Genomic DNA, 105,643 nt, shown 5'->3' on the forward strand with positions numbered 1-105,643 from the left:
TCCTACATATACCAGGCATGTACAGACAGACATGCAGGGAAAACATCCACCAACAAAGCAAGTAATAAAATCAAAACCAAACAAACAACAACAAAATAAATTAAGCACTGAGCTAGAGACTGATGGGATGGTTAAGAGCTGAGTGCCCACTGCATATTCTTGAGGATTGGGGTTCATGACCATTCTGCATTTATGTCTACCCTTGTATGCTACCACAAGGCAGTGACTCTCATGGGGCAGAGTATGTTTGAGAAGGTCTATCTGCATGTGCGTACTTGTAAAAGTAAGAAGACATCCTTGGGTGTCATTCTTCAGGTGCCAATCACCTTGACATTTTTATTATTAAAATTAGACGTGTGTATATATGTATATATGTGTGTGTATACATGTATGTATATATGTTTGGGAGTGTATGTGCTACTGTTTACCTGCAGAGGTCAGAAGATAACTTAAGGAAGTCAGTTCTCTCCTTCTATCATGTGGGTCCAAGGGATTGAACCCAGATTATCATGCTGAGCAGCAAGCACCTGTACATGCTAAGCCAATTACCTGGCCCCACCTTTTGTTTGTTTGTTTGGTTGGTTGGTTTTTATCCAAGGCCTCCATGGCTGGCCTGAGACTCTCCATGTAGACTAGGCTGGTCTAAAACTCACAGACATCCACCTGCCTCTGCCTCATGAGTGCTGGGATTATAGGTGTGTACTGCCATGCCCGGCCAGATGTACTGTGCAGGAACAAATGGCAAATTCCTCCAGATATTTAGGGAAGAAATTGTACTAACTCCCCTGTTTTTCATTCGGGCAGTGTCAGGGATTGACCCTAGGGCATCATACGTGGAAGTCAAGAGCGCTATCACTGTGTTTCAGCCCCTGCCCTCAATTCCCTACAGTCACTTCAGGGCACAGAAGCTGACAGTATCCCTCCTCATCCAGTCTTTGAAGCCAAATACCCAAAACAGGCAAAGAATAGAAACACTGTCTCTTATGAACTGTGGTGGTTTGAAAGAAAATGCCCCCCATAGGGATTGGCACTATTAGGAGGTGTGGCTTTGTTGGAGCAGGTGTGGCCTTGTTGGAGGAAGTGTGTCACTGTGGGGGTGGGCCTTGAGGTCTCCTATGCTCGAGCTGTGTCCAGTGTGGCACACAGTTCACTTCCTGCTGCCCAAAGACCAAGATGTAGAACCCTCAGCTCCTTCTCTTTTTTTTTTGAGACGGGGTTTCTCTGTGTAGCTTTGTGCCTCCTCAGCTCCTTCTCAAGCACCGTGTTGCAGGGACATGAGGCTCACTGGAACGGGGTGGGGCTTGCCTTAACAAGGTGGGTTTAGGATCCTGAAGCTGAGCCACAAGCTGGGGCAGGCAGCTAAACTGAAGCAGTACACCTGGCGATGCCTTTTCTCCAGACCCATTTGAACTCATGTGCTGGTTTTTGTGTGTGCCACTGAGGTACATACATCAGGTCTAAGCATCACCTTTTTTTTATTAAATTACTAATTGATTTATTTTATGCGTAGGGGTGTTTTGAATTCATGTATGGATTGCTTGTAGGTCTGTGTACCACTTGCTTGTAGTACTCCCGGGGGACAGAAGAAAACATCAGATACCCTGGGACTAGAGCTACTGCCAATTGTGAACCTCCATGTGGGTGCTGGGGATTGAACCCCAGTTCTCTGGAAGAGCAGTCAGTACTCTTAACTGGTGAGCCATCTCTCCAGCCCCCTAAACTTCACATTTGGATGGAATCAGCAGCAATGCTATAATGTGGAAAGGACCATCAGGGAAACAGGAATTTTTAGTTTATACTTTACATTCTTAATAGAGTGTGGGCTGAGATTTGTATTTTCAGAAAGATAAGTGGATCTGTGGTCAAGGAAGATTTGAGGGAAAGGCTTTACAGTGTTGAGGCCATTGCAGGGGTCTCTGGAAAGACAGTTCATCCTTTCCTTCCAAACTGTCTGGAATTAGGATGTCTGGATATAGTTCATGCTGATGGGAAAGGACAAAATGATGTGAGGCAACAGCTGACCCGGAGGGACTGTCAGTTCAGGCCTGGTTGAAATAATCAGTGTATAATAAAGCCATTCCAGTGAGCCAAAAGCAATTTAAAGGGAGAAGTGTATGGCACTTTCCTTAGCACCCTGGTCCCTAAGAGCCTAGGAAGGAATTGACTGCAAATGTGTTTCTATTGTGGTGATTCACTTAAAGGAATTGATGTATAGGAGAGAGAGAAGAATGTTTGCATTTAAGGAGAATGTTTATTAATTAAATAATTTGTGATTCATAATCTCAACATGCAATGTTTGCGATCAAAAATATGTATTATCTGTTTTATGCAAGGTTTTAAGTAGCATAAGGGACAGTATGAAAATGTAGGCAAAGACTTTAATATGTCTTATTAGTAGTTCTTGCCAATTTGTCATAACTTGCCAAACTAGAGTCACCTGGGAAGAGGAAAGCTCAGGAGAGGAATTACCTTTGTCAGGTTGGCCTATGGGCATATCTCTGGGGTATTTTCTTGCTTGCTGATTGATATGGGAGGGTCCAGTCCGATGTGGGTGGTCCTGGGATATCTAAGAAAGTAGGCTGCGATAATATGGAGAGCAAGGCAGTCAGCAGTGTTCCCCGTGGTCTTTGCTTCCGTTGATAAGGGGCTATAACCTGTGAGATGAAGTAACCCTCTCGTCCCCTACAATACTTTTGGTCAGTGTTTTCTCACAACAACAGAGAAGCAAAGTAATATATGTATTTGGGCTTGGGCAGGTTGCTTTTGGCTTTTCATCTTTAAAACAGAGTCTTAGTGTGTAGCCCTAGATGGATAGGAACTTAAGATCCTACTGTCTCAGCCTCCTGAGATGGAATTCCAGGCTTCTCCCACTAAGATGTATCTGTTTTTTAATAATAGTGTCTTTAGTCTTGAATTTCATACATATACACAACAAAGTGTGATCATATCTACACCCATATCCTCCACCTACTTTCCCCCAAATTACCCCAAACAGGCCTTCCCAAACTTCATGTCCCCCTTTTTGATGTGTCTGCTTTTATACTCAACCAACATTGCAGCCGCATGCACCTGCATCCCAGTGACTGGTGTACAACAGAGGCCCAGGCTGGTGTGTAACAGAGGCCCAGGCTGGTGTGTAACAGAGGCCCAGGCTGGTGTACAACAGAGGCCCAGGATGGTGTACAACAGAGGCCCAGGATGGTGTGTAACAGAGGCCCAGGATGGTGTGTAACAGAGGCCCAGGATGGTGTGTAACAGAGGCCCAGGCTGGTGTACAACAGAGGCCCAGGCTGGTGTGTAACAGAGGCCCAGGCTGGTGTGTAATAGAGGCCCAGGCTGGTGTGTAACAGAGGCCCAGGCTGGTGTACAACAGAGGCCCAGGCTGGTGTGTAACAGAGGCCCAGGCTGGGTAGATGTGGACTACTGAAGCTGCACATGGGAGATAGATAGGGTAACTGGCCCCTTCAGTTTCCAGAACTAAACTGTTTGAAGCGTTTTTTTTTTGTTGTTGTTGTTGTTTTGTTTTGTTTTGTTTTGTTTTGTTGGATTTTTGTTTGTTTGTTTGTTTGTTTGTTTGTTTTTTGGTTTTTCAAGACAAGGTTTCTCAGTGTAGTTTTGGTGCCTGTTCTAGATCTCAACAGGCTGCCCTCGAACTCACAGAGATCCGCCTGGCTCTGCCTCCCGAGTACTGAGATTAAAGCTGTGTGCCACCGCCACCTGGCTGTTTGAAGAGTTTTAAGCTTCTTCTGTGTGTGCTTCTTGATACACAAAATACATGGTGCAGGAGTGATGCTTTGGCTATGTGTTGACATTCACCTTCTGTTGGGACCTGATTGTTTCGTGATGGGAGTGAGGAACCTGTTGGATTTTTCAATAAAACCAGAAATTACTAGTGTAAAAAAAAAAAAAGGTTGAGATTGTGATTTCAGAATTAAGAATTTGCCTAGTGCTCTCTATCCAGGATTTAAAGTTCACATATGTGTCAATGTCTGTGTGATCCAATGTTCTGTATTTTGTGTGATTTATAGTAGCAGTGTGCTGTTTTATCATTTATTTATGTAGATGTGAGGCTAAGTAGCTGCCTCTGTAATGGGTTAAGCAGTTGACAGATTGGAGTTGGCTATTAATAAACAGAGTGCTTATTTTATATTTTAATACATTGCCTGAGGTTCACAGGTCAAACCCAGCTTTTAAAGGCTGGTGCTCAGGAAGTCTTTAGCAACATTAGTCCCATTTCCCCTGAATCTAGTGACAGTGATTTTGTTTTGGGGCATTCTTTAAATTACTGTTGAGTGTAAAGTTCAGTTTACCAAGATCAGTATACTTGGATTTTCTTTATTTTTTCTTTTTTCCTTTTTCTTTTTTCAATCAAGATGAAATGCCTGGAAGCCCCAGGAAGTGTCTTAAGAGAGGTCAAATAAATGCCCATTTTTGAAATAATGCCAAAGAAATGGTACCTGCAGGGAGCATGAGTTAAACCCATGCTTAAGTGATTTCCTCTAACCGTATAAACCACACATTTTTCAGAAGCCACATACACAGAGTGCAACCAAATAGCACAGTTCCCTTTTGGACATATGCATGACTGTAAAAATGGTTGGCAGGAATCACCCGAACTGCTTACCACTTTGGCTCCATTAGCTCACTATCTTCTGGTCTCTGAAAGCCCTGGTGGCAGATACCCTTATTATCCTAGTGCTGGTCTTTGCCTGTGTTGCTGTCTCTTACACTGCTGTACTCGAGATTCACTTTTGACCTAGCTATGATGACACAAGCCCGTTCTCAAGCACTGGGGACCCTAAGCCAGGATCGCTGCAAGTTTCTGTCTAGCCTGAGCTAAATGGCAAATCCCTGTCCTAGAACAGCAACAAGGGATTCTTCATTATTGTCTGCTTTCAAACTTTGGTTTTAAGGAGCATCAGGATAGGTCTGAGTTTACGTTGAAATTCCTTGAGTTTCTTCATTAGCTATACTAATAATAAAAGATATTGTTAACAATTCCAAGTTTTCAGGCACTTCTTCACATAACATATCCTCTCTGCTACTTTCTATTCTCCTCTGGTGATTCCCACTGGACGTGTTTTATTCTGCTTTCTAGTACTCTGATATTTCCCCATTTATTATTGTCTTATAAAATATTTTAGTTGTGTGTCTGTGTGTAGGTATATGCACATGAGTGCAGGTAACTGCAGAAGACAGAGGAGTTGGATCACCCTGGAGTTGGAGTTACAGGGGGTTGTGAGTTACCTAATGTGGGTGCTGGAAATCAAATGTGGGTTCTGTGGAAGAACAGTATTTGCTCTTAAATACTGAGCCATCTCTCCAGACCCATTCATTAGAAATGACTTGGAGGGGCCCAAGTCAAACCACCACACATGAGGCGCAGGTGGATTGTGTACCATGGTCGTGTGGAAGGATGTAGGTATGCAGGAGCTGGCTTTTGGTAGTAGATGATGCTCATCTCTTCCCAGTCCTGTGTTCAGTTGCATCAGATTGGTAGGTTGACATTGGTCCTGATGGCATTTTAGATGATGTAAAAATCAAACCTCACCTCTCTTCCCTGTAGGATATCTTAATATTTACTGAGGGGTGTGTATGTGTGTGTGTGTGTGTACATGCATTTGTACGTGAAATATATGTGACCAGATGTTTTGTGGAAAACATTCAGGCACAATGAGTTGACATGTATTGGACTGTCTATGTGAATTGTTATTGGTCCATCAGGATATTAACCCTGCTCATTCTGAGCTTTTTAAAGCCAAAGAGTTCGCTTCCATGTTGAGTTGGGACTCTTCTTTATTCAGATAGATTGAGAAATGTCTGTATCTTAGGTAGGTGGGTGCTCCTTCAAACCTTGTGTGATTGTGGGATGTGGGTGTCAAATTGCTCGAATGATAGGCAGATGGCTCGTAGAGCCTGTAACTTCTGTGGTGTGTTATCTGTATAACAGGAAGCAGTTACGAAATGGAGATTTGAGTGAACTAAGTCCTCTTCTATGCCAGTCCCCCTTGAGAGTCCCCTGAGTAGCCAGAGGTCCTCCTGACTCCTCTGTGGCAGAGACATGTGTCCTGGAGTATAGCCATAGAAAGCCTTCAGACACGCGCTCCTGCTGCCGTCTGCCCGCTTCATGTTTGGTGAACATGTCTGTAAGTCATCTGCGTCTCTTGTTTGGAACCAGTATGTCTCCGTGGAACCTGAGGCTTCAGAAGCTAGGTACAACCTCTGAGAGTCCCTTACCCTGAGAAGAGGTTTTACTTTGTGTTAGGGAAGTCATATTTTCTTTTCTTTCTTTCTTTCTTTTTTTCTTTCTTTCTTTTTTTTTTTTTTTTTTTTTTTTTGGTTTTTCGAGACAAGGTTTCTCTGTGTAGCTTTGCGCCTTTCTTGGAACTCACTTGGTAGCCCAGGCTGGTCTCGAACTCACAGAGATCCGCCTGGCTCTGCCTCCCAAGTGCTGGGATTAAAGGCATGCGCCACCACCGCCCGGCTGGGAAGTCATATTTTCATTGGTCATGCTTAAAAGAAACATTCTCAGCTCCGTTGTTTAGGAAGACTTCTAGCTCTGGGTAACTCAGCTTTTCTTTGTGTTTTCCCAATCTGATTTCCAATTTTCTTTAATTTCACTACTCCAGAGAATTGTTGAGCCTAGAAGGGTCTGTGTCTCAGAGTTGCCTTCAGTTGATCTCATAATGCCTCCTGCCTCTCAGCCTCTGACTCATATTTTCTAAGTCTGGCACTTTGATACTAGGTCCCCTTATGTTAGTGCCCTTCTGAAGCATATTTAGCCTGGCAGGCAGAGATGAAGAGATCACTTTGTGAGTGTGTTAGTTTGAATGTAATTGGCCCCCATAAGTGTTGGGAGGCTTGCTGATCAGAGGTTGCAGTCTACCATGGCCTGGCAGCTTTCTCCAAGCTCCATGACATAGGGGACTCCCTCTGCAGCGAGACTGTCTACCTGCCCTTATTTGGAGAAGGTCTCTAGGTCCAGAGGCCTGACCTTATCTGAAAGCTGTCCCTAAGCCTGGATGCCTGATTTATTTCTAGTGTGACCCTTGGCATGGTTCCCTGCTAGAACTCTTCTCCTGCTTCCCATATGGTAACTGTGACTTGTACTAGGAGCTTTATTATAGGAGCGTGCTATTTAATGCAAATTAGGTGATGCCCCAGCCACTGTCCCCAGCTTTGATATCCCCCTCTCTTTCTGAAATCAAGTGGGGCTGTAACATTTAAACTGTCTCCCTGGAGAGCTGGCTCCATTGACTCACAATCTCTCTTGTTTATCCTTATCTCTCCTTTCTCTCCTGTCTCTATTCTCTTACTCCCCCTCCTCTTCCTCACTCACTCTCCTCCCCCTCCTCTTCCTCACTCACTCTCTTCCCCCTCCTCTTCCTCACTCACTCTCCTCCCCCTCCTCTTCCTCACCCACCCTCTCCCTCTTTCTCCTTTCTCACTCAGTCTCCTCCCCCAACTCTTCCCCCCTCCTCTCTCTCCCATCTTGCTCCTCTCCCTTTCCCCTCTCCTCCTCTATCTTATATTTCCTCCCCTCTCCCCCCCCCCCCCCCGTTCCTGTTTCTCTGTTCTCTGTCCCGTCTTCTCTCTGGACTCTCTTCGGCATTGATCTTACCTCCACTTCTCTTTTGTCTCTATCCTCTGTCTCTCCCCACCTCCCTCCATCCCTCATCCTGTATAGTCTCCCTCCATCTGTCTTCTCTCACCTTCCCTATCCCATCTCGTTTTCTCCTCTCTCTCTCTCTCTCTCTCTCTCTCTCTCTCTCTCTCTCTCTCTCTCTCTCTCTCAGTCTTAATCCTATCCTGTCTCTTTTCTCTCTTTCTCCTCCCTGTCTCCTCGTCCCTCTTTGTATATTTATATGAAGAGCAGGGAGAGAAGAGATGGAGAGGAGAGAGTGTGACAGAAAGGAAGGAGAGAGGAAAGAAAGTGAGATGTGAGGAGGAAAGAAGAGAGAAGGGGGAGGGAACAGTGAGAACAGAGAAAGAGTGGGAAGAAATGAGAGAGTGAGAGGAGAAAGCAGAAAGAGATTGTGGAGAGAGAGAAAAAAGAAGGGAGAGAAAGGAGAAATGAGTGGGGAGGAAAGAGGGGGAGATGAGCAAAAAGCAAACGACTGAGAGAGGAGAGAATGAGAAAGAGAAAGGAGAGGGGAGAGTTAAAGGAGAAACGGGGCAGAGGAGAGAGGACAGAAGAGAGGGAGGAGAGAAGAGAGGGAGGAGAGAGGGCAAAGGGGAAGAACAAGAAGAGAGGCCTCTGAGAGAGAGGAGAGAGGATGAGGAAGGGGAGAGGCTGAACAGAGAAGGCAGGATGAGAGAGAGAGGAGAGAGGGATAGAGAAAGAGGAGAGAGAGGCAAAGAGTTGCAGAGTGATGAGAGAACACTGAAGAGGAAGAACACAGAGAGGAGAGATTGCTAGAAGAGTTGAGAGAGGGAAGAAAGAATGAAGACAGAGGGGAAAGAGGAAAGAGGAGAGAGAGTAGATAGATGGAGCAGAGGAACAAATGTGAGAGAGGGATAGAGAGGAGAGAAGAGGAAGGAAGAAATGATAGAGAGCAGGGAGAGGAAGAGAAAGCAGAGAGAAAGAGGGAGTGAGAGGAGAGAAGAGAACGGAGAGAGGATGAGAGGAGAACAGAGATGGTGGAGAGGAAGGGAGAGCAAGGAGAGAGACGGAGAGGAGAGAGAGCTAGAAGAGGAGGAGAAAGAGGAAGGAGGGGAGAAGAGAGGATGAGGGGAGGGGGCATGAGAGAGAAAAGAGAGAGTGGGGAGAGGGCAAAGCTGTGAGAAAAGAGAGGGTGAGGGGAGAGAGCGGAAGCTGAGCTTGGAGAGAGAGAAGAGACAGAGGAAGAAAGACAGGACAGAGAGGAGAGAGGATGTGAGACCAAGAAGAGAAAGACAATGGGGGTGAAGCAACAGTGAGCGAGAGGGGCAGGGGGATATCTGAAGATGGGGAGACGAGACAGAAATGTAGAGAGAGACAAAGCTGGGGAGGAGAGGAGAGAAAGAGAGGAGAGTGGTGAAGGAGACACATGCCAGAGGGCGAGGAGACAGGAAGAGAAAGAAACAAGAGAGGGGGAAGAGAAAGGGGAGCGAGAGACCATGATAAAATGGAGAGAGGAAAGGGAGGACAGAGGGTGATAGAGAGAGGAGAGAAAGTTTAGAGAAGAGAGGAGAGATGGGGAAGAGTCAACTGAGGGAGGAAGAAGGGAGATGAGAGAGAATGGAGAGAGAGCAGTGAGAGACGGTAGAGTGAGAGGTCGAGAGGAGGGACAGAGAAAAGGTTGGGAGAGGAAGGAGATGAACAGAGGGGAAACAGAAGAGATAGAGGAGGGGGAGACAGAGAGGAATGAGAAAAAAGGAGAAGAGGGGGGAGAGACAAGAGAGAACACAGAAAATGAGAGATTGAGGGGAGAAGGAGGAGAGTAAGAGAGAGGGTGAGAAAGAGGTGAGCGAGAGAAGAGAAAAAAGAGTGGAAAGTGAGAGATAATGGAGAGAGGGCACTGAGCGATGGGGAGTAGGCAGAGGGAAAGGTATAGATGGGAAGAAGGGGAAGAGGGGCACAGGAGAGGGAGTAGGAAGAGATGAGGGAGTGGGTGCAGAGAGACGAGAGACGGGACAGAAAGTCGCAATGCGATGAGAGAAAGTCAGCAGGGGCAGAAAAGAGATGAATTGGGGAGAGATAGCAAGAGAGAAGAAAGAGGGTTTAGGGAGAAGAGAGGAGAAAGGTATGAGAGTGTGAGAGAAGAGAGAATGGGGGCAAGAGGAGTTAATGAGACAGGGATTGAGGAGGTGAGAGAGGAAGGGAAATAGTAGAGCAACGATAGAGGAAGTAGAGACATGGAGAGAGGGGCAAGGTACAGGGAAAAGAGAAGACAGAGAACCAAGAGAGGGGGGAGAGGAAGGGACGCGTGTCCACTTCTCCTCTTGGCTCAGGGCCCCATCTGGTGCAGACCCGAGCAGGCCCTGTGCATGCTGACAGTCTCTGTGAGTTCGTACGTTGTGTCTAGAAGGCCTTGATTCCTCGGTGTCCTCCATCCCGTCTGGCTCTTACACTCTTTCTGTCTCCTCTTCCACAGAGTTCCCTGAGCCCTGAGGGAAGGGATTTGGTGGATTCATCCTTTTTAGGGCTGAATATTCCAAGGTCTCTCACTCTCTGCATGTTGTCTGGCTGTGGGTCTCTCTCTTTGTCTGAGGACTAAACCCAGGGCCTTGCACTTGCTAGGCAAGCACTCTACCACTAGCTAAATCCCCAACCCCAATATGATTTTTTTTTCGAGACAGGGTTTCTCTGTGTAGCTTTGGAGCTCACTCTGTAGACCAGGCTGGCCTTGAACTTACAGAGATCCACCTGTCTCTGCCTCCTGAGTGCTGGGATTAAAGGCGTGAGCCACCACCACCCGGCACACAAGCATTCTTGCTACTGTGCCTTTAATTCCATTGCCCTGTGCACTTGTCCACATCAGTGTACACTCCTCAAACGGTGTGCTTTGCTGCTCTGGTTTAGACATATGGAAAGTTGTACATTTATATGCTTTGGTGTAAATGCACATCATTTATGCTGCAATTGAAGTATCAGAATTTGCAAAGGTACCATTGTGTGGTGCTTTTGTAATAGATACCTGTGAGCTGCTTACTAGTACATTCAAATGTATTCATGTACTAGTATATTTATGTGTACTCCTTTCTAATGTTTCCATGAGTTCTGGTATCATATATCCATGAGTCCTGCTGTATTATTACATTCGTTTACACTTCAATAATACTACATACATGTAAGGCTATACTAAGACATACATGTTTGCTGTTTTATGACAGACAACATGCATGATCACTTCTATAATACTGAATCTATGAATGCACCTTCACTTGTATTTCATGTGTGCTGTTCTACTGGTAAGCCAGTGTAGATTGATGTCAATGAATGTCCATGTGTTCTGATGTACTAGTAAATACATGGACACACCAATACTAGCACATCCGTGTGCACTGCTCGACTTCTGCACGAGTAGCCACAATATCCTGGTGTGCAAATACTATAACATTCTCATTCATGCTCTTTTCTAGTAAATCTCTGACCACTTCTATTACAGGACATCAGTGTATTAGTTCAGGTTTCTATTGCTGCAACAGAATACCATGACCAAAAGAAGCACGTTGGGGAGAAAAGGATTTATTTGTCTTACACTTCAACACTGCTGTTCATCATTAAAAAAGTCAGGGCAGGAACTCAAGCAGCGCAGGAACCTGAAGGCAGGAGCTGATGCAGAGGCAGTGGAGGGGTGCTGCTTACTGACTTGCTCCCCGTGGCTTGCTCAGCCTGCTTGTTTATAGAACCCAGGAGCACCAGCCATGTTACAGTGCTGTCACGTGGTGGTGTTGGCATGCCTGCTCACACACATGTTGTTTCTCAGCACTATCCCTTGGCATTGTAGGCACAACTGTTTACACACATGACATGGAGCCCCAGCACAATCCTGTGGTGATGTGTGCATGCCTGTTCACATGCATGTGGTTTCCCAGTGCCATCCTGTGGTGGCATGGGCATAAGTGTTCACACACAAGCTGTGACCAAGTGCCATCACATGGCAGTGTGGCTATACAGACCTGTTCATACAAGTGCCATGTCCCTATAGTATCATCAGACACGTCTGTTCACACATGTTCTGTGTCCTGGCATTGTTACATCATGGTGTGAGCATGCCTATTCACATGTATGCTGTGTCCCAGCACCACTGCCATGGAAGTATAGGCATGCCTGTGCACACACATGCCATATCCCAGTACCATCTCATGTCCACATGGGCATTCCTGTTCACATACATGGGGTTGCTCAGTGCTATCCTGTAGTGGCATGGGTATGCGTGTACACACAAAAGCCATGTCTCAGTGCTATCATGCTGGCACATCTGTTCATACACATTCCATGTCCTGCATCATCATGTCACAGTATGGGCATGCCTATTCATATGTATGCCATGGTCCAGTATTTCAGGTGGTGGCACAGGAATGCCTATTCATATGCATACTGTATCCCAGCAGCATTCCTTGGTGTGGGCATGCACCTGTACAAACGTGTGTGATTCTAAGAGTCTAATTTGGGTGCTAGGAACTGAACCTGAGGCCTCTGCAAGAACACACATTCTTAACCACCAAACCATCTCTCAGCCTTTGAATGGCATTTTACTTTTATTACATATTTATTTATTTTGTGTACAAGCACCTTGCTAAACCACCTCATCCGCTCCTGGAGTAAGTATTAATAACCTCAAAGCAGCAGTTTGAGCCTGTGGCAGAACTCAACAAGATGTAGACATGTACAAGCCTGCAGTTCCCGTTACTCTGGAGAACGAGGCAGGAGGAATCAAGTTCAAGGCCTGAAGGGCTACAGATGAAGTTCAGGGCCAGTCTGGCCAATTTAGTGAACACCTATGCCAAAATTATTAACAAAAGGTGTGCGGTCAGAGACCACCTAAATAGAGAGCAGGCTGAAGAATGTCAGTTGCTCTTAGAAGCCAGAGAGTTAAAGAATGACATGAAAAGGTAAAATAGTATGAAGAGAGGCACTTTTGAGACTCTGGTAGCCAGGAGCTACTCTCTTCTCCCCAAGCAGTTGGCTCATAGCCATGCGTGACAGAAATAATCGATTATGATCTCCATTTATTTTCTAACAAATCACAAAACTCTAGTTCTAAATGACCTTCTGGGAAGAGGAGTTCGTAATCTCCTAGCAGACAAAACTTTTATAGCAGCATCTCTGGCAAGGGCATAAACTCTATAAACTTCCACCACAAGCAAAACAACATCCCACCCCTCTCTTTGCAATCCGGAAGACTTAGTCAAAAGCGGAGCTGCCTTCTCCAACTGTGTGCACTGAACCCGAACCAGGAGGGTGCTCGGCTCCTGCAGGGCTTAGTCCCTCCAGTGATCCCAGGATCCCTACACGCAGCGAGGGGAGGAGGGCAGAAGGTGGATCTCCCGCGGGCTCCTGGGGCAGCCACAATCCTCCTTTACTTTTTGCGCGTTGCACCGCCTCCACCTCCGGGGTAAAATACAACCCAGTTCTTTCCCGCTGAGGCGAAAGCATGGAATACCTTTATCTTCTCAGTCGCCAAAAGAAATGACATAAGTCTTCAGACTGGACTGCAAAGGAGTGGGAAGCCCGCGTCGGGTCCCCCAGGCCCCGCCCTCCTAGAACAGGGGACTACATTTCCCAGGGGCCTCCGCGGGCCCGAGAGGCGTGCCCGACAGCCTTCCCGCTCTCTTCAGGCCAGGAGTGGCTGTCAGGGAGAGGGGCGGGGTTTGTCGCAGCCAGTGAGCGAAGGTCTCGTTACGGCGGCGGAAGCAGCGGCGCTGGAGTGAGGGGTGGGGGACAGAGTGCTATCGGCCCGGCGGTGGCTGCGGGTCCGAAGCCCGAGGACAGTAGACTCACAGACGGAGAGCGCACAGGAGCAAGCTAGCGGCGGCGTGGCCGCGCCCAGGTAATGGCGGAACGCGAGCCGGGAGGGAGGGGAGGAGTCGAGGGGGCGGGACTGCATGGCCAGTCCCGGTGCTCGTCCCCGGGGAAGGACAGAGCCGTACACAGCTCTTGCAGCCCTGCTTCCAGCTCTCTAGCGAGCTGGGCAGAGCTGTGGAGTCGGCGGCAGGGCCCCGGTTGCTCGGTGTGAGGAAGGGCGAGAAACCCCGAGGGGTGGGCAGCCCCGGGCATGGGGGCGTGGCGGACGCGGGCCTCGGTCGGGAAGTCCGCGGGAGGGAGGACGGCCTAGGGAGTTTGGCTGCTGGAGCAGTTTAAAGTGACTCTCCACATCCGGGCCCTGCGCCCGCCGCTTTCAGACCCCTGCCGGGGCGGGGCCTCCCGGATCCCCGCCCTGCTTGCCGGGGATCGCCTAGCTTTCCCTTCTATTGGCCCAGCCGAGGGGTTCAGGCTGCTCCCCGCCCCCGGCGAGGCTGGCGCCTCATTGGCTGGCGGCCGGCGGGAGGGTGGGGCGGGCCCAGAACGCGCAGGCAGCTGCGGATTGGTGCCGGGTCCAGTGACGCGCCCCGCGTCCGGCCAATGGGCGGGCGGGGGAGGCAGGGGTAGGTTGGGTGGTAAGAGGACTGGGAGCGGAGCGGCGGCTGGCCGTGGGGGTGAGTGTGGCGGGCGGGCTGAACTGAGGCGGGCCGGGGACGCGTTCCGAATCGCGTTCCCTCTGTGCCTGCGGAGCCCCTCGAGCCCTTCGTGGAGGCCACAGATAAAAAGGCACACTGCTTATCTTGACGAGAGGGCTCCGTAGGACATTTTCCCGGGGAGACAGAGCCTCGACACTCAGAGTGTCTGGAAGCGTGTGTCCTAGGATCTCGGAGGAGGAATGGGGTTAACTGGGGTAGAGGGGAGATCGGCGAAGCTTGACTCCGAAGGAAAAAGTGGAAGACGATTTTAAAGACTGTGGAAAAGGTCTCTAATCCTACCCGTGTCTCCCTTTGGGGGGGTTGTCCGTGATGAGGAAGAAAGGAAATCCTTAAATGGAGGCCTTTACGGAAAAGCGTTTGAGGATTCCACAAACATCGGGTCTTAATGTAAGATTTCCGATCCGTTCTTGGGGCTGGGCATTATGACATACTAATTACGGTTCTGTTTGTCTTGGTGTGAGGCTTGAGTCTTTAAAAGAGCCATGCTATTTCCCATAAAATTTTACATAGATAGCCTATGGTTATGGTAATAACTAGCATTTGGCGGCTATATAACATTCAGTATCTATTTTTTTTTTTTTACTACAGCGATCCATAAGTGTTTTTGGAAGGTTATAGTACCCTCCAACACTTGTATAAAGACTGTCATTATTAATTTAGCCTTAGTACATAAAGAGTCCTCAATTAGATGTCTGCACTATTGATCATAACTCATGGTTAGAAAAATGAAGCTGTATTTGTGTTTCTGAGAGATGTTGTGATTACTAAAGATGCTTTGATCTCTCAATGTTGGTTCTAATTTCGGAATCTGGTAGTAATGGAATGACTTGTTTTGCAGGTGGAAATGAGTTCTCAGCAGTTTCCTCGGTTGGGAACCCCTTCCCCTGGGCTCAGCCAGACACCATCACAGATTGCAAACAGTGGTTCCACAGGCTTGATAAACCAAGTTGCCACAGGTGAGATGTGTTACATTTCTTTCATATTGCTTAGTTTTAAGAATGTTACTAACTTCAAATTAGCAAATTCCTTCTCATAACTAGTCTACTGACTTTGAGGAAAGGATGTATTAATACACTTTTAAAATAAGGCACATTCCCTCTTTTTTTGGTCATTTATCTATTCTGGGGTAAGTGTACAACTTTAGTAAATCATGCTTATAAGAATCATTTTTAAATGTATTCGTATGTTACCATTTTATTAACTCTCAGGGTATAGGTATGGTGATAGTGCCACTAGAGAACCCAGCAGTGAGTGGGACAGAAAAGTCTTACTTCTTAGGACCTTAAGGTCTAGGAAAAGAGAAGTAGATAGCATGTGTCTGGGCCTGTCTTCATGCATGTGTGTTTGAAGGCCAGAGGTCAACCTCACATATGCTTCCCCAGGAACTGTTCACCTTGTTTTTTGATACAGGGTCCCTCGCTGAGTCTGGGGCTCGGAGCAGGCTAGGCTGACAAGTACTTCATTGACTGAGCTGTTTCCCCAACCCTGGAAAAGATGGTTGAAAAGTATATATTCACATGTTTGCACTTGGGTTTTTATTTGTAATATATCTTTTCGGTGCTGTAGATTAGTTGATATTCATTGGTGAACGATATTGCCTATAACAATATTTGGCTATGTGTAGAGACATTTGTGGTTGTCACAGCCGAGAGGTACTGAACATCCTTAAATGTACTAGACAAACCACGTCTGCCTTCTAACAATTATCAAAGCTAGTGAGCAATCTTCAGATGTTGTTTTCACTCTGTATCAAGTAAATACTGCAAGCTGAAATAAAATCCTTTTCCTGGTCTGTTTGGTCACCATCCACTTCTTGTACTCTATGGCAAACGCTACTGTTGTTCATTCATCGCTCAAGCCAAAGGCTGAGGCATCTTTAGTTGTGATTGACTGTGTTCTAGCTACTCTTTCCTCTTCCTCTCCCAACCCTAGCATTGACTCATAATGTAGCCCAGGCTGGCCTCAAACTCTTGATTCTCCTACTTCAGTAGAGTTCTGGGATCACAAGTTTGTTTCACCATGCCTGGCCAATTTTATCCGCCAGTGAGCTGTGGCCCTACTATTTTGAGCTTGTTTCTATTGCTTTGACTACTTCCTGCTGACTTTGTTTTAATTACAGATTTTTTTTCGTTACTTTAAGCTGCTCTATGCCTGCCATTAGACCGTATGTACTTATTTTTCTGCATATAACATGTCCAGTTTCCATGGTGCAGGGCTTTCTTCCTTCTCAGGTTCGGTATTGGCTGATTGTTCTTCCTTAAGGATTCATCTTAGACGCCATTTTCTGGATGTCTTTGCTGACTTTATTTTCTACTACATTTCAGATTCTGTGTGTTTCATGAACCTTTGTATGCACATACTTGCTATAATGGATAGTACAAGTTGTAGTCAACAACTTCTTGTAGAGCCATCTAAAGTGCTTTATTTCTTGTTAGGCATAGTGATGCACATCTGTAGTCCAAGCATTTGAGTAGTTGAAGAAAGCTTATCAGTTTAAAGCAATGTAGCTGAAGTTTGGCTGCAAAGCAAGTCAGAGACCATGGGCTCCGTGAGACAACCCCTGCCCCAAAGAAGTTCTAACAACATGTTGCCTTTGGCATAAGTTCATTACAGTGATTTAAAGAGCTGAAGATAAGAACATTGGTTTTTGAAGGGAAAGAAATGAGAGCTGTACTTACGGAAAAAAGAAAGGCAGATTGTCTTTGGAGCTTTGCAGTGTGATGCTTGATGCTAATCAAGCCTAATACTTCTTTCCTAGACTGTTTTTCATGGTTCACCCTCACGCTGCTGTACTCTCCACACATTTCAAGACCCAGCTCAAAACTTAATAGTCTTCTGAAATTTTTCATGAACAATCTACCTGTATGTAACTTTTCATTTTCCAAATCAGTTTTTTTTTGTCTTATTTTTCCTTTTATTTTAAGTAAATCAAATTTATTTTCCAAAAAATGTTAAGTCTGGGATTAACTAGTCCAGCATGATCTGGTAGCTTCATGATCATCATCCAGTTTCTTTGTCAGAAGCTGTCAATGTAGCGCTCTTGACAGAGTGCTTGTCTAGCAGATGGAAGCTCTGGGCTCCATCCCTAGCACCACATAAATGGGATATAGTGGTTCATGCTTATAGTCCCAACTGTTAGAAGGCAGAGGAAAGAGGATCAGGAGTTCAAGACCAACCCTGGCTGCATAGCGTATCTGAGGCTGTCCTGGACTACATGAGACCCTAGCCACAGCAGAAGAGGAAGATGGAGGAAGAGAGGAGGTTTTCACCTAAGTAGTTACATATTTCTCTGTTTCATGAGAGATGATGTAGGGTCCTAAGTGTGCCAGGAATTAAAGTATAAGTTTAAAGTTAAGAAGTAGAAATAGCTAATGCTTCAAGATTCTGTTGAAGATGAATAGAAACATGGTTGGGGATATAACTCAGTGGCACAGGGCTTATCTTGAATGTTTCAGATCTCTGGGTTTGATCCTCAGCAACCCCACTCCCTCCCCCCAAATAAATAAGTCCAAATGTGTGGAGGACCCAGATAAATGAATTCCCAAAGAGCCTCGTGGGAAATGATCAATACATTCTAATTTAATAAAGTTGTTAAAAATCAGTCTGCCTGGACCAAATAGGCTTTGGGAAAGTTTAGGAAATGGTCCATTTTCTTAATTTTTTTTTTTTTAACTAGGAAACAAATTGGTTTGGATAACCAGGAAAGTAAACAATCATAAACAATATGGTCATATATATAGAAAATCTTAATCTTTTTTTAAAACTGGCAGAATAAGTGGCATTAGTAAAATAATAGGCTACAAGATCAATGTGTGAAAGTTCATTACATGTCTGAATACTGGCAATAGACAGTTTTTTCATGTGTCTGTAGTTTATGTGTTTGTGTGGATGTGTGTGCCAAAAATCATGTCAAGTGTCTTTGGTCACTCTCCATCTTTAGTGTTTGAGGCAGGGTCCCTTACTGAACGTGGAACACATGGATTTAGCTAGGTTGGCCAGCCACTGACCTTTAGGGATCTACCTCTGCAGCCCCCACCCCCACCAAGTGCTGGGTGACAGGTGTGTGCCACCATGCTCAGCTCTTCTGTGGTCACTGGGCCTCCACACTCAGGTCCTGGGCTTGCATAGCAAGTACATAGTGACTGACCCATCTCCCCAGCTTAGACATGAGGTGGGTTTTTGTTGTTAATGTCCATTTACAATAGCTACAAAAAATGACAGTAGAAGATAAATTTAAGAAAATACATGTAAAGCTGGGTAAGGTAACACACACCTTTGATCCCAGTACTCAGGAGACCGAGACAGGCAGACCTCAGTGAGTTTGAGGCCAGCCTAATCTACATAGCAAGTTCCAGGCCAGCCATGACTACATGGTGAGACCCTGTCTCAACGTAAATATATTTAAGACCTGAAGTCAAATACATAGAGAGGGTGACATGAGACATTGCTGAGCAATATTAAAGAACTAGATAAATGAAAAACTTGATGGTCACAAATTGAAGTACTTAACATTTTTAACACCATTGTTTCTTCCCTAAGTGGTATATATATGATATATAAAGATATCATAATAGCACCCTTGTGTACTTTTTGTTTGTTTGTTTTGTTTGTTTTGGTTTTGTTTTTGTTTTTCAAGACGGAGTTTCTCTGTGTAGTTTTAGTGCCTGTCCTGGATCTTGCTCTGTAGACCAGGCTGGCCTTGAACTCACAGAGATCCACCTGACTCTGCCTCCCAAGTGCTGGGATTAAAGGCATGCACCACCACTGCCCGGCTCCTTGTGTACTTTTTTGTAGAATCTTGACAACCTGGCTATGCAATTTGCGTGGAAATCCAAAGGGTTTAAGGATTTCTAAAGCAATTATGACCCCAGAGAAAGGAAAATCATTATTGCCTTACTTCACAACTTATTACAAAACTTCATTAATCAAGATGGTGTAGTATTGACATAATATAGGTGAATAAAGTACACTATCCAGAAAGTCATTCATAGATAGATAGAAAGTCATTCATAGGTAGATAGAAAGTCATTCATAGGTAGGTAGGTAGACAAACAGATGTATGTATAGCCAGTTTTGTTTTGTTTTTTAACAAAAGTGTGTGATTAAATAGGGAAATGAACTTGAATAAACATACCAGTGTGGAGGGAGAAAACAACTTTGTAGGGTGTGTTTTCGTCTTCTACCCTGGAACCTGGAGATCAAACTCAGGGCATCAGACTTACATGGCAAGTGCTTTTACCCTCGGAGTTAATCTCGCTAGCCCCAAAATACCAGAATATAGGGGAGAATAGACCTTGACCATTACTTTCCTCTTACATAAAAATTAATTTACTTTAGACCATTGATCTAAATGTAAACTTTTTAATTTCTAAAAGAAAACATAGGAGAAACAGTTTGCAACTTTTCAGTAAGCAAAAATTTCTTAGGTCACAAAATAATACAAAGTGTAACAAACAGTTGATTAAATTAAAATAACTTCATTTCAAAAGACATCACTAACAATATCAAGTGGGATGCCCCCAAACAAACGGTATAAGGGTATTTTTTGATAATGTGTCTGTAATGACTCATATCCTGAATGTAGAAAGAACTCCTATAACCGAATAATAAAAAGATAAAGAGCTTAACTTCTTTAAATGTAAGAAAAAAAAATTATTGTCTACTCAATAGATAGCCAACAATAATGATGAGTGCCAAAGAAGTACATGGAAAGATGCCTATCATTTCTCATCCTCGGAAGAGTAAAAATGAAAACCGCAGTAACCTAGCATAGATCCGCTTGAATAACTAGAGTTGAAGGGACTGAATGCCGGGAACTGGTATGACTGAGGCAGTAGAACTCTGAGTGTTGGCATGGGCCCCGGGGGCGGGGGAGGGGGATATAAAATGGTCAGTCAACAGTTTGGCAGAGTCTTAAAAAAAATTAAACATATACTAACTCACAACTGACCCGTCCTATTCCTTCAGTATTTAACCAAGTTAAGTGAAAGTGTATGCTCATTCAAAGATTTATACTCAGGTGTCTGTGGAATTTTTGCTCCTAATGGCCAAAAACAGGGAAAATTCAAAGGTTTATCAAACGGTGACTAGATAAGCAAGTTGTGCTGTATCTGCTTGCTGGACTGCTCTCTCATAGTACCAAAGCCCGGCATCAGTACATGTGCACACAAGAGCGTGGATGCTTTTCCCTGCAGTATAGTATGCTAAGGAAAAGCAGTCAGACTCCCGGAACCACACATTGTATGATTCTGTGTGTGGAATCCTGGACATGACAGCTGTAATGACAGAGCAAGTTAGTAGTGCCTAGGGGTGTAGGGAGCTGATAGCAGAGGAGCAGGAGTGAACTAGTTAACAGTGATGGTCAGGGTTCTGTGTAGTGATTGAGTTATAGTTACAGCATTACAGACTTTGGTGAAAGTTTTACACAAAGAATTGGTGGATTTTTTTATTTTTATATATATTACTAGTGGATTTTATCTGTAGATTATATCTCAGTAAAGCTGACTAATTAAGAGGTGCACATATACTTCACTAAAGAAGACAAATGGTCTTAAAAAACAAAACTGTTCAGCATTGCTGGTCATTGTGGCAGTCCCAGTTCAAGCCCTAATGAGATGCAGATGAGCCTCTCCACTAGAATGGCTGTTAAGTGTAGCAAGGATTTGTGAGGATGGAGAGTGCCTGGAACCCACAGAGCTGCTTTGGAAACAGCCTTGACAGTCCTTTAGAAACTAAAACGTTAACATTTTACCTCGCCATTCTGCTCGCAAGAGTGCTGATGAAATTTCTATAAAAAGTCATTGAGTTATCTTCAAGTAGATGCTATTGCAGTGGTTCTCAACCTTCCTAATGCTGCTACCCTTTAATACAGCTCCTCATGTTGTGGTGACCCCAAACCATAAAGTTATTTTGTTGCTATTTCATAACTGTAATTTTGCTACTGTTACGAATCCTAATGTATATGTCTGTTTTCCAAAGGGGTCTCGACCCACATGTGAAAACCAGTGCACTGTTGTGTATATCACTCAGTCAAGTGATTATATAAATCCCAAATGTAAGATTTCTGAGTGCCCTGGAGAATCAAGTCAGTTATGTGTAAAATAGAAATTACACCTGGAGAGATGATGTGGCTATTAAGGATACATTCTACTTTTGTAGAGGATCTAGTTGAGTTCCCAGCACCTACATCAGGTGACTCACAATTACCTGTAACTAACTCCAGCTCCAGGGAATCTGATACCCTCTTCAGGACTCTGAGGGCACCTACACTCAACATGAATATACACACAGACACACACACACACACACACACACACACATAATTTTAAAATAATTTTTAAAACCTTCAAAAAAGAAAATAAAAATCACTTCATCTAGCTCTTACGCTTTCAGAACCAATTTCCTGAAGAATTTATTAGGACTTTTGGAAAAGTCTAAAATAATCATAAGTAATACGGTAGTTGTAAAACCTGCAGTAGAATCTCAGCTAACATTTTACAAATGATGTAGTAAGTTGGGGCTAAGGAGATGACTTGGTGTAAAGTATTTGGTGTGCAAGCATGACCTGAGTTTAGAGTGCCCACACTCATGTCAAACGATGGGTATGTGGACACACATTTCTGTAACTCCATTTGGGGGGCAGGGGGCACAGAGATAGGCAGATCCCAGGGGCTCTGGCCAAAACATAAGGAGGAGGGAAGTAGAAGACACCACTGTCAACCTTTGGCCTCCAGAGGGTGTGAAACAGATGAGTGCATATACCATGTGCCCCCAAAAAAGTTGCCATATGTTCTAATTATTCATTACATTGGCAGTAGTAGGTTTATAGCCAGTAGAATATTATAATAGCAAAGCTTGAAAACTATTCTAAATGTCTCTTAGCAGTAAGATAGATATCTTGTAGCTTATTCGCATAGTGGCTGGCACACTGTGACATGCTGAGAATGAAAAGTTTCTGGCTATGTGCAGTAATATGCATCGGTCATATCTGTAAGAGAAAGAAGCAAGAAAGTAGCTTTGGCAGGTGTGTTTTTCCGCTGAGCTATCGCTCAGTTTGGCACTAACCTCAAGTTAGAAAGTAGAATGATGGATATCTTGGGTAGGATGGTGACTTCCGTAGAGCTGAATGGAGGTTGTCTGGGGCCAGTGGTGTTTTGGTTTTTACTGGGTGTTGGTATGTTGGGTGAGTTGTGTTTGTGACGTTCTTGAGGAGACATGGATAAACATCTACTCACCACACTTAGGGAATCATTGGAAGGCCAAAGTAGGAATACCACCAAGGTCCACCTTGTACCAATGAGGTTTTATTTTGTTTTTATTGTTTTAGTTTTGGTTTTTGGTTAGTTGGTTGGCTTTTTTGTTTTTGTGAGTTGTTTTTTGGTTTTTTTGAGGCAGGGTTTTTCTGTGTAGCCTTGGCTGTCCTGGAACTCTAGGCTGGCTTCGAACTTGAGTGCTCGGATTAAAAGTGTGCACCACCACTGCCCAGCGAACCAATGAGTTTTATTGGGGTTAGTTATAGAAATATAGGTGAGAAGTTACTTAGGGGAGCAGAAATGACTCAGAGACAGTTGTATCACCAAAGCCCACCCCAGCATGGATGACAGCTCACAGAAGCTGGAGAGTGGAGCACACTGCACAAACCTGCCAGCAGTTCCACAGGCTGGAGAACGTCCTTTACAGGCAGCCTGGCCGCTCTGCCTGTTTCAGGCTGCTTAGCTCCTGAGTGCCTCTCAGCAGTCCTTACAGCTCATGTGTGCTTGAGGAGGAGGGGCAGGGTAAATCGGGTCAGTTTGAGGGACTTCTGAAGCATTTGAGTTGTGTACTTCCTGAGTGTGATAAGATGCAGGTGGAATGTTTCACCTCCCCTTAGAACATCCTGTGTCTTAAGAGCTTCTTTTGAAGATGGAAAGGTTTGTTTCGAGGAAATTACTACACAACCCTGACTTAAGCATTTTTTTAAACAAATCAAGTTTATCTTTGATGTATAATATTGAATTTATCAATCTTGTTAACAGAATAAATTTATATTTAATAGAGCATTTTTTAAAAACAGATTTAACAAGCTTTTGTAGAAAAATATTCATGTTTGTCAATGCCAGTATTCTTCAGAGTTCACAGATTTTTTTCCCTTCTATTGAAAATATATATTTTTCATACACTATTCTGATTACAGTTTCCTCCCCCTACTCCTCCCAGTTCCTCCCCACCTCCCCTCTCATCCAGATCCACACCCCTTCTATCTCTCCCTAGAAAACAAAGAGATATCTGAGGAGTAATAGTAAGATCAGTCAACACCAAATGGGAAGATGACAGAACAAGCAAACAGGGAAAGAGCCAAAGCAAAAGCACTAGAAGTGCACATAGATGCAGAGACACCAGTTCTCACACGCAGGGATCCCATAAAAACCAACCTGAAGACGTAATGTGTATATGCACAAAGAGCCTGTGAAGTAGTGGGGGGAGGGGAGCCCTGGCTTAATTTTATAAGACAAAGAGCCTCAAGAGGCCATTGAGTTCATTTTGTGTTGGCCATCTACTGCTGTCCATGGTTGTTTCCCCAGTGAGACTCCCTTGGAGAAAATTACGTTTTCATCTGCAAGTGGCAATCAACTGGAAATAGCATCTACGTTAGGGATGGGGGCGTGTGTCTACTTCTCTCAGCTGTAGGACCTCATCTGGTGCAGACCCATGCAGGCCCTGTGCATGCTGCCTCAGTCTGTGAGATCATATGTGCACCAGCCCTGCTATATCTAGAAGACCTTGATTCCTTGGTGTCCTCCATCCCTTCTGGCTCTTAACTCTTTCTGCCTCTTCTGCAGGGTTCCCTGAGCCTTGAGGGGAGGGATTTGATGGATTCATCCCATTTAGGACTGAGTGCTCCATGGTCTCTCACTCTGCATATTGTTTGGCTGTGGGTCTCTGTATTTGTTCCCATCTACTGCAGGAGGAAGCTTCTCTGATGATGCCTGAGAAGGCACTGATTTATAAGTATAGCAGAGTGTCATTAGGAGTCATTTTATTTCTATATTCCTTTAGCAGAACAGTAGTATTTGGTTTTCCTCTGGGACCATGGCCTGTCTAGTCTCAGGTTCATGGCCACCCAAGCAGTGTTGGGCATGACTTCCATCTTATGAAATGGGCTTTAACTCAAGTCAGATAGTGGTTGGCGACTCCCCCAGGCTTTGTGCCACTCTGCCCCAGCATATCTTGAAGGCAGGGCACTCTTGTAGACTGAAGATTAAACATATCCTTTTAATGCCGAGTTTTTAAACTTTTTGCCAGACGTGGTGGTGCATTCTTGTAATCTCAACACTTAGGCTGAGACAGGAGGATCACAAGGGAGGCCCATCTTGGCTGCAGGATTAGACATTCTCTCAAAACAAGCAAGTCTTTTTAAATGAAGCTGTGCTATACCCTATAGTATACTTTCAAGTATTTGAAGATTTTTTTGTTTTAATTTTGTTTGTATGTCTGTGTGCATGCATGTGTGCAAGTCAGGTATTGCCTCTGTCCTTCCATTCTGTAGGTTCTAGAGATCAAACTTAGGAGGTCATGCTTTGCAGGAGGTTTGTTTTCTCACTGAGCTCTCTCTCCAGCTACTGTTTGAGCTTATTTTCAGTGACTGTCAGGACCCCGTGTTCATATTCAGAGGAAGTCTTACATCCCAGAGTTCTGATGCTTGGCACCACTGTCCCTCAGAATAGGCTTACAAGGGGCTGGAGAGATGGCTCAGCCGTTGAGTGTACTTGCTGCTTCTGCAAGTTCCTGGGTTTGATTCGATTTCCAGCACCATGGGATGGCTCACAGCCATCTTTAACTCCAGTTCCATAATATCTGATGCCCTCTTCTTGCCTCCACAAGCACCAGGCACATGTAGTACATGTAGACAAACACTTATTTAAAGAGAGGAAGAAAGGAAGAAAGAAAGAGAGCAATCTTTACATGTCTTAGACATGGGGCACACTCATAATCCCAGCAGTTGGAAGGCAGAGGCAGAAGGATTGCTGCAAGTATGGAGTTAGCTGGCTGTACATAATGAGTTCCAGGTCAGCCAGGACTATATAACAAAGCTCTCTAAAAAGCCCAAAAGGTAGAAATCCTTACAAGAGATTTGGTAATGGTGTGTGTGTGTGTGTGTGTGTGTGTGTGTGTAACCCCAGCACTCTGTAGGCTAAGATAAGAGAATCACAAATTAGAGGTCTGTTGGACTGCAATAGTAAAGAAACAAGCATCACAAGGAATTGGTCACTCTTTCAGTCCTCACCAGCAAGGGCTACTCTGTGTTATATTGATTAACCTTAGAAAATTGTAATAATACCTTTTCCATCTTAACATCTTCACTAGTGAACGATGAATCTGGCCGAGAGGCTGATGTTGGTGCCAGGGAGCACGTGGGTGCTAGCAGCTCCCTGCCACCCCGGGAAGAGAAGCAGGAGCCAGTCGTGGTAAGGCCTTATCCGCAGGTACAGATGCTACCTGCACACCATGCCGTCGCTTCAGCCACTCCTGTTGCGGTGACAGCCCCGCCAGCACACCTGACACCAGCAGTACCACTCTTTTCCTCGGAAGGACTCATGAAGGTAACAGTTTCAGGGTTCCCACTGCACCACAGCTGAAGGCGGCGGCGGCGGTGGGCACTGTAGTAAAGCCAATGGAATTGGAGGTTGTGTCCTAGGGTGCCCTTCAACTTTTCTTTTTTGGCTGTCCTCTCATCTTCCCTGTCATTTGGTCCTGTAATTTGCTATGCTGCACTGATTAGACTGTGCTGGGCAGTTGGAATCACAGGACCTTTTCTTACCCGTTGTTGTTGTTTTATGGGGTTGATTGTTTTGAAACACAGTATTATACTATAGTCCAGACTAACTCCCCTTGTAGACCAAGCTAGCCTAAAACTTCTGACAGTCATCTTGATTCTGCCTCCCAGTTGCTGGGATTGCAGGTTTCTTCCACCGTATCTGAACTGTTACATAAATTGATGTTGATAATTTTTCACCGTATAGACATGCTGAGTTTTCTCTTGGTGCTCTTTTCCATGATTTGCTTTAGTAGCTGATTAATTTGGAGGTATCTGAGCATGTTGCTCTGTGTGTTACTTAAGTTAATATTTTAGCTCTGAGAGTGAGTTCTGTTTGCTTCTGCCCAACTGTGAGAGGCAGGATTGTATAGAAGACAAGGCATAGAGTGTGAGCAGTACAAATCTGGGCTTTAGTCCCAGTTCTACTTTGTACTTTATGTGTGGCTCTGAGTAAGATGTTTAGTCTTGTTTGTGCATTTCTTCCTCTGTACTGTGAAAATGCCATTAGTTCTGCAGAAAAGCTATGATGCTGATAGGTCTCATCTCGTTGCCACTGTCCAGATTGGATTGGTGTGCTTTTAAAGTAAAATGTATCACCAGAGCAAAGCTATTGACATGTCTTGTGGTTTTCTGTTTGCAGCCACCCCCAAAGCCCACCATGCCTAGCCGCCCCATTGCGCCTGCTCCCCCTTCTACCATGTCCCTTCCGCCGAAAGTTCCAGGACAGGTTACTGTCACTATGGAAAACAGCATCCCTCAAGCGTCAGCCATTCCTGTGGCAACAATCAGTGGACAACAGGTTATTTCTCTTCCTAATTTGTTATTTTCTAACTGTAGTTCCAAGCTGTTGATCATGATGTGTGTAACTCCAGGGACACATTAGGCACTGTCCTAAATAATTAAATGGTTTCTGATACCCACGGAGAAACCCAGGCTGCTTAGTAGGTAGGCTCTATCTGCTGAGCGTATACTGTGCTGGGCACTACCGTCATTGTAAATCACAAGTAAGTCTTGAGCAGTCCATGCCCTAGAGGAGGTATGGTCCCCATGTGCTTGATTAGAAGGGAACAGTACTGAACAGTGAGAACACCTCCCAACATTATTGTTGACAGTGTCCGAGGGTTTCTTGGAGGATAGTAGATGTGCATCTGGGGCTGGCAGGTTCCCTCAGGTAGCCTTCTAATTGTTTTAACTTGAAATTTTAATTGCATTCTATTACGTATAGTTGACTTACTAAATTGAGTTATAACACTTATCTGTGAAGAAACTAAATCTCAAAATTCTTTGTGTTCTCAAGAAGATTAATATTACAAAAAAAAAAAATGCCCTGTATTGTTTTCAGTTTAACATCTTACTAAGTACTTAGAAATCTAGGAATGGCACCTGAGTTGTGCTCATCTCCCTGTGGTGGAGGACTTAAGGGGTGAGCTGGAAACTTAAAGGCAGTATCTATTGTATAGTAACTGACATGTATTTAGAAATCTTCAATAACATAAAGAATAATGGATGTAAAGATCTATATAAATAATAAAAATAGAAAGATGGGCATAGTGGTGCACGCCTTTAATCCCAGCACTTGGGAAACAGAGACAGGTGGATCTCTGTGAGTTCAAGGCCAGCTTGGTCTGCAGAGCGAGTTCCAGGACAGCCAGAACTACTAGTGAGGACACCCCCCCCCCCAAAAAAAAAATAGAGTAGGAGATGAATCAGCTCGTTACCAGGAAAAAGAAAACAAGTGTGAAGGAGTGATGTTACAGAGATGAGTAACTCCAAGTAGACAGTCAGATAGCTGATCTGATCCTGGGATCTAGTAACTAGTTGGGCCTGCTGAAGTATACTCACTTCTAACATGCTTGTTGGCAGGGTAATTATTATAATGCGGTAGATGAAAAGGTAGTAGCTAAGTGATCTCAGAGCCCATTTCCCATGGGGTACTTACTTCTGACAGTTGAGATTGGGTCTGCTCAGTGTGGAATAGCTGTAGATGATACTCACTATCCAAAAGGAATGACCTGTTTCAAGAGTTAGATCAGGATACATCCCTTGAATCATATATGCTTTTGCCCTGGAAATCCCCAAAACAGCAAAGGGGGGTGGGGGGGTTAGAGAAACCCTGACCCAATTTGAAGGAAACTGATTTCTGTAGATAATGGCTAAGACCACTCTTGTGAAAATTGCATTCTATCCTGTTTCTTCCAGGGGCATCCCAGTAACCTGCATCACATTATGACTACAAATGTTCAGATGTCCATTATCCGAAGCAATGCTCCTGGGCCCCCTCTTCACATTGGAGCTTCCCACTTACCTCGAGGTAACAAACACACATTTTGTTCAAATTCTGGAAATACTGTAGCAGATGCACATTTGATAAAAGACAGGTGACAGAGTGTGTACACAGTCAACCTAAAGTTACAGAGCAGTAGAGAGAAGCCTAAAACGGTGCAGATCTTAACATGGTCTGTTGTGTGTTTCTTAGAACAAGTCTGTGTGTGGGAATCTAAAGGAAAAGAAATTGGTTGTCATTTTGAGACAGTCTTCCTAAGTAACCCTGGTTGGTCTCAGACTTGTGGTCCTTCTAAGGCTTCCTCCTAAATGCTGATTACAGGTACACACCACCACTCCTGGCTGTTGGTTTTGTGTTCTGTTGTGTTTGTGACAGGGTCTTGCTGTGTAGCCCTATTGGGCTTGGAACTTAGATAGCACGCTGGCCTTGAACTCACAGTAATCGCCCTACCTCTACCCTCCAATTGCTGTGATTGCAGGTTTGAACCCACACCTGGCTTCTAATGTTTTTTTAAGTTCACTGAAAATATTAAATTTTTTAATATTCATTGCAACAAGATTGATTTATTCTTACAAGTACATTAGAGTAAGTTGTAATAAATTTAAGGTATTTTAACCTTCTATTAGAAAGTAAAACAGTTGGAGATTGTTGAGGAAAACCAAGCTAACAAAACCAGGTTTACTTGGTCCTAGCATAACCCAGCAATTTCCAGCATGTCATTCACTGACTCTGAGGTCTGTGGTATCAAAACTACCTTAATGGACATGTTGATGTCTGCACTAAGGGAACAAAGGCAGCCTGAGGAGGTGTTGTATTACTAGTGACAAAAGTGTTGAAGACTTAATCAAAATCTAGGTACCATACCGTATGGCACCAAACGAGATTGTTAATTGTGTCCTTCCTAATTGCAATTTAAATACAAATAAACAATTCTTTTTTAAAAAAGCTCAACTTTTGAATATATATTTTCCTTGTGATCAAATAAGAAGTGTACATAGGCCAGGCAGTGGTGGCACATGCCTTTAACCCCAGCATTCGGATGTCAGAGGCAGGCGGATCTCTGTGAGTTCCAGGCCAGTCTAATCTACAGAGGGAGTTCCAGGACAGGCACCAAAACTTCACAGAGAAACCTTTGTCTTGAAAAACCGAAAGGAAAAAAAAAGAAGAAGAAGAAGTGTACATAGTGTACTGGAGCTGAAAATCCATATGCTGTCCAGGTTTTAGCAATTATGCCTTCCTATAGAATATAATTGGCTTTATTAAGTAATGTCTGTAGGCTCTACTGATAATTTTTTTTCATTTCAGGTGCAGCTGCTGCTGCTGTGATGTCCAGCTCTAAAGTAACCACAGTCTTGAGGCCAACTTCACAGTTGCCAAATACTGCTACGGCCCAGCCAGCGGTACAGCACCTCATACACCAGCCAATCCAGGCATGTTGGAGTCGGGGTACTTGGCCAGCATGGCCGCAGTGCCTTACCATAGCTGAGCACTCTGCCAGACGCTGAGGGAGCCCATGGCCTCATAGCTAGTTACTGCTCTCGGTTGAGTTCTCGAGGCTTGAAGAGTTTGGAGGATGCCCTTGAGCAGTGCAAGCATAGGGCAGGGATGATAAGAATTGGTTGGAAGTGGCAAGCGGGACAGCTGGTGCTGGAAAAGGGAAGAGGGACATGCAGGTAGCAAAGACGACAGTGGCGGCTGTAGACAGTGTTTACTGAGGGCTAGCCCAAATGGAGGAGGACCGTCGTTTGGAAAGAGCTCTGTGAGCACCTAAAATTCTTGTGCTCCTTTTAAGCATATAAATAAATACTTGCCTTTTCAGCCAGTTCAACTACTAAATGCATCTCTGGTAGTACACCCCCTCCCCGCTTTTCATATTGAGAATCAAACCCAAGGCCTCTTACATGCCAGGCAAGCGCACTAGTAACTAAGCTACACTTGAACCTCTTTAATTCCCACTTTTATTCAAGGAATTCTGTAGTGTCGGTACTAATAGAATTACTCTGTATCAGAAGGAGATGCAGGTGCAGAAAAGACAGCTCAGCAGTTAGGAGCACGAGCTGCTCTTCCAGAGGACCCTTGTCCATTCTCAGTACCCACATAGTGGCTAACACCCATCCGTAGCTCCAGTTCCAGGGGATCCAATGCCCTCTTCTGACCTCTACATGCCCTGTGTGCATGTAGTGCACACATTCATGCAGGCAAGACACCCATACACATAAAATAAGAGTTGTTTTCAAATCTCAAAGGAGCCAGGCAGTAGTGGCTCATGCCTTTAATCCCAGCACTCGGGAGGCAGAGGCAGGTGGATCTCTATGAGTTTGAGGCTAGCCTGGTCTACAGAGCAAGACCGAGGACAGGCAGCTGTTACAGAGAAACCCTGTCCAAAAAAAAAAAAAAAGAAAGAAAGAAAGAAAAAAAAATCTCAAAGGAAATGTAAGAAAAAGAAAAGGAGAAGATTTAGTGATGTTTCTGAACTAAGGACTCTAAGATACAGAGTATGAACTTGATTTTGTAGATAGTAGAGACTGCAACATGTGATCAAGTAATCTTTAGATGCGTCTAGCTTAGTTACATAGAGAAGGTGGAAGTTCTTTCAGGGGTCAAAAAAGGTAATATTTGTGAATTAGATGGTCTTTAAAAAGCAGGTGTGACCTTGTGTAGTGGTGCATGCCTTTAATTTCAGCTCTTGGGATACAAAGGCAGGCAGATCTGTGAGATCCAGGCTAGCCAGACCCACATAGAGAGACCCTGTCTTAAAGGAGAAAACAAAAAGCAGATGTGGTAGGCCATGTCTGTGATCTCAACACATGGGTGGTAAGGCGGACACCCAAGTCACAGAGCTCACTCGTGGGCGAGGGAGAAGCAGCAGTAGCTCTAGTCTGAGGAGGGCAGCTGTCCGCAGTACGAGCCACGGATAAGGCAGACGGTAAAGTCAAGGTAAAAAGGGGCAGGGAGCGGGCTCAGCCAGTAAAAGCACTTGCTGCCAACCTGACGACCTGAGTTCACTTCGGACCTACATGCTGAAAGAGAGCATAAGTAACCCTCTCACACCACACTCAGGTGTGCAGTAGCACATGCATGAGGTGTACATGTATGCACACACACACAAAATAATTAGAAAGTGTAAAAAAATACTTTTTTCAAGGGTAGTCAGGATTTGGTGATTTAATTGCATCTGTGAAAGTCAGGAAAAGGGGTGAATCAGGACTCGAGTGATAAGAATCAGGATAGCGGACAAATGATTGATGCTGTTATGGGGCTCCCTTCTCAGACTTTACACCAGATAGAGTAATAAGGGTGAGGACCAGACGTTCGTATGAAAATGTGGAAAGCGTCGGAACACCTGAGGCTCCCCCCTTGGAGCACCTTGACTTTTGCCCACATAGCCTGTCATCCTGTTAGCCCTTTGCGTCCTAATTTGGCCTGAGAGCCAACAGCTCCAGCCAGTGGCCTCATGGACCCTCTGTAGAAAGCACTTGGGTGTGTGACATTTTAAATGTCCACTTAGCATCATAGTAAACTACAGGAATGCCGTGCCAAACAGTTAAATCCCAGTTTATACTTTTACTATAGTTTTATTAAAAAGTCATGGGCTACAAACAAGATAGGAGTGTTTGTTTGTGTTGAAACAGTCTCACTGTGTACTCCCGGCTGGCCTAAAATTCTCAGTGTAGACCAGGCTGGCCTCAGACTCACAAAGATCCACCTGCCTCTGCCTCTGCTTTCACAGTGCTAAGAATAGTGACTTGTACAAGCGCACCCATTATAAAATAGGAAATTGCCCTGCCTTGTTAGCAGTGCTGGGAATTGAACCCAGAACTTTGTATTTGCTAGTCTTCCACTCCGCTGCATGTGTCCTGCTCTGCCTTTTGCTGTTCTTTCCCCCACCCCCACACCTTTGTTTCTTGGGTTTTTTTGAGATAGTTTAGGTAGCCCAGGCTTAGCTCAAACTCATATCCTCCTGTCTCAGCCTGCTAGGATTACAGGCAGGCACCAGAGTTTCTGCAAATGTGTTTTTGTAATTCTGACCCTTGTCTTGGAGTAACACACCTAGAACAGATGTTATGGTGGTGAGGACTTAGTTCCATCTGGGCACAGACATACTCATCTGGAGTAAGTTTCAAAACTGAGTTTCAGTGTTTGGTTTGCTGTTTTTATCTCTAAGTGAAATACTTTTTTTTCCTCCTCTCTAGTCTCGTCCGCCTGTGACCACCTCCAGTACGATCCCTCCTGCTGTGGTAGCCACGGTCTCAGCCACCAGAGCTCAGTCTCCAGTCATCACTACGACAGCAGCACACGCTGCTGACTCAGCACTAAGGTACAGGGCCGTCCGGTCACTTCCCTCATTTAACTCCCTAATTAAAACACTTTTCTCTAAAGTGTACTCTAGATCAGGGCTTCTTAAACGTTTTCTACCCAAGAAATTTTCACAGGACCCTGGATATATAGGTATATAAAATAAGTGCAGAAACCAAACATGTACTGGTAATAAATCTTAAAATGTATTTTAAGGTGCTGGAGAGGTAGTTCAGCAGTTAACAGTACTAGGTGCAAATGAATGAATGCTTGCTGCTCTTCAGAAGACCTATTTAGTTCCCAGTACCCATGTTGGACACCTACCTGTAACTCCATCTCTCCAGAGCTTAATGCCTTCTTCTGGCCCTCAAGGGCACACATAGTAAAAATAAATCTTTTCTTTTTTGGTTTTTCAAGACAAGGTTTCTCTGGCAGTCTTGGAACTCATTCTAGACCAAACTGGCCTCGAGCTCAGAGATCCGCCTGCCTCTCCCTCCCTGAGTGCTGGGATTAAAGGTGTGTGCCACTACCACCTGGCAATAAAAATAAATCTTAAAAAAGTGAAATGTATTTTGAAACATTTCTTTAGCATATACATAATTTCACCATTTATTAATGATGAATGTAAGCTTCGATACTAAGGAAGTGGATGTGCTTATTTATTTTTACATAAGGAATTAAATCTTGGCTCAGTACTTCTTCAGCTGTCAGAGCATCTTCAAAATTTTACAGAGTTGGTTGATACTTTGATTTTATAATTGTCAATGCTGAGAGTACCACTTTGTATAATATAGATATACAGAATGACAAGTATATTTAGGGCCATTTGCAAGATTGTTGGCAATTCTATTCTAATCCCATAAATTATAGCCATAATTCATTTTGTTTTTCGTTTTTTGTTTCATGAGTATGAATGTTTTTCCTACATGTATGTCTGTGTACCACATGCATGCCTGGTGCATGTGGTGGTCAGAAGAGGTCATTGGGTCCCCTGGAACCGGACAGTTGTAAGCCACCTTGTGGTTGCTGGGAACTGAACCTTGGTCTTTTGCAAGAGCAGGCAATGTTCTCAACGGCTGAGCCTTCTTGCCAGCCCCTTTATTTGTTTCTTAATGTACAAGGTAATAGCTTTCCTTACAGCTTTGTCCACACGTGATGCATGTGTATATGCGCACATGCGCATTTGTGAATGGCACATGCACATTGTGAATGAACGGGTTAGCTTGCACCACAGCATATGTGGAGATAGAGGACAACCTCAGTGTCTGTTCTGACTTTCTACCTTGTTTGGAACTAGGTCTCTTACTTTTTTCTCAGCATATACCAGACTAGCTGGCCCATGGTCTTCCAGCAATTCTCCTGCCTCTGTCTCCCATCTCTCCATAGGAGCACTGAGTTACAGACGGTCAAGCTACATTTGCTTTTTTGTGAGTTGTGGAGATTCAAACTCAGCTTCTCAGGCTTGCGCAGCATGTGCTTTTCCCACAGACTTCTCTCCCTGGCCCCTGGATTTGGTTTTGATGATCTTCCTCATTCTCCTCCCTGTCCTCCCCTCTCCACCACATCCTGTATTCTTCCATCCCTATAGTTTCCTTTCCACATTCAATCACATGTGTGCTGCTGTTCTTTCTCACTCTAGCTTCGAGACTTGTGCTCACACACCCACATGTACACATACATCAAAATTAAAAGCAAGGATCTGTAATTGAGAATGTACCTGTCGTTTGAATCTGGGTTGCCTCACTTAATAATTTCTAGATGTATCCAGTGTCTTGCAAATTTCATTCTTCTTTATTACCAAACAAAACTCCATGTGTATTGTGTACTACCTTTTTGTTATCCATTTATCTGTTGATGGGCAACTAAGCTGACTCTAATTCCTTACAATTGTGAATAGAGCAGTAATAAACATGGTTGTACAAGTATCTCTGTGGTAGAATAGGGGTCTTGGGAACATGCCCAGGAGGGTTTAGCTGGGTCTCATGGTGGTTGTATTCTTTAGTTTTTGAGAACCCTCTACCGTCTATTCTTCCAGTTTATCCATCCATCAGCAGTAAGGCTCCCCTTCCCCTACATCCCCATCAGCATACTTGTTTCTCTTCTATATATATATTACATTTCATTTACTTATTTGTGTAGCTGTGTGCATGCCAAGGTGCACATAATGAGGTCAGAAGAAAGCTCCATGTAGGTCCCAGAAATGGCACTCAGGTCATGAGACTTGGCATCAAGCACATTTACCCTGAGCTATTGGTGGCCCATTTGTTTTCTTGATGATAGTGATTTTGACTGGCGTGAAACGGAATCTCCAAGTTTTAATTTTGTATTTCCCTGATAGTCATTTGTTTCTTCTTTTGAGAACTGTCTGTTCAAACCATTAACCCATTTATATATATTGGAAGTTTCATTTTGGTTGCTGTTTGCTATTTGTAGTTCCTTATATATTCTGTATATTAACACCATGTCTAAAGTATAGCTGGCAAATGCCTCCCCTCACTCCCAGTACGGCACATTTTTCCTATGCTGTATAGAAGCTTTTTAATATTATGTAATCCCATTCGCCAAGACTTGAGGTTATCAAACTATAATTTCCACGTCAAGCAATCTAACACAATATAGAGACATCCTAATTTGATATTATATACTAAGGAGTGATAAGAAAGTACTTAAAATCTTCATTTTTCCATAATTAAACCAAAATGTTTCTGTAAGAGCAGAAAACTGTATGTACAGTAAAACAGTGAAGATCTCAACATACTTTCTTGACCATGACACAAGCTGTTTCGGGCCTTGATCGTTGTTGTTGCCTGCCATTTCACATAGTAGTGCAAAGTGCGAGTGTTGTGTGTTCAGAGGACTGAAGAGGAGTGTTCTCGGGAGAATTCATCTGGACTGAAGGGAATATAAATTCCAAAAAGGGCTGAAGATACAAGGTGTACCTCTTGCTGCAGACAAATTACAAATTGCATAGGTACAGTGGGATGATTGGGTGTTTGAAAAGGGAATCTAATAGAATGGAGAGATCGACAGGAGCCAGGTGCTGTGGTGTACTCCTGTTGTCTTAGATCCTCAGAAAGTTAAGGGAGGGAATCACTTGAGTCTAGGAGTTTGAGACTAACCTGGCATAGGAACCTGTTTTTAAGAAAAACTACAGAGCCATAAACATTAAGTCTGGTTAATGAGGAATGATTTTAGAAGCTCTTTGTTAGTAAATTTGAGTTACTTTAGATTTAGTTTTACTATTGTTAATTATGTGATTCTGTGTAGGTGTGTGCATGTGAGTTGGGGTGCCTGCAGAGGTATCAATACCACTAGAGATGGAGTTACAGCAAGTGTAATCCACCTGACATGCCTATTAATAATCCTCTGGAAGAGCTGTGGTCATGGTGTGAGCCACCATGTCTCGCTTTGTTTGATTTAATTTTGTTTATTCTAAATGAACCATTTGTGGTTTGTTCTTCTCATAGCCAAGGCAGTACACTGAGCTAAGAGTAAACTCTAAAAGACCCAGTGTCCTGTGTTAGTTTTCTTGGCCACTGCTTCAGTCTTCCCATTGAAGACAGACCTCTCCAATGAGAAAGCATCTCTCTTCCCTGGTCGTCGCATGTTCCCTGTGGTGCTCCACTGACCTGTGTTCCTTCCGATTCCTGGGCGAGCCCTAGACCCTTTGCTTCCAACCCTTGAACTAGTCCCAATGCTGCTTCACTGCCACCTGATTTCACCAGCACAAAGCAGTCAGGAAGCTGAGGCAGGAGGATAGTAATTTCAAAGCTAGCGTAGGTTGTATAACATGTTGGAAGCCAGCTGAGCTGCATAGTTAGACCCAGTCTCAAAACAAACAAAGGAAGTTTTACTTTCCTATGCCACTTGTTGGGGGGAGTTGACCACTTTATTATTTAATAATAAAATATGGCCGGGCGGTGGTGGCGCACGCCTTTAATCCCAGCACTCGGGAGGCAGAGCCAGGCGGATCTCTGTGAGTTCGAGGCCAGCCTGGGCTACCAAGTGAGTTCCAGGAAAAGGCGCAAAGCTACACAGAGAAACCCTGTCTTGAAAAAACCAAAAAAAAAAAAAAATTAGTAAAAAAAAAATATTAGAGAACTTGGCAAGTTCTAGAGCAGTTTCTACCTGATAGCCTCACTTGATGACTCTGAATGCTTTTGGTAGAGGAGTTTTCACCAAGGACTTAAATGTTATATTTATTTACTGTCTTAAAATCCCCAACACATCCTCCCCCCCCCCCCCCCCCCCCCCCCCCCGCCCCATTTGTCCCAGAAGTTGGCTAGTGAATCTCCTCTGAGCTGCCTTGTTTTTCTGTCTTGTTTTTCCCACTGTTCTTTGGATAACCATTAGTCTTTGAGGGCTTCGTTTTGATATGTGATATCACAAGCTCACTCATTTTCCCTGTTCTGTGGTTTTGAAAATAGCGATTTCTCCAAACATGCTGTGGTCTAGTGAAAATAGTATTTAGGGTCTAAGGACTAGGTTCTAAGGGGGCTCATTGCTACTAGGGTAGCATTCCTTTGAGGCTTTTTCTGTGAACTGAGATTTTCAAGTGAATAATATTACAAATTTTTCCTTTCTTAGGTGGAAAAAAAATGTGTGTGCTTATGGGTGTAGGTGCCCACCTATAAGAATAGAAGACAATAGAAGACAGCCTTGGCTGTCCGTCAGTCCTCAGGCACCACACATCTTTTGTTTGAAATAGGCTCTCTCGCCAGGCGGTGGTGGCACACGCCTTTAATCCCATCACTTGAGGGGGGGGGGCAGAGCCAGGCAAATCTCTGTGAGTTCGAGGCCAGCCTGGTCTACAGAGTGTGTTCCAGGAAAGGTGCAAAGCTACACAGACAAACCCTGTCTCGAAAAACAAAACAAAACAAAAAAATTTAAAAAAAAAAGGGGGGGGGGGCTTCTCAGTTTCATGAAATAGGCTCTCTCATTAGCCTAGAACTTCATGTAGGCCAGGCTAGCTGGCCTTTTATTCTTTCAGGGATCTACCTGTCTCTGCCTCCAAGCACCACTTGGGCCCTGGGAACCTGAACGCAAGTCCTCATGCTTGGAAGACAAACACTTTATCAACTGGGCCATTTCCTGGCTTGCTTTCTTAGATTTCATATTTATGTTTATTTTCCTTACACTGAAAATGTTGCTTCCTTAAACCATTAACATGAGTACTTGCTCTTCATCTTATGATATACAAAAGCTTCCAAGTTGTAAGTCAAAGCTGTAAGTCAACTTGTAACTTAGTGCGTTACTTTGTGGATTATTGTTGCTAATAAGGCCATTGAATTAGCTCACTGAAGAGTTCTCTCTGTTCTCAGACTGGGTCCCACTAGCCAGAGTAGGAAGTGTTCAGAAGTCACTTAAAAGTGGTTCTCCCTTCTATGAGATGTAGTGCCAGGGCTTTTTAAGATTATTACCACATTTTATTTATGTGTTCATGCATGGGTGCTCACATGCATGTCTGGGCACATGTGGATGTTAGAAGACAACTTATAGGAGTTGTTGGTTCTCTGTCTACCTGAGGATCCTATCTATCTAACTCAGATAGCTCCTTGGGCTTGTTGGCAAGTCCCTGAACCCCCTGAGCCATCCCCCACTCAACAGGCTTTTTATTCTAATTCATAGTCACATTTCCAAAACACAAAGGTGTAGGAAGGTATACAGGGGGTGGTATCACTCTCTTTGTCCAAAGTATGTTTGCAGATTCTTCACATTTCTTCTCCTTTGAAATATAAAGCAACCTAATTTTTAGTATATTCTTCCACTGCTTTTTTTTTTGTTGTTGTTGTTGTTGTTGTTGTTGTTTCTTTTTTCTTTTCTTACCTTTTTTTTCAAGACAGGGTTTCTCTGTGTAGTTTTGGTTCCTGTCCTGGATCTCACTCTGTAGACCAGGATGACCTCGAACTCAGAGATCCTCCTGGCTCTGCCTCCCAAGTGCCTGCCCGACTTTTCTTTTTTTTCAAGACAGGGCTTCTCTGTGTAGTTCTGGCTGTCCTGGAATTCACTCTAGACCAGACTGTCCTCAGACTCTGCTTCCTGAGTGCTGGGATTAAAGGCATGTGCCACTGCTGCCTGGCAACTGTTTCATGGTAACCCCAAACATAAAATATTTTCATTACTACTTAAAAACTGTAACTTTGTTACTGAGCACTGTCTCAGTTCCTAAGACCACTGGAAATTTGTGTTTTCCAGTGGTCAGGACCCACAGGTTAAGAACTACCATTTTAACGTATAGCTAGGAATTGTTTGTCTGAAATTGTTGTTCAGAGACCAAGCTACATAAAAAGACGCCCTTGTAAATCTCCTGTTCCCTCCACATTGCCATCTGCTCTCAGTAGGTTAACCCTGACCCCCTTCATACTTGATATTCACATGTCCAAATATAAAAGCACAAAGGGGTATCTAAGAAGCATCTACTTTGCTCGGTCCTTGATCACCGACTCTGTGTTTCGTTCCTTTTTTTTTTTTTTTTTTTTTTTTTTTTTTTTTTTTTTTAAATGAGTTCCATCTTAGTTTATTTTTTCCCTGGTGCTTAAAGAATGGGGTATTACCATCAGGTCTAAATTGTGACATGACTGTTCATACTTGGAACGTCATAAAACTAACTCCTGACCACCTGGTTGTGGATGGCACAATTCACATGCTATTGTGTCTGTTCATACAGCTACCAAAGCTCATGGCATTGCAGATGCTCACTTTGGAGATGTTACTGACACCAAACACTGCTATTTTCTCTTTCTTTTTTATCTTGGAAGTGAGTGTGGTCCCGTTCCCCCCACCCCCACTCACCGTCTCCCTCCCTCCCTCCTGAAGATTTGTTTATATTTCTGGCCTCTGCCTGGCACTGCATGCATGTGACGCACAGAAACACATGCAGCACCAATACACATAAAGTCTTAAAACACACACACACACAATAAACAAAAACCCAGCAAAACACCTACTCTATCCCAGCACTTGGGAGGAAGAGGCAGGTGGGTCTCTGAATTAGAGGCCTGTCTGGAGTCTGTTCCAGAACAGCCAGGGCTATATAGAGAGAGCCTGTCTCAAAGAGAGATAGAGAGTGAGAGACAGTAGACAGTAGATGGGTGGTTAGGTAGATGAACAGACAGAGGCTTTGTTTATTTGGGGTGGAAAGGATGATACAACAGTTAAGAGCTCTACTCTTCCAGGTGACACAGTTTCAGGATTTTTTTACTTTATGTATATGAGTATTTTTAATATAGAAGTCTTTATAAATTTGAATGTCATCTTTCTCTTCTCTGTATTGTTCAATTTTAGTACATGTGCTGCAGAAGCAAGCATGTGTATGAGTGTTTTGCCTGCATGTATTCATATATATGTGTTCCACAAGGTGGAGACTAGAAAAGGGTGTTGGATCCCCTGGAACTACAATTAGAGACCATTGTGCGCTGCCATGTAGGTGCTAGAAACCAAACTGGAGTCCTCTGCAGGAGCAGCAAGTGCTCTTAATCACTGAGCCATCTTTCTAGCCCCACCTTTGGGGGTTTGGTTTGTTTTTTGAAGATGGGGGACTCACAGCCAAAGTTGGCCTACACATATAGCCAAGGATGACCTTGGACTTGAGATTCTCCTGTCTCCACCTTCCAAGTGTTGGCACTACAGACATCTACCACCATGCCTGGTTTATACAGTGCTTGTTATTGAACCCAGGGCCTTGGGCATGCTAGGCAAGCACTTCAACTAAGCTGAGTCCCCAACGACCCTGTCTTCCTAAGGCAACCTGTCACAGCTTTTAAAATACCATTCCAGCGTTTGTGTATGCAGACACATTCAAATTCAAGTTCTTATTTTATCCTCTTTACCCCTAAAGAATGTTTAATTCTTTATCCTGCTTTACTTTGTGATTTTTTTTTATATAACACATTGAAAGCTTTCTGTTTCGAAAAATAAAATTCTGTCACATTTAGTAGAACCATAGCAATCCTTTATAAATAGATTCAAAGTGTGTCTAGTCCCATACTATCATAGCTAATGTCATAGTAGATGTGTATGCATATTTTATTTTACTTTATTTTTAGTTTTTCGAGACAAGGTTTCTCAGTGTAGCCCTGATTATACTGAAACTCACTCTGTAGACCAGGCTGGCCTCAAACTCAGATCTGCCTGCCTCTGCCACCCAAGTGCTGAGATAAAAGCGTGCACCACCACCATCCGACTATGTATGCACATTTTTTTGTTTTGTTTTGTTTTGTTTTTCAAGACAGGGTTTCTCCGTGTAGTTTTGGTGCCTGTCCTGGATCTCACTCTGTAGTCCAGACTGGCCTCGAACTCACAGAGATCCACCTGGCTCTGCCTCCCGAGTGCTGGGATTAAAGACATGCACCACCAATGCCCAGCTATGTATGCACATTTTAAACTGTGTTGTTTTTCATATGTGTAAAACCATCTGTAACATAAATTGCAAAAATTGATCAGGGAATTAGGTAATTTTCCATAGCTAACTTCTAATGACCTGCCTTAGTTTATACCAGTTTACACTCCCTCATATTTTTAAAAATCTGATAAATGAACAACAATATTTCTGTTGCTTGAGATAGAATCTCCCATTCTGTAGCTGCAGCTGGCCTAGGATGCTATGTTCCTCTTCTCTCAGCCTCCCAAGTGCGAGGATTATAACCATGAGTCATCACTTTCAACTTTGTTACATTTTGTTTCAGGACAGTGCAAGGCTAACTTCAAACACTGTCCTCCTGCTCTCGGCTCCTAAGTTACTGGGGTTGTAAATATTCCTAAGCATAGTCCTGTATTTTGTTTTGTTTGTGTGTTTAACTCAAATGACCATGTTCCTAAAATGGCTTGAAATCCTGACCTTCATGCCTCTCCCTTCTAAGTGCCAGAGTTGCAGATGCGTGCTATCATACCCCGCTTCACTTGTTTAGAAGCAAAGTATGCTGAAGCTGGTGGTATGCGTCTGGGATCTCAGCACTTGGGAAGCTGAGGTAGGAGCCTAGGAATTTGAGTCTCACATGGGCTGCATAGTGAGACATCATCTCAGAATGATGTCAGTGAGAGACGGAGAATAGTTGTTTTTTATAATTATTACCTGTGTGCATTCGTGGGCGTGTATGCCACAGTCCATGTATAGAGACCAGACGACAGCTTGTAGGATTTGGTTCTCCACTTCGACTATGTGGGTCCCTCCACTGCAACCTCATAAGAGAATTCTCCCATCTTTTCTTCATGTACATTTTTAGATGCCAAACGTCTTTGATTCTTTTAGCGTTTATCCTGTTAGACTATGAAGTATTGGTCCAACTTTTTCTTTTCCAATAGCTACATAGTCCCCTGATATGCTTCTTTGTTCCTTTGTTTGTCAAGGGGGATCTTAATATGTTTCTCAGGCTGGTCTGGAACTCCTGAGCACAAATGATCCTTATGAATCTTGTGCCTCAATTCTTCAGGCATAAATTATATGCCACACCTCACTGGGCTTCCATATATCCCCTTTTCTTTAAGAAGTCAACTTTAGTCTTTTGCTTTGTTGCAGTTTTAGTAGCTTGCTACCAGTGAATCTGGCATATAGTCTGTCTGTATCTCTTTCATTTATTAGTCAGTTGTAACTGTAAGTTTGTATTTTAGTAAGGTTTTCCACCTATACAGATGTTATATAACTAGGGGAAAGGTCAGTACTTCAAGTCTCTGCACAGACCAGGCATGATTATCTGAAATCTTCCCTTAAGAAACTTGTCAGTTGGGCTGGGGAGATGGCTCAGTAGTTAAGAGTACTGAGTTCAGTTCCCAGAAACCACATGGTGGCTAACAGCCATCTGTACAGGGATCTGATGCCCTCTTCTGGCATAATGTCGTACATGCAGATAGAGTACTCATATACATAAAATAAATTAATTAATTAGTTTAAAAAACTTGTCAAACATTCATAATATGAGAACTTCACTATCTATCTTGGAGTTTTTCCACAGTGAAGTGTGATTGTTACAAGCCTGTTCACTCAAATACCACTAAGTAGTATAGAGTACATCCAAAGTCCTGGAACTTAGAAGGCAAAGATCCCAAGTTCAAGGCCAGTCTGGGTTACAAAGTAAACCCTGTCTCAAAAGAGCAAGGACCTCAGACCTAGGTGTTGGTAGAGCCTTCCCAGCATATTCAAGAGCCCCCTCGGTTCCTTTCAGCACTGGGGGGTGGGAGGGTGGGGGGTGGGGAATAGTGGGCTAGAAAAGTGACTCAGGTGAAGTTGCTCTCCTCTAAGCCTGTAACCTTAGCTCAGTCCCGGAACCCACCTAACAGAAGGGAAAAAACAACCTCATGGTGTCCTCTGACCTCCACACATGGTCTGTAGCATGTGTGTGCCTACATATGCAAATAAATACATACGTGAAAAATGGTCAAAAGTGTAAACTGCATCATGGACTAAGAACTAATTCGTAAATTTTTTGGTATGTATTACTACTTTTGAAGCAAGATGGCAACAAGAGAGAACCTCCCCCTCCCCCCCCCCCCCCCCGGGAGTGGGGGGGATTTATTTCATTGGTAAAATTGAAGACCGGGCATTGTTTTAACTGAAGTTTCCACAGAACTATGGAAAAAGTAAAGTTTATATGATCATAAGGACAGGAAACCTTGACTACCTTCCTTGTGTCTGTGGAGAACTTGTAAGTCACCTACTACCTTCTCTCCCCACAGTCGGCCCACTTTATCTATCCAGCATCCGCCATCGGCGGCCATTAGTATCCAGCGTCCTGCACAGTCTCGCGATGTGACGACGAGAATCACACTACCTTCTCATCCTGCGTTAGGGACACCGAAACAGCAGCTTCATACAATGGCTCAGGTAAAAAGGGTGAAGAACCACCGGGGGATTCTTTGGGATAGACTAGAATCATGCTGACTTGTTAAAAAGCCTGGCATGTGAAATCAGTCATCGGGCTGGAGAGATGGTTCAGAGGTGAAGAGCACTGGCTGCTCTTCCAGAGGTCCTGAGTTCAATTCCCAGCAACCACATGGTGGCTCACAACCACCAGTAATGAGATCTGGTGCCCTCTTCTGGCCTGCAGGTGTATATGCAGGCAGAACACTATACGTAATGAATAAATAAATCTTATTAAAAAAAAAAAAAGAAATCAGTCATCATTCTTAGACTGGATAGTGTGGGCATTGTTCTTGTGTGTAACTGTGTTCTGGGGTCCCCCACAGAAAACCATCTTTAGTACTGGCACCCCAGTGGCTGCAGCTACAGTAGCACCTATTTTGGCAACCAACACCCTTCCTTCAGCAACCACAGCTGGTAAGTCAGTGATCTTGCTCTTTGAGCCAGACAGAAAGGAAGCAGGAGTGGTGAGTTCACTTTTCACTTTTCACCTTCAGAGGGAAACTCTCAGCTTCCCCGAGAGCTTTCCCAAGGTTTGAAGAGTCTATGTTGTATACAGAGAGACTGTTGTTAGAGAATTTCCTCCTTTCTACCCTCTTTTCAGGATCTGTGTCGCACACACAAGCTCCCACAAGTACAATTGTTACCATGACAATGCCCTCCCATTCATCCCACGCCACTGCTGTGACCACCTCAAACATCCCAGTGGGTAAGTGTTGTTCGTTTTCACACAAAAGTCTATGAGGAATTTTCAGCCCATATGACCAGGCCTTCATGTCAAAGGTGGTAGGAGTGTTTTCATGTTGTTGATTTTCAAAGCAACTCTGAATTTGACTTTTATTTGTTTTCGTAGGGTGTGTGTGTGTGTGTGTGTGTGTGTGTGTGTGTGTGTGTGTGTTCAATATACGTGTGTACCACCTCATTTTTTTTGAGACAGTGTCTACAATGGAACCTGGAGCTCTCTAACTTGGCTAGGCTAACTGGCCAGTGAGCCCAGGAATTTGCCTGTCCCTTGTCTTTCCAGGGCTGGAATTACAGGCACACAGTGCTGCACTCAACTTTTTACCCGGTTTCTGGAGATTTAAACTCAGTCCCTATGCATCATAGCACGTCCTTTACCAACTGAGCCATCTCCCCACTTCCAAAAGTAGATTTTTATTTTAATTTATTTTTTATTCTAATTGACGTTACTGAAATCACTGATGACAGATTAGTCGTCCTTTTCTATAGTGTCATAACCAGTTTAGTTTGCTTCTGCGTCATCTATTATCTTTTTTAAGTAGTATATTATTTATTTAACTTTATTTTATGTGCATTGTCATCAGAGTCCCAGGGACTGGAGTTACAGACAGTTGTGAGCTGCCATGTGGGTGCTGGGAATCAAACCTAGGTCCTCTGGAAGAGCTTAGCCATCTCTCCAGCCCCCATCTATTGTCTTTTAATGATTTTTTTGTTTTGAAATTAAAATTACATCATTTTCTCCTTCCCTTTCCTCCTTCCAGCCCCTCCCATGGACCCCCCCCCCTTACTCTCTTTGAAATTCATGGCCTCTTTTTTTTCTTTTTAATAATTGTTAAATGTGTGTGTGTGTACATACAGTCTGCTCTATCCATATAATGTTACCTGTGTGTACACAGTCTCAGGACCGACTGACTACTTGGGTAACAGTGGTGGGTGAGGAGCTCTTTCCTGGGGAAGACCATTTCTCCTACTCTCAGCATTCCCAGTTACCAGTAATTTTTCTGTCTAGGGTTGCTACTGCACGAGTTTTCCCCTCCACATGAGCATGTCCACTGCTGTAGTCATTGGTTAGTCAAGTTGATAAGACTTCATGGGTGTGGCCTCACAGTTTTAGGAGATAGAATCGTACAGCAAGCACACAGTTCCTCTGGCTCTTACAGTCTTTCTGCCGCCTTTTCCACAATGATCCATGAGCCTCAGTGCAGGCGTGGTGTTGTCCAGTGTTCTGTTAGGACTGAGCTCCACGCCGTCTCTTGTTCTCTGTGTTTGGATTGGCTCTGGATTATGGTTTTCTGTGATGGTCTGTTGTAAAGAGAAGTTTCTTTGATGAGGGGCGAAAACTATTCTTACCTGGATATAAGGATAAATACTTAGTTGGGGATTATCACTGGTTTAGTTAAGTGGTGGTTGTAGGTTTTCCTCCAAGATCCATGACTTCACTAACCCAGATAATAGGCTAGATTTATAGTACTAGGCATGATTTCCCTCCTGTTGAGTGGGCTTTAAATCCACTGACAGTGCTTTTGTCACCAAGGTATGTGCGCCATTATTGCACCCTTAGGGCTGTCGGGCCATGCTAGCCATAGTTGAGGTTCATAGCTGTCATATCTGGGTAGGCCTTGTCTTTGCATTTCTCATGGAAGTTTACATGGAAACTTCTGGTACCATGAGAGCTATCCCTCCCTCATGAAGGAAGCTTTCAGTTCATACCCAGCTTGGGTCCTCTGGACCCTGTGTCTCAAGTGCATGGTGGCTACAGCAATAGCTTATATTTCAGGAATCTCTTAGACAACCCTGACCAACAACTCAAAGGTGGGCTTCTCATGCCTGATGTTGGGGTTTCTGCTAGATAGTCTGTGGTTATTTGGGGAGAGCATTGTCAGCCCAGATGGGAAATTTTCATTTAAATATTCTCTCTCTCTCTCTCTCTCTCTCTCTCTCTCTCTCTCTCTCTCTCTCTCTCTCTCTCTCTCTCTCTCTCTGTCTCTCTCTCTCCCTCTCGAGGTCCCACCCCCCATGTGTCTGTGTGTGTGTGTGTACACCCAAGAGGTTGTGGGGACCAGAAGTCAACATTGGTTGTTTCACAGGAGCCATCCATCTTATATTTTGAGACAGGTCTCTTGCTGGCCTGGAGCTTGCCCAGTAGGCTGGGCTGGCTGGCCAGTGAGCCCAGGCATCCTCCCACTTCTTCTCTTCTGAGGTCTGTCTCCATCTCCAAGCTCACACTGTCATGCTCATTTTTTTATGCCAGCTCTAGAGATGCTCTCGCTTGCACATCAGTGAATCTCCTGAACCTCTGATGTTTGCCTTATTAGGTTAGTATTGGGAGCCACAAAAGGCCAGGCCGAAAGAAAAAGGCCTGCTCACTGGATTTTTGTTTTAACTCCCCATTGACAAATAGCAGTGAGTGCATTGAAATTATTCACTTGAGCTCTTTCTTTTTTGTTGTTGTTGTTTTGGGTTTAAGAGTTTTGTTTGTTTTGTTTTGTTTTTTGAGATAGGGTCTTTGTAAACCTGACTGGCTTTGAACTCAAAATCCTCTGGCCTCTGCCTCCCTAGTGCCAAGTTACACAGTGTGCCACTGCCAACTCTTGGCTTTAAACTGTTGGCATTTGAGGTTGGCAAGATGACTCAACTGTAAAGGCACTTGCCACACAAACCTGATGGCTGGAATTTTATCCCTGGAACCTACACAAAGATGGAAAGAAAGAACCAACTTCACAAAATTGTCCTCTGACCTCCACATGGGTGCCATGGTACATAGACCCACACATACAAATGATGTGTGAGCTCTCTCCCCGTTTCTCCCTCCCCCCTCCCTTGTACACACAATAATAATAATAAGCGGTTGACATTTGAAGAGCACTGCTAGCCATGTTTGGCTTGCCGGTGAGTAGTGATAGAATTGATGTTTTACTGTCTGCAGCTAAGGTGGTGCCCCAGCAGATCACACACACTTCCCCTCGGATCCAGCCTGACTACCCCTCAGAGAGGAGCAGCCTGATTCCCATCTCCGGCCATCGGGCCTCTCCCAATCCTGTGGCCATGGAAACCCGAAATGACAACAGGTAGGAGGCAGTGTCTCAGTTACTCTCCTCTCTCATGTCATTATTTGCTTTTTCAGATTTTCCCCTTGGAGAATAATTTCTTTTTTAGTGTTATGAAAATGTCCTATTTTTATTAAGCTTTTATCCTTGTGGTGAAAGTTCTCCTAATATCCATTTCTTTGTTTTGTTGAGTTCTGTTTTGTTTCTGGGTTTGGTTGTGTTGTTTTTATTTTGTTTTGTTTTTTAACCATTTTTTAAGAGAGTGCATTACAGGACCATAACCTTTATCCATAAGGACTTATATTTGTTCATCCTAAAAACAATGCGTTCTTGTAAACAGTTGTGGACAACCGAAACCATAGTGTGGCTTTCCATCCTCCTTTCTAGGTTTCGGGGCACTGACAGGCCAGTTATTTTGGAGAATAGCACTTTGGTTTTGTCCTATTGTTTCTTCACAATTACATTGAGGTTATACATTTTTGGAGTTGTGTGATCTCACCATCAGAGAGTACATGCTAGCTATCTGTCCTGTGGTTGGTTAGGTTAACAATTGGTTAGTGAAGGTGCCATTGTTCATCATTCATATTCTATAAAGAAACTTTTCTCTTTTGTGAATGATATGAGGAAATACTTTTGTTGTTTTGTTTTAATAGCAAGGAACTTTATTCGGAATTGAGTGGGTCTGAAAGTCAGTACACTGCAAGAAAACAGTGAACTCAGGCAAGATGCTTTAGAGCCTATATGAAATACTGAGACTGGCAGGTGTGGTGGGAGCGTTTGGGAGGCAGAGGCAGGAGGATCTCTGTGAGTTTGAGGCCATCCTGGTCTACAGAGTGAGTTCCAGGACAGCCAGGGCTACACAGTGAAGCTAATACTTTGAGACTATGAATAATTTTCATTCATTGTAGAATTTTTTTTTTAAGATTTATTTATTTATTTATTATGTACACAGTGTTCTGCCTGCATGTGTCCCTGTACGCCAGAGGAGGGCACCAGATCTCATTACAGATGGTTGTGGCCACCATGTGGTTGCTCAGTACCTTTGGAAAAGCAGCCAGTGCTCTTAGCCTCTGAGCCATCTGTCCAGCCCCTCATTGTAGTATTTTTGATAATTTGTGGCTGAATTAATTATATTTGCAAAGTAATAACTTTTCTGTTGCTCCTCCATACTGTGCAGTTGGCTTCTGAAGTGAAGAAGCTTTCCTACATACAATTATTTACCTGAGTTTTGTTTGTTTGAGTTTTAGCCAGCCTGAGCCTGTGAATTTAGATTTACTAATTAGCAGGATAGAGATTTGGTTGTATTCATTACTGTCCTTTGTTTGGAGTTCAAATGGCCTCCTCTTAAGAACATATCTATGGGTTTCACATCTCGCTCGTGTGCTAGTCCTTCCTTTATTTTCTACCACACTGTATATCCATTGAGCCAGGAAGCAGTGTTTGCCAAGGGCCTTTGGATCCTTTGGAAGCCGCATTTCAGCATCAGCGTGGCTATGCTGTAGATTGTTGTTCTTTCCTGCCTTTGCAGTAAGCAACAGTCAGAAGTGAGTGCCATACAAACGGAAGTATTTGAAAACATGCTGATACCCCAGTTCAACCCCATTCCATATATTACTTTTATGTCTATCTACCTAGCTAAATGCTCTTATTAGCTCTGAAAGTTTATAGATTCTTCTGGATTTCCGATGTAAACATTTATATTACATCTACAATTGCTTGTTTGTTTGTTGTATGTAGGCAGTAGATATCTGTTTACTTTAGGGGATAGCTAGAGCTTTCAGTATAATGTAAGTGGATGGCTCAGCAGTTAGTGTCTGCTGCTCTTGTAGAGGATCTGGGTTTAGTTCCCAGCACTCATGGCAGCTCACAACCATCTGTAACTCCAGCTCCAGGGAACTGTGTGCACATGGTGCACATGTATACATGCAGACAAAATAACCATACACATGAAGTAAATAATGATAAAATTAAGATACAGTGTTAGTGGAGATGGTGAGCGCTCTGTCTTATTTCTGCCTTAAATGGGATTTTTCTGATAGATTTCATTCTGTACTATCTTCAGTGTGATGAACAAGATTTCTATTCCTATTTTAAGCCTTTATTTTAGGAAGGGTGTGCCAGTAGGGTTTGGTTTGGTTTGGTTTTTACATGTTTTAAATCACTTGGAATGGTTGCTTTCCTTGGATTTTCAAAGGTATAAAAAGTGAGTAGAAATTGTCCCTGAGTCATTCTTTTCTTTCTGTGGTAACTTTGATTGTGGTGGACTTGACACTGTACTTACTTTGGTTTTATGTAGATTTTTTTTTTTTTGTCTAATTTTAGAGAATAAGGTTTGTTTGTCATCTTGTCTCACACTTTCCCTGTCCATTGTTGGTATCAAGACAATAATAAGTTCCAAAAACAAAGTAAACGTCATTTCATATTTTCTTGTCTCTGAATTAGTATCTATAAATTAGGTTTATTTGTTTTATGCATGTTTGATTAAATTTTCCAATATACTGTGTGTTTCAAGTGGAATTAATCAGAAAAGGCTTTTGGATACTGAGTAAGTTAGTTGATTGATTGGTTAGAGATGGGATCTTGCTGTGTTACCCGGGGTCATGTCAAACTTCCCATCTCCCCATCTCCTGGGGTTTTGTCATTTGTTTTGGTAGTTACCTTTTCAGAAAATACCAGTACATTTTTTAAAAGTCATCCATTAGATGCTATTTCTTCACATTGACATAGATACTAACAGTAGTCATTCGCTTGTTTACCGTTTCCTGGTTGTGTCCTTTGATGTAAGGTTGGGACAGTTTGGGAGACGCTGTATGGTAGTGTGAGGGCGTCAAGAGAGTCTGGGAGAGAGGATCCTTTGAATGGAGGAAAATTACTTTTGTTTTGTTTAATCTGTGCTGTATTTCTAGACCTTCGGTTCCTGTTCAGTTCCAGTACTTTTTGCCGACTTACCCGCCCTCTGCATACCCTCTGGCTGCACACACCTATACCCCCATCACCAGTTCTGTGTCCACTATCCGACAGTACCCAGGTATGAGCACCATTTTGAAGAAGACTGTCATTTTTGTCAGAAATGAGAAGGAAGTTGATCAGAGTATTTCAGTAAGAAAGAAATTATTCCAGCTAATTTCTAGATTCAGATAAGACTTACATGTAAAACATTAAGCACTTTAATCACCATTTTTATGATCTGTGAAAGGGTTGTTACATATTTGTAATATTTGAATGGTTTTATTCTACCCTGAAAATAATCATGCTAATAAATTTTGCTGTGCCTTAAAATGGTATCATAATTTCTACGAATAACGTTGTATTATATAGGGATTTGCTTTGTTTCCTTTGTATTTTTTATTTTAGTCTTGGTATGTTTAATTTGACAACCTGATTTGTAAATACTGATTTTTTCGGCTAATCTAGAAAAATTAAGTCTTTTCGGTAAGGTTTATTTTATGTATATATAAGCTGTGTGCAGTTCCGAGAAGTCAGAGGTGGGTCAGACCCTTCCAGCTGGAGTTGCCAGCATTTGGAAGCTGCCCACCATGAGTCTGATAAAGCAGGAAGCCTCTTAACTGCTAAGCCATCTCTCCAACCCTTAAAGAAATGCTTAGCTGTGCGCTTGTGTAACTTTCTTTCCCCCGGACCTCAGAAAGCCTGTGCAGACTGAGCCAGGTGTAGGGTTATATTATATATGTGCAGACTGAGCCAGGTGTAGAGTTATATATATATGTGCAGACTGAGCCAGGTGTAGGGTTATATTATATATGTGCAGACTGAGCCAGGTGTAGGGTTATATTATATATGACAGAACACTAGCACTCAGGAAACTAAGGGAGGAGGGTCACAAATTCAAGATTAGCCTGGCTTACACAGCAACTTCCAGGCCTGCCTAGGTTACTTTGCATGACCCAGTCCAAAAAGTAAGTTCAGGGCTGAGGATGTGGCTCAGTTGGTAGAGTATTTACCTAGCATGCAGAAGGCTCTGGGTTTGGCCCACAGCAGCATAAACCAAGCTTGGTGATCCATGCCAACATTCCCAACGCTGAAGAGGGGCATGAGGAATCAAAATTCAAGGTCATCTTCCACTATGTAGCAAGTTGGAGGCCAGCCTGGGATATGTAAGAGCCTGCCTTTAAAAAACAAAACCTTGGGCAGATGAGATGGCTCAGTGGTTAAGGGTACCTGTGCCAAGTTTCATGACCTGAGTTTAATCCCCAGGATCTACATAGGGTGGGCGAGAACTCCCACAAGTTGTCCCTAACCCCCACAAGACACTCATGCATGTGTATGCGTGGGCCCCAGAGTAGGGGTTGGGGTCAGAGAGTAACTGTGGGAGTTGCTGCTTCCCTTATACCCTGTGGGTTCTGGGGGTGGAACTGTGTAATCAAGCGAGACCATGGGTGCCCTTAACTGCTGAGCCATCTCATGGCCCCTATTTTTGAAATAAGATCCCCTGTATTTTGGGCTGACTTGCAGTGTAGAGGAGATGACCTTGAAGTTCTGATCCTTCCCCCTCCACCTCCAGGGTGTTGGGGTTGCAGGCACGGTTTCTGATCTGTCTATTTATTTTGTCATTCTGAGATGGATTTTTTTAATGTTTCTTTAATTGTGTGTGTCCGTGTGTGGACATGATGTATATGTGAGCACAGGTGCCAATGGAGGCCAGAAGCTGGCTCTGTCCCTTCTAAAGCTGCAGTTACAGATGGTTTTGAGTCACCAAACATGGTCTGAGACCAAACTGCCATCTCTCCAGCCCTCTATTTACTTATTTTTTATTTTTGTTTTTAATGGTGTGTGATGTGGGGGGTGGCATGTACGTGTGTGGAGGGTGGCACTCAAGGAGTCCAGATCAGGGCAGAGTCAGATCCCCTGGAGCTGTTTTGCAGGTAGTTGTGAGCCACGTCTCATGGATGCTGGGAACCCAACTCAGGTCCTCTTCAAGAGCCGTGTGTGCTCTCAACCGCTGAGCCGTCTCTCCAGCCCTCACTTTGTACTTTTTCAGTGAGGCTGCTGGAAAACTGAAAGGTGTATGTGATTTTGTATTCCTATTTGAACAGTGCTGGTTTAAAATTTCAAGCACTCTAAAATATTTAATAGCCTTGGAACCCTTTCTTGGTTATTCTGATAACTGATAAGAATTGCCTTATGGGGCTGGGCAATGGCTTAATGGTTAAGAGTGGACTGCTCTTACAGAGGACCCAAATTTGATTCCCAGAGCCATGTCAAGCAGGCAGCTCCATCTGCCTATAACTCCAGCTCCATGGAATCCAGTGCTTCTGGCCTCCAAGAATACCCACACACATGTGCACATACCCACACAAAGAAACACGTAATTAAAAATAATTTCTTAAATTCTTTTTATTTCAAATTGTGCCTGCGTACATATGTGTGTGTTGCTAAGAGTCTAACACACAGTCTTAAATGTGCTAGACAGGTGCTCTATTATTGAAATATATCCTTAAACCCAAGAATAATCTTTTGTATTTATTTTTTTCCTCAACCAACAAGGAATTTACTTTTATTTGGGGTTTTAATAAACCTAGTAGATTACATTTGCTTTGTAAGGAAAAGGGTCCTGCTATTCTCTATCTCCGGTAGGTACAAGCTGTTGGAAATTTGTATCAACTATCTATTTTTGAAGTGCCTTGGATAGTGGTTCTATCAGTTAAAACAAAGATTCTTCACCTGGTACCCATGGGTTACTTCAGAAGTTTATTTTTTTAGCACTGTTGTCTAGCTAATACGTAACTTGATAGATTAATTTCTTTTTTAAAACAGATTCCCTTTTTTTGTTGTTTGTTTTTTGTTGTTGTTGTTTTTGCTTTTGTTTTTTGTTATTTTTCGAGACAGGGTTTCTCTGTGTAGTTTTGGTGCCTGTCCTGGATCTCACTCTGTAGAACAGGCTGGCCTCAAACTCACAGAGATCCACCTGCCTCCGCCTCCCGAGTGCTGCTGGGATTAAAGGCATGCACCACCACTGCCCAGCTTAAAACAGATTCTTAAACTGTAGCCAAGGATGGCCTAGAACTCACAGCAATCTTCCTGCCTCATCCTCTTGAGAACTAGGATTATAGGTGTTACAGGATTATAAACTTGATTTCATTGTATTCCTGATAATTTACAGTAAGACTGTCAGATGGTTACTTAATGAAAAGAAAAACAATTCTTAGTACATAGTTTTAAGTAGCAAGTACAGTAGCAGCTGAGGATTGAACCCTGAGCCTTGTACATGCTAGGTAAAAATGCTCTACTGCTCAGATCCATGCCTTAGCCCTGTGCTTTGTTTCTTGAAACAAGGATTTAGCCCTTACACTTTAATGTTACATTGTGTGTAGACTGTCTTAACTAGAGCTGACCTTCTGCATTATTTCTAGTTTCAGCCCAGGCCCCAAACTCCACCATCACAGCTCAGACTGGCGTTGGTGTAGCATCTACAGTACACTTGAACCCCATGCAGCTGATGACAGTAGATGCTTCACATGCACGACATATCCAGGGGATCCAGCCAGCACCCATCAGTACACAGGGAATCCAGCCAGCCCCCATTGGGACATCAGGGATCCAGCCTGCACCAATTGGCACACAAGGAATCCACTCAGCAGCCCCAATCAACACTCAGGGGCTTCAGCCAGCAACAATGGGTAATCAGCAGCCGCAGCCTGAAGGAAAAACCTCAGGTAAATTTAACTATTTAGAGAAAGGGGAGAAGGGGATGGCTCAGTAGATACAGGAACTAATCACAAAGCCAGCACACCTGGGATCGATCCTCAGTACCCACATAGTGGAAAGAGAGAACCCAGTCAAAGTTGTCTTTGTATATGCACACACAAGAGGAAGAAGTGAGTTGTAACACAAATACATTATACATACAAATAAACTTATCTCTCAGCATGGAAGAAAAGAAGTACACCTGGGTTTTAATCTTGGCCTTGCCACTTTCAGGCTCTGTGGTCTCAGGTAATTTCTTCATTGTTAAGTTTCATCATTGTAAGATAAGCTGCTTAGAATTTACCCATAACTTCACATTAAAAATAGGATGTCTGAGCCCAGAGAGGTGGCACACACCCTTAATCCCAGCAATCAGGAGGCAGAGGCAGGTGGATCTCTATGACTTTGAGGTCAGCCTGGTCTGCAGAGTGAGTTCCAGGACAGCCAAGGCTACACAGTGAGACCATGTCTCGAATAAATAGCATGTGTGGAGCTCGAGAGATGGCTCAGAAATTATGAGCACTGCTTGTGTGTCCAGAGGACCCAAGTTTGATACCCAGCACCTATATAGCAACTGATAATGCTCTGTAACTACAGTTCCAGGGGATCCCACCCCCATCTCTTGGCCTCCTCAGGCAATGCACACACACACAGTACACAGACATACATGCAGGCAAAACACCTATACACATAAAACACATAAAATGAAAATAGAAAAAAAATCTTAGCAATAGCATGTGCAACTATCCTAATCTGCATTTGCAGTTAGGCAGAAGAGTTCTAGAAAAAGCTCAAAGTTAAAAGAGCAAAATTGGGGGTTGGGGATTTAGCTCAGTGGTAGAGTGCTTGCCTAGCAAGCACAAGGCCCTGGGTTCGGTCCTCAGCTCAAAAAAAAAAACAAAAACAGCAAAATTACATTACAGTGTTGTCATTCAGATTCCATTTTTTCAGAGTTGTATTGTAAAGTAGTAAAATCTTAATGCTAGCCTAATATTGCTAATGTTGACAACAAAAATACTAGTAGAATAATCATCATATAAAATGTAATGATTCATTGTGCTTAAAATAATTGATGAGCTGTTTTTCTAATGAATTTTCAAAAAGATAAGAGAGAAGTACTACATACCCATAATACTAGTACTTCGGATACTGAAGCATTCATACTTGCCAGCAAAACATCCATACACATAAAGTAAAAATAACTAAATATATTTTTTTAGAAAGATAAACAGTATTATAATCTGTATTGGTGACTTTTCTCAATGTTCCTACAAGCACAATGAGCCTTGTGCTATTTCTTCTGTTTCTTATCTTTTGAGGACAGAAGTTTTCTAGAGATCAAACCCAAGACTTCAAATACGCTAGGCATATGCCAGACAAGTGAGCCACAGCTCTAGCTCCTGTTATCCTCTGAAGTGGGGCGTTTATATCATGAATACCTAATGCCAGGGTCTAAACGTTTTTTCTGTCTTAGATGGCATTTCAGTAAAGCTGTCCCGTTTCTCTTGTCCTCTATTCTCTTTCAGCAGTGGTGTTGGCAGATGGAGCTACAATTGTAGCCAACCCTATCAGCAATCCATTCAGTGCTGCTCCAACAGCAACAACTGTGGTCCAGACTCACAGTCAGAGTGCTAGCACCAACACACCAGCCCAGGGCTCGTCTCCCCGGCCAAGCATACTACGGAAGAAACCTGCCACAGATGGGTGAGTAGATTCAGAAGTACATAGGCATAAAGAATAGATTCCTACATCCAGTGCAGAAAACAACTTAATTCTATCTCTGTTACGCTTCAGATTTTCTCCAGGTTCTAGAGAGAAGACTCATCAGTCTCAGCACTTACTACCCTTGCAAAGGACCTGGGGTTGGTTCCCAGAACTCACATAGTGTTCACAGACAGCCATCTATAACCACAATTCCAGAGATCTGATGCCCTCTTCTAGACACCAGGCATACACGTGGTACACAGGCAGGCAGAGCACTCATACACATACATGTTTTAATAAATTAAATGAAAATTCCTCCAAAACACAGGATCGCTTGGTAAGCTACATTCTGCTCAGACTACGACGTTAGGACTCTTCCAGTCAGTGAATGACAGCTGCAGTTGCATATTGTATACTGTATGCTTTAGGAGTTTTCTTTAGCTTTAGAAGTCTTAGTTTGCCTCTGTTGCTGTGGTGAAGACCACCAAAAGCAACCTGGGAAGGAAAGGGTTTCTTTGGCTTATACATCACAGTCCATCATGAAAGAAGTCAGGGCAGGAGCACAAGGCAGGAGCCTGGAAGCAGGAACTGAAGCAGAGGCCATAGAGAAATATGCTTTCTGGCTTGCTCAACTTACTCTTATACAACCCAGGATCACCTGCCTAGGGGTGCCACCACCCATGGTGAACTGGGCCCTTCCATAACAATCATTAATCAAGAAAATGCAGACTTACCTACAGGTCAGTATCATGGCAATGTTTTCTCAGTTGAGGTTCCATCTTCCTAAATGACTCTAACTTTTGCCAAGTTGACAAAAGGGGGAAAACACACGCACACAGTCTAATCCTGGAACTGTTACTTAGCCTTGTAATTAAGTCTTTGGGTATGTCTTGGGGTTTTCTTAATGTGAACCATATATATGTATATGTATGTGTATATATATATTTTTTTTTCCATCAAACATGAAATGTTGCTCAGGACTAGCAGTTTTTCAGGCATATTAAGACTCTTTAGTGACAGGACAGTATTTTTGTGTGCTCTAGATGCCTTCCAGTGTAGGGAAGCCTCGTGCTGTTGAAATATAGTGGGGTGTGAGCACTCCTGTTTGAGAGCAAGTGTCCGGCTGAGCCGAGATGATGGCGTCAGCACTGGAAAAGCAAAGTGGGTCAAAAGGCTGGAGTGGGGTCAGTGCAGTCTTCAGGTACACAGCAGTGGACATTGGGCCAGTGCAGGGCTTTCCGATGTGTAGTTCTCTGCGTAGACAGAGTTACTGTCTTTGCTCGTTATGAATACTCTGTGAAAAAGTTTTTTTTTAAAGCTCCATTGAGCCCATGGTAAAATAACCCTAATAAAACAGAAGACAGAGCTAGGGAGATGGCTCAGCAGTTAAAAGCACACACTCATCGGGCAGTGGTAGTGCATGCTTTTAATTCCAGCACTTGGGAGGCAGAGGCAGGAGGATCTCTGTGAGTTCGAGGCCAGCCTTGTCTACAGAGTGAGTTCTAGGACAGCCAGGGCTGCACAGAGAAATCCTGTCTGGAAACACCAAAGGGGGGAAAAAAAAAGAAGCACACACTCACTGCTCTTCAGAGTTTGGTTTCCAGCACCCATGCAGAACAGTCCACAGCTGCCTGTCATTCCAGGGGATCCATGGGCACCTGGAGTCACACGCACATAGCCCCCCCACACACAGACACACATGTACACATTATTTAAAAAGATGACAGAGTTTGTAGAGTGATCATGCACATGTAAATTTCTCTTAAAAATCATGTAGAATTTAGTATCTTGTGTTTAGAAAGAAAAAGACTATAACTGGCTGGAGAGATGGCTCAGCAGTTCAGAGCACTTGTTGCTCTTGCAGAGGTCACAGGTTCAATTCTCAGTACTAACGATGACTAACAGCCTACTTGTAACTATAGTTCAGAGAATCTGATGCCTTCTGATCTCCTTGGATATTAAGCATTCATATGGTGCACACACCTGCAGGCAGAGCAGTCATACACACAAAGAAAATGAGTAAATCTAAAATTACAGTTTTTAAAGATTGCAAGTACACAGGATGGTGAAAACAGGAGAGGTCTCAGCTGCAACAAACTTTGAAGATGAAAAGCAGTGATCCATGGTCACAACCTTGGTTGTGAGGAGACCAGATGTTTGCAGAAAGTTGAGAGGCATTCTTATTGAAGCTGCATGGTTTGGGAGAGGATGAGAAGAAATAGGGGTTAAAATGGAGTCTGTTCTTTTAAGGAGAGTAGGCTAAAATTTGGAGCACAGGCAAAGCCTGGAGTCCTATGGAGCACACTGCCTCCAGCCTGAGAGAAAGTTCTCAGGACAGGAGCCACAATGAAACTCACTGTAGACAAGCCCTTCCCACATGCTCAGAAGACCCACTGGCCCATATATTATTATCTGACATTTTTTGCATGTGAGCTCTGACTAATACATGAATACACCTTGCTAAGTACTGAAGCAGGATTGCTAGGTCATAGATATAGTCTACACTCACCTCCTGTGTGTACATCTGCCTATGACTTTTCCAAGTGGCCAGACCAGCTGTTTATACTCTAGACAGCAAAAAAGACCTTTTTGTTTGTTTGTTTTTGTGTTTTGGTTGGTTGGTTGGTTGGTTTTTGTTGTTTTTGCTTTTTTTTTTTTTTTTTTTTTTTTTTTTGGCCTTGCCAACTCCTTTTGCTAGAAGTTAGATTATTTCAGGGTTATATCTCATGAGTTTTTGTTTGGTTGGTTTGATTTTGATGTTTATTTGCCAATGTTTGGTAGATAGTTTGGTTTGGCTTGTTTTGTGTAGATACTTTTTCTTTTGGAAAAGTTTATAATGGTATAAGCGTTGACTGTAGGGCTGGGTGTGGTGATGCATGTCTTTCATTCCAGTATTCAGGTTTCAGAGGCAGGCGGATCTCTGTAAACTTGAGGCCAGCCTGGTCTTATAAAACATGTTTTAATGTATAGTCTTGAGTATTCAAGGCTAGCTTCAAACTAGCAAAGGATGACCTTGCACTTCTGATCCTCCTGCTTCCGTGGCTGGAGTGCCGGAAGATTGGCGTGCACCACCACACTTGGTTTATGATTGCTAGAGACCAAGCTGTCTAGTTCCCCAATTCCTTGTGTGAAGCTAGCCAGGCTAACCTCAGGGTCCCTGTGTAGCCAAGGACTGCCTTGAATCCCAAGGCCTGCTTTCACTTACCATGTGATAGGGTCACAGGTCTGTGTCACCATGCCCAGCTATTTGGGTTTTTTGCTTGTTTAGTTGGTTGATTGCATTGATTATTCTGGTCTGAGTATTAAATCTAGAGCATTGTATATACTAGACAAGGGCTATACCATTAAGCTATCCCCAGATTTTACCAACTATCTTCTGCCATATTACTTTGAAGCAATTTTTGATCATGTTATTTTATTTGTGTGTATTTCGCATGTGTCTGTTAGGATATACATACTTAAAAATGGGGGGAGACAACTTAATGACATCAACTATCCAGTCATTGTTCTAATTTCTACTGGTTTGGGTGTATCACAAATTTTGTTTTATTTTGTATTATTTAAATCACTGTCAGCTTTTGTTTATTATTTTGTTGTTATTTGTGATGTTTCTTGTTTTGTATAGTGGTTTGGGTTTTTTGTTTGTTTGTTTGTTTGTTTGTTTGTTTGTTTTAGAAACAGTCACCATAGCACCAGGCTGTCCTTGAACTCATGACTATCCTGCCTCAGTCTCCCAAGTGCTCAAGTCATGGTTATAGTCTACCACACCCAGATTTCTTGAGGTTGGCTTATTAGAGGAATTTGGTCTTTTGATCCTCACTGTGGATTTTTCTCAGAGGCCATACTATTTCTTAATGGCCATAAATTTGTTGGCTTAACACAACAGATGTGTATTATCAAACAGTTCTAGTCTCCCTGCAGGACATTGGCAGTGTTGGTTCCTTCTGGAGTGTATGTCGTCCCTCTGTCCTGGCTCCTGGTGGCACTTGTTTGCATTTCTTGGCTAGTCTCTCTCAGTATTGAATGCCCTGATCTTTGTGTCTGTCTCAATTCCCGTTCTCCTTTCTTTTCTAAGGTACTAGTGATTACATTTAGGAAAGACCCTGAACTTATAATGATCTTACTCAAGATGTTTAGTTAATTGCACTTTCAAAGACCTGCTTATCCTGAGCTGGAGAGATGGCTCAGTGGCTAAGAGCACTGACTGCTCTTCCAAAGGACCCAGGTTCAGTTCCTAGCACTGACCTGCTCTCACAGCCATCTGTAATGGGGATCCAATGCCCTCTTATGGCCTCTGAGGGCATCAGGCCTGTGTGTTGTACTCAGACATACATGCAAGCAAAACAACCATGTACAAAAAAAATAACAAAGATACTATTCTCAAGTAAAGTTAAATTTACATGTACAAAGATTAAGCCTTATGTATACATAGTGTTCATTAGTTCAGCAGAACACACCTAATCGTGCTATTTCGTTTGTTCTAGCCTGTGCATTTCATGGAAGTTGTTACATGTATCTATAAGGTTAATAAGGGTCAGAGAGATGACTCATCAGTTAAAGGCGCATCCTATGACGTTACACATACACATGATATACACATGTATGCACACACAATGTAATTTTTTTAAACCATAAACCGTAATAGTAAATAAAAGTTTGATTAGTTCAATTTTTATAAGTATTTATTGCCTCTTCCAGAATGAGTGCTTCGTAAGGAGATAATTAGTCTCTCATCAGGAGACAGGATGGCTGGTGGTTACCCTTTTGAGATGTTAATAGCTCAGTGAATGGGCACTGGAAATGATAGACTCTAATTCTAGCCATTCTTTCTCAAGCCCATTCTCATGTGGCACTTGGTCCAACCACTGTTTTCAAACTAAATATACTGAAGTCACTTCTGGCATCTGTTCCACTAAAGTCAGGGATACATTCTCAACCAGAACCTTATGTGACCTCTGTCACACAACAAACACAGTTGCTCTCTGATTTTTTCCATAGTCAGTTCTTTGCACTGGGTTTCCAAAATTTTGCTCTTATCTCTCTCAGTATATAATTATATAATAATGATTGTGAATACCTTAAAATGGATTTTAATAATAACAAGAGATAGAAGGTGTCACATGCTAGAAGCAGCTCATAGTCATGATGTGGTTGCCTCTTGGAGTTTATAGCAGGAAGTGAATAGGGATGGGCAAAGAACTTGATGCATTTTGTTAAAAGCCATTTATTTAAAGCTGGTGCAGTAACACACGTCTGTGACCCCCACTCCTCCAAAGGTTAAGAAATAACAAGACTGTATCAAGAGAAGAGAAAAAACAATACTTGATGAGTATGCTGATATATACATGTAATCCCGTCATTCAGAAAGACAGAAGGGGTATCAAAGCAAATTTAAGGCCAACCAAGTCTACATAGTGACTCCTAAGACCAGCCAGGGTTGCATACAGAGACCTTGTCTCAAATCTAAACAAAGAAACGACTAAAAAGCCTTGTCATTGTAATAGTTTATTTTCAGCAGATGTGCCTGGCAAATGTATCTTGCCCTGCTATTTTCTGGGTTTATCTCATTTCTTTCAGAATGGCAGTTCGGAAAACTCTCCTCCCTCCTCAGCCTCCTGAAGTGGCTAGTCCTCGAGTAGAAAGCTCTATGCGGAGTGCATCCGGGTCACCTAGGCCTGCAGGGTGAGCTCATATATTATCATCATTCTTACTTTAAGTTACGTATCATCGTGTAGCAAAGTTTAATAGGACCAACTTCACATGATTTTTGGGGGGGTTGAGGGGTGGCGGCACCTCTTTCCATATGATGGCTTTTCCAGCTTCATGACCTGAGCCAGTTACCATTTGTAATATTTATAGAGTGAACACACTCCTAATAGCTAGCAACTACCTTATAGCATTCTAGTGTATTTAAAGCAAATGTTCAAAGCACAGAACACAGAGCCTGCCTCATACTAAACACCCACTTGTTACTTTTTTTGTGGCATCATGGGATGGGAGAGATGGCTGTCAGTAAACTGCCTGAGTTCTGATCAGCAGCAGCCACGTAAAAGCCAGGCACTGGGTGCTAAGTAACAGAGGCAGCTGGACCCCCAAAGCTCCCCAGCCAGCCAGTCTAGCCAACAGTGAGCTTCAGGTTCAGTGAAAAATCCTGTCTCAAAAAAAACAAAGGGAGCCGGGCGGTGGTGGCGCACACCTTTAATCCCAGGACTCGGGAGGCAGAGGCAGGTGGATCTCTGTGAGTTCAAAACCAGCTGGTCTATATAACAAGTTCCAGACCAGGCTAGCCAAGACTACACAGTGAGACCCTGTCTCAAAAAAAAAAAAAAGATAGAAAAGGGGAGATGGTGTGGCTGGATGTCTCAGCAGTCAAAAGCGCTTGCTGCTGTTGCAGAGGGTCCAAGTTCAGTTCCCAGCACCCACATGGTGGTTCATGTCTGTCTGTTAATAAAACTTTAAAGATAAAAAGGAGGGTCAGCGAGGAGGCTCCATAATAATCGATGAAAAGTTTAAAAATATATAGGTTCTGGAGCATTGACTCAGCAGTTAAGAGTCCTTGCTGCTCTTCTAGTAATCGAGTTTGCTTCCTAACACCCACATCGACTGCTTACAAATACCTATAACTCCAGTTCAGGGAAACTGACACCTTCTGACACACAAATGGAAAATAGATGTATCTTTTAAAAAATAAAATTAATTAAATAAAATAAAACTAAATTAATTAAAATTTAAAAATGAAAAGTTGGAGGTAATGTATGCGTGTACATATTTAAAGTATAAAGTCAAAATCCTCCTGTTCCCCGTCCCAAGTGCTAGGATTAAAGGTGTGTGTCACTACCTGACCCTAAACACTCTTTTCAGTTGCTGAAAATCACTTTGTACAGTTTCACCTTGCATAGTAGACATTTTTATAATCCTGCATAAAGGTCCACAGTGACAACTGTTAGCATCCCTCCACCAGTCTTGGTCCTTTTTCTTCTTCTGACACATACATGTGTGTGTGTGTGTGTGTGTGTGTATGTGTGTGCTTTTTTACTTATTTAAAATCTCTGCTCTAGAATTAATCTTCCTGTAAGTCACTACCTGTTCATTCTGCCACTTTTGTCTCCATTTTTACACTGGTGATTTTGGGGGAGGGGGCAGAGGAAAGGTTCCCCATGTCTTTCACATGCAAAAGAAATAAGGCTGAAAAAATATAAACATACCTGGTTTTGTTAGTAGGCAATGTCTCCAGATCCTAAAATGATATTTGACACAAGGCATCTATAAATGTTTGGGAGATGGGTCATTGTAGTGCTTGTCACACAAGCGTGAATAATTGCGTTCAATCTCCAATATCCACATAAAAGCTAAGAGTAGCGGTACATGCCTATATTCCTAGAACTGAGGAGGCAGAGACAGGAGGATTCCAAGGGCTTATTGCCAGCTACTATGAGCCAACACTCCATTTCAAAGCCTTTGTTTTTTTCCTAGGTGAAATAGAAATCCATTAACACATTAAAGTATAAGGGCGCATGATTTGACTTTTTTGTTTGTTTGTTTTTGTTTTTCGAGACAGGGTTTCTCTGTGTAGCTTTACACCTTTCCTGGAACTTACTTGGTAGCCCCGGCTGGCCTTGAACTCACAGAGATCCACCTGCCTCTGCCTCCTGAGTGCTGGGTTTAAAGGTGTGCGCCACCACCACCCGGCTGACTTTGTTATTTTTATTTTGTGAATTGCGTTAGGGATTGTACCAAAAGCCTCATAAAAACTAGGAAAACTACCTGATGTTTTTTAAAAGATTGCACTAACTCTGGGAGTATAGTTAAGTGGTTGACACTAGACTGGCATGTGTGAGATCCTAGGTTTAACCCCCAGCACTGTACGCAAGAGCATAATAAATGAGTAAACCAGGTATCCTGGCACTATATTTTTGATTGTAAGAGAGCAAGGGTGAAATTGGGCCCACCAAAGAAGGGATGATAGACTTACACGATTTTAGTGGCTTAAGAGTATCTTGAAGGTAAAGAAAGTCTTAAAAGCGGGCATGGTGCCACACGTCTTTAATCCTAGCACTGAGGTAGGAATAGGTGGATCTCTTGTGAGTTTGAGGCCAGCCTGGTCTATATGGCAAGTTCTAGGCCAGCCAGAGTTAACAGTGCTAAGTAAGACTTTGTCTCCAAACAAAACCAAAAAAAAGTCTTTTCGGTGATGGTTTTTTTGTTTGTTTGTTTTTTCCTGTGTTAGAAACTGAACACATGGCCTTTTGATTGATAGACAGTTGCTCTGCTGTGAACTATATACCAAACCAGATATTACAGTTTTACAAGAAACATATTCATTTTGTTGTGATTTATGTGTATGTGTGTTTGTCTTCATGTATGCATGTACACCATAGATATGCCTGGCACATTTGGAGGCCAGAAGAGGGGATCACATCCCCTGGAATTGGAATTATAGACAGCTGTGTGCTATCTTGTGGGTGTTGGGAACAGAACCCAGATCCTCTTTAACAACAGCAAGCACTCTTTAACTACTGAGCCATCTCTCCAGACCCTTTTTCCTTTTTTTTAAACACATTTTTTTCATTGTCTAAAATACTTTTTTTTTTTTTGCAAAATAATATGGATATTAGTTTTTTGTTGTTGGGTTTTCATGGGTGGTTTTTTTGTTTGTTTGTTTGTTTGTTTGTTTGTTTGGTATGGTTGTTTTTTGTTGTTTTTCCCTTTGTTTTGTGGCTGGATTAAGGACTTAACCAATAGCCTCAGACATTCCAGCATCTACATATAGTGGCTCACAACCATACAAAACCCCATTTCCAGGGGATCCTGCAACCTCTTCTGGCCACCGAAAGCACCAAGCACTTAAGTGGTACACAGACAGACATACAGACAGAACACTCATACACATAAAAAAGTTGGAAAAAAAAAACTGTCCAAAAATTGCAATATTGTTATAAAATTGAAGATTAGGATACACACACACACACATACACATTTGTTTGTTTGTTTGTTGTTTATGTGTGTGAGGGCAGGCATGGGCATGAGTGTCAGAGGACAGCCTTGGGTGTCTCTCTGTCTTTACTGCATTTGAAGCAGCGTTTCTTCCTTGTCCCCACGTGTGCTGCGTTAGGTGACTGCTGAGGTTCCAGGAACTCTGCTGTCCCTACTGCTCATCTCATTGTAGGGGCGCTGAGGTGACGGGTGGATGTTAACTGCATCCAGCTTTATACAGATTCTGGGGATCTGAAGTCCGATTCTCAAACTTGAACAGCCAGTGCTCTGTGTCTGCGCCTCTCCCCTGCTCTTTTTCCCTCTCATTTTAAAATAGGGTCTCGTGTGTAGCCCAGGCCAACCTCGAACTCCGAGTTTCCTGCCTCAGCCTCACTAGTGCTGTCATTACACATCAGTGCAACAGGGGCCAGCAGGATATACATACACTTTGGAGTTCGTTTATCTGCAACTGATAATTGACCCTAGGGCCTCGAGCACTCCGTCTTTTCTGTCTTTTGGAACTTTGTCACTTGCAAAATTTCCTCTTTATGAAAAATAGGCATATAAGAAAATTCACACGAGGGCGTGAGAGATAGCCCGGTGGTCAAAAGTACTCGCCGCCCTTGCAGACAACCCAAGTTCCCTTCCCAGAACCCAGGTTAGGGGACTCACACTGCCTGAATAACAGCTCCAAGGGATCCAGTGCCCCCTACTGGCCTCTGCAAGTACTTGCACACCTGTGCACAGTCATATAGACACACACGTACCTAAATGAATCTTTTTAAAAATCTGTATGCAAGAAATGTGAATATAATTATAGTTTTAAAAGGAAAGAGCTCCTTTTTTGATAGCACACACCTTTAATTCCTATACTTGGGAAGCAGAAGCAGGAGCATCTCTTAACTTTAAGGCCAGGCAGAAGTACATAGCGAGATCCTGTCTCAAAGAAGAAAACTGCAACAACAATATACATATGCACATTAGAGTCCTTGTTCAGTGATGTGATGCCAAGTGATTTCTTTTTAAATGTTCACTGTTTTCTAATTGAATTGAATTACTGCATATAAAACTTGCTACCCAAAGCTACACAGAGAAACCACATCTAGTTAAAAAAAAAAAAAAGAACAAAACCACTGAGCTGGAGTATAGCTCAGTGCTAGAATATATACTTAGCATACTTAAGGCCCTAGATTCAATCCCTGATACCATAGGTAAAGACCTATTTTCTTTCTAAATTAACTTAAAGGTGAGCATCTACAATTAAAGAGTAGAGTTTCAGTTGTGTGTGTTCCATAAAAAGAATTAAACAGATAAGATAGTTTTGTCTCAATTGCTACATAATGTTCTCTTTTTGTGTTTCAGTGCCAAACCTAAGCCCGAAGTGCATATGTCTCTAGCCACTCCAGTCACAATGTCCTTGGAGACCATATCCAATCAGAATGCCGAACAGCCTACCATTGCAGTCCCACCAACTGCCCAGCAGCCTCCACCAGCCATTCCAAGCATGATTGCAGCAGCCAGTCCTCCATCCCAGCCAGCCATTGCTCTTTCAACCATTCCTGGAGCAGTCCCCGTCACGCCACCCATCACTACCGTTGCTGCTGCACCAACACCGTCGGCCCCTGTGGGTGGCAGTCTCTCCACCGTTCTGGGACCTCCTGTTCCTGAGATCAAAGTCAAAGAAGAAGCAGAACCAATGGACATCACGAGGCCTGTTTCCAGTAAGTTCATCACAGATCACTACTAGTCTGCCTCCCAGTTCTCACCTGTAACTATCAGCCAGGAAACCCATCTCAGGCCAGGGCCACTCGGGAACATCCCAGTGTGTGCTGCCAGTCTGTCTTGCCTTCATTTCTAAGAAATGAAAGACTACTGAAAAATGACTTTCCCTATGACTCATTTTTACATTTGTGTGTGTGGGCACACTCGTCCCACGGCACTCGTAGGAATGTCAGAAAAACAACAGTCAGTTCTCTTCACCATGTAGACCCAGGGATCAAACTCAGGTCCTCAGGCTTGACTTTACCTATTGACTCATCGCAGACCCTTTGAAAAATAGAGGCATTTTTGTAAAATGCTGCTTTTTTGTAAAAAAAAAAAAATTTGGTGTTCCGAGACAGGGTTTCCATGTGTAACAGTCCTGGCTGTCCTGGAACTCTCTCTGTAGATCAGGCTGGGCTTGAACTCACAGAGGTCCTCCTGCTTCTGCCTCCTGAGCTGCTCTTTTGCAATTTTATTTCTGAGCTATAATTATAAAAGAAATCTCCCCATGTGTATCTTTCAATATAACTTCCTTGTGCTGATTAAGAAAGTACTATTTAAAAGGATTTTAAAGTGATCCTAGCTGAGTACTGTTAATTTATAATATACTCCGTATCAGGCTTGGTTGTTTTATTATATAATAAAGTAAGATTTGTGGTTTTAAAAATACTCTTTTCATAAAAAACATGATTAGTAAAATCTTAAAATTGTTATCCCTTTTCCTCTTCCTCTCAACTCAGTTTCCAGTCTGTGAAAGTCTGGTCACTTTTTCATTTCCTCCATGTTTATTTTATGTGGATGGATGTTTTACATGCATGTATGTTTGCATACCATGTGCCTACCTGGTGCCCTCAGAGGCCAAGAGAGGGCATCACATCCTCTGGAAATGTTGTGAGTTGCCATGTGGGTACTGAGAATTGAATCCCAGGTCCTCTGGAGGAGTGGCCAGTGCTTAACCTCTGAGTCAATTCCCAGCCCCAAAACTTCAGTCACTTCAAAGGTTTTTGTTGTTGTTGTTGTTTTTTAGGGTGTGTGTGTGTGTGTGTGTGTGTGTGTGTGTGTGTGTGTTAAGTAATTTAGTATGGGATCGTGTGTTTTCTGACTACTTAAAGTAACTTAATCACTGTGTAATGTTTATTAAATAGAAACTCTGATGTGGAAGTCATTTTGTGCTCACTCTATGCTACCTGCCTGTGTGTGTGGGAAAAAAAACACCTGCTATGTCTTTACTTTAGCTTTTTTTTTTTTTTTTTTTTTTTTTTTTTTTTTCCATTTTTCGAGACAGGGTTTCTCTGTGTAGCTTTGCACCTTTCCTGGATCTTGCTCGCTCTGTAGACCAGGCTGGCCTTGAACTCACAAAGATCCACCTGCCCTTGCCTCCCGAGTGCTGGGATTAAAGGCATGCACCGCCGCCGCCGCCACCACCACCTGGCTACTTTAGCTTCTTTTATTATTATTATTCCATGGTTGTACTTGGGCAGGTGGCTTCAGTGGGTTTATCCACAATAGTAGGGAGGTGTGGCCCAGCTTATGTCCTGGCAGCAGGAAACAAAATGCTGCCGTAATGAGTGTTTTCCTTCCCCTCTTTTTTTCTTTTCCTATCCTGGCCCGCCATCTTTTGGGATAGTGCCATTTATATCTAGGGAAATCTTAACCTCTTCGTCACCCCTTTGGCTTCCTGGGTTCTATGATGTGAGCAAGTCTGTATCACCATACTCCTGGGCTCCAGCTTAGAAGCAGTGGAGCCAGCTATAGGCTGAATTATGAGTCAGCATAAGATTTGTGGGGTGAAAGCATGGCTTAAAGGAAGAGCATTTTGCCTAGTGTGCGCAAGGCCTAGGTTCTTAGCACACCGCCAATAATAAGTCACAACAACACAAAAGTACACTTCCTTTTTTCCCCATGGCTGTTTTGTCATCGCAGTGAAAGTGTGACAGGGAAGCTTTAAAAAGGTGTTAAGAGGCTCACTGTAGAGCTGGTGAGATGGTTCAGCTGGGACAGCTGCTTTCTGTCTGTCCTGATGACCTAAATTCAGTTCCCCCAGACCCATGTGGTAGAAGGAGAAAACTGACTCCCAGAAGTGTTCCTCTGATCTCCACCTATGTATGCCCTGGCACATGTGTGTACACACAAATAAATAAATGTAGCCGGGTGGTGGCGGCACACACCTTTAATCCTAGCACTCGGGAGGCAGAGGCAGGTGGATCTCTGTGAGTTCAAGGCCAACCTGGTCTACAGAGTGAGATCCAGGACAGCACCAAAGCTGCACAGAGAAGCCTGTCTCATAAAACCAAACCAAAAAAAAAAAAAAAAAAAAATTGAAATTGGGAAGTAAAAAAAAAAAGAGCCTCATTCTGGAAGTGACCCTTGAATCACATGAAAGAGCTAAGTGCTGGTGCTGATGATTTCTGGCAAAAGAACATTCCAGACATAGAGAGCACTAAGTGTAAAAGCCTGTGACAGGAGTGTGCCAGATATATGCTTAAATTTAGGAAAAGAGACATGAGTTGGAGCCAAGTGTATAGTGAGTGATGGTTCTTGAACTCTGTAGCCAATACTGGCTCTGCAGCCTGACCTTCCTGCCTTCAGTTCTTAGATGCTGCAGTTACATATATACATCACCATATCCAGCTTAGCTGCCCTGGCTAGCCTCAAATTCACCACTTCTGCCTCAGATTCCTATTTCTGAGGATAGAATCGTATTCCACAATATCTAGTATTATGTGGCATTTATATTTTTATTTTTGAGATGGTCTCATTGTGACTCAAGGTTGCTTAAGGATGACTTTGAACCTGGAACTTAGTGTTTAAATGATATCTATACTGCTGACTGGCCCTGTGGTCAGCAGAGCCTCTGTCTTAGATTAAAACTCTCTTGGGAACTCCTTACACAAATGGTTATTGACTCCTTGGCCCTGTGATTAGTTTTGCTAAGAGGAGAATTGGAAGCATGGGTGAAGGGTATGGCCAGTTGAACTAGCATGCAAGCCTCATACCAGTCAGGTGGCAGGCTTATGTACAAGGTTCCCTGTTCACAACATCCTTGTATGTCAGTTGCAGAGACAGTTAATGCAGAGCAATCACTACCTCCCTCTTTTTTGCTTGATACATTAAGGATGTGGGTGCAGACTATCAAGATTCTCCACTGGGCAAGAGAATCCATCACTCTGCCATGTGAGACAGGAGTAGTAATTCATCTTCCCTAAAGATAAGGAGCTTTTCCTGGTCTGGCCTACACGGCCAGAGATAGGAACCGCATAAGCATACTCTTGCAAGTCTTACTTCCCCATGCGTGTTCATTCTGTAGGGGCTATAATATAGCTTATTTTGCTGGAATCAGTGTCCCATCCAAGGGAAGTGGTACCACTTGAGCCTAGGGATGCCCTGCCATGCAAGTATATTGTAAATTTAACCCATTTTCCTCAAGCCTTGAATTACCATAACTATTTTTTAATATACCCGATTTTGAATACTATAGTAAACAAACAAGTTTACTTTTAAACTTGTTTTGAGTTGCCTGCTTTAGGCTAAACTTCGACAATATATATAAAAGATGCCTTGATTACCTTTTTTTCAACAATTTACAGTAAATTAGTAAATCTCACAAGATTAGGATTTTATAAACTAGGATAATTTATCCCTGTGAAGATTTTGAGCCTTAAAAATTACAGTTACTGAATTGAAACTTTTAGTACTAAAGTAAACTTTATTTTTTAAATGATTTTTTTATTTTATTTTATTTTATGTGCATTGGTGTTTTGCCTGCATGTTTCTCTGAGTAAGAGTATTGGATTCCCTGGAGCTGGAGTTACACAGACAATTGTGAGCTGCCATGTGGTTGCTGGGAGTTAAACCCAGGTCCTCTGGAAGAACTGCCAGTGGCCATCTCTCCAGCCCCCAAACTAAACTTTAAAATACAAATACAGTCCATTGAACATTTGGGAACCTCTCTCTCCTGATCCTTGTATAGTGTACTTATACAAAATCGAAATCAGTTTGACAGATTGTTTTTGGTTTTCATGACAGGGTTTCTTTGTGTAGTCTTGGCTGTCCTGGAACTCACTCTGTGGACCAGGCTGGCCTTGAACTCAGAGATCTTCCTGCCTCTGCCTCCCGAGTACTGGGATTAATGGCATGCACCACCACTATCTGACTGACAGGTTTTTTTTTATAACAAGTAACTCATTTTATCACAAAGAACATAATTACAGAAGAGAAGAGTAAACTTAGTTTTTATAAGGAGACACATAGTCCAAAATAGTGTACGATTAATTCTTACCACAGTTCTGGATATGACTCAGCATCTCCAAGTGGTTAAAACTTAACAAAGTGGCCGGGCGGTGGTGGCGCACGCCTTTAATCCCAGCACTCGGGAGGCAGAGCCAGGCGGATCTCTGTGAGTTCGAGGCCAGCCTGGGCTACCAAGTGAGTCCCAGGAAAGGCGCAAAGCTACACAGAGAAACCCTGTCTCGAAAAAAACCAAAAAAAAAAACTTAACAAAGTTAGCAAAGACGTAAGTGACTAGATAGACATCTTGAAGTTAGTTAATGTGAGTAGGGACATTAACAAATTTTAACAGTTGAGCATGTTGTCTTTAGTCTCACCCCCACAGTCTTGTATAGTCAGACTTTCTGTGACTTGGCTGCAAGTGTTAATGGTTTTGTTTTTATTTTTATTTGTATAATTCATCCTACCTAAATAATTCAGTTCCTCTTTTTTGAGACAGGTTTCTCCGTGTAGTTTTGGTGCCTGTCCTGTCCTAGATCTCGCTCTGTAGACCAGGCTGGCCTCAAACTCACAGAGATCCGCCTGGCTCTGCCTCCCGAGTGCTGGAATTAAAGGCATGCACCACCGCCACCTGGCCATCCCTCTTTTTTAATTGAAAATAGATTTGTACAATATATTCTGCTTATGGTTTCCTCTCCCAAACTCCTCCCAGCTCTCCCCACCTCCCCTCCCACCCAAATCCACACCCTTTCTTATTCTGTCTTAAAAACAAATGGGCAGCTAAAAAACACAAAAGAAAATAATAATAAAATAAGATTAAAAAACAATGGGAAAAGATTAAATAGGGACAATTAAAAATAAACAGGGAAAAAAGGAGCTAAAGAAGAAGCATAAAAAACATATATAGATGCAGAAACACACATTAGCAAACACAGAAATCCCATAAAGACAAAAATCTGAAACCACAATGTATAAGCAAAAGATCTGTGGAGATTAAAATACAAGAAAGAAAAAAAAAAAAAAAACACCTCCAGTATTACCACTGAATTAGTTTTGTGCTGGCCATCCATGCTGGGCATAGAGCCTTGTCCTTAAGAATGGTTTGTATCCCAGTGAGACTCATTGGAGAAAACATTTTTCTTTGCAAGTGGCAGTAGCTTCTGGGTTAGGAAGGGGGTTTGTGTCCACTTGCCCTCAGTGCTGGGATCCCATCTGGCTTCAGCATGTGCATGCTGCCTCAGTCGCCATCCTTGTAGTGAGTTCATATGGGTGTCAGTTCTGTCGTGTCTAGGGGGCATTGGTTCCTTGGTGTCCTCCATCCCCATTGGCTCTTACACTCTTTCCACTTCCTCTTCCCCAGAGTTCCCTGAGCCCTGACTAGAGAGACTTGATGGAGACTTCCCATTTAGGACTGTTGCGACGTCTCTCACTCTCAGGCTACTGTGTAGCTGTGGGTCTCTGTATTTGTTCCCATCTGCTACCGGAGGAAATTTCTTTAATGGTTGAGCAAGACACTGATCTATGAATATAGCAAAATGTCATTAGGAGTCCTTTTATTGCTATGTTGCCTTACCAAGTATGATAGCTTTCCCATAGCTGCAAAGGTGAACACACACCCCAGCCCCTTATCCCAGCTCTTAATTTTTCTAGCCTGTGTCCACTAATTTCTGCAGAAAGTCTTGAGACCTCATACAGTTGACTGCATACAACTACCTGGGAGGGGTACCTGGATACTCAAGTTACAGGCCAGTGAGCTTGCCTGTCCTTGGCTGCGTTCCTGAAAGAATATTAGCATTTAGCAGACCCAGTTGTGATCGTTTCAGGCGGGCATAGCTGGAGTACAAAGATGGCAGTTGGCTCTGCTTACTATTACCTGTGTACAGTCGGTTCAACCATTAGGTCTTCCAAGTTTCTGGGTAAAACTTACAGAAAACATAAGACAGTATTTATGCCGTCTATAGTGTGTAGAGTTATTTATTATAATTAGCACTAAATTGATGTTTACAGCATTGAACAGGATTTAGCTGGCTGTGATGTTGGAGTTATTATTGAGAGGTTTCAGACAGAGGGGTTTTTATATCCTTTTCATGTAGGAGCATCTCATTAGTTATTTTCATTATAAATACCTTTATACCGTAAGATAACTAATAGTAGCCACTACTGGAAATAGTTTACCTCTTAGTTGTTCTCAGGTGCACACACAGTGCCTTCTTCCTGGGCTCTTCTGTTGTTCTCCCTCTCACACAGTCAGGGGCTTGCCTGACTTAGGACGAGCTTTGCAGGAAACTTTGAGACCCCCGTGCTTAGGTCTGAAGTGTGGTTATTTATTTACTTTGTAAACAAAGGCAAGAGTATTCAGGCTTGGTGGGACAGAAGCAAAGGCAAACCACAGGCACAGGGCACGTGATCCCAAGAACAGAAAGAATGACCTGTTTCAGTTAGAGGAGGCAGGCTTGGAATTTAGTAGGAAGAACCAGCCTGGCTCCTGTCACCAGTCTCCCACCCAAGCAGTGCAGGTGAAGGACACTCCAGCACACCCCTTGGCCACTCTGAGGTAGGGACCTGAACTCACCAGTTGGTAAGGCTTAGCGGGGCACCTGGGGTCTCAGCTTGGGTAAAGGAGGGGAAGGACTAATCCCCTCCTGTCTACACTGCAGCTCCTATGGTGGCCAGACAAGAATATTAAAACCTCCTTCCTAGGAGGACAAGAAGGAATCAGTCAGATTTGGTGTTGGGAAACACAGCAGTCTTTCCAGGACTATGACCCCACTGTGAGAGTCATGGGGGCCCAGAATGTCTCAGGAAGCACCTCAAATGCAACAATCCACCGATCTGGAGAGACCCAGAGCAAGCCTGAGCCCCTTGAGGGGTAGAAATCTCACCGGAACCTCCAAGTATTGTTCCTGCTCGAGACAGAGAATGCCACTCAATGAAGGTCAGATTAGGAGCTTTATTTGCTCGGAGTAGAGAGCAGGCTAATGCCAGGAAGGACTCTCAACTCTAGGAAAGGCAGGGTAGGGTTTATAAAGCCAGAAACAACAATTATACCACACCAGGAGCAGGCAAGGGTTTGAAACAGAAGTTTCAAAAGTGTCTGTTCAGTTGATTAAAAGAGTTTGTTTCTTGTAAAACTGGACCTCCGGAAGCTGCAGGTTCAGCTGAACGAGTGTGCTGCTCAGAAAGGTGTGCTTAGCAGGGCCTTGGGGACAGTTGGGTGGAACGTGAGATGGAGTTAGCTAAAACTAGGACAAAGTGCAGTTACTTTGGTCAGTTCAGTAGGTAAAGGAGGGATGTCAAGAAGGAAGGTTGGGCGTTTGTGGGACTAAAAATTAGCTTCGGGGCCAGGCATGTATGTGATAGGCGAGCTCACTCCCAGTGAGCCGTTCCTTCAGCCCAAGTTGTGTGGTTTTGATGAAGTGATATTTGAGGTTACTTGGACTCGTTTCTTTGTGCTTATGATGGGGCAGTAAATTATCACAGGAAGATGTAGTGGAGGAAGTGGTTGAATTCCATGGCCGTGAAGCAGAGAGGCAGGGCGGGGTTGGGAGACAAAATACATTCGTTAGTAGAATAGCTACCACAGTGACTAGTTGGGCTGGTTATGGGAGCCTCAAAATGCCTGCATGCCTGGGGGTGAATCGAACTTTCATTCTAGAAGCAAAGCCTTTTCAGTGAGTTTATATTTTGGAGCCTGCCGTGGGTGGGGCTGGGCGATTCCTGAGATGCTGACACAACATTTTTCTGTAGGCCTTAGGCAGGTTTTTTTGCCTTCAGATTTGTAACAATAAAACTTATTTTTTTATGAAACAGTATTGGAGTTTATTAAAAGATATTAACATAGTCTTATATATCAGATGAATAGAGGAAAGAAATGTTGTATGCACCATGATTTGGGTGTGTGATTCTGAAGAGAGTGTCATGCTTGTGACTTTACCATAACTTTATTTGTATGACTTCGGAGCCAAAGTTATGTCAGAAGGTTGCTAAGGAACCTGATCTGGAAAGTTAAACTAGGTTTGGTTTGGTTTGATTTGGTTTTTGTTTTTTAGAGAGAAGATCTTATTATGTAGCTCTGGCTGTCCTGGAACTCACTGTGTAAATGAGGCTACCCTTGAACTCAGGCTTGATACCACTCTCTGCAAAAGGCCATTCTCTATAACTTCTTTGCTGATGAACAGGGAGGGACACAGACCAAACCTATCCAGAGGAAAATCTCAACCTGTCTGATCTACGAGACAGATGAGAAGGTCTTCAACTTGGAGAATGGAGGGTCTTTCAATACTAATGTGACCATCTAACCACATCAACAGTATGGCAGATTGCTATGGCTGATCCTAACATTAACCCGGGATGAGATAGAACAAAGCTCTTCAATCATGAGAGTCTTGAGAACAGTGATCTTAGTAATTATCTAAATCACTAAAGCTTAAGACAGTGGAGACAGCCTTAATCCCAGCACTCAAGAGGCAAAGGCCTCTGAATTTTTTTTTTAAAGATTTATTTATTTAGAAGAGGGCATCAGATCTCATTACAGATGGTTGTGAGCCACCATACAAGTGCTAGGGATTGAACTCAGGACCTCCGAAAGAGCAGCCAGAGTTCTTAACCTCTGAGCCATCTCTCCAGCCCAGGCCTCTGAATTTGAGCTAGCCTGGTCTATATAGTAACTTAACTAAGCCAGCCATCGCTATATGGTAAGACTTTGTTTGCTTTTTGGTTGCTTTTGGGTTTTTTTTGTTTTTTATTTGGTTTGGTTTGGTTTTTTGAGATAGGGTTTGTATAGCCTTGGCTGTCCTGGAACCAGCTTTGTAGACCAGACTGGCCTCCAACTCAGGGATCTGCCTGCCTCTGCCTTCCAAGTGCTGGGATTAAAGGCAGGTACCATCACTGCCCAGCATAAGACCCTGATGTTCGGTTTTTTTAATTTTATATATAAACATATATATGCATGTGTAATTATGTATAGTTGTCATGTATATATATATATATAGTATATATATAGTTTTATTTTTATATATTATATATGTGTGATATATGAAGAGAGAGAATGAATGAATGGATTGTGGAAAAACACCAAAGAACAGTTTTAAGAAGGAATCCGGTGGCGAAGTAAATTAAAAGGAAAACAATGTAAAGTTGTATTTCATTGACTATGTACCATAGCAGCATTGCCTAAGGAAACCAGTGAAACAAGCCAAAATATAGTAAGATTCCAAGTGCTGTTAGATGTATGGATAGAAGAAATTCTTCAGAGAGAAAGAAAGATCTGGTCTGGTGGCTTACTGTCTGTAGTGCCAGCTAATCTTTAAAAAAAGAAAAATGCTGGGTGGTGGTAGCATACGCCTTTAATCCCAGCACTGAGAGGCAGGCTGATCTCTGTGAGTTCTAGGCCAGCCTGGGCTATGAAGCAAGTTCCAGGAAAGGCACCAAAGCTACACAGAGAAACCCTGTCTTGAAAAGTCAAAAAAAAAAAAAAAAAAGAGAGAAAAGAAAAAAGAAAAAGAAATTTGTCATTTAATAGTTTGCAGGTATAAATGACTTTGTTCTGACGATCTACTTGAGGCCGTGGAAAATCTAAGGGTTTATTCTAGGAAATCACTTCTTAAGGTCTTTTGGTCAGGGCAGAGAGGGCCTCTCCATCCAACAGTGCATCAGAAATGACTGAAGCAGTCAGCCTTTGTTAGAAGAATAAGAGAAAATGTATGGTCATAGGGAAATAAAAAGTTGGGATCTTAAACTGGGCAGTGGTGGTGCAGGCCTCAAAAAAATCCCAGCACTCGGGAGGCAGAGGCAGGTGGATCACTGAGTTTGAGGCCAGCCTGGTCTACAGAGCGAGTTCTAGGACAGCCAGAGCTGTTATACAGAGAAACTTTTTCTCAAAAAATAAAAAAACAGAACCACTCATGGGAGGACGAGTGGGCAGTAGTTCCTCATGAGGTCCAAGGCTTACTGGAAGCTACGACTCAGTGGAAATTCCTGGAGATTTAGTGTTAAATGTGAGGCAGTTTGCTGTGTTTAGTGATAGTGGTATAGGATATGGCTGTTAGAGGTGAGTAACAGGTTGGCTGCTACAGGAAACATGTTCATAGCTGACAGAATAAAATTGAAAATTCAGGTGAACCGGTGTGGTTGGTAAGCCCTAGCTCTATAATCCACACTAGTTGAGACTAATGTTAACTTTCTTACTCTAAAGACATTTTATCTGCATACAGTGTCTGGTGGGGTGTAGGAAGCAGTTCACAGCTCCCGCCTCCAGAGTATTTTACATACTGTCAGGCCCATGAGAAACCTCTGTACTTGTTAGCCAGCCAGCTGTCCTCATAATTGTTGTTCTGGAAACTGAGTGAAGCCCTCCAGTGTTCGGTGCTGATTGATGTGTGTGCTCCACCCCCGACAGCAGTCCCTCCTCTGGCTACCAACACTGTGTCTCCATCTCTTGCTCTGCTGGCAAGCAACCTGTCCATGCCTACAAGTGACCTACCACCTGGTGCCTCCCCAAGGAAAAAGCCTCGGAAGCAGCAGCACGTGATCTCAACAGAAGAAGGGGATATGATGGAGACAAACAGCACTGATGATGAGAAGTCCACTGCCAAAAGTCTTCTGGTGAAGGCTGAGAAACGAAAGTCTCCTCCCAAAGAGTATATTGGTAAGACCACCTCGGCTGATTGTCTGCTGCTCTTACCACCTAAACCAGGTCTGTCTCAGAGCGTCAGTTTCACTTGCATCCTTACCTCCTGGAATTGAACTTTGAGGATTATTAAAATCATTTATGTAATATGCCATTTAATGTCCTCTTGTTTTCTCATTTGACTAGATGAAGAGGGTGTGAGATATGTCCCAGTGCGACCAAGACCTCCCATCACTTTGCTTCGTCACTATCGGAACCCCTGGAAAGCTGCTTACCACCACTTTCAGAGGTACAGTGACGTCCGGGTCAAAGGTTAGTTTCCTCAGAAACGTCTAGTATTAATCATGAAATGGCATAACATGTAAGCTATATTGTAGTCACAATAAAATTTGGTTCTAATTTCCAACCAAAATATGCAATACCCAGTTGAGTATAACAGTGGAAATTACTCTTTGCTCCCAGAAAGCTGTGTGTTTATTGGGATCCTAGTGAAATAAATAAGGAGAAGCCTTAGTTATAATAAATTTTGTGTGATAACAGATCCCCAGGTACTGATACATTAACCTCCTTGGTTCCACAAGTACTCGTAGGAGAGCCTGTAATTGTATTGCAGTTTAACATAGTCAGAAGTACATTAATAGTTTCTAGGATTCTAAAATGATTACATACACTATAGGTATTATTTTCCAAAAGATCTTCATTCAACACATACGTGAAACAGTTCATGACCTAGGGAAGCGACTGGAGAGATGACTCAGTGGTTAGAGCACTGGTTGCTTTTGTAGAAGACCCCAGTTCCGTTCTTAGCACCTTCACAGTAGCTCACAACTAGATAGTTAGATGACTCCAGTTCCAGGGGATCCACCAGGAACAAATGTGGTCAATAAAGAAAGTAAAAATTAAAAAGAAACTGCTCCAGGGTAAACCCTTGGTATTTTGTTTTGTTGTTGAACTCTAATATGATTTTTTGGGGGGTTTTTTTGGTTTTATTTTGTTTTGATTTGATTTTTCAAGACAGGGTTTCTCTTGTGTAGCTCTGGCTGCCCTGGAACTTGCTTTGTAGACCAGGCTGTCCTCGAACTCACAGAGATCCACCTGTCTCTGCCTCCCTTAATATGATTTTTTTAATGACTTAATTATTTTATGTGCATTGGTTGTGGTTTGTTTTTCGTGTGTGTCTGTGTCTGTGTGTGTCTGTGTGTGTATCAGATCCCCTGGAACTGAGGTCAGGCAGTTGTGAGCTGCATGTGGGAACTGGACCACTTCCAACCACTGAACCATCTCTCCAGTATGAAATTTTAATAAGCCCACATTCAATGAAAATGGTTGATAACTTTGAAAATATCACTACTCGGTGGTCTTTTAAATTTCATTTCATCTCTAATATAATGAATATATGGAGAATTGTGCATTACCAAAAATGGGCCACATTGTTCTTTATTTACACAAACTCAACTTGGAAACTTCTATAATAGTTTTCTTGGCCTCACAGTGAGTCTTATTTGAATAAGTTACTAACTTATGTCAAAGATCAGGGGTGTCTAGTGTTGAATTAAGTTTGTGGTTTTGTATCAGGTCACATTCGTAGCTAATGTAGCCCACATGCCATGGTCTGGATACATCCGTCAGGTTCCACAACCTCCCAGAGCAGTGCCACACTAGCTGGGGATCAAGGACTGGTTGGGTGCTTGGGCAGCATGCATTGGACCCTGGAATGTAGCATGCATTCAGTCTCCAGCACTGCGGAAAGCCCAGTGTGCTATGTGACTCATGCCTGTAATCCCAGTACGTAAAGAGGCTGAGACAAATGGATTTGTATGTTGGAGGCTAGCCTGAGATACATGAGACCCTGTCTCAAAAACAAACAAACATGAGTCTATAAGTTCACATTGAAACCATAAGAAAAATGTATAAGTAGTTGATAAACTATATTATTTAGGGACTAATGACAAAAAATAAATCTGTACATGCTTAATACAGACACAGGGTTTTTCTTTTTAAATGTTGATATGCGAATGTGGAACCCACATTCAGAGGGCCAGTGAAATTCTGTGAAATTCTCAGAGAAGCGTGTTGATCTTCAGTGGAAAAGAGCATCTGCTCACACCACAAGAATTGTGTGGCTGTAAATATGTTTAGAGATAAGCCTGGGAACATTTTAACCCATACTAAGTAGAGACTTACTGCTAGTTGAGCCTTCCTTATTTTTTTTTAAATTTATTTATTATGTATACAGTGTTCCATCTGCACATATCCCTGCAGGCCAGAAGAGGGCACCAGATCTCATTACAGATGGTTGTGAGCCACCATATGGTTGCTGGGAATTGAACTCAGGACCTTTGGAAGAGCAAGCAGTGCTCTTAACCTCTGAGCCATCTCTCCAGCCCCAAGCCTTCCTTTTTAAAAGCTGTCCCATGGGAAGTACTTTGGCAGATGACTTAAGCTCCCGAGTGTCTCTGTTTGGGTATAAACATGCAGTCACCACACCTCTTTCCTGCTAAACTTTGAACTACTTGGCCAGAGCTTTCAGATCCAATTCATATATAAACAAATGAAGACAGAATACCAAAGCTGTGCACCCATAGGAAAGTGAAGTGGATGGGGGTGGGGAAGAACACAGGAAATAACCACATGACATGGAAGTCTAAGGATTGAAGATGTAACTCATCTGGTAGAGTACTGCCTGGCCTACACAAGGCCGTGTCTGGTTGCCAGCACTGTGCAAATACAGCACTAAATGGAAAGCTTTGTGTTAGTTTTTTGTTTGTTTAGACAGGATCTCTGGATGGCCTAGAACTCAGTTTGTAGTCCAAGCTGACCTTGAACTCACAGAGACCCACCTGCTTTTGTTGTAATTGAAGTTGTGTACTACCACACCTGGCTTTTAAAACAAAAAAAATTAATAGACAAGTAACCTATATTCTATCTCATAATTTGATTTTAAAAATAAGAGAAAATAAATTCAAATGAAGTACAAAGGAAAAATAGTAAAGATAAGAGCAGAAGACAGTAAAATCCCTGAAACAAGGCTTTGCAGACCCTGTCCCCTGTGGCCGCTTGCTAGCAACCATGGTCAGGCCACTGTGTTCTTCTTGTTCCTTGACATGGCCAGCGCTTGGGGCCAAAGACAGTAGAACACTGAGCACTAGAGAAGTTTTGCAGGATTAATGTACCGGGGGTGGGGGGGTGTCAGAGGATGAGGACTTAATCCTGAGAACACAGGTCCTGGCACATTGTCCATGGCAAATATTGCACCGTGCCCAAATGGTTCCCAGTTTTTCATCTGCACACCAAAACTGGGTGGCTGGGTAGCAAAACCAGTCTTTGGAAAAAAATCAAAGAAGGCGTGAACATTCTGGAAGCCCTGGATCAGTTTAGGTCCAAGAGCAGTGAAACCATCAAGATCACATTGCCATCTGGTCAGCTCTAATGCTTTCAACTTGAGTGTACCATACCCGCCAGGCTATTCCTCCTGTGGCTCGGAAGAACACTCCATGCTATTTGTTCACAGTACCTCATAATCTCTGCTCTCGCTGCAGTTCTTTGGGTTCCAGAGTTTCTTCATTCCCTCCAAGTCTAGCTGGATTGCAGAGTTAATTCTATGGTTGTGAATAAAACCTAAAACCAATGACACGCACACACACAAAATCATTCTTTGGAGAAGTTCTTAGCAAAACTGGAAAGAATAAAGGGAAGACACAAAGCAAGAATGAAATGGTACAAATTGTGTAGCCATTGAAAGCATAGAGACCTTCAAAGTATGATCCAGAAAGGAGGAAGGTAGCTTGACAGTACAGACACCTGCTGAGAAATGCCTCAGTGCCGAGTGTGGTGGATGCAGATTAATGGTCAGTTGTATAGTATGTGCAAGGCCCTGGCTAATAACAAAACCTTATGTTTGAAACACTACCTTGCTGTATATCCCAGACTAGCCTTGAATTTGTGATCCTTCTGCCTCAGCCTTTCTAGTATTGAGGTTGTAGGTACACACCATTGCAGGTGGAAAGACAACACATGGTGGCACATGGCTAATCCAGTGCTCAGGAAGCTGAGAAAGATTGTGAATTGGAAGCGAGCCTAGGCTTCTAGTAAGTTCTAGACCTGTAGCTCAATTGGTAGAATACTTGCCTAGCCTGCAAGAGTCCCTAGGTTCAGTTCCTAGCACTACATAAAAGCAGAGTAGCACACATCTGCAATCCCAGGACTCAGGAAGTAGAGGCAAGATGATCAAAAGTTCACCATCAGCCTTAACTACACAGCTTTTCAAGGCCTACTGAGGGACACTGGTGTTTTAATATTTGGCAGTTAAATAATTTGTTTTCATTACTTGTAGAACAAAGTAGGTTCACCTCAAAACTGAATATACAGCCAGGCAGTGGAGGCACATGCCTTTAATCCCAGCACTTGGGAGGGAGAGGCAGGCAGATAAATCTCTTGAGTTTGAGGCCAGCCTGGTCTACAGAGTGAGTTCCAGAACTGCCAGGGCTACACAGAGAAACCCTGTCTCGAAAAACCAAAAAAGGAAAAAGAAAGAAGTACAATTCACACTTAGGAAATTCTCTTAAAATATGGGTAACTCCAAAAAGCTTCCAGAACTTCTGGTCCAGCTCTCCAGCTGCACATAAGCCCCACACATAGAACAAGGCTCAGTTTCCCAGAAGACCATTTCTCCTCTTGGAGATTACCATAGGAGCTAGCTGTCCTGCCAGCTCACCCTATTAGAGTACATCCTAAAAGCTTTCTTGTGGAACTGATGAAAATACAGAAAAGAAGCTGGTATAGTGATGCTGAAGCATGAACCTAATTAGTCTTAGCAATAAAAAACAGGAGTCAAATATCGGGATAATAACCTGAAAGATCAGAGGAGCCACCACCAGTGACTTCTTACCTTTCTGAATCCTCAGACCAAAAGGGCCGAGATCTGTCTCCACCTCCCAGATGCTACAATTAAAGGCATGAGCCTCCCAAGTGCTGGGGTTAAAGGTGTGTGCCAACACTGCCCAACTTCTATGGTTAATTAGTGGCTAGCTCTGCCCTCTGATCTCCAAGCAAGCTTTATTTGTCAGAAAACAAACAAAATAATGTACAACAGGTGCCTCCTTTAATTCCAGCACTCATGAGAAAGAAGCCTGTAGAACTCTGTGAGTGTGAGGTCAGCCTGGTCTACACAGCAAGTTCCAGGCCAGACAGAGCCACATAGGGAAATTCTATCTCAGAAAGTTTGTTCATATCATTGACCCCTATTCCCCCTGATGTAAATGCAGAAGATTTATTTGTAAAGATGTTTGGGGAAAGAAATTTTGTTAAAATATTGACACTTAAGCTGCTTGAACCCAGTGGTTTTGCTTTTATAACAAAGGGAATAATGCTTCATTTTATCTGTGTGTGGTTCCAGAGGAGAAGAAAGCTATGCTACAAGAAATAGCTAATCAGAAGGGAGTGTCCTGCCGTGCCCAAGGCTGGAAAGTCCACCTCTGTGCTGCCCAGTTACTGCAACTGGTAGGTGCAGTTCTGTCCATTGTTGTCTCGTGCCAAAGAGGTAGCCCAGTAGGTAGCCAGTCTGATGTACCTTAGGCCCTGGGTTTGATCCCCAGAGCTGCTGAAATGGGATGATAAAGGCACACAGGCCTGTGGTCCCACAGTTAAAGCAAGTACATCTGTTGCATGGAGATTATGAGTATTTATTTATTTGATGGAGGTGAGTCAGAGGACAGCCTTTAGAAGTAGGGTCTCTTCTGCCATGTGAGTCCTAGAGGATCAAACTGAGGTCATGATGCTTGGGAGAAGTGTCTTTACTCACTGAGCCATTTATCCAGGCCTGAATTTTAGTTCTAATTACCTGGATCCAAAATACATGAAGGTGCTGTAGGGTAAGACCTGGAGTTAAAGTTGAACATTATGTCCTGTTAGGACATACGAAAAGAGGGAAGCTGAGTGGTCTTCCCATGAGCCTTTTCCACCGACCACTCTGCTTCCTCAGGAAGGTTCTATAGCCAAGCAACCCCTTTACCATGGGCCACCACACAGTTTGCTTCTCACCGAGTAACAAGCTTCAGTGACCTCCCAGCTCCTGGTAGGATGCAGGCCTGTGCCATCTTGCTTTAGAGGACAGGCAGGGGTCTTCTCTACAAAGCCTGCCTCCCACAGTGCCTGCACATTCATTCTGTTCTGAGAGGAGCCCGTGTTGGCCCCATGTGCGCTGTGCCCTCTTCTCCTGACTTGTGAATATGAACTGCAACCTCTGTCATCTGTCCAGTGCTAGAGCTTACATGAGCCACCATCCCTAGAAACCTAGGACAAAAATCTCCTACCATCCAAGTTAAGGCAAAGCAGCCAGAGTATCCTTGCAAAGTATCCCCATCTTTGGAGTAACGGTGCTCTCAAGACCATTTTCTACTGGGTATCAAAACACAGTAGTTGCCGGGCGGTGGTGGCACACGCCTTTAATCCTAGCACTCGGGAGGCAAAGCCAGGCGGATCTCTGTGAGTTCAAGGCCAGCCTGGGCTACCAAGTGAGTCAGGAAAGGCGCAAAGCTACACAGAGAAACCCTGTCTTGAAAAACCAAAACAAAAAACAAAAAAAAACAAAACACAGTAGTGTTAGGTGTGGTAGCATTTGTGTTGCTGAGGTAGAAGGGATTTTGTGATAGAGGCCAGCCTGAACTACCTAGAAAGGCCTTATCTTTAAAAAGGGGTAAGGAGAGAGCTTACCAGCATATACAGAGGCTTGAGTTTGATCCCCAGTATTATATAAACTGGATGTAATGGCACATGTCTGTAATTCAGTATGATCAAAAGTTCAGAGGCATACTTGGCTACATGGTAGGTTTGAGGTCAGCCTGAAATACATGAAACTCCAAAGAAAAACAAAACATTGTACTGTTGCTAGGGTTAAATTAATATAAAATATTTCTGTGAAAATGGTAGTTATTTTTCAGGGGAATTATGGATGTGGTGTAGTATTTCAAAGTTATCTTTGAAGATGGACTCTCAACTATGGCAAATTGTAACATAATGTATTTATTAGCTCATTCCTTTACTGTTGTTAATGTCAGTACCTTGATCTGTCAAAGCAAGGCCTTTGTCATCCAAGCACTTAGAACAGTTCACAGAATGAACTTCCTTTGCTTGAGTGACACAGAATGATGTCTCTGTAGTCACATGTGCTCCTCTTGTATGTTGCAGACAAATCTAGAACATGATGTTTATGAAAGACTTACCAACCTACAGGAAGGGATTATCCCAAAGAAAAAGGCAGCAACTGATGATGATCTGCATCGAATAAATGAGCTAATACAGGTTTGCTGAGTCCTCAACCTTCCGGGTGCCCACTTGGCCACCAAAGCTGCTTCTTCCTTCCCCCTCGTTTGTTTGTTTGTTTGTTTGTTTAGTTAGATTATATTTTAATGGCAACATTTCTGTCTTCCATTTTCTCTCTCCAAACCCTCCCATATACCTTTCCCCACTACAAGAGTGATTTGTACAAACTTATTTGCTTCAGTGCGCAATTACCAGGAGGTGCTCAGCCATTTCTTTTCTTTTCTTTTTTTTTTCCCCCGGAGCTGAGGACCGAACCCAGGGCCTTGTGCTTACTAGGCAAGCTCTCTACCACTGAGCTAAATCCCCAACCCCCCATTTTTTATTTACTTTAATTTTTCTTTTTTATTTATATATTTTATATATATATATATATATATATATATACACACACACACACAAACACATATACACATACATACATATAATATATATATGTATGTAATATATTTATATATTATGCCACATGCATGCAGGTATCTGCAAAGACCAGAAGAGGATGTTGGATCCCCTGGAACTGAAATTACAGTTGTGAGCAGCACCAACATGACTGGGAACCAAATTCAGTTCCTCTTAACGAACAGCGAGCAGCAAGCACTGGTAGCTGCTGAGCAATCTCTCCCGCCACGTTTCTCTTTTTTTGGAGGGTGTAGGGGGGTTGGTTGGTTGGTTGGTTTATTTCGAGACGGGGTTTCTCTGTGTAGTTTTGGTGCCTGTCCTGGATCTCACCCTGTAGACCAGGCTGGCCTCGAACTCATGTTATCTTCTTTTGTCTCCCTCCCTCTGATCCCTTCTTCTTCCTATTTAGTCTTCTTTCTACATTAATGTCTTTTTTTTTCCAGTGACCCCTTGAGTCTAATTTAATTAGTGTTGTTTAAGAGGCGCATGGGTGGGTGTTTACAAAAATATGTCTGTGCCCCATACCAGTGAGCCACAGGCTTCTACTTGGTATCAGAGATGGATTCCCTCCTGTGGAGCCACCACAGATCCCATCAGAAGCAGTTCTTTACCCCTAGAACAGACTGGCCACTATTACACCAGTAAGTTCACTTTGCCTGGCCAGCTGGTAGTGTTGCACACAGGGTCCACAAGATGAGTAAGACTTAAGGAATTAACTATCGATAGCAGTTCTCCCAGCACAGGAAGGGCGAGCCAGCAAGAAGAAAGTCCACTTCCAGCCTGGTTTCCCTTTATCCTTTTAACAAGCCATACAGCATCTTTAGCAACGAGGTCTTACAAATTAGTTCTAGTGGGGGCCTTGGGCCTCCCTGGCCAAGAAAGGGATAATACAGTCAGCCTTGTTCTCTGTGGAATGCCTCTGCCCTGAGTGAACAGTTCTCTAAAAGCCGTCTCATCCCCATGACATCTAGGTAATGGTGTGCTTTCTGTTCCAGGGAAACATGCAGAGGTGTAAACTAGTGATGGACCAAATCAGTGAGGCCAGAGACTCTATGCTTAAGGTTTTGGATCACAAAGATCGGGTCCTGAAGCTCCTCAACAAGAACGGGACTGTCAAGAAAGTGTCAAAATTGAAGCGAAAGGAAAAGGTGTAGACCCAGAAGAATCAGGACTTGGAAACAATTTATGAAGAATGGTGATTCGGGGGGAGGGGAAAAGGGCTTGGCTACTTTCACAATGGAGCATTGCAAACAGGAGTTTTCCTCATTCAGCTGAGGAAACAGAGCTGGTGGCACAGAAGGATCAGAGCTGGACTGACATGGGGAGTCCTCCTTCCTCCAGGTACACGCCTGTTGCACCTCTGTCTTCAGCAACTCCTGATACTCGGGGACAGACGGCCAGCTGAGTTTTCAGCCTCCCAGTCCATAGACTGTATTTATCTGGTGGATTCCTGCAGGGCCTGAACTGAGCCTGGACTGAAGGTATCCACTTGGACAATCTGTTATCTCTAGACTAAACATAAAACCTCTTCTCACTCCAGCAGTTCTTCTCTTTGACCGTCCAGTGCCCAAATTGGCCTTCTACGGTGGCGCCACAGCACCCGGAGAGCTGTCACATCTCACACAGAAGGGTTCCGGCGATCAGTTATCATTTCTGTTCAAAAGAACCATTTCCAAGAGATGTCATTACATTGTCTGAGCTGCCTGTATCAGAGCTGGATTCTTGTGGAGATCGAGAGCAGGCAACAACTGCACTGCTCTGGGATCCTGTTCTGGAGAACATTTTCGGTTATCTGTACTTCCCTCCTGGTGTGATGCTGTTAATCATATGTACCACGCATCTCTAATGTTAATAAAGTCTAGAAGAGGTTTTTGTAGATGAGCAGTTGGCCTCTTTCTAATGTGCATCTCCAAGGTGTTCATCTTGCTGCACTCACAGTGTTCAGTTCCTCATTGAGTTCTACTTATCCCAGCAATCTGATGATGTTTTCAATGGTCAAGTCTTTGACTCTTGTCTTAAATTAAAATAAGCCTGATAGAAAGCCATGCAGTAATGTTGCACACCTTTAATCCCAGCACTTGGGAGGCAGAGACAGGTGGATCTCTATTTGAGGCTAGCCTGGTCTACAGAATGAGTTTCTGGTCAGCCAGCGCTACACAGAGAAAATCCTGTCTCAAAAAACAAAAATAATAATAAGCCTAATGTAACTTGGTCAAAACAAGGACTGTTATGGTTGCGATGCCGGCAATGGAGCCCCCAAGTGAGTGTATTTTCTTCACAGGATTGTGGGCGCACGTCTGAAGTAACCTGTGTGGTATAATAACCAGTCTTGAGTTCTTCATTGTGTGTGTGTATGTATTTAGGGAGGGTGGCATGCAGGATTTTGTGTGTGTGTTCATACACTTCCCATGTATGTACAGGTGTAAACTAGAGATCAGTGTCACATCAGGTATCTTCCTGTTTCATTCTCCGCTTTATTTTATTTTGTTTTTTCAAGACAGGATTTCTCTGTGTAGTTCTGATTGTCCTAGAACTTGCTCTGTAGACCAGAATGGCCTCAACTCAGGGATTTGCCTGCCTCTGCCTCTGAGTGCTGGGATTAAAGGTGTGCGCCACTATGCCTGGCCACATACATGTACTTGTTTGTATATACATATATATTCCTAAATATAAGCTGTCAAGTCCGTATGTTACTTGTTGTATGTTTGTTTTCATAGAGGATTGTTTGGCGCTGGACAACCAGTTGGTGTGCTCTGGGAAGAACCCCACCCCCACTCTCAGCTTTAATCAGTTGTCTGCAGTTCTTTGTGTAGGGCTGAGGCCTCGTGGGCTCTTCGCCGTGCAATCTGGCATGTTCGTTGGCGTCATTCATGTTCCATTCACACCTATTGGTCAACGTTGCATACTCTTAGAGACAAATAATCAGAAAGCAACTTAGCGCCAGTTGTGGTGGCTCATCCTTGTGATTCCAGCATTTGGGAAACGAGGCGGAAGGGTTAGGATGTTTAGGTCACCCTCCACAACACAGGAAGTTTGAGGCCAGCATAGGCTACATGACATGGCATGCAGGCGGAACACTAAAAATAAAATGAATGAATCTAATAACTAATGGTTCTGCTGGGTGTGGCAGCCTCTTGTGTACAGCAGCCTGCAGCTGTCTCAGTCCTGCCCCCAGACAGGCTTCCCAGCGTGCCAGCTCTGAACAAGGAGGTATCCCAAGTGAGGACTGGTTCATTTTCTGGGCCGTCTCCTCGAGAGACTTCCGTGGTCCGTGCTGCTGCCTGAGCCATGCTGATGTCCGTGATTTGTGCTGCTGCCGTAGACAGTGTTGATGCCCATAATCTCTGCTGCCCCAGAAGCCATGTCCATCAATGTCCAAGGTCCATGCCACCACTGGGCCCAGGTTGATGTATGTGACCTGAGCCGACACGGGAAACTGTATTGAAGTCCATCCACAATCCATGCTGCTGCCTGAAACCATGAATGTAAGAGAGGATGGCCCCCACACACAAGATGGTGCAGGACAGACCCAGGCAAATTCTCCACACAAAGGAGATTTGTTATCCTGGGGGTCGGGGCGGGGGGGGGGGGGGGGGTGCCTCTAGATCAGGCAGAGGCAGACAGCAAGCAGTAGCAGTATTTTGCAGGAGTGAGTTTCTAAGAAGAAAAAAGGGGAGTCTGTTAGGGTGAGTTGCTAAATCCTGATTGGACATGTTAGCCAAATAATGAATTTTGATTGTTGGTCCTTGGTGTTTTGTCTTAGGAATGAGTCAGTAGCCAAATAAAGGAGTGGAACTTCGGGGGCTAGCTGTCAGAATGTAATCTAAGGGTTTTTAACAAGAGAGGGCAAGTTAGAAAATGACAAAATCTGTTGTTGTCCTGTTTGCCATGCTGGGCCTGTTAGAAAGCCCTTCAGTGTGGAAGTCCATGGTCTGTGTTGGTGCTGCCTGCTACAGCAAGAAAGCTCCTTTTGCAGTGGTCTCGATGACTGCAGACTCATAACCGAGACTGAGAGACACTGAAGGCATCTGTGACAACCTCCACCCCACCCCCCACACACACCTAAGAAGGAACAGTCCAGACCGGAAGCTACTGAAGAGAGCCCTTAGAAATAAAACTATGAAGATGCTGAAGTGTAGCTCTTCATCACTGATGGCTTCTGGTGAGGACGGGAGGACTCGGTTTTCAGGGCTAGCCCCTGGGAGTTCAACCATGCGGCAGTTAATACGTGGGCAACACAAATTGCACTTGGGGGTTTTTTTTGGGTGGGGAGAGTCGGGTGCCAGGGTGGAAGGGTGGACCTGGGAGGAATGGGAAGTGAGTGTGATCAGGTGCACTGTACATAATTCCCAAATGAGCTGGGCGGTGGTGGCGCACGCCTTTAATCCCAGCACTCTGGAGGCAGAGCCAGGTGGATCTCTGTGAGTTCGAGGCCAGCCTGGGCTACAAAGTGAGTTCCAGGAAAGGCGCAAAACTACACAGAGAAACCCTGTCTCGAAAAACCAAAAAAAAAAAAAAAAAAAAAAAAAATTCCCAAATGATTAATAAAAATATTATGTTGGGGAGGTGGAGGGTGGAGTGTTCTTGCAGAGCACCCGGGCTCGATTCCTAGAGCCCACGTTGCTTGGCTCACAGTTGCCTGCAATTCCAGGTCCAGGGGGAAATAAATGCCTCTGACCTCCCAGGGCATTCTCATTATGCTAAGTGAAACAGACACAAAACAGCAAATATTGTGCAATTCTACTCATAAGCATTCTCTCAAAGAGACAGATACATAGAGATCGAAAGAACATGAAAGTGTACTAAGGACTATTATAAAAGATACAGAGACAGAGTTAGAAAGGATGGAAAAGCCAGGTGGTAGTGGTGCACGCCTTTAATCCCAGCACAGAGGCAGGCAGATCTCTGTGAGTTCGAGGCTAGCCTGGTCTACAAAGCAAGTTCCAAGACAGCCAGAACTCTGGCACAGAGAAACCTTATCTCAAAAAAACCAAAGAAGAAGAAAGAGGAAGAGGAGGAGGAGGCGGCCGTGGAGGAGTGCTGCTTACTGGCTTGCTCAGCCTGCCTTATAGCATCAAGGACCACCGTTGTGGGATGTTTGATTACACTGTGATCCCCAAGATTGTGCTAATTAAATAAAAAACAGGTCAGGAGGCAGAGCCAGTGGCTAGTTGACAGGAAGTAGCCATAGAGGGTAAACGGGATCTAGAAGACAGAAACACAAAGGAAATAGAAGGGAGAGATGGAGAGAGTGGTGGTTCCTTGTGGATTGGAACAATGGGAAATTTCTTTATGAGACACCGGCTGTCTTAGGGTTTCTGTTGCTGTGAAAAGATACCATGACCACAGCAACTCTTATTTAACTGGGGTGGCTTGCTTACAGTTTCAGAGGTTCGTTCAGTCCATTATCACGATGGGGAGTATGGCAGGATGCAGGCAGATGTGGTGCTGGAGGAAGAGCTGAGAGTCCTACATCTTGCAGGCAACAGGAAGTCAACTGACTCACTTGGTGTTATCTTGAGAATAGGAAACTTCAAAGCCCGCCCTCACAGTGACACACTCCCCCCCAACAAGGCCATACCCACTCCAACGATGTCTCACCTCCTAATAGTGCCACTCCCTTTGAGATTATGGGGGCCAGCTACTTTCAAACTACCACACCAGCTGAGAAGGAAGGTCAGCTAGTTGCTCCTCAACCTCTGAGCTAGCAGGTTTTCACCCCAGCCTCTGACTCCTGAGACTTTATTGGTAAAATCAGAAGATATAAATTTAGATTAAAAACAACAGGGCACCTACCTAAAAGTGGTGCTGCCCTCGGTGAGCTGGGACCTTCCACATCAATCATGCCAATCGGCTGGGGGCATTTTCTCAGCGGAGGTCCACTCTACTAAAAGGTTCCTCTTATAACTTATATCAAGTTGACCTAAAACTAGCCAGACAATAGTGAAAATGGAAAATTTTTTGTTTTGTTTTTTGGTTTTGTTTGTTTTTTCGAGACAGGGTTTCTCTGTATAGCTTTGGAGCCTGTCCTGGAACTCACTAGGTAAACCAGGCTGGCCTCGAACTCACAGAGATCCACCTACCTCTGCCTCCCGAGTGCTGGGATTAAAGGCGTTGCCACCACTGCCCAGTGAAAATGGAAAGTTCTGTGTTCATTTCACTACACAGAAAAACACTGTCTTGAGAAACAAAAACCAAATATATATATGCATGTGGTAACAAGTAAGAGAAAAGATGCCATAAATTTGAAGGAGAGCAGGCAGGGGTATGTGATTAAACTACAATCTCAAAATTTAAAAAAATTTAAGAAATTAATAATAATAATGAAAAGAGTATACAATTTTGCCGGGCATAGTGGCACATGCTTTTAATTCCAGCACTTAGGAGACAGATACAGGCAGGTGGATATCTGTGAGTTCAAGGACAGCCTACCTAGTGGTCTACCTAGTGAGACTGAATAAAAAAATATTATATAGCTTATCTTTGCATATTTTCATCTGAAGATTTGATTTGTGTTTATTTTAATAGTTGTGTGGAATTCAGTTTATCTGCGTTCAAGGTCCTGTCATCAGCATACAAACTTTCTTCTCCCATTTGTTTTTCTTAGAACTCTTATGCTCAATAGAAACCACAGAAGTGGGCATTGTTGCCTCGAACCTGACTGAGATGGAAAAGCTTCCAGTCTTTGCCATTGACGATTGTGTTAGCTGTAGATCTGTATTTCTGTTTAGAGGTTTTTGTTTTATTTTAATGGTGGAGGGTTGATAATAGACAGGGTCTCATGTAGCCCAGGCTGACCTCAGACTCATTATGCAGCTAAGGCCTTGAACTCCTGATCCTCTTGCCTCAGAAACCACTCAAGTACTGGTATTAGATATGCGGCCCACCACAACAGGCTAGATAGTTGTTTTTCAAGGGCTACAGAACAGTGTTTGTTCATTGGTTTTCTGAGACAGGGTCTCTCAAGTCCAGGCTGGCCTTGAACTCACAGCCAATCCTCTTGCTTCAGCCTACCAAGTGCTGGGACTACAAGCACAAGTGAGCCACCACATTTCACTTTGTCTTTCCTGAAGGTTTCCACAGGTGTTGGCTAATTCACATGTCTTTTTGGGTGTGTCAGAGTAATGGCTATACGTCACCAGCCATCTTCAGCACAATGTGTCTTTCTAGTTGGACGCTGCAGCTTTTGCCCAAGGACACGTGAACATTTAGAAGTTGGCAGCCTCTTGTAAAATGGACGTGTGGGCCCTGATGATGCCGCAGTCCAAGTACGTGTTGTCTTACAAGAGTGATACAAGTTTGAAGCTAGTCATCGCAGAAACAGAACAGTCAAACTTTCAAGTCACTGGGACTGTCGTGGTGGTTAAGGACACTTACTGCTCCTTCAGAGGACCCAGGTTCAATTCCCAGCACCTACATGGGGCACAGAACCATCTGTAACTCCAGTTCCAGGGCATCTGACACTCTCCTCTGGCCTCCATGAGCACCAGGCACACATGTGGTACATAGACATACATGAAGGCAAAACATTCAGAGAAAATTAAAAACAATTTTTTTTTTTTTTTTTTTTTTTTTTTGGTTTTTCGAGACAAGGTTTCTCTGTGTAGTTTTGGTGCCTGTCCTGGATCTCGCTCTATAGACCAGGCTGGCCTCAAACTCACAGAATCCGCCTAGCTCTGCCTCCCAAGTGCTGGGATTAAAGTGTGCCACCACTGCCTGGCAACAATTTTTTTTTGAAAGACGTTTTGTGGAGCCTCCTTTGCTTTTTTTCAGATCATGAGACAAAAATCATTGTCATGCCTGGCATAGGGGCACAGGATTGTAATCTCAACACTGGGAGGCAGAGGCAGGAGAATCATGAGTTCAAAGCCAACCTGGCTCCATAATAAGACCAGGTGTAGGGATGGAACGTATCTCAGTTGGTGGAGTTCTCGCCTAGCACACAGAAGGGCCCACATGTGATCCCTGGCACTGAATAAAATCCGTTGCGTTGGTGCACATCTGTAACACCACCAATAATGAGGTGGCGCGTTTGAAAGGTTGAGAAGTTCAAGGTCATCCTTGACTATATGGTAAGTTTGAAGCCAGCCTGGACTATGTGAGACCCTGCCAAAAAAGAAAGAAAGAAAGAAAGAAAGAAAGAAGGAAGGAAGGAAGGAAGGAAGGAAGGAAGGAAGGAAGGAAAAGAAAGAAGGAAGGAAGGAAGGAAGGAAGGAAGGAAGGAAGGAAAGAAAGAAAGAAAGAAAGAAAGAAAGAAAGAAAGAAAGAAAGAAAGAAAGAAAGAAAGAAAGAAAATGTAAAAATTCAGGCACAGTGAGGCACGTCTGTAATCCCAGAACTCAGAAGGCTGAGGCAAGAGAATGGCAGGGAGTCAAGTCCAGCCTAGGCTTCAGAGTAAAACCATCTCAAAAAAGAAAAAAAGGGAGATGGAGAGATGGCTCAGAGAGTAAAGTGATTGTTGTGATGCATGGGGACCTAAGTTTAGATTTCCAGTGCCCATATAAAGTCAAGTATGGGTCACCTCTGTAGTCCCAGCATTTGGATGTAGAGACAAAGAGGCTTCCTGGGGCTTGCTGGCCAGTCTAAACAATGGTGAGCTGTAGGTTCAGAGAAAGACTATCTCAGAAGCAAGATGGAGAAGAGATTAAGGAGGATATCCTTACCTCTGGCCTCCACAACATCCACCAGACTGGCCTTGAATTCACAGAGGGCCACCTGCCTCTGCCTCTCAAGTGCTGGAATTAAAGGTATGTGCACCTCGCTGGGCTACAAAATCTCTTATACCCAGCAAAGGTGTTCTCTACCCAGCAGTCTCCTGGGTAGAGAGCAGTCACTCCCCTATAATGTATATGGTATCTTCAGTTTCTTTGCTGAAAAAAAAAGGCTTGAGGATATCCCCTGTATGAGGTTCAAGTTTTTATGCATTTTCTTTTCTTGAGAATTTCATATGTGTATACAACAAAATTTGATATCTGTTACCCATTTCTCACCTCCAGTTCCCTTCTGTCCCCATTGTGAGTTCTGAGAATCAAAAGTCATTTTATCATACTGGGTAACAAACCCCCCCTCTGTCTCTGTCTGTCTGTCTTTCTCTCTCTCTCTCTCTCTCTCTCTCTCTCTCTATATATATATATATATATATATATATATATATATATATATATATATATATACTCTGGATTTATTGGTCCTCAGCTCCAGAGAGAAGAAAAAAATGGAACTTAAAAATTTGTCCATTTTGAGCCGGGCGGTGGTGGTGCACGCCTTTAATCCCAGCACTCGGGAGGCAGAGCCAGACAGATCTCTGTGAGTTCGAGGCCAGCCTGGGCTACCAAGTGAGTTCCAGGAGAGGCGCAAAGCTACACAGAGAAACCCTGTCTCGAAAAACCAAAAAAAAAAAAAAAATTGTCCATTTTTGTCACTTCCCAAAACAATATCTTACTAGTTTTCCCTATTGATTTAATTGCAGTATTTATATATTTATTAAATATTTTAGAGATATGCAATCACTTTTTATTATTCACTTATTTATTTTGATTTTTCAAGACAGTATTTCTCTGTGTAGCCCTGACTGTCCTAGATGGAGTTGCTTTTTAAAAAATTTATTTCTATTTATGTGTACATGTGTGTGCCTGAGTGTATATATGTATATCGTGTGTGTGCAGGTGACTGTTGAAATCAGAAATTTGTTTTGGAGCTCCTGAAACTGGAGTTACAAGTAACTATGAGCCACCCAACATGGTGCTAGGGACCAAATCTTGGTCCCCAGCAAGAGCAACAGTGCTCTTAATCTTTCAGCCCTGATGTCTGTCTGTCTGTCTGTCTCTGTCTCTCTCTCTGTCTCTCTCTCTCTCTGTCTCTCTCTCTCTTTCTCTCTCTCTGTCTCTCTGTGTGTGTGAGAAAGAGACAGAGACAGACAGAGACAGAGAGAGGTCATCAGGTATGGGTGGTAAGTACATTGAACCATCTCATCTTATTGTCCCTAATCACCATCCTTGGTGACATAGCAAGTTCAAAGCCAGCTTGGTCTGCAGGAGATGCTCTCAAGAGCTGAGGAGGGGCTGCACACAGCTCAGTTCATAGCTCAGTTGCAGTGCTTGCCTAGTGTGCACCAAGTGTTGAGTTGCACTGCAGAAGGCAAGAACGCAGAGCTCAGTTCATGACAGCAGACTCGATGTCTGGACCATGACTTTCAGCGGGGAGGTTGGGGATCCAGGGTAACATGGGAGGCTCCAAGGCCCCGGAATGTCTCCTGGGCTGTGCTTCTATTAGCATTTGCATGCATAGATTCTACACCATCATTAAACTACGTTTACAAGAACTAGAAAGTTCTGCTTGATGGTTAACCAGGGAGACCACAGACAAGGAAGTATGAATAAGAAATATACGGGAGCATAATCACAAGCCTTTACATCTAAAAAGGAAAAAACACATTACAGCTCCTTGAGCTGGAAATGGCCGTGGTACAGATCATTTTCTTCTGTTCTTAGTGTGCTAATAAGGGTCAGGGTGCTCTTAGATACAGAAAGTGGTTTTGCTCAGCCAAAGCTGCTGGCAATACTGCACAAATGTACGGACTCATGCACACATACAAATAAAACATATCTTTAAGATAAGTTTAAGGTCGCCAGGGGGGTGGTGGCGCACGCCTTTAATCCCAGTACTCGGGAGGCAGAGCCAGGCGGATCTCTGTGAGTTCGAGGCCAGCCTGGTGGTCTCCAAAGGGAGTTCCAGGAAAGGCGCAAAGCTACACAGAGAAACCCTGTTTCAAAACAAACAAACAAAAAAAAAAGTTTAAGGTCATTTTTGGCTTCATAGTGAGTTTGAGGCCAGCTTTGACCCTGTTTGAAAAATACATATGCAGGACAGGCTAGAGAAATAGTTCAGCAGATGTTCAGTTGTTGCTCTTGCATAGGACACAGGTTTTATTCCCAACACCCACCTGACAGCTTATAGCCATCTATAACTCCAATTCTAGGGTATCCAGTGCCTTTTTCCTGCCTTTACAGGCACCAGGCACACACATGGTATACACACATATATGCAGGCAAAACACACATAGACAAAAATAATAGTAAGCTGGATATGACAAGCCGGGCATGGATGCACACACCTTAATTCTAGCACTCAGAAACAGACAGAACTCTGTGAGTTTGAGGCCAAACCAGTCTACATAAGTTTCAGGACAGCCAGAGCTATGTACAGAGACCCTGTCTCAAGTAATAATAATAAGCCGAGTGGCAGTGGCACATGACTTTAATTCCAGCACTAGGGAGGCAGAGGCAGGTGAATCTCTGTGAGTTTGAGGCCAGCCTGGTCTACAGAGTGAGATCCAGGACAGGCACCAAAACTGAGAAACCCTGTCTCGAAAAATTAAAAAAAAAAAAATCATGTTCTCTACATGAAACTCACATTGGATATAAAGAAACAAGGAGTTAAATGTACACATACACACACACACACACACACACACACACACACACGTTCATCACTCAGAGTGGCACACACGTATAAACAATAAAAATTAAATAAATCTTTGGGTCGGATATGGTAATATACACCTTTAATCCCAGCTCTCGGGAGGCAAAGTCAGGCAGATCTCTATGAGTTTGATACCAACCTGGTCTTACATAGTGAGTTCCAGGCCACTTAGAGATACATAGTGAGACCCTGTCTCAAAAAACAACAATAATTTTAAAGTGTAATAAAAAAAAAAACAAACAAAAAGCTGGCCGTGAGAAAGAGAAGCCAGAAGTTCAGCCTTGGACAAAAAGCTGAGTCAAGAACTCCTCGCCAGGCGTGGTAGTGCACACCTTTGATCCCAAAACTCAGGAGGCAGAGGCAAGCAGGAATCTGTGAAGTTGAAGCCAGCCTGGTCTGAGTTCCAGGACAGCCAGGGCTGTTACACAGAGAAACCTTGTCTCCAAACAAACAAAAAGAACTCCAGCTGACTGCCTCAACTTCCCCAATGGGTTTTTGCTAGAAGTTGTGAACACCTGATTGGATTACATTATCTCTGTTAGTTGCTATTTCTTTATTTGGAAGCCTCACTGGAGCAGACATTTGGCTCTGCCCAAGACTCTCTGAAACTCCAGCTGACATCCTCAAAGTTCTTCCTCAATCAGCTTCTGTTGGATGTTTTGAGCACTCAAATTGATGCTGCCCATCTTATGCTATCCTTTGTTATTTGTTGTTTTCCTTTGGCTTGCTATATACTTTAACTCATTCAAAATCAAAAGTACGGCTATCATGGATCATTTTGCAGGCCATACAGAACATTCCCCCACAAAAAAAAAAAAAAAAAAAAAAAAAAAAAAAAAAACAGTGCAAAATATGTTTAATGTAAATAATAACCAAAAGATAATGAATGTGGGTATGTTACTATTAGGTAAAATAAACCTGAAATGAAAATGGTTGCAGGAAACAAAAGACATTTTGTGTTCATAAAACATTCAGTCCAGGCTAAAATGATGGCTTAATGGCTAAAGGACTTGCTATTCTTCCAGAAAACCTGAGGTCAACTCCCAGAACCCATGTTGGGAAGTTCACAACCACCTGTAATCTAGCTCCAAGATATTCAACTTCTTCTTCTGGCCTTTGAGGGCACCCACATACATGTGGCATCTACTCGCACAGATAAACACACATACACATAAAATGTTCAATTCTGCAAGAACGTACAACATACATAAACATATTTGTACCATATCATATAGCTCCAAATTGTACAAAGCAAAACTGACAGAATTGAAGGGGAAATGTAAGGTTCGGCATTAACAGACACTGTGGTACTCTTCTCCACTGGTAGTGAACAAGGTAACTGGACAAAGAGCAATACGGATTGGATGGACAGATAAAAGCACTTGCTGTACCAGCTTGACAACCTGTGTTTAATCTCTGGAGCCCACAGAAAGGTGGAAGGAGAGAACCGAACTCCTGAAAGTGGTTCTCTGAAATCACATGTACTCTGTCGTATAGGGTGCCTGCCTGCCTACGGTGATACTTCATCCTGCTTGTCAACTTGAAAGGATCTGTGTGGTGGTCTGAATGAGAATGCCCTCCACAGGTTCATATATTTGAATGCTCAGTCACCAGTGGAACTGTTTGAAAGAATGACAAGGATTAGGAGGTGTGGCCTTGTTGGAGAAAGTGTGTCACTGCAGGGGGATTTTGAGGTTTCAAAAGCCCACACTAGACCCAGGTTCTCAATCTCTATCTCTGTCTCTGTCTCTCTGTCTCTCTGTCTCTGTCTGTCTCTCTCTCTCTCTCTCTCTCTCTCTCTCTCTCTCTCTCTCTCTCTCTCTCACACACACACACACACACACACACACCCCACAATAATAGTAAAATATTTTTGTTTTTTTTGAGACAGGGTCTCACCATATAGCTCTGGCTAGCCTGGCTGGCCTAGAACTCACAGAGATCTGCCTACCTCTGCCTCTTGAGTGCTGGCATTAAAGGTGTGCACCACCACACCCAACTAATAGTACACTTTTAAAGATCAATAAGGAAATAGAGAACTTGAACAATAAGCCAACCTGATCTAACTGACATACATAACAGACTCAGCAAGAGCAGAATGTACATTATCTCCTTATGTGTGGATGAAACATTATCCAGGAGAGGGCATTGGTTATTCACAGAATAAGTCTCAATAGTGTGTGTGTGTGTGTGTGTGTGTGTGTGTGTGTGGTGTTGGGGATTGAATGCCTCATGAATCCAAGGTATATTAAACAGGATTCTCTAGAGGAACAGAACCAATAGAATATGCATTGCATTTACTGTAAAAGGGAATTTATTAGATTGGCTTTCATGATAGAGACTGGATAGTTCAATGATGGCTGTTGGGGAGGCTGACAGCTTAGCAGCTGCTCATTCTGAACTGGTACCTCGGCAGTCACAATCCGGTGCTGAAAGCCTGGAAGCTCCAGTGACTGGTCCTCAGTCCACATTGAAACCCCAAAGCCACTGGACTCTGACGTCAGTGGAGGATGGCAGGATAAACACACCCACAAGCAAGAAGCAAAGGAAAGCAGACAGCAGACCCTGCTCTTTCCTCAGCTCTTTCTGTCTGCAGGGTGGTGCTACTTGCTCTTAGTGCAGGTCTTCCCCGTCAGTTCATCCTCTCTGGAAACAGCCTCACAGGCATACCCAGAAGTGTGTCTCCTAGGTGATTCCAGCCTGTCCTCGTCACCATTCTACTGCTGTGAAGAGACACCATGACCAAGGCAACTCTTATAAAGAAAGCATTTCCCTGGGGGCACTCACCAACCTAAGACAGAGCACCTGTGTGGCCTGGGCAGGTGTCTCCATGACGGTTAAGGTGCCCTGCTGACATCCCATGCAACCTAAGTCAGAAGCTCATTTTTTAGTAAAAAAGGGACCTGTAGGGCCCTGGCCCCTGTTTTGGGTAACTGTTGCCTTGCTTGCTGACCTTGACCTCGATATCCTCCCTATGCTAATTCCCTGCCGGGTTCCACCCTCCTGAATGCTTAAGGGAAGTTCCATGTCTGTGTATCCTGCATAATGGGCGTTAACAGCTTAGATGCAAGATTGTAAAACATCGGTAGCTTCTGCCCTCTGGGGTTCTCCCATTGTGCTGTAAGCCTGTATTTAAGACCTCCTCCCTCCTTCAATAAACAGCATTTGGCATTTAAAAAAAAAAAAAAAAAGACTTCTATCCAGAAGTCCCTCAAAATTCAATAGTGGAGTGTGGGGGTCAGCAGAAGATGGAGTGGGGTGAGGAAGGACTAGAGAAGGACACAAGGTTACTTTGGCAGTGACAACAATGTCTATTATATTGGCTGAGATGATGTCTCACAAGTGTATCTATGTATCAAAATTTGCCAAGTTATTTGTTTTAAAGATATTCTCATTTTTTATGTCATTCTACCTCAATAAAACTGTTTAAAAGTTAAAAAAAGAAAAAAGAAAAAGAAAAGAAAGCATTTCATTGGGGTCTTGCTTACAGTTCAGAGGTTTAGTCCATAGTCATCCTGGCAGCACACACTGGAGCACTAGCTGAGAACTAATCCTGATCTGCAAGCCAAGGGGGAGGGGGAGGGGGAGAGAAAGACAGAGACAGAAAGAGAGAGCCCGGGCCTGGTGTGGGGTTTTTGTTTTTTGTGTTTCTCAGAGCTGAGGACCGAACCCAGGGCCCTGCACTTGCCAGGCAATTGCTCTACCACTGAGCTAAATCCCTAACCCCAAGGGCTTTTGAAACTTCAAAGCCCACCCCCAGTGTCACATTTCCTCCAACAAGGCCATACCTCCTAATCCTTGTCATCCTTTCAAACAATTTCACTGGTGACTAAGCAATCAAATATATGAATGTAGTAAAATATTATTTTAAGGTGTGTTACTTTTGTTTACGTTGCATTTGTTTAACTGTGAATCTGTGTTATTGTACCTATCTAACACACCTGATGATCTAATAAAAAGCTGAATGGCCAATAGGGAAGTGGGAGAAAGGATAGGTGGGGCTGGCAGGCAAAGAGTATAAATAGAAGGAGAAATCTGGGAAGAGAGAATTGAAAAGAAGGAGCCAAAGAAGGAGGAGGACCTCAAGGGCTAGCCACCCAGCTACACAACCAGCAACGGAGTAAGAATAAAATTTACGGGCTGGAGAGATGGCTCAGAGGTTAAGAGCACTGGCTGTTCTTCCAGAGGTCCTGAGTTCAATTCCCGGCAACCACATGGTGGCTCACAACCATCTATAATGCGATCTGGCTCCCTCTTCTGGCCTGAAGGGATATATGTAAGCAGAACACTGTATACATAATAAATAAATAAACTAAAAAAAAAAAAAAAAAGAATAAAATTTACAGAAGTAAGAGAACAGAAAAAGCCCAGAGGCAAAAGACAGATAGGTTAATTTTAAGTTAAGGAAAGCTGGCTAGAAACTAAGCTAAGCTAAGGCCAGGCATTCATAAGTAAGAATTCGTCTCTGAAAGATTTATTTGGGAGCTAGGTGGCGGGCCTCCCAAAAGAGAAAAACAACAACAACTTATGAGCCTATGGCGGCCATTGTCATTCAGACCACCTCACAGATCCTTTCAAGTTGACAAGCAAGATAAACTGTCACATTAGGCAGGCACTCTACCACAGCGCTAGATCTCTAGCCCTCAAGAGATATAAAAAGACAGAATTCATAAATGAGATTTTACCAATCACAATGGAATGAATCTAGAAAACAGAAATGCAAGTGAAGCTAGAAAATTTACAAGTACATGGAAATTTAATTCCTAATTAACACGAAATAATCCCAATGGAATTTAGAAAGTACATCAAGACATTATAGAGAAACATAGAATAATGGAGAGCAATACTCAAAGGGAAATTTACAGCTGTAAGATATCAGTGTTGATAAAAGGAAGTGTATGTCAAATCAATAGCCTAAGGGACTAGGAATAAAAGAACCAATAAAGCTCACATGAGGAAGGGCGTATTGATGATAAACTATAGGTTTGATTTCCCTATCATCAATTTACAGAGCACAGCCAAGCTTGGAGGAACACATCAGTCATCCCAGCACTTGAGATCCTCTCAGGCCAGGATGGGCTGCGCAGTAGAATCATGTTTCATGAAAGAAAGCCAGATACTTCAATCCTAGGAACCCATGATGGAAGGAGAGAACTGGCTTCCCAAAATTGGCCTCTGATCCCCAACAGTAGGCACTGTTACATGAATATGCACATGCTGCCCCCACCACCACCACACACACACACACACACACACAAACACATGCATGCAGAGGCAGGGAGACCCAAAACAAATCATATTAGGCTACTGAGATGGTTCAGCACACAACGTACTTGCTGACATGTTGCCTGACATCACGAGTTCAATCCCTGAAACCCACATAAAGGTGAAGGTAGAGAACTCACTCCAAAAAGTTGTCCCCATACCTCTACATGTGCACACCGACACACATGCATCCCCCCCCCACAACAACAATAATAATAATAATAAATAAAAATCAGGTGGTGGTGGCACATACCTTTAATCCCAGCACTCAGGAGGCAGAGCCAGGCAGATCTCTGTGAGTTCGAGGCCAGCCTGGTCTACAGAGGGAGATCCAGGGCAGGCACCAAAACTACACAGAGAAACCTTGTCTCGAAAAACAAACAAATAAAATAAATTTTAAAAAAATGCAAAAATCAATTGTATTAGATGAGTTCTTTATTTTCTGCGTTGGAGACCAAACCTACAACCCTGAACTTGCTAGGCAGGTTCAGCTAAGTTCACCATCCTTTTGGGTTTGATGTTCTTATTCAAAGCTTTATTTTATGTGCATGTATATTCTGCCTGCATGTTTGAAAGCTTACCACATACTTGCAATGGCTATAGAAGTCACAGGAGGGTGTGTGATCCCTAGTAACAGGAATTACAGGAATGAACCACTGTATAGGGACCAGGAACCAAAACCAAGACCTCTGTAAGCTCAGCATGTGCTCTTAACCACGAAGCCAGCTCCCGGTCCCCACAAGTGTTTCTAAGACACGGTCTCACACTCTAAGCAAGCTAGCCTCAACTCACTACAAAGCCAGGCTGGCTTCAAACTGGCTACCCACAGTCTCCCAAATTCTGAGACGATTGTCATGAGCTACCACCCCTGAGTTATTTTCATACAAGCATATTAAATTCCATTTTCCTTACATTTCAACAGACAATGCCAGGAAACTAAAATGTAACGGGGGAATTACTGAATGTTTCTGAGAACTATTAGTTCTTTTTTAAAACTACTACAACCAAATTGTGATGAGACCTGTAACTCCAGCATTCAGGAGATGGAGGCACAAGGATCAGGAATTCAAGGCCTGTAGGTTGGTAGTGGTGCACGCCTTTGATCCAGCACTCGGAAGGCAGAGTCAAGCGGATTTCTATGAGTTTGAGGCCAGCCTGGTCTACAGAGTGAGATCCAGGATAAGCAGGAAAACTACATAGAGAAACCCTGTCTAAAAAGTCTAAAAAAAAAAAAAAAAAAAAGAGTTCGAGGCATGCCTGGCTACAAAGTGAAAACCCAGTTCAGTGCAGCCAACAGCATGCCCATGCAATCACAGCACTTAGAAAATGGGAGCAGGCATTTTTTAGTAAAAGGGGGACCTGTAGGTCCCTGGGCCCCGTTTTGGGTAACTGTTGCCTTGCTTGTTGACCTTGACCTTGATATCCTCCCTATGCTAATTCCCTGCCGGGTTCCACCCTCCTGAATGCTTAAGGAAAGATCCTTGTCTGTGTATCCTGCATAATGGGCATTAACAGCTTAGATGCAAGATTGTAAAACATCCCGGGGTTCTCCCATTGTGCTGTAAGCCTGTATTTAAGACCTCCTCCCTCCTTCAATAAACGGCATTCAACACTAAATAAAAAAAAATTTTTAAAAAAGAAAATGGGAGCAGGAAGAGTGAGACAAATTTGAGGTCATCCTGAGCTACATGTGAGTTCAAGTCTAACCTGTGCTAGAGGGATTCAAACATAAACAAACAGGAGAAGGCACACAACTCAAATTCTGGCACTTCCAGGTGGAGGCAGGAGGTCAAGGCCAATGTCATCTACACAGCAAGTTTGAGATCAGCCTGGGCCGTATGAAAAGCAGAATGGAGAAGAGGGAGGAGGAGAAGGCAACAGTCTCAGGAGTACAGTTTAGAGATCCAGCACTTCCTAGCATTCCAGAAGCCCCAAGTTCAGTCCCAGCACTGGGGAGGGGTCTGGGCTGGGGTGAAATGTGAAGATTTTACCCTCCAGCACTTTTACCACGTCCTTCTCATTCCCCCTCATGATTACTAATGCTTTGCTGCGTCTAGCTAGCTCATTTCACCAAAGAACAGACAGCAGGGAAGCGGAGATGACTCCACAGTTATTCAACTGTGGTCCCAGCACCCATGTCAGGTGGCTTACAACCATTAATTCCTGCTCCAGGAGATCTGACACCTTCTTCTGGCCTCTGAGAGGGCACCTGAACACACATGGCATACACACACACACACACACACACACACACACACACACACACACACAAATCTTTTTTTAAAAAACTCTGAGTTTTTATTTTTGTGTGTGTTTGTTTTTGTTTTAGACAGAATTTCATGTGCTCCGGAATAACCTCAAATTCACTATGTAGCACAGGCTGGCAATGAACTCAGAACCTCCTGTCTCCATCTCCCAAGTGCTGAGATGATAAGCAAACACAACACCTGGCTTTTTCTTCGTTTTTTGACACCAAGTTCTCTAATGTAAGCACGTGGAACATTCGTGTAAGTTTAGCATGGGCTTGAAGTTAACAAAAGGATGTGTCCCCCCAAGTAAATTCACGGAACTTCTCTTTTTTCTTTTATGGCAGGATCTCATGAATCCCAGGCTAGGACTGAACTTTATTATATAGCAGAAGATGACCTTCAGCTCCTGATCCTCCTTTGCCATGTTGAGATTACAGGCTGGCACCACTATGCAGGGACTGAACCCAGAGTTCCATGTATCCCAGGCAACTACTCTACAAACTGAACCCCAGCCTAACATAAGTGGAAATATTTTAACCTAGCCATTACCCAACGGAGTGTCTTATCTGAACACCTGCTTTCCTCTTCCTGCTCAGGAAACAGATTCTTCCAATGGCTTCCCCAAAAGCCCTTCTTTCTGGAAAAGACCACACAGGCATGGGTTGGGTGCAAACACTGGATCTGCAACACACTGAAATGTTGCTTCCTGCAGTTCCTGCTAAAACAGGGCTAGAGAGATGGACTGTCAGTCAGCAGTGCTTTTTGAACTCAGGGTTAGGACCAGAGTTAAGATCTCATCACATACATGACAAGCCAGGAATCCCTTGAATGTTCATGACCCCAATTCTAAGGAGGCAGAAACAGGAGGATTGCTGGGACTTGCTGGCTGTTGGCCTAACTGGGGAAATGGGAGTGCCAGATTCAAAGATAGACTCTGCCTAAAATGACTAGGAAGAGAGTGACAGAGGCGGACACCAGATGCCTTCTACTGGCCTCCATGCATGCTCATAACATACATACATACATACATACATACACACACATACATACATACATATGTATCTAGTAGGCTGGTGAGATGACTCAGTGTTTGCCCCACAAACCCAACTACCAGAGTTTGATTCCAAGAAACCCAAGATGGAAGTAGAGAACTGACTCCACAAAGTTGTCCTTTGATCTCTACACATGTACCATGGCACAAGAGTCCTCCATTCACATGTACACACAAATACATACATGCACTCAAATGTGTGTGTACATGAGCACACATACATAACAGATTTTTTTATTTTGTTTGTTTTTTTTGTTTTTCCAAGACAAGTTTTCTCTATATAACAGTCCTGGCTGTCCTGGAAAGCACTCTGTAGACCAGGTCGGCCTTGAACTCACAGAGATCCACCTGCCTCTGCCTCCTGAATGTTGGGGTTAAAGGTGTGCGCCATCACCACGTGGCCACATGACAGTTTTTTAAAATACGATCTGTGTCCTCTTCAACCTGGCAGAAACAGTGACATGAGATGGGCAGGATGATTCTCCTCTGGCAGCTAGGTAGTAGAAACTGTTGACTTTTTGTTTCTTGAGACAGAGTCTTATACAATGTAGACTTGGCTGGCCTAGAACTTGTTATGTAGATCAGGCTGGCCTTGAACCAATAGAAATCCACCTGCCTCTACTGCCTAAGGGCTGGGATGAAAGCTGTGTGTCACTAATCCCAGATTCTAGAAACAGTTGAAATAACAAATGGAAAGTACCTCCTG

At 43.4% G+C, this 105,643-nt stretch overlaps 1 protein-coding gene across 2 annotated transcripts; it reads left to right on the top strand.

Moving 5' to 3' along the window:
• The first annotated feature begins 14,130 nt into the window (after positions 1-14,130).
• Sap130 (Sin3A associated protein 130) lies at positions 14,131-86,767 on the top strand. 2 transcript variants are annotated; one of them, XM_059246032.1, is made up of 21 exons: positions 14,131-14,553; positions 15,005-15,122; positions 25,510-25,745; positions 26,601-26,759; positions 28,160-28,271; positions 29,550-29,674; positions 32,438-32,562; positions 43,209-43,356; positions 43,719-43,809; positions 43,997-44,101; positions 47,060-47,201; positions 50,087-50,208; positions 53,549-53,851; positions 55,409-55,586; positions 61,164-61,268; positions 65,922-66,280; positions 76,945-77,193; positions 77,362-77,487; positions 82,571-82,674; positions 84,361-84,474; positions 85,887-86,767. In XM_059246032.1, exons 1-21 carry the CDS (start codon positions 14,500-14,502, stop codon positions 86,043-86,045), a joined length of 3,234 nt encoding a protein of 1,077 aa, XP_059102015.1. In that variant the 5' UTR covers positions 14,131-14,499; the 3' UTR covers positions 86,046-86,767. The 2 variants fall into 2 exon arrangements, with proteins under 2 accessions (XP_059102015.1, XP_059102014.1); XM_059246031.1 differs by having other exon boundaries at positions 55,412-55,586.
• Positions 86,768-105,643: the final 18,876 nt, after the last annotated feature.

Source organism: Peromyscus eremicus, chromosome 19 (genome assembly GCF_949786415.1).
Source record: "Peromyscus eremicus chromosome 19, PerEre_H2_v1, whole genome shotgun sequence".
Classification (NCBI taxonomy): Eukaryota; Metazoa; Chordata; class Mammalia; order Rodentia; family Cricetidae; genus Peromyscus; species Peromyscus eremicus.

Bases quoted from the DNA above. Each gene is read 5' to 3' on its own strand.
- Sap130 (XM_059246032.1), top strand. From the start codon at position 14,500: ATGGAGGCCTTTACGGAAAAGCGTTTGAGGATTCCACAAACATCGGGT. The intron at 14,554-15,004 runs GTAAGATTTCCG...CTTGTTTTGCAG, and splicing joins CACAAACATCGGGTCTTAAT to GTGGAAATGAGTTCTCAGCA. The intron at 77,488-82,570 runs GTTAGTTTCCTC...GTGTGGTTCCAG, and splicing joins CAGTGACGTCCGGGTCAAAG to AGGAGAAGAAAGCTATGCTA.